At 29.9% G+C, this 124,010-nt stretch overlaps 1 protein-coding gene across 1 annotated transcript; it reads right to left on the reverse strand.

Annotated features, from left to right (window-relative positions):
- Positions 1 to 3,276: 3,276 nt before the first annotated feature.
- LOC142334455 (uncharacterized) lies at positions 3,277 to 105,183 on the reverse strand. Its single transcript, XM_075382480.1, has 13 exons — positions 104,992 to 105,183; positions 73,073 to 73,140; positions 61,454 to 61,591; positions 51,970 to 52,136; positions 45,981 to 48,846; positions 44,176 to 44,402; positions 36,933 to 37,890; positions 32,103 to 32,277; positions 21,084 to 21,329; positions 14,127 to 14,392; positions 11,920 to 12,130; positions 9,669 to 10,132; positions 3,277 to 5,680 (listed from the first exon to the last, which is right to left on the reverse strand). Exons 3-13 carry the CDS (start codon positions 61,587 to 61,589, stop codon positions 5,625 to 5,627), a joined length of 5,772 nt encoding a protein of 1,923 aa, XP_075238595.1. The 5' UTR covers positions 61,590 to 61,591; positions 73,073 to 73,140; positions 104,992 to 105,183; the 3' UTR covers positions 3,277 to 5,624.
- Positions 105,184 to 124,010: the final 18,827 nt, after the last annotated feature.

The following is a 124,010-nucleotide window of genomic DNA, read 5'->3' on the forward strand; positions in this document are numbered from 1 at the left end:
TAATGTGTAGCATTTGTAACAATAAAATTGGAAAATAAACTATGATCATTATATCTCTAATATTATTTCGTCATAACACAAAAAAAATATATTTATATATTTACTCTTATTTATAATATATTTATATACAATTAATATTATTAACTATGTTCGGTTTCTTAAAATTTATGCTAAAACAAATATATACAAAATATTACCTAAAACTAAGTTTTCCGTATGTTACAATTAATTGTTTACATCATACAATAATTATAAACTTATTTTTATATTAAACTCTCTTCAGAACTTCATTAGCATTTTATTAATTAAAATAAATAAAAAATAATATAATAACAACAACAACAATAACAAAAACTTAAAATTGACCTCAGCCGGTTAATTTACTATCATCGGTAGACCGACTTTATACAGAAACTGCACAATCACAAGCAGCTAACAAAATAAAAAAAACTCATAGATCAATAACAAATGAATGCATTTATGTTTTAGTATGGTAAAAAAGTTACGTACTTTAGAAAAAAAAAACCAGTTAATAAAATATGGTAAAATATGTATTGCGAAACATTATGAGTCAATGAATACAAATTGTACAGATTTGGTTAAGAAATTCAACTTCTTATGTCCAGCAAACAAAATTAGTAATTTAATTTAAAGTTTTGCTAAGATAAAATTTATTAGCAAATACCCAAACTAACTAAATCTGCTGCATATGAATTAAAACTCTACACATCACTTGACTGCTTAAAAACAATTCTATGTATATATGAAATTATGTAATGCACAATTTTACCCGACACATGACAAAATGTCAAAACTTAAAAATATATAATAATAATAATAATATTTAAGTTTTTACAATCTTTAACTCTGAATTTTTCTATTATAGCTTATGAGAAATGTTAATTTTATTATCCATACTGTGCATGATCAGACACAAACAGAAAAACTGGTAAATCAAATCTTTTCCTGGTCATATAGATTTGGTAATTTAGGAGGGCATCACTTTTAAAGAACGCGGAAGAACAATTTATTAAAAAGTGCATTAAATGATGGAATAAAGCTAATTTTATCAGGTATTTTATTTATTTAACAAAAAAAAAAAAAAAAGAAAAAAGAACCTTATCTCACATTTATAAACTATAATTAATTCACCATATCTCAGTACAGTGATATACATTTTTTATGAACATACAGAACTGATGTAATAGTAAAACTGTGGGAGATCCAAATCACAAAACAGCATGAATTTTGACTTTATTAAGAATAGGGAAAAATTTTTAAGAACCAAGTTTCACCACCATTTAACTGTACAAAAATCTACAAAGAAAAAAATCCAGACAAAACAAAAACGTTTTATTAAATGACTGCACAAGTAAATAATTCTCCACAGCAGGAAGGGTCAACAGTTCATGTTAGGTCAGAAATCCTTGAACAAGAAAATTGCTTAACAATGATACAGGAATCTGATAATGGAAAAAAAATTACATTATTAATTATGTTAACACAAAAAAAAATCATATATCATTTTACAAGAAACTAAAGATGATGAATTGAAAAAAGAAAAGAAAATGAAATCATAACATATCATATGATGATTAACTATTAAACATGAAACAGATATTTTAATTTTTATTCTTATTTAAAAAAATAATAATTTTATAAGAAATAACAAAATATTACAGAAGAGGGCCAGCTAGTTTTATCAGCAAAGCTTGTTCGTAAAACCTATATTTTTATGACCAATATAGGCAAGCCATAATTATTCTATACACTCATTTTCTACATGAAAATTGAATTATTAAAAGAAACCTCTCAAAAACAAATGGAATGGAACCTAGTAATAATATTCTTAAATGAACAGCCCTTTGAGTGGATGGATTTTGATATTAAAAATACTAAAAATTGGTATTATAATAAACTTTTAGCTACTAATCATTAATGATAATTTTATAAATGAAACATGCAAAAATAAGTGTATGATTGTTCTGGCAGAAGCTGAAATAGTAATTTTACAATATATACTTGAATTTAATTCTATAAATTAGTACTTTACTGTCTTCAAATACAAGACACTACTATTAACTCCAGTGAGTCCATTGTTTTGAGGATGGTGGTGATGACTGATTCTATAAAATTTTCGCTAAGAAAATTATGGGGGGCACAAGGTATATAATATACTTAAAACAAATATTAAGTCACATGATTGCAGGTTAGCCCTTAAAAAACTCTCAGCCGTGTCTGGAAAAGTTACACTATTCAAAAATATCAGAATATAAAGAGAAAATGGCAAAAATAAATTATAGTACTGTATTTTTAAAAAAAGAAGCGTGTGCTCTAATGATTTAGTCTATGACTTCGATAAATCAGTGCTAAGTACATCAAACATTCTATTTAACAAAAATAAAAAATAAATCAACAATAACAAAAGTTTTAATAAATGAATATTTTATTTTTACATGTATCTACATCACTGGTAGAAGGAACAATAAAAGACACAGTAAGATCTTACAAAAAAAAAAATGACCTACACTAGATATTACCTTGTTAATCTTTTAAACTGAAAAATCCACACAGTTTTGCCACAATGAAAATAAACATGAAAGGAAAGATGCCAAGAATTAAACTATAACACGAACTTAAATTAATTTGTGACTGAGAATTTTTGATGAACAATAGTTTTGGATTACTATGTGTAAAAAGAAAATAATAAAAAACTGAAAATAGTTAGAAAAAACTTTAATAATAGACTAATTCTTTACATACTAATTCCTTTGGAACATAAATTATCATCTGAACACTTAAAAATTATCTACAATAGGAATAAAAAACCAACTACATGTAATCCTTCTCATTAAATTCTTCAATGCTAATTTTCCTTTAGCCATTACTGTTCAAACAAATAACTTTAAGACTGTCAACATCGATAGTCGTAATCATTATTCATATAAATAAACTTAAAAGCGCTTAGTTTACATTTCCACATTGTCAATGGAAATTCGAAAATCCAGCAATCAATTCTGCTTGTTCCTTCTTTATAATATGTAAAATGTTTATATAATATACAGGTAATAAAATGTAATTACAACTGATCAATCTTTTCCTAGTATAAAAAAAGGTTATGGAAAAAATGACTAAACAAATTTAAAAGAAGCATGAACTTGCTTGTTTCATAATAAATGTTACAATTGCATTACAAATTAATTACAACTAACTATATACAAACTTCATTTGAAACTAAAAAATCATTCAAAAATATTTTGTTTCACAATTGGGGAGCTGTTTTTCTGTAAAATTTTACAACTGATCATCTCTCTTAAATATTTACTCTAAAAAGTATAAAATTTATTGTAATCTTCATTAATTACATTTAAAAAAACCAAAAACATTTTAGGCGGTTAAAAACAATTAAGGATCTCATTTTTCAAAGAAAGATTAATATAACAAAACATCAATCTGTAAAATATATATTTTAATGAAATTCATTTAAGGGGGAAAATATATGCAGCAGTAATAAAATTAAGTTTACCAGACATATATATGTATATATTGTATTACCTTATATCTGCCTATTGCAACTGCAGCTAAGATGTTGATTCTAACATGCAGTAAATAATTATATATATGTTTTATATATATATATATATAGTAATGAATACACTGCAATATTATGAACCACTACACAACTGAATAAAAAACAGGGATACCAGCATCATTATTACTACTACTATTTTTCAAAACCTAACAGACTACAATACTTCACGTAAGCAGGTTAAAGAATAACTTATAAACAAACCATATTAAAAATATGTTATAGTCTTGCATAATAAAAAAATCCTGTCTTCAAAATGCTTACTTCTCTTAGCTAGTCATATTGTTCTGGAAATCCAGTTTTAAAATTAGAATAATAGGATCAAATGAAAAACAATTTTGCTTTTTATTGCAGAATATAAAACTGATTTTCTAGTCATATTATACTGTTAAACTAGATTTAACAGATTTTTTTTTGAACTGCATATTAAATAACAATTAATTAAATTACATCAAATAACTTCAAACAAAAGAAATGTACTGTTGCAAAGAAAATTTTATTTGAAACTTCTCCGAACTCTTAAATATTCAGACATTTTGAGCAATACATCCCCATCAGTCCTATCAGATATAACTATTCTTTTAGCTGTTAATAGCCCGTCTATGCACCTACAGAATCACACATACATACAACTCAATCCTCACATAAAAATTAAACATTGAATAAATTGCCAATGAAATTAAAATTCTAGTACTTTTCTGCTGATCTAGAGATTTGGACCTATCACTGAAAAAAGCAATCTCAAGTCGACCGATCTATCTGTACTTTGTTTATATGAATAACTGTGACAATAATTTAATAACCACAGACTCTGTATATATCAGAAAGAATTATCTATCATCAACTTGAATATTTTAACACAGGGTTGAGCAAAAGTTGGATCGTTCTGCAATTTAAATAACAACTTTTCATTCTATTAAATTTTAATCTGAGGTAGAAAAATACATAACTAATGAATATCATCGTTAAGATAAAATGTCACTATATTTTTTATATTTATAAAAAAACCAATCATTTATAAATATTATACAATTAAAAATTTATGCATTTAAACTAAATACATTACTAGATAAAACTAGACTGTCTGCCATTAACTTATTTTTGAATTCCTTAACTTTGTTACTCTGCTCTGTAAGATTTATCCGATAACTTAAACATCCTAAAATAAGAAAGTAAAACATAAATCCAATTCTGGAAGCTATAAATATCAATACCAAAAATTAAAAGTGTAATTTAGCCAAACAGTAAAAAAAAAAACTAAGACAAAAAGATTATGTAAACTGAATGAAACAATAATAGACATCTTAATAGATTATTTAGATTTTTGGATGCATGTGTCTTTATACATTAATTTTAACAAGACCCAGCAAGTCTATGCTGCAACGTAATAATATTCAGTCAAGAACTGAATAACACAAAACTATATTAGCAAATGGGATAGGAGAAAAAAAATAACAATTATAAAATAAAATATTTTAAACATACAAAGAAAAAGGAATAAGCAGAGCTAAAGGAGAGAGCATATGATCTCATTATTTTTGAACAGACAGATTTTTAACAAACTACTTACATAAAGACCAATCTTCAGCCAAAAGTAATGAACTGCTTAAATAAAAAAATCTATGATGAGAAAAAACCAATTCACTGACCACCATATTACATACAATAAAGATTCACGACATTCTCGATAAAAAAATACATTTTTGAGCGATGTAAACTATCTCTACAACTAAAGTAACTGTGCCGTAAGATTTAATACAAATCTGCCAGCAGTAACCGGTAATTATGTAGCAGTATGATGCAGTTTCCCTGTTTTTTTTTTTTTTTTTATCTGTCATTTGACCGAGCAACGTACAGCCAGGGGGGGCTTGTACACTATTAATGTTAAAATTAAGGCAGTGGTGCGGTACACTATGCAGATATCTCTTCACCAAGACGCCCAACCGTGAGGTTGTCCGATGCTACCGGTGCTTGTAGCGCACCAGATAAGAGCAGAACGGTGTAGGTGTGATGCGTTCGGCATCAGCGCCTCAGGTCATTTGCTATCTCTTGAACCTCTCCGTCGTTTGTTCACTATATCGACGGTTTCTGCTGCTGGCAACAAATCAACGAAAACAAATTTTAAGCGCACGGTCTCGTCAAAGTAACAAAATATCTTAGCCGATTTAATTTTTCTAAACTTTTTACTGTCTGTATCTGAATTATCAGAGAAACACCCAGTCAAATTAGATAGTCAAATAAGGTGATCTGAATGTAGTAATTACACACTACATAGATATTAACATTATAGAACGTAGTTGCATGTTACTTTCTCTAGAAATTAATTTATTACATAAAGCCCTCAAATGACAAAAAAGGGTAAGTTTTTGAGTATGAAAGGATTATTAATATTAATTTTGAAAATTATCAGATGCTAGTTTTGAAGAATATATATTGAATAATATCAGATTCGCATTACATAAAATAAATTCATCGAGATTAAATAGTTTTACAAGATCTAAAACCAATTTCTGAATGAATATAAAACCTTACAATTAAATGAGAATTATACAGAGTAAAAATTTATTATAAATTTATATATTTGAGTTACGTCTATTAGATAACGAATATGCATCTCAAACTCTTAGAGAAAACAGGGAGAACAGATCGTGTATTCTTTGGCAGAGACCGTGTATGTGTCTAAACCCGCATGATAAACATCAGTGTAATCGCTAGCAATCTATTAGTAAACAATGTTTACTATGAGGATCGTTTGTTTAATATACAATTTTTCTGAAACAAGTCTTTAATCAATTTACATATGTAAAACAAGAAAAAAATTATTTATTTTCACTTAAATATAGCTAGTTTTACCACTGATGAAAAAATAAAACCTTGACAACTGCTATGTAAATCATAGTTGCAAACAACTGTACAAAGAGAATAAAGTATTTGGGTAGATGAAACTGAAGTCAATAGTGGGAAAAATATCTGAGAATACAATACATATTATTTCCTGAGACAACATATAGTACAGCGCTTTTGAAACAAAGAAATATGTGGAGGGATATCCCCTCAAAACGGTTTAATAATGCAATAAGAGGACTAAAACTGAAAAGAAATAGTTGATTATATGATAAAAAAAATTTATCTGATGAAATTTTATCACTGTTTTTTATTTATCAGAGGTACATTACATTCGACACTATATTTGTATCCTGTCTGTTAACACCTTAGAATTCTGTTAGTGTATTTTCAACCGATACACTTACATTTATTTATTGTAACACTTACTTTGCTAATTTGTTTACTTTTATACAATAACAGGCTGATGTCCTGTACCAATTACTACGATAGACGGTAAGGAATTTTGTAGCATTTGAAAAATTTAATGCCTGATTGGGACTCGGATCTGAAGAAAGACAGTGATGCTACTGCTCCACCATGGAGTTCAGTAGAGAGCAAATTATGCTACTTAGTTCTAGAAATTAGTGTTCCCAAGGTTCATATTAATATATCCATTGTTACAATAAAGAACAGTTATCATAATGGTCACTGATTACTACTATTTTAATTTATCAACAATAAAGGATTTGTTGATGATAAATTAATAAATTAAAACCAAATATCATCAGCCAAAATGCTGTCAAAGTTTAACTGTGTACTTTTTACTATTATTTTAACATATATTAAAATAATTACTGTCTGTTAACCATCTGTTTACTTGTAAATCAAACTTTTAAAAATAATAAAGGGAAAGTTCATAATATAAAATATTTTGCAAGTAAATAATTTGAAAAAAAAAGTTCAGAAATTCAATTATTTTTTAGACAATTTATGCTAATTTTTTTTAGACAATATTATCTGAGCTTTCAATTTTTTCATGTATTTTTTAATAAAAAATTATAGAAAAAGCAAAACTGATTGTAATGCAATCTAATTTAATGATCTGATTTTAAAAACTTGATACACAGCATCTTAACAGTCATGTAATTTAATGAATGCCAGATCATACCATTGTTAAGTTTGTTTTGGGGTCCTCATGAAGCAAATATTGTACTGGGACTAAACTCAATCGGTGTCAAAATATATAATCACATGACCAGGTGATCCGCAGCAGTGCAATATTCTGTTTTTACAATCCAGCAAATGTTCTTTGTTAAATATTTAATTTCTCAGTCTTATTTTGAATATCAGAATGTTTTAATGACCAATTTTCCATGATAGTGTGGTAGCAGATTAATCCATGAAGAGTGGTCAGACCAATTTTTTCCCATAAAAACACTGACTTCAGAACATTAAGAAATTAAAACTAATTTTGTAACCTTGCTTGAAATTAAAAAGCATAATGACTGGTTAAGGCAAGATGGTGCTAAACGGCGCTCTGCCGGCTTGACTATGGATTTCAATGCCTGTAATTTCCGACAGACTACAGCTTCCCTATGGTCCCCACTTCTTCCACGACCAGGTTTTTATTTAAGGGTCTCATATGAAAGGTACTGTTTCAAGGATGACCCACTCACACACTTTGGATGAATCAAGCATCTCTAACATTAAAGAAGCAACAACTCTAAGAAAAGATACACTGATACGTAAAGTAAAGTGTTACATGTATTAAAAGCTTAGAACATTTATTGTGACATGAAAGTAGAAAAAAATAAAAATATAACTCTCTTAGTATAGTATAACTCATTAAATAAATATTGTTTTACACATGGCTTTTTGAACATCCAGTATACCAGATGGCATGTCGTTATACCAGCCGATGCAAAAAGATTAGAATGGTCGTTTGAGAAACTGGGTTTATTCATAGCTGGACTGTAGGTTTTATGTACTTAGTGCACTGATATTAGGTGTGTGAGAAGTAAGATAATTTTCTCATTAAATTTATATTTACAGATGGCTAAGTACACAAAATGAATCATACGTATTCTGAAAGTCTCTGAAAATAAAACATTTTACAATAGATATTCATGAATTATACCCAACTGATGGAAGGAAGTAATTTTAAAACTAATAATTATATTTGTTAAGGTATTAATATTTTTTTTTAAATCCACAGATTGTGTTATTTCATAATAAATTACATGTTTCTAAAATTCATTTACAGTTACTCAATTACAAATATGTTATGTTCATGTAAAACTGAATAAAATTCAATAATTATTGAATCCATTATTGTACAGATCATGACAATGTATAGTTGCTGTGTTACTGTGCAGAGATTATATTTTACACAAATTATACCTGTTCTTTTTTTTGTTTGTAAATATAAGGGTATTCAAAGATTATATATCACATTACTAGTAAAAAAAAAGCAAAATAAAAGGACTGGATAATTATGTTTGTGAGATTAAGGCTCCTTTAATTTACAAGATAAGGTACGTGAAAGGATTCTACTGCTGTGCAATATTTGTCAAAATATAAGTTTACAATAAGAGTGGTAAAGTTAGATTAAATAGAAAGCGAATAGATAAAAATTAGTTACACACTCTTGAAAGGTTGTTAAGTTTTTGTATGTAAAGTATTTCTACAAAGCAAATATAATAAGTAACAGGAGCTGTCTGAACTAAACTCGCTTGCCTTCATTATTTATGTTCAACTGCTGTAAAAAAATTCAGCAGCTTTACATACAGAACAATAATAATTAAAAGTGTTTCAAATGTTTTTCTAAACCATTTCACTATCAGAAATTAACTTTTATTTTTATTAATTTAATTTTACACAATATATATTTCACAAATTTATGTTTCTTATTAAGTTTCTTTTATTAATATTTTCTTTATGTTTCTTATTAAGTTTTTCTTTTATTAATATTTTCTTTATGTTTTTTATTAAGTTTTTCTTTTGTTAATATTTTCTATAAAACTATTAATTTTGGTTTGCTATTAATTCAGTTTGTTTTATTTCTTTGTCTAATTCTGTTTTGTTATTATGTATATATATATATATTTGTATGCTTCATTGAACAATATGTATTTATTTTGGGCAAATCGCACAAATAAAAAGCAAGGGGGCATAGTTATAGATCCACACAATGTATAAGTAAAAATCCATAGTGGAAAATAAATTACTAAGATAACCTCCCATTTTTACTCACCATTAACATTACCACTTCTGGTCTTACGCCTCGTATTAACTTCCTCTACTGGTATAGTCTGATGGCTGCCGCTTGTGTTTGATGTTCTTACAATACTTATTCCAGATACTACAGTTGTGGCACCGGTTTTCACCACTGTAGCTGGCCCGCTAACATTAGTCGTTGAGATCAATTTACTGCTATCACAGCGCTGTTGCTGCTGCTGCTGTTGTTGCTGCTGCTGCTGCTGTTGCGCTGAATTACTATTGCTACTGCTGTTGTTACTGCTATTACTATTATTGGTCTGTTGACGTACAGACCGCCGCGCAGATACTGTATTTGTAGTTACACTGCTGGTAGAACTTTTTGGATTGTGCTGAGTCCCAGCTACACTATTATTGCTACTGCCACAAATGCTATTACCGCTACTGTTATTACTACTATTTAATCTATGGTTCATTCTATGCAAGTAGCTGTTATTTGCTCTGAAATGAAGAAAAACATAAAGCAATAAAACATTGATGCTTAAACTCTATGAGAAATTAAAAAAAATTACATATTATACATGGTGTTCATTAAAAGGTACCATCATTGGGATCCTGTAAATAAAAAACGCTATAAACAACTTCAAAAGGAGAACCCTACCCTGATTTTTGAGAGCATTAAAAATATCCCAGACATATTTGAAATTTCCACCACTTATCCAATTCGGTGGTTGAATTTATTTAAAAAATTGGGTGCAGTATCTTTTAATGTATGTAATTTGTATGTCTTACAAGTCCCCATTGTACAGTTTTTGCATTTCTAATGTATGTAATTTTTGTGCCTTACAGTCCCCACTGTCCAGTATTCACATTTCTACTGGTGTGTTACAGGATACCTGTAATCTTGCAAGCTTATGCCTCTTCTAACACTATTTATCCTCACTGGTAGAACTATTTATGAATTTTTTTCAAACTTAAGGTACCAATCAAACAGGTATGCACATTTGGATTTGGCTAAAGACTGTGTAACTTTTTATTATGATAATTCACATTTTTTTAGATTGATCTTATACCAAAATGAAAAGACTAAAATCATAACGCTCTACAATCATTCTTTATATCAACCTCAAATTACAGCATAATTTGGAATCTGTTTAAAAGCTATCATTATATACCTGAAAAAAGACTAGTTCATAGAGTAATGAAAAAGGGAAAGTGTGACAGAAAAAGAAAGACTATTAAAAGTGATAAATCTTGCCATCTAGGTAATCTAAAGTTGATCCTCAAAAATCAAGTTGTGACCTTCAAGGTGAAACGGGCGGCTTCAGTGTTGAAATTCATGATTCAATTATACGATGAAGGCTGCTTGATGTTGTGCTTTTCCAGTCTGGAAAGCAAACATCTGTTGTAAAAGAAGTTCTTAACAGAAACTACACTAAGAAATATGTAAAAAGGAACTTTGAAGGTTGATCAAGTGATTTTCTCTGATGAAATACATTTCAGTGTGGATAAGAAATTATGCAGATCAATCAAAGGGTGGGTGAAAATCTGTTGCCTCCAAACACTGTTCAGTCGGTCAAACATCTAATAAAATAATGTTTTGGGGATGTTTTTCATTTCAAGGATATCACTGTCTTGTTCTTATCAAAAGAATGATAAATACAGAAAATTATATAATGATTTTAAAAATGTTTTGACTTGTGGAAAGCAAAAATTGCAAATTCTAACAAGGTTTTTGCTCACGTCATTCTTCAAAAGTGGTAATAAAGTTCATAAGCAACAATAATATCTGTTTATTAGACCTCCAGGAAATTTGTTCAACCTCACACTTATTAAGAATTTATGGGCCAAATACACAAAAGAATAAGGAAGCGCAACCAAGGCTTAACATTACAATCCATAAATAGAATTGGAATGAAAAATTTTAAGAAAAAGGCAAAAAATTTATTCAATCAATGGCAAAACAGAGTAAAATAGGAAAAGTAGATATATTTCACACTAACTGTAAAGTGAAAAGTAAAGTAAAATATAAAAATATTTCCATTAATTTGCACAATATTGTATAAGTATAATATTGTTCAATATCTTTCATTACATTACTTAATATAAACAAAGTATAGTGAAACAATTTCAAATATATCTCTTTGTTACTTTAATTTGAGATGTCTTCTTTTTTCATTTTTTCTCCTTAATACAAAATTCGGTCAAGATAAACAAAATAAAACAAATGGTTTCTGTAATACTGCATTAAACATTTTACACAAACTTAAAAATACTGTTCTACCTACTTGGCATTATCTTCATCCTTGTTCCGTGAGCACCTCTGTTGTTGTTGAGGATGATGATGATTATGATGAACCGATGCAGTAGGAGAAAGCGATGAAATCTGAGTCGGTGAATCGGATGTCATCTCATCCTTACCCATTCTCTTGCCCATCATCTCTATTAATGGTTCATCATCAGAACTATCAACTTCAACAATCAATGAACCACTCACACCTACCAAACAGGGTATATAAGGTCATATCTAACATTTCCAAGACAAACTGTTATTCTAATTTACAGATAACTATAAATGCAAAATAAAATAAAAAATATCAAGCATGTATGTGTTTTTATGACAGAAAAAATGAATGGCTGAAAACAAAAATATCTATTAATGCACTTTACTTTTATCTGTATTTACACACTTTCCTTAATCTTTAAAAATGTTTCTGCCCAACATTTAGTTAATCTAACGTCTTTAATAAATTATGTCTCATTTTAATAAAAATCTGATTATTTTATCTCGGCAATTTATATTACACCAATAAGATTACTGTGAGGATGAAGCAGTTTTCATGCATATTTACTCTTTTTATTTTTTTATACTTTCTAAAACCTTTTAGTCATATTTCTTTACTTCATTGTATTCCAGTACAAGCTCTTAAAATTTAACTTTTATACAAACTCTATGAGCTACTATCAACTAAAGGAAATCTTCTAATTGTTTAAAGATGTTTCCCCATTCCATAACTTATATATATGCTTCACTGCCAGAATGAATAATAATGATAAGATGTTATGAAAAAACCCTTCAAAGTTGTTTTAAAATTTAATTTAAATAGATGTTTTGGGGGATGAACTCAATCTTCAATCCTCCAAAATGAAAAACCTAAATTTCTCATTTAATAAAAACACTTTTCGGCCCCCGATTTTACATAATTTTCAATCAGCACTATGAACCTTAGGACATAGGTTTTTGTTTTTAATTGTATGTAGTTAACATGGTATTAACTGATTATAAAACCCTTATACCTAAACTGGAGGCATGAGAAATATGAAATCATGGTAAGTGATTTTAAAATTCACTTCTCTTCTGCCAAGTTAAAGTTAGCTATGTATATGGTGCAGTTTCACAAAATAAATTACTATGTTAATTTTTCATTTATCTGTCCCTCTCTTTCATATGGCTGTGATACATATACATATACTTATACATGATACAGGGAGTCCTTGCTACAAAAAGGATTGAGTGTCAGTTATGGGGTTGAATATTATTTGCACTTTCATAGCTTGGCCTGCTAATATAAGGAACAGAAAACTATTTTGTTCTTCACTTTCCTTAGAATCCCTGGCATGGGCTTACTGGAAACAAATTTTTAGAAAAAAAAGTTGTTTCAATGAGTAACTGGTGACTTAGGTCATCAATTATGATTATACCAATTAACACACACACAAGAATATGTGTATATTACGATATATTAAAAATTAGTTTTCAAAAATGAGGAACTCTATAATTTCCTTAGTTTGCAAAACTCAATAAAATTAAAATTATGATTATATTTTTTTAAAATTTTATTTTACAATTACTTCATTATACAGTTAAAAACTTTTATTCTGTCATTTTATAATAATCTGAGCAACCGTTTAGAAACAGAAAAACTTTTCTAGAAAATGATGACTGAGCCTAATTTTATGGGTTTGAAGGTTAAAATGCAATAACTTGCTTTTATTATACTTTATTAATGAACATGTTAAAAAAAAAACTGTTATATCTAATGAAATTTGTTTCATCAAAGAAAAGATTGTTAGCTTAAAACTGATTTTATTAGTCATTACATCAGTACATTCAGTAAACTGGTTAGCGGTAAACTTCATTCATCAGTTGTAAAACTTAAAACAGAAAAAACCATGACTTACACATTTTGAACTAATAAAGAAATTAAGTATAAAAAAACAACCTTATTACTCTGAAACAATAATTGTCTTCCATTATATATTGATTAGAATTTCTAACTGGGAGAAGAATATTTCATTAAGAACACATTTTAAAATTTTCAAACCTAAAACTGACATTTGATCTTTAGTTTATTTAATTACAATCGATCATACACACCGATGTAGTTTTCAGCCTAATACGCGTACTACATAGCCTAGTACATTATTTACTATCCACAGTGTATGTACACATAACCTAGATGCTATATTTCTGTAAACAATGAAAAAAATGAACCTTTATTCCTGACTTTGGTGGGATGCGATGCATCGATCGGATGCCTTTTTTGAGCAGAACTAGGCATAGATGGTGCTGCAGGTGAACTCATCGTTAGTTGAGAATTCTCCTTTTTATTTCCCTGCTGACCTGCAGCGATTCCAGACACTGTTCCTGAATTATTACTTTGCACACCAGAAACCGCACCTGCAGCTTGACAATCTTCAAGGCCCATACATGCCTTGATCAGTTCTGCCGCATTCTCTGAACACTTCCGTTTGTTTGGCCTGAACAAAACAAGTTTGATAAACTAATATGCATGCAAGGTAACATTCATAAACAATATTAGTTATCAGTAACATGGTTGTAGATGCTCTGTATTTAATTTTTTCACAATATCAACTTACTCAACAATTCACTTAATTGTGTGAGAAATGGGTTACAGATACAATTTACAGATAAATCTGGTGAGAACAAGGCTGAACTAAAGCAGTCTTTAAATTCAAGAATTTTAACAAGCAATATATCAATATTACGAACAAAATCTCTTATTTTGCAGAAATTTTATATACAAAAAAAAAAAGAAAACTAAAAAATCTACAAGAAATGGATTTCACAAAAAAATTATGCATTTCTTGTAAAACTTTCTGGAGAATATTTCTATTGGCTGTTTTTTGCTTTAAACAGTTTGAAATTCTAAAGCATAGCCGTTCCAATGATATGCATTGTACAAGCTAGGCTAAAATCTTTACTTGACTGTATCCTTATCCAATTCATTGATGTTGCACAAAAACGTACCTGGTATTTGCTTAGATTAAAATTTAATTTCATTCCATGAGTGAAGTTGCAAGGATGTTTCCTACAATCACATTTATTTGTTTACTAATCTAAAAAGAAAAAATAAGATAAAATTGTCTGGTTTTATTTATAAACGGTAATAAAAATTAATACAAATCTGACCCAAAATATTTTGTCCCGAGGTATTAAGTAAAACATCTTAAAACATTTTGGGATAGTCAATGAAAAGCTATTTTTAAGTTGTAAGACTTTACAACTATTTGATATCAACAGTTACTTAATTATTTTGATGACAACCCTTCACTAAAAGTAAATGATTGTAACATAATTCACGTTAGAAAAATTTATCTAATACTCTCATTTTGCTTGACGTTTTAACCTCCATTTTCTGTAATATAAACTAATTAAAGAAATAAAAAATAAAATAAAAAACTTTAGTTTTTTATGTGAGCTCTTAGGAAAAAAATTTGATGTAATTGTCTGTTAATTGTTCCTCACCAAGAAAAATTCTCCTGTAAAACTTATAATGATTAAAAATAAATTGTTTTATTAATATTCTTTACATACTGTTAGTAGCATAAAAAACTTGTATTACTTAGACATGTAATATTAAAATGTGCAATTATTTAGGAGACCAGTTGTAATTTTGTTCAAACTGAAAACCAAAAATCCTGTGAAAGGGAACATGGTCTCGATGATAAAATAATTGTAGACCGAAATATTTATTTACATGAAGTTTTGAGTTTGAATTGTTAGCATGTGATATCATTATATGAGGCCTGGGCGAAGTCAAAGTAAATTCAGTCCCCATTCACTAAAAAAAAAAAAAAATATGATGTGAAGTTGGCACTTCAGCAAATGGTATTTGATGGAATAAGGAGGTGAATAAAAGAATACTTAATTATGGTACCAGTTCCTAGTAGTGATACCTTAATACCAGTTATATAAGATCACACAGCAACAGGAACTACAAGCATGCAATAAATGTGGTCCGCTTACACGAGCATACGTAATTGAAACCAATATCAACATTTTAAAATTAGACACACTTAAAAATTTCATGATTGAATATACAAAATGTTAAAGGTTATGGAGGTCAGCCGAATCTCAATACAAACATAATGACGGAATACCAAATACGATATTGGGTAGCTACTTATGTAAATTTCTATGGTGCCATAATCTCATGCATGATGCTAACCATTAGAACTAATTTTATTAGCAATTATTGGCCTAATTGTAAGCAAATACAGGTGATTCCAAATTGGACGGCAATCTCTAGGGAGAGGATTCTATAGTCAAAAATAAGAAAAAAGTTCATATAAACATAGGTCACAGAACTGTTCGTTAGCAATTTTTTTGGCTTGTGAAACATTTAGCCCTGCTTTCTGCTCTCTGTGAAATTAAACTGTACTAAATTCTTAGGGTAAATTTGGTGCTTCCTCATGGTTTTTGATCTAAGAAATGAAATAAAAGTGGTTCCAGATCTATTTCTCAGTTAGGTTTTAAGAAAAACAGGATAAAACATGAAAACGTTTGGTCAGAAAATACACTTTTTTAGGTTTGGAATAAAATAACTGTTAAATTTACCAATAAACTAATAAAAATTTCTTCAACCTTGTAGAAGATTTCATTTGAGAAATTTTATGTAAATATCATCTATTAAAATTAAACACAAATTTGTGAAATTCAACTTCAATTGGAAACAAAACACACAAATTGGATTGGAAAACTTTATAAGATTTTAAGCAGAATATTTTTATCAATGTTTCAACAACATAATGTAAATGAAAAAATAGAAAACTTATCAATAATAAAAAAATTAAGAGTTAAAAATAAAACCACATCATTCGTTTTTTCTAAAAATTATTAAATATAAAAATGGTTACTTGATAAAGCTGCAAACATTTCTTCAAAACAATCGGTCAATGTGGCCAACATTCTATCCACTGCATAGTTCAGCTCAGAAAATCCACGCTAGGCAAGCATGTTTAATAGCATCATTATCATTTCAAATAGTAGCTAAAGCTTCTACTATACGATGTCTCAATTCTTCTTTGCAAATATGAGCAGAACAGACTAATGACTTCATTCAACCTTAAGGAAGAAGTCTGCTGGCGTGAAATCAGGAGATCAAGATGGCGAATCCATTGCAAACTAAACATGCTATTTCAATGATTTATCACATCACATCAATAGTGAGCAAGTGTGCCAACATTAAAAAAAAATTTGCACTCTATGTACAAATCGAACATTTTGCAAGAATTCAATCAGATTTGTTTACAAAAAATCAAGTACCTTCTCCACTGAGCCTTGGTGTTAAGAAAAAAAAGGCCTATGAGACTATTAAAAAAAAGTGTGTTGGAAATAGCAATCTCATGGGAATTTTCTATCGTACAAGTATGTGTTTCTATAATTTACAACACCATTTCTTGTAAAACAGGATTCATCAATAATTAGAATATTACTCAGGAAATCAGGATGATGTTCTCAATTTCTAATTAACCATTGACGGAATTTCATCAGTTCATCAAAATCAGGCGGTAATAACTCTTGTACACATGTATGGAACGAGTATAATTGTTGCTCCTGGAACATTTGCCACACACTTGATTGTGAAACATGAAAGTGATGTGACAAATTTCTGGTGCTTGAGGTGGGAGATAATTGTACTGCATTCAATATATTGCCTCTTTGGTGTTGACATTTCTCACAAAATGTTCATAACCAGCACTGAATCAAGGTTTAAGCATTTAAACATACTTGTTTCTCAAACTTGCTTCTCCAAAGCCTAAAACATTTTACAATCCAGTACTCTTCGATCTGAATAATTTCCCTGGTATTCACGCACAGGAGCCAATCCATTTTTATCTACTTTCCCATAAATTAACTTCCCATGCCTGTCAACTTTTGAAATGAAAACAAATTTGTGGTATTACCCATTGTGAATGACTGACCAAACAATACCAGCACAAACCCTGCTCAAATGAGTATTTAAATGCTAAACACTAAACTTAATTGTTGCTCAGCTGTTATTGCTAACCTATGAAAAAATAAACTTTCTTAATATGTTTTAGAAGAATATCATATCTCTTTCAAATTTATTTTTATAATTCTCATCATTTGGATTAAATTGTTCTGTTTAAAATCCCATGACCAGTTTGTGTGCTTTGTTTTTAATTTAAGTTGAACTTCTCAAATTTGTGTTTAATTTTAATAGACATTATTTACATAAATTTTCTCAAAATTAAACTCTATAGAAGTTAACTAAAAATTTCTATTTATTTATTAGTAAATTAAACAAAGTTATTTTATTTCAAAACTAAAAAAGTGTATTTTCTGACAAATGTTTTTGTATTTTACCGTTTTTCTTAAAACCTAAGAGAGATAGAGGTACCATGCACTTTCATTCAATTTCTTAGATCAAATACTATAAGAAAATACCAAACTCAACCCTCAATTTATGCCGCAAGAATTTTAGTATGATTAATTTCAAACAAGCAGCAGAAAGCAGGGCTAAATGTTTCGTGAGCCGAAACATAACATTAATGATTTGCTAATGAATAATTTTCTAACCTATGTTATATATAAACTTTTTTTCTAATTTTGGGCTATCAAATCATCTGTCAAGAGATTGCTGTGAAATTTGGGATCGTTCTGTATATATATTCAAAATTAATAAGTGTTCAAATTGAAGAGGAAAAGATTTCATAGCGGGAAAAGAAAAGTATGAAGAGATTTTTTTTTTATTTGGTTTTTCTGGGTGATAAATGCTTCGGTGTTATCATCGCCTGAACATGATGTATGTGTTATAAAAAACTAAATCCCAAAAACTCACGATTAAAAATTAAATACGAATGCCCGGTTATGCTTTGATTGTTAGCGATTCTTTTCATTTATTATAAATTCAAATTATATGAATAAATGTTTTATAAAATAAAAAAAGGACTAAGGTTTTTATACATTTTTTTGCCCTAACACCCTTCTCTTCAAGTTTTCAGTGGTAAGATGAGGGGATTTGGCACAGTTTTTACACCCTTTCTAACAAAAACCTACTATAGGTGAAAAACTAAAAAAATGTGAGGAAGCCAGAATTCAGGGCAGAACTCAACCTCAAAATGAAAGATGAAAATGCTAACTGCTCTGCTGAGATAATTTTTTTAAATAAAAATATTAGTAGCAATGGAAATAGGTTAATTTACAGAATAATGCACAGAACAAAAATATAAAAAGTCAACTAAACAGCTCAGAAAATGTAGGTAGCATAGGTAGATACAGAGATCTAAAGTGAGTGTACTTTAAAAGTGTAAGTAAACAATTTATGAAGGCCTATCTGTAATAAATATCACTGTCAATATTTAGTTTTTTAGTTGCTTCCATTTCTGTAAAATAAATTAAGAAGCAAAAGAAATTTCTGCACAAGTTAATAATGAACTTGCTGAAAATGTGGATTAATCTGTTAAAAATTTGTAAATACCTCAACAAGAATGAGGACTTGATAATACATTGTGGAATATTAAAGATGATGGCTCAGTTTGATTTTTTGTATCTTTATATTTGAGGTGTGTCTATTAAATAACAAGATGGACACTACAAATCTACCTTTATTTATATGTATGTATTAAATTATAATGCTTGTCTTTTTCTATACAGTTCCCATTTGCATACAGCAGAACAGTTTCTGTGAGCTGTTTAAACATATCTACAGTTTTCTTCATACTGCATTAACAGACTCAAAACAAGTTCACTTAACCACAGATTTCTGTATAGCATTTTAGGAAAAAGAAAAGGTTACACGGTGCGAAATATTTTGAATATGAAGGCTGTTACAGTATAGTATTCTTCTGTCAGCCAAAAATTAAACAAATTTTTCTATGCTAAATACTGAAAAGTTATCTTAAGAATCTCCTTATTTTATTAAAACGTATATTTAAGTAAATATAAATTTTCTACACATTATATTAATCCATTCACTATCTAAATGAAAAAAATCCTATTCATAAATATGCTGGAAATTTCTGCTCACTAACTTAAATGTTAATTTTTACGCAAGAAGAGGATCTTGTGGTTTAAATAAAATTTACATAGAAATTCTATATTGAAAGCAGACTGAATATAAGCTTTTGTTTACAAGTACGAAAAAGATTAAAATGTGATAATATTTGTTTAAATAATAAATCATACTCATATTTTTGGATTTTTTATCTGTTAAAATGATCTTATAAAGGGTGACACATGGGAGACGGATGGTTTTTAAATAAGCAATACTAGTTAATTTAAAAATTAAATTATGTATATTGAAACGAAATAAAAGCTTAATACATGACATGTGAATGTAATTATGGTCACCTCATTTATGAAAAATAATGACCTCAAGTTAATGTCCATCAATTTGAATGAATTTTTCAAGTCTCTTCTTGAAATCCTTCATCCCACGGTCCAACATCCCTGGAGAAATGGCAGCTATTTCTTGAATTACGGTATTCTTTAACATATTCAAATCGCGAGATTTGTGGTTGTAGACATGACTTTCGGGGGATCCCTACAGAAAACTATAAGTCAGAAGATCTTGAAGGCCACAGAACATTGCCAAAACGTGAGATGATGTGTCCAGGAAATATGCATCGAAGAACTGCCACTGAATCATTTCTGTGTGCTGTAGCACCATTCTGCTGGAACCAAACATCTTTTAAAGCGATTCTTCCTCTTTGCAGTTCTGGCCTGAAGAAAGTTTGAAGCATGTGAGCATATTGAGCTGAATTATCAGTGACATTAACACATTTTTCCTCAAAAACAATACAATCCGATAATGCCAAAAATGGCGTTTTGTGAGGAGCAGAACTATGCCCTCCCATATGTTCTCTACTATGCAGTTCAAAACTGTCCCGTCTCCTGCGTGTCACTCTGTATAAAGCATATCTACTAAAATATTTATTAGTTTCCAGGCATTTGAGCCATCTGGTATTATAATAGTTTATAATAAAATACAAATAATTACATGAAAACCGTTCATAAAAAGATTAATTCCAAACTGTGATGAACAGTATTCAATATCTTAATTAAAGTTAACTAACAGAGTGGCAGTCCAATGATTTTTACTAAAGAGTTCTACTACTATTGGTGGAAAACTAATCTAATCAAATTCTATAAAAAAATTAATGCAGTATAAATATAACATACCTATTTACAGTTGGATCGTCACCAGGCAAACTTTCAGAACCACGACGTGGTCGTTTATTATTATTATTACTACTGTTGCTGTTGTTAATATTATTACTATTACTACTATTACTACTGTTGTTGTTACTATTAGATGAGGCAGACATGCTTGGTGACTGTAACCTGTTAGTAGGAGGTGTTAATGTGTTTGGACTGGCACGAGGAGTACTGCGAGAAGATAAAACATCAGGACTTGGATTACCCAACCTGCAAACATAAATAAAATTAAATCATATGGCCGACAATATAAGTTGAACCTTATAAAAAATTAAATAACATTACTTTTTCTCTACAATTAACACAAAAGCAAAATAATTTTTACAATTATGTTATAACCAACAAAAAACTAGTTTTTTTTTTTAACAATTGGCAGTTTAAATTTCAGTTTATCCTCACTTGATTTGTTTAAAATTTGAAAAGAGCTGTTAACAAACCTCATTTAGAGAAATGATCCAATATTGTGACTCTTTAACATTTGAAGATGACATGATGCTACATTACTCTGAAGAAAAATTTACACCGATCTCAATAATTTAAAATCAGTGCAGAGAGTAGCTTATCGATTAAATGTAAAGAAGAAATTCACAGCCTGCATTGTGTGTTGATAGCAAATAGTTTGATTACTATTTTACAACCTAAGTAATATGATATTACGCTGATTTTCAGGAATTTTGGTTAATCTCTTCCACAAAAACAATAAAAATAAAGTTAATTTTGAAGAGAAGAAACTAATGCCAGTGAAGCTTGTATAGCAGGGCAATGGTTTGACACATTTTCAATTATTAACATATGTGCAGTGTAAACGCAACATTAAGAAACTTATATGCATTAACAAGAATTTAGTTAAGATAAGCATGGAATGATTCTACTGGTACATAAAGGAAATAAAAACCAAGAAAAAACATAACAAACCTGGAAACAGATCTAAAAGTAAAGGGCAAAAAAACATTATGGTAACTATTAAAGTAATCTTACTAAATTTTCTTCTACTCCTTATTGTAATTATAAGATATAACTCTTTTCCAATCTTTAAATTCTAAAATATTTGAAAAGAATAAACAACATCTTTTCTCTAAAGGTGAAAGTTGAAGTCATATAATCCTAATCTACTTCCTAAAATGTAAACGTAATTTATCACTATTATTTTGTTGATATGAAATACAAAGCTATGTTTTTCTTCTTCATATCTTTTAACAAATTCATGTGCATGAAAAGTGTGAAATTTCCAAGGACTGAACCCAAAACTATTATAAAGTATCTTTACCTAAAGAAGAGAGCTAACAAAATACGATAATGAACCATGATACAAACATTTGGTGATCATGCTCGACTGAAAAGAAGTTGTGAGCTGACTTTTGGTCATTATGAGATGAAAACTAGATCGGCAAACAGCTTAATGAATTGCTGAGAAATCAGAGATACAGCAGCAAAGTGATAGTTGGGTATGTGAAAGCTAATGGGCTATACAATATATGTACACCATGATGAGGAAAGCTCCAAAATAGGATTTTTGTAAGCCGATGTATTTTTACATGAATCCAGCAAAGCAATAAATACATATTTACAAGTCATCAAGCAATGGAACTCAGGTGTTATTATTTGTACATGTTCCAGATTATTCTCTTTTTGTTTCAGTACTTTATTGTAATCCACTACATCAGGTGGAAATTAAGTCGTGTCATCTGAATGCAACAGTTATTATGCTAAGAGATTTTATTATTTGCATAGGGCCTGTGTTTTTAAATATTTATATTTTTTTTAAATAAGTTTGATAATTCTACTTAAAATATGTTGTAATGATGTAAGTGTCCACCCTGTATCTTAATGCATACTTGAACTTTATACAGGTTAAAACCTATTCAGTGTTCCTTCTTAACTGATGGAAATGCAATTTTGAATTTTTCAATTATGTTGGATTTATTTGATTAGAAATTTTCTTAACACTTTTATTGCCAATGTCCGATCAAATGAACATCTGTAAATTATGCAATAATTGTCAGGGTACAATTGAATAGATGTTTAAAAATGCTCTATTAAAATTATAAATACAAACTGTAAATTATGCAATAATTGTCAGGGTACAATTGAATAGATGTTTAAAAATGCTCTATTAAAATTATAAATACAAACTAACTGTTTAGAAATATCTTATGTTCTAGAAAAAATTTCTTGTAAATGATAAATTTAATTTCAAAAGCATATGTATGCAGTTTAGTTAAATAAAACATAATTAAATCCCATGTTGATCAACCTATTGTGATGACAGCTCAATAAGTTGTCTTGACCTTGCTTGTTTGTTTACAGCCATCTGCCATTTGTGTTCTGGTTATTTTAACCATGCATTTTGTTGTTTTTTTTATTACACTAAACAACTATCAGTGCTACTAATTTTAACATTTATAAGTTCATGTTTTTTTATTACAATGAGCAGGCAATTTAGATCATGTTCACCTGTAAGTGAAAATACATTGCATGAATTATTGGTTAACGATGAATATCTGAGAAGTGTGTGTCACCTTGGTTCTGAAAGTGAAGATAGTTCTTCTCATGGCAATACCAACAAAGATCCATCTTTTAATCTTAATCAACAATCTACTGCCAGCCAGAAACTTGAGTAACCAGTTTGTTTTTACCCCATTAGAAGATACGAGCTCAAATGAAGAGAATAGGTTACTGGAAAATATACGTAGGCCTAGAGGACATCCAAAAAAAAATACAACTACAGCACTGCAGTAACTTAAGATTGTTCTGGTGGTTCAGAGGATGACAGCGATCAGGTAGATAAAGAATATAATGATCAGGGCTTCAATCATTCATTTTCTTATGATGAAACACCAGGTCCTAAAAACTGCCCTCCCAGAAATTGGTGGCAGTTCAATATTTCAACTGATTTTTCACTCATTCTCTGCTAAATATGTTCATGGTGAATACAAATCATGTAGTCAGAATTTTGTTATGTTGAGTCCTCTTATCAAATTTTATATTTTTATCTTAATGAATGTCAGTCATTGCGCTACTGGGGAAAATTACATTTAACATTTTTGCCATCATAGTTCAAAATTGTCACGCATATTATATAAAGAAAACACAGATAGACCAGCAATTCATTATGTATTCACAGTTTCACTAGTTGATGATTTGTCAAGTTAGCAGCTAGTTTCTACGGGAAATGCCCAGGTACCGGCAGCTGGTGTTACAAGTCATTGAGGGGGGGGAGATGGAAATTACTACCAGGCAGAAATGAGAGAAACTGTAGTGTCTATAGTGCAGCTAGTACTAAAGCTAGTGGCAAAAGAAAAAAAACTACATAAATTTTCAAAAAAATTTAATAAAGCTGTTCATTCTCTGTCTGGAACGCCATTCCTGTTAATCCTAATGGTAATATTCTGTAAGGCAGTATGTTTAATTAGTATTTATATAAAAAAAATATATATAATTTATTCAGAGATAAAGACAGGACAATAGAATTCAATTAAATAGTGCATTCATATCAATTTTAAAATATGTCCAAAATCTCTATGTTTTGGACCATTGAGTATTTCATTTAGGATTTTTTAAAATTTGCTTATAATAAATATCAAACTGAAAAGTTATGTGTATGTAAAAAACATACTTTTCTTTCTAGTGGCCTAATCCATAGTGTAAATTTTTTTTTCTACCACTCTGAAGAGGCTGAAAATGTAAAAAAAAATAAATTTTCCATAACTAGAACATTTTTCATTTTTTATAAATTTTTCTTTGAAAGTAATTGCATGTCCAACAAAGTATTGCACATACTTTGTTGGACATGGATTGTTGGACCAAAGAATGCACTTCTTTGGTCTATTCTCAATAAATTAATATAAAGTTTAAAGCCATATCTTAATAAATCAGATATGATTATTCTTGTCTAAACATGTATTTCATATAAAAACACCCCAGTAATTTTTACAAGGTAATCACAAAAAAGGTTGGCATTAAAAAGTTAAAGAAAAATAAATAATACAAAATAAGGAAAAAAACAATCCAGAAATGATGTTTGGGAGTTGAAAGATCTACAGTTTAAGGAAACAGTCACAAACCATGAGAAGCTAGTCTTTGAAAAATGCATCATTGAATTAGTTACTCTTATTGCAGCCCAGTAACATTAAATCAAGCTCTCCTAATCCTACGTAGTGCATGATAATATTAAAGATGTTACTGTCTATTGAAAAAAAGTAACATCAATAAATAATTCTCTGAATGAGACATGACATATTAAACCATGATTTAAGGGCAGGTGCTCGCAGATAGCAAGGAGGTCTCAAAACTTCAAATATTGTTATTTTTGTCTATAAAAAACTAAGATAAAAAACATGATGTGTCTAAATAAACGTCAAAAATGTATAATTTCTAATAAAATGGATAAACCAAACTTAATACTGCACCTGTACTGAATCTGACTGTTGTAATGCCTCTATTACAAGAATCCAGTAAGAAGATAGCTTAAACAATTGTCTTACCTACTTTACATGAATTTCTAAAAAATGCAGCAATGAATTTTCTGATACATTTTTTCAATCAAAACACTTTGACGCCCAGAAAGAATAATGATGGCAATACTTTCTATCTACTAAAAGTGAGGTGGGAGAGCAGATATTGGTGGATTTGTTGGGTACTTCAGTCGGATAAAATGAGAAAGCTTCAACATTTTATAGATAATTACAATTTTAAATATGAACCTGACAAAAAAAGAAACCATGCTGGGGTGAATGAAAGACATGGATTTAGATTTTCAATCTAAATCCATGTGGTGTTAGGGAAACATGAAAATTAATGGCAGTTGCCTGACAGGAGCGTGATTATCACAACTATTACAATCACCAAACTTATAGATAAAATTTACCAATTCCCAATATTGTTCTGACACTACCAACAAATCTGTTAAATAAAAATAAAATTTTGAAAAATTTTGTGTTTTTGTGCCACACTGAAAACTTTCTGAATACCTCTTCTAAGTGATCCCTCAACATGATTGCTTTTAGAAGTTTGATTAGTTCTTGGTTGTGCTTTAAATATATAAAGTTAATTAACGAATTGCTTTCCCAAGTAAATTATTCATAATTATGCTTTTGGTATATTTTGGAGCAATCCATTTTTTTTAGTTTATTACTTGTTTTCAAAAATATTATTAGTTTTTTTTTCTGGGAATCAAGCAGTGGTTGTTAATGTCTGGGAAATTATTATTTGTCTCATTAAAGCTCCAGCAATATTAAATGACTATTGGAAAGGCAAATATCCATGTAAGAAAATTATTGCTAAATGTATTAATACAAAAGATGCAGACGAAAAGAAAATGAGAGTATGACAGAAATACACTCAAAGGGTATTTGTAGAGAAAAAATTATGATGTCTGAAGAAGGAAACAGAAAAGGTCGCTAAACGAAAATCACAAAGGAAATCAATTTTGTGACCAGAATTTAATAAAGCTGTAATATAAAATGACAAGAATAAAACAGATTACCATCATGTATTATTACAAATGAATCACATGGCTTATTGACAATTCTGAAGATATAAATACTATATATGTTATTTAAGAGAAGTAAGAAATTAAAAAGTTTAACAAATTTTAAAAAATTCAGTCTCAAATTTAGAAAGACTGAAAAAATTTAAGACAATTTAAAATTTAAAAATTTGTGACTAAAGTAATTACTTTGGTTGCAAGAAATACTGAAGAGCACTGGTTCACTGCTAAGAGAAATTCTGTTTCAAAGTAAATCAAAGTATGAAATAAATGAATGAGAAAAAATATATCAAAGAATGAGAAATTAATGTAAATATAATACGAGGATCGATTCAGAAGTAAGGTTCCCAAAGAGCTCCAGTCGCATGGGAAGGTGCGAGGTGAAATCCGGCAACACTGCTGTGCGTGGCTATTCCTCCACTCTCGATTCCACCTGGCCGTGCTTCACTGCACCACTCAGTCTTAGCTCAGCAGCCGTCTGAGATGGAGGTTCCACTTGTTGAACCCGCTAAGTGCGAGATTCGTTCTGTAATTTGCTTTTTGCATGCCAAAGGGACTCTATCCATGGATATTCATCGTCAGTTGACAGAGGTGTATGGCGACAAGTGTATGTCCGTTCAACACATCCGAAAGTGGTGCAGGGAGTTTAGTGCCAGTCGGAAGGAAGTCCACGATGAAGAATAGAGTGGAAGACCGTCAGTTTCGGAGGCGTTTATCGAGATGGTCCAATGCGAAGTGCTTCAAAACATGAGGATCACCATCTGTGAACTTGTTGCTTGGATTCTTGGGAGTTCCTACGGTACAGTGGAAAAAACTTTGACTGAAAAATTGGGGTATCACAAGTGTTGTGTTTGATGGGTACCGTGGCTATTGACATCAGAACTCAAGGAGAACTGCCTTGACTGTGCTCGCCAGTTTCTTCAAAAGTGTCAAAAAGATAAGGAAGGATTGTTGGACTCCATTGTTAAGAGAGATGAAACGTGGGTGTTTCATTTCACTCCTGAAACGAAACAAAAATCCAAACAGTGGCGTCACTCAGGGTCAACATTAGCAAAGAAGTTTAAAAACTCCTTCTGCTGGCAAAGTCATGGCCAGTGTTTTTTGGGATCATAAGGGGATACTGCTGATCGATTTCATGGAACCTGGGACAACAATTAACTCAGACAGTTATTGTGCAACACTAAGAAAACTCAGGCGAGCTATCCAGAACTGCCAGCAAGGACGACTCACAGCCAGTGTAATGCTGCCTTACGTCTCCCGTCAAACCCAGGAACTTTTGACACACTTTGGGTGAACTGTCATGCCCCACCCACCTTACAGTCTGGACCTCATGCCTAGTGATTATCACTTGTTCAGCAAGTTAAAGGAACACTTGAATGGCTAACGCTTCAGGAGTGATGATGAAGTCAAAGAAGAGGTGAAATGCTTCCTCAATGGGTTGGCGGCAGAGTTCCACAACATTGGGATACAGTAATTGGAGCACCATCTACAAAAATGTGTAGAAAAAGATGGCGATTATGTAGAAAAATAGAGCAAAGTTTCTTCTTTTCAACGATGTAAATTTCTATGATAATGAACAATGCTGTCTATTTGTAAAATTGATGGGAACCTTATTTCTGGATCTACCCTTGTAGTAATAATAGGTTTCAGGTTAAAGACTGTAAGAAAAGAGATTCTCTAAAAGCACTACCAATGTTTTATAGAGTAAGACCTATAAAACATTGCTTTTAGGAGCTCCTGGACTTGCTCTTCATTCAGAGACTCACCTAGGGTCTTCCACCATCTACGTTGTTGGAAATATTTTCCATACTCGGCTTCTAGACTGTTGACCAGTTCACCAGTTTTTTTGTCTATCCTGGATATGGGGGAGACTGCTGAAGAGGTGGTTATGATTTCTGCTTAAAGTTGGTACAGCTTTAATGCCTATCCATGATAGCAAGAAAAAGGTAATAGTATAAATATTGAAATTTAAGAAAGTGTAAACATAGAAGTCAATGTGCGGGGTGGGGATTCCTCCCACCGGTATGCACCGGTGGGAGGAATGGAGTACTGGACACACTCGCACACATGCAAGTATGTATTGTGTGTATGTGTATATGCTCAACAGCACACTGAATGCTCATGGATACATAGCATCTGAAAATTTCTCTTTTGTCATATCTATTGTTCGTTTAATCTGCTAATTTTTTTTAGTTTTACAATTACAATATTTATTACTTTTTAAAATTTCATTTACTCTTTACAAGTTTTTTTTAATTTAACTAACAGAAAGAGATAGTAAATTAGGACAGATAAGGGTTTTTTAATAAAGCGGCTCAATCCCATCCATATCATCAGATCTTGCATTATCTATATCATCCTTGCTTGATGATTTATTGGCGCTCTCATTACTACTTTCACTACCACTATTATTAATGCAAATTGTAAACCTTTCAGTTTACAACTCGATCTGTTTCATAATAATTTCTTTTATTGTTAGTGGATGTTTGCAACATATTCTGCTGGAAGTTTGGAAAATTTTTCTCAGCAATTTCTTTTATATCATTTATATAATTTTCAGACTGGAGACATTTTTGTCCGCTACCTGACTTTTTATATTTTTGCCCAAAACAACTCAATCATGTTAATTTCAGGATGGTAGGGTGGCAATCTTATTATGTTGTGACAGTGATCCTGCAATATTTTATCGAAGTAGTACTCTTCACATCGGGGCTTATTAATTCGCACTAATTTGTACAGTTCTGTTTTTAACATATCTGTTGAGCACGGAATATTTCTGTCTTGAAGCCACTCTACCAATTCATGTGTTTTGATGTTTGAATTTGGCACCTTGTGTAACTTTACGATGTGGTACATAGCATTATCGATTACCAAAACCGATCGACGTGGAAGATTTGGGATTAGCTTCGTTCTCAGCCATTTTTCGTAATTATCAGCATTCATGTTGTTCTGGTAATGTCCTTTTTTTTTTGACCTGATGTAAAAATTAAAAGAGCATTTTGAATTTCTCCTGCTTCACTGCCAGCGTGAACCAATATTAGTTTCGATCTTTTGCATACAAGGTGTTTTAGAACCTTTACTTGAGCCATCGATCCAACCATAACTTTTCCTGTGTGTCGAGTGAATAAGATTCATCTGAAGAATTTACTGGTCTCTGTTCTGGTCTATAAATGCTCATTTTCTTTAACTTTTTCCCATCACAATGATCCGCGGTTGATTAGTACTCCGTAAAAATATGTTGGTATCTGATTGGCTCCCTTTATAGTCTTATGCTACCTGTTGTGAAAAAAATTTCAAAAAATTACAGTATATTAAAGAAATTTAATAGATTCTGACAAAAAAAACCATTACGATTGGATATTTTTTATGCCTGTAACAAAAAAAAATTGAAACAGTACAAAAATTACGATAATTTAAATGCAGAATTTTTTTGCGCATTTCTACCGCGTTTTTTATTAGTGAAATTTTTTTTTCTTTGTGTTTATGAAACATAGTTTGCTGATTTTAAAAACGATACTTTCAGGCAAATTGGTTGAAAATTGGGCAAAATATGGTGAAAAACCCATGTCATAAATCACAGTTAGTAACATATGTTAGTATAAGTAGTGAAAGTAGATTCAGAAAACTACATTTTATAAAAATCCCCACCACTCAAAAGGCTATTCAGATTGACAAGAAACCATTTTTACTGTATACTGTTATTCATTACGAATGGATGTGTGTTACATGTTTACCGATATCATTTGTCAGAAAAGATATTTATAGACCTCAAGTAAAAGTGTCGTATTTATGACCACAAATTCCTTTTTTTTTGTGTTCTGTATATCATAATTTATTATGTGTTTCAATACATCGATATGTTGCTAGTAAGATAAGCTATTTTTGTAAATAATAAATAAATCCGTAATCCTCATAGCAATTATAATACACAAGTCTCACACACACACACACACACACATACACAAGCACATTTCTGAGAAAAAAATGGTAATATTCTTTCTAGTCTAAATAAAACATTTTATATCGTATAAACGTTCAAATTTTTGAATAAAACTGATTCCTTTGTGAATATAAAAAAAAATAACCGACTTAGATCCCATATAAAATGATTTTGTAACAGCGTTTTAAAACTGATGCCGCACATAACCAGTTCCAAGGCTTACATGATTTGAAAAGGTTAAATAAATTTACTCGTCTAACACGTATATCTTATTTTTCTTCTAAAAGTTTCCTGTTACCTTCAGTTTTCTTCCATCTAAAACTCATATTTCCCAAACTTTTCCTCAGAGTTTCAAAACTGCAATTCATCTGCAAATCTTGTGTTCAGTTTTTAAAGCAAACTTTTTTAATGTCGGCAGGGCTTTATGTTATATATGATATTCGTAACGTGCATCTTATAAGTTGTCGATGTTAATTTTCATTCTCATTCTATTACGAGTTTTACCTGGTGTACTAAATTTCTCATTTTCTCCCAGTTTATTTGATTCTGTTATTACTTTACTCATAATATGAACAGATACTCCACAAAGGTCTGCTACGCAAACTTGAATTTGTGCACATACCATTGCTGGATTTTCTTTGACTATTTTGCTGTCGACATTCGTTATTATGCATTGGCTTTGGCTTTTTATAGGTATTCCTTCCTAATCTACGCTTGCATCTTGGATGAGGCATTGGAAGATTAAGTATTAAAAATTCTGTTATTGAAACAAAATTAGTTTGAAAAAACTGTTTATAAAACATTAGTATTGAAAAATACTGATTATAAATGCTGGTAACAATCTACGGGTCAACTAAATGAATGCAACTGAATTCCCGCTTCCAGTCAGTCCTTTCGCTTCTTTTCAGTCCTTGAATGCACTTTTCTATCCTACCTACCTTACTAGCATTGCCCAAACCTCTTCACATGCCACTCCCAATCAAGTTTCTGCGCATCCATGTGTTTATGCTTTTTTAACTTAGCCAGTTATAATAATAGGTAAACATTATATACCAGAACTTTACAAGTCAGTAGTAGAGTTACTGAAGATTAACAGATATCAAAAAGCAAGTCAGCACAAGCAGATCTTCAAACAAAATTTTATAAAAAAATAACTAATAACAATTAGAAGAAACTTTTAAAACATTTATAAAGATTATTGTTAGTAGTGAAAGATTAACCCAGAAAATAAAAGAATAGTTATAAGAGTCTTTTCAAATCTGATGTTACCCAAGGATTTGAGACTGGATGATTTGATTGCGATAATAAAATTTAAATGTATAGATGGCATTGAATAACTCGCATTAAAAAAAATGAAAATCCTGAAACAATATAGAACTGTTACGCATTGAGATGATTTTCAACGCAGACTTTTATTTTTACTGTCAGTCTTCATATGACCAAAGAACTCAAGACTAACACACATTTAACTTCAATTAAAATGTAGTTTGTTAACATTAAATTTCTAAAGTATTAAAAATTGACATTAAATATTTAATGTTTCCCATCTACATACCTGTGCTGTGATCTTGTTGCATTTCTAGTGCTAACTCTATCGGTTCTTCTAATATCAACTGTATTTTCAGAAGGTATTTCTATCAGGAGCTGTTCAAGAAGTGATTTACCTCCAGAGTTGTTGGATACCCCGCTACTGCCACGAGATCCTCTTCCAATACAACAAAGTACATTATCTATAAACAAAATTACTAAATGAGAAAAGCAATAACTTAACAAAAAACAATAAAGAAAATAATACACTGCAAGCACATAAATTAAAAGTTGGCAAACTGCAACTTTAAATAAATTGAAAAATAATATTCATTTAAAGATAATATAACCTTAATTCTAACAAAATTAAAAAATTTTCCCCTATAATGCCTAAAGTCTTTATAATTCTGCTTGAGGCACAATGTGGATGTTTTAGGAATGGTTAGAGTTATGTTAAGTACTCATACATTTTTTCTATGTTCAGTAGACAATAATTTCCAATATTACATGGTGCTGAAAGTGCCAACATATGATCATATTAATGGCTGATGTTAAATATCAGCAGGCTAACATCGAATATAAGATTACACAGATTGTAGATTTTGTATATCATTACAACAAAATAAATTACAAAACTAGCAAGTATTGCTAATAATATTAAATGTAGGGATTACTGATAGAATGCTTTTGTATCAAGCTTTTTGTTATGGTTCACCTTATGTGAGATGTTTGATAAGTTTGACCAATCAGGAGATGGCACTCATAATACAATATTGAAGTTATTCATAGTTTCCTGCATCTTAACTACACCATGTTTCAGTCAGATACATTCGTAATTTTGTGGTTGGCAGTTATATCAAATATGCGATTGTGAAAAATGGATGAAAGAGAATTTTATGAGATCATTAAATATTACTCTTTGAAAAGAACAAATCTCATAAGAAACTAAAATTAAAGCTGAATAAATATTATAGTATTCAGCTCCACTTAAGAAAAGTTCAAGCGGGTATATGAGCATAATGCAACTATGCTCAATGTTCTGGACATCCTGTTGAGGTTACAACTGCAAAGAATATTGAAAAATATCCATGATGTGGTGGAGGATAGAAGATTGAAGGTGTGTGAGATTGGATTGATCAAATGAATAGGTGCATCATATTCTACACAAATGCACATGTACATAATAAATGTGTACAAACACATATACTATGTAAAAACTGTGCACAAGCTGGGTGCCTTACCTGCTGATTGATTAAAAGTATGAACAAGTAAACATTTCTAAGCACGGTTTGGGGCTATTTCAACAACAGTCAAAGAAACTAGGATACACAAATACCAACTTAAAACAGTGTCTTCGGTTGGGAAACTTAGACTAAAGAAGGTGAAAAACCATTCTTTCAGGAGGAAAGGTGATTAACATGTCTTTTGAGATGCTTGTATCCATAATCTTCATTGACTTTCTGAAGAATGGTAAAATGGTATCCAGGTAATATTATGCACTTTTGCTGGATCATGTAAATGAGTAAATAAAAAAAAAGCAAACACATTTGATGAAAACAAAGGTTCTTTTTCACTAAGACAAGATACTGGTTTACACTTCTACAACTGCAATAATAAAACTGAATTACACTACAAAATCTTTCCACATCCCCTAGTAGCCTGACAGCACCTTTGGAATATTATTTTCTCCAAATATGAAGAGGCTTGCTGGAAAGTGATTTATGCAAAATGAAAGTTGTTGAAACACCTGCCTCTATTTTGAAGATTTAGCTAAATCATAATGATGGAATCAAAAAACTTGTCATTTCAACAAATGTCTATACACTTAGTCAGCAGGTACACTTGAAAGGGGATTATGTTGAGAAATAAATAAGATTTTTCCCAATAACTTGTGTGTTCTTTATTTTTGCATGGAGCTACCAAACATCCCTTACACAAACATCTGATGTAGAAACTAAATAAATAGTTTTATGCACAATTAATAAAGAACTAGAAGAACCTATATCAACATAAGGTGAGTAGTGGAGGATATCATGCCTGACAAAGTCTTGTACAGAGTTAGAACCAATCACTGATAATATATGTAAGAGGAGAGTCGGATTATTTGGACACATCATGAGAATGCAAGATTTGAGACTTCTGAAACAGCTGGACTTGAAAAACACCAAGAGAGGATGAAGATGGATCAGAGAAATAAGACAGCATCTGACCTTAAACAAGAAGATACTACAGACAAGATAAAATTACACAAAAAAAATCAAGAGTAGAAACATTTGCTTCACACTCATAAGAAACTTACAACATGAACATTTCAACATCAGAAAGGGCATGGAGATTGGAATGTATGAAAAAGTACTGGAAGAACTGCCAAGACCAAACAGTCCCTTCAAAGGCTTGGATAATGGGCTGACTAAAGTGATCCTACTTGGCATAAAAGATGAAAAAAAAAGAAGCAATTATGTTTAAACACAAGAGCTGAGTTCTGTTTCATAAAAATCTTTTCAGAAAACTATCTTAAGTTGGTTCAGATGTCATAAAAAATTATTTTATATCCTAACAGAAAACTGGATCTTAGAGTCCTAACTAGAAAAATCATGAGCAAATCACAGCAAGTTGTCAAAGCCATTCAAAATTGCTCATTGAAATTTGTAAAATTAATCAAGCAATGCCACGTGAAAGACGTGAAACTGCAAGAGCAATATAAATTTTGAGACTTGTTCTGCAACGTGATAGAGCACAGAGATTTTTTAAACAATTTCTTACATCAGGAAGTTTCTCAAAATTTGATGAACTAAGACCAAACACTGCTTTTTAGATAGCAAGGATTCTAAATACTATATCAGTTTTAGAACTGGTTGTTCTTGCAGTTTCAAACAGTAATCTAAATCTCATTTAAATTCAAAAGATGAATATATACCAGGTAATACAAAAAAATTACTTAAACAGGGAGACATAAACTTAGCAGAATAAATTCCCAAAACCTAATACAAAATGCAAGAAATGAAATTTTTTTTCAAGCTCTTAGAGCAAAATTGTTTAAAATATATGTATTATTTTGTTAAATAATACAATACATGGAATAATAGTTCATGAAATTAGGAAGTTTACTGTCTACAAGGTACATATTACTCACGGAAGTTTCTGGTGTAAAAATTATGAATAAATTGCTTTTGAGCACTTGAGGGTCAGATGTGTCTCCCTTTTTAACATTACACATTAAAATTTTTAGACCATTTAATAATATATACAAGGGACGATCATAAAGTAAGTTACACCCCATCTATGAAACAAACACAAATTTATATGGCAATCCTTTTTTTTTTATTAAACAAAAAACTACATATTTTTATTTATTTTTCGACATAATTACAAAGTTTTTCTCAACACTTTTTATACCTTGAGACATGTTTTTCAATAACACTCAAAAGTTTTGCTCAATTTCTTCAACCATCCTTCAGTTTATCATCATTAGCGAAACGCTCCTCTTCCAGGTCTTGCTTGAGAAGACCAAACAGGTGGTAGTTGCAGGGTGCTAGATCAGGGCTGTAAGGCCGATGAGACCACATTTCCCACTTGAATTTTTGCCGTAACTCACATTTGTTCTGTTTCTGAACATTTTGCACATATTGTGATCATGGGGCATGCATGACATTGCATTCTCACCACATACCTCAACAATTTGGCGATGAATTCCACAACAACTAATTTTTTGCCCACAAAACTCAGGCTGCTGCATGTTCTTCTATGCTGGATGAAACCTCTATAGGAAATGCCATATTGATGACACTACACATGTACTGAATGTCATACAGAATTGCTGCTGGGGGAGTATGAAGACAACAACACAATACATTTATATATCACTTTCAGTTCAACAACACGGCAAGAGTGTAACTTATTTTTTGATCCACCTCTCATACATAAAATAAGCAAGAAATATTGCATAATTACAGATAATGGTCATAAAATACAGATAATTACAGATTAATGATTTGAAATTCTTAGGCTACAGCAACTTAGATTACAGTAGCACATAAGGAACATACAAGTCTCTCAAAAAATTATCGAGCATGTAGTGAGGGAGGTTATAGATGAGTGAATCTGTTAAATTAAAGCAGATTTAAAAAAAATTTATAATGCAATTAAATTTTATACATTATTGTTAAGCAATAGAAATGATAGGCTCATCTAAAAGAAAATAGAGGGGGTAATTTTTAAATGATTTGAGAACATGCAGGTGAAGTGAAAATTTTATTTTGACTGTTGCTGCTGTAAAGAAAAAAAGCACAGCGATCAGCCACATTTTTAGGTATTAAAGTTTCTTCAAATATAAACATTTTAAAACCCTCCCTTAGTCCAAAAACACAAAACAAATATACAAAAATTTCCAGATTACACACACACACACATATGTTGGCCTGTATTTTGATTAATATCTTCAGACTGATTCGACAAGTTCTAAAAGATGTCTACTTGTGAGGTATTGATGGCTTTAAGTTTTGGACAAAATTAAAGAGGGGAGGAGCAATTTTAATTTTAATTATTTAGTTTTTGTTCAGTTTTCTATGGAACTGAGAGTTTTGTATGATGAAAGTACTTACTTATTAAGTTATTTAAAATTCTGAAGTTCAATATTCTCTAAACGGTTTTTATTTAACATCTTGAAAATCTATTAACCAGAAAAGTTGAAATTTAGTAAAGATATTTGGTCACATGTTCCAACTTTGGCCTGATTTTATATCCCATCGAAAAAGGATGCATTACGATATCTATTTTTCTAATGAACAAATTTATCTATTTTTCTAATGATATTTTTTAAATAGATATAATAAATCTTTGTTACAAAATAAACACTTACCAAGAGCTGGTTTTGCTTTGTGTGCATCTTCGCTGACAGGGCCATCTGATATTGTCTTATCATTATCTAGTCGCTCTTCGAATTCCTGTTTCCGTTTTCTCTTACTGCGAGGTGCAATGGTAGGTGGAGGGCTTTCTAGAGTGGGTTGATCATCATCATCTGGTGGTGAAGGTGACGGTGATGAAAGAGTCTCCTCTCTATGTTTTTCTGGATTAGAGTATGTATATAGAGCAGGAGTTATTCTAATAGGTTGCGGGTCTTCAAGAGTAGGAGAACCTAACTCTTGTTTATCTAATGCACTAGACACACTATCATGTTCTGATTTATCAAACACATTCACACTATTACTTGTATCATCATTACACTTACTAGTCCGATGATTGTTTTCACACATATTACTCCCGACTATGCCATCCACTTCTGTATCGGGTGGTTTATCGGATGAATTATTGGAAGGCACAATATTGCTACCACCTCCATTTCCACTATCTTTATCGTCTTTTCGACACGGACTCTCTCCCTGATTAGGAGATTTTTCTGATAATGCATCCATCGATTCTATCCCTGAATCCTCACCTTGGGTATTTCCCCCTCCAGCAGGACTGTCTTCCCCATTCCCTGTCACTCTGACCACTTCACTAACACTAGCTGCAACACTCATAACCATCACATCGTTTTTTATAACTTGTTCTTGTTTTGAAACCGGAGGTACATCGTCTTCTAAAAGACGCTGCTTTAATTTCTTTTCGCTCACATCTAGCTCGGTAACAGGTAAACTTGTCCCTACCTGCACTCGACTGACCGTAACTACACCTGAACCAACAGACTGCTGTTTTATTGCCTCTGATACTGAAATCAATGTTTTATCTCGTTCACTGCCACGTGGCCTTTTTCCTAACTTACAGCTATCCTTGATTCCAACTTTACGGTTCAGCGCAGCAGATATGTCATGCACCACCTAAAAAATCAACAATATATTAGCGACTGAACAAACTAGTATTTACAATAATTAAGTAAAATTAAAGCTCAAATTCTATATTTTTAAAAATATATTTAATAGCATCTACTTTCAAATTAAGATAGGAAAATAAATACATCAAAATAAAAAAAAATAAAATATTTCCTATATAATTTAATATGGCTGTAATTTAAATGAAAGTGTAGAATTTTTACAATAAACCTAAAAAGTTCAACTCTATTCAATAAAATTGATCAACCTGTGTACCTGAGTAATTTAAAATAAAATATAAAAAAATGTTTTTAAACATAATAAGTAAGTAAATTGTTTAATAGTTTAACTTCAAAAGAAGAAGTTCACTAAGAAAAAAAATTTTGAACAAATTAAACTAAATGTAATAAAATGATAGTTATCCATTGTCAATTTACAGTAATGTAGAAAAATTTAGCTGTAAGAATTTGATAAGCAGACATATTTTAGTAAATGTTGTATTGTACTAAATGCAGGATCATCATAAATAGTGGTGGGTTTGAGTAGCTTAGATCAAACCATTAAGTACATTTTGAGAAATTATGTTGGTAATACTCTTTCGAAAATGTTGTGCAACAGCCATTTTAACCACTGCAGCAGTCTGTCTACATTATTGTGAAGATGTATTTACTACATTTCATTTTCAAGAAAAAGAAGTATGTTTGTGGGATGCTGAACTGAAGCCAATACATTTAGTTCAATGTGCATTTCTGAAAACCACATTATAATTTTTGAGAAAGCAATGCGACATATCTAAGTTAATGTTTGTTGTAGTTTATTGAAAAATCATGTATTTTTTCTTTGATGAAAAGATTACTAATAGGAATGTTAAATGACTATCGGTTTCTTTATCCAATGAACTCAGATGCATATCTAATCCATTTCTAACAAAATTGTGCACACCCACACCTTAGTGCATTTGTTAGCTGGGCTTTGAATGAAAAACTTGGAAATAAATAAATAGGCATAAAAGGCACTCCTACTCTGGCCTCCAAGAAGTCCAGATCGAACCTCTCTATTTTTCTACAGAGGGCTCATTAAAAGCACTGTTATAGCAAAAATTATATGACCTGACTCACTTCAAAGGAAAGAATTAAGGTAGCAATTACAATCATAACAGAAGACATGTTACCTTGTCAACAGGCATCAACTGGATGATGAAGAAATGCCTATTAACATTTATTGAAAATGTAACAAAACTATTTTACATAGAAAATTTGAAAAGTCTAAGTGTAAGCTTTTTGTGTTTACTTAATTTAAGCCTTAAACCTTACCATTCTTTTATGATGATCCTATATAATATTTAACAGAAATGATTAATTAAAAGAGCATAAAAAAATTTGCAATACTGAAATTAAAAAAATGGGTAGTTGATATGCAAGAAAAGCAGTTCTAAACTTTCATCACTGATTGCAGCATGAGGAGTTAGTCACTTCACGTTAATACAACAAAATTAACATTTGACTGAAGATTTTAAAATAAATTTCTAATTAACTTCAGTTTTTCTTTTAAATCAACCAAATTTATAAATGGGACAGCTTAAAAAAATCTCTATTACTGAACCATTTATTACAGTTAAAAAATCATAATAACATTTGTATTTTACAAATTTGACACAATGAACAAATGCAGATATCAGATTTCTTAAAGAATAACTGTTACCAAATCCATTTGAAATTTCATGAGGATAAGGTTGATGTTTTATGATTTATTTTGTTCATGCTCAAATATTGTGCATTAACAAAAAATTAAGCTCATGATCTCAAAAATGATGCTCATTTATTCAACTAAGATATAACAGAAAAACCTGTATATAAAAATTGTGTTTTCCTTTAAATATAAACAATGCCATATCTTTCTGTTTTAATGATTTCTTAATAAAGTAATCTAAAAACTAACAAGTTTTGATTAGGTGTACATATACGAGGTGTGATAAAAAATACGGTGAATGAATTTTTATAGCGGCAACTGCCGACGCTACATCCATATGCTGTAATTTGTCCAATAGCGTGATCAACTGAGACAGGCAGGGACAAGTTGTAACACGTTCGAGCTTGCCAGTCAGCTGCCAGAGCCGCTAGAGTGAGGTTGTATTTATCGTGTCTGTCGCACAACATGGATTTTGAAAATCGTGTGTCAATTTGCACGGAGTTGAAGGATCGTCTTCATGGCCAAAATTGTAACTGGAGATGAAAGTTGGGTCTATGGCTATGACCCTGAGACCAAAATGCAGAGTTCCCAATGGAAAACCAGTTCATCTCCTCACCCTAAAAAGGCACGTCAGTCAAAATCCAACATCAAGGTCATGCTCGTTGTTTTTTTCGATAGTGAGGGCATAGTGCGATCAGAGTTCGTTCCAAGGTGAACAACTGTAAACTCTGAATTTTATAAGGGTGTACTGCAACGTTTGCGAAACGACGTACGAAGAAAGCGACCAGAAAAATGGAACAATGGCTTCCTTCTTCACCACGACAACGCGCCGTGTCACACCTTGCTTCTCATTCGCGAGTTTTTGGCTGAAAAAAGTGTTCCTGTCTGTCCACATCCGCCATACTCACCGGATTTAGCACCATGCGGCTTTTGCCTCTTCCCAAAAATTAAAACTGCGCTTAAAGGAAAATGTTTTGACACCATTGCTGACATTGAGAGGGCCATGACCGAGCAGCTGAAAGCCCTTCCGAAAGACGCCTTCCAGAAATGCCTCCAGTCATGGAGTCAACGTTGGGATAAGTCCATTGTTAGCCAAGGACAGTACTTTGAAGAAGATTAAATCGAATTCTATGTAACCTTATTACTTTTTTTAATAAAAAATTATTCACCGTATTTTATGATCACACCTCGTACGTGTTTTTTTTATAAACCTATCTATAAAATTAAAACAGCTCAAATTAAGGTACCTACCTTTATAAGCCAGATTTTATATATTTTATTGCTCATTGTTTGTATAAGCTGTATTTTTAGTAATTCATAAAATATAAAAGTTAAATATATTCCTTTGAATTTTGTTAATTTAATTTTAATACCTTACCTCACCTCTTTCCTTTCCTACCACAGATAAAATGCAAGCTCAAAACCTATTTCTCATCTGGTAGACTTTCTACTGGAGATCGAGCTAAATTTTTTTTATTCTGTTTGGAAAGGCTTGCAAATGTGATCAAGCAGCAACCAGACTTTCAAACTTATTTTCTGCAAGACAACCTTAGAAAGTTCCACAATTAAGGGATAAATGAGGATTTCTAAGAGGAGACTAAAGTTTGGGGTCTGATGATGCTTGACAACTTATATGTTAAATCATCCAAGTAGAAAAAAAAACAAACCAGCCCAATTCTGCCCATTCCAGTAGAATGCCCACACTGGAAACACGTTTTTAACCTAATTTTTTTTAATATATGATGTTTGTAGATTACACAAACTGGTGTGTAATATTTATGAAAAAGGGGAAGTTCTGTCAGACTTCAAAAAGAGTGTTATAGTCATGATACCAAAGAAAGCAGGAGCAGATAAATGTGAAGAATACAGAACAATTAGCTTAACTAGCCATGCATCAAAAATCTTAACTAGAATTCTGTACAGAAGAATTGAGAGGAGAGTAGAAGATGTGTTAGGAGAAACCAATTTGGTTTCAGGAAAAGTATAGGGAAAAGGGAAGCAATTTTAGGCCTCAGATTAATAGTAGAAGGAAGATTAAAGAAAAACAAACCAACATACTTGGCGTTTATAGACCTAGAAAAGGTATTCGATAATGCAGACTGGAATAAAATGTTCAGCATTTTCACAAAATTAGGGTTCAAATACAGAGATAGAAAAACAATTGCTAGCATTTACAGGAACCATACAGCAACAGTAATAATTGAAGAACATAAGAAAGAAGCTGTAATAAGAAGGGAGTCCGACAAGGATGTTCCCTATCCCCGTTACTTTTTAATCTTTACATAGAACTAGTAGTTAATGATGTTAAAGAACAATTTAGATTCAGAGTAACAGTAAAAGGTGAAAAAATAAAGATGCTACGATTTGCTGATGATATAGTAATTCTAGCTGAGTAAAAAGGTTTTAGAAGAAACAATGAATGACATGGACGAAGTCCTACGCAAGAACTATCGCATGAAAATAAACAAGTACAAAACAAAAGCAATGAAATATATTAGAAATAACAAAGATGGACCACTGAATGTGAAAATAGGAGGAGTAAAGATTATAAAGGTAGAAGAATTTTGTTATTTAGGAAGTAGAATTACTAAAGATGGATGAAGCAGGAGCAATATAAAATGCCAAATAGCACAGGCGAAACGAGCCTTCAGTCAGAAATATAATTTGTTTACATCCAAAATTAATTTAAATGTCAGGAAAAGATTTTTGAAAGTATATGTTTGGAGTGTCGTTTTATATGGAAGTGAAACTTGGACGATCGAAGTATCTGAGAAGAAAAGATTAGAAGCTTTTGAAATGTGGTGCTATAGGAGAATGTTAAAAAATAGATGGGTGGATAAAGTGACAAATGAAGAGGTGTTGCGGCAAATAGATGAAGAAAGAAGCATTTGGAAAAATATATTTAAAAGAAGACACAGACTTATAGGCCACATATTAAGGCATCCTGGAATAGTCGTTTTAATATTGGAGGGACAGGTAGAAGGAAAAATTTATGCAGGCAGGCAAAGTTTGGAGTATGTAAAACAAATTGTTAGGGATGTAGGATGTAGGGGGTATACCGAAATTAAACAACTAGCACTAGATAGGGAATCTTGGAGAGCTGCATCAAGCCAGTCAAATGACTGAAGACAAAAAAATACCCAGAAATTTAAGTTTTCTCAAAAAAAAAATCTTTATTTTTTCTTCAATACTGATTTTGTCATCTTCAAAGTACTCCCCTTCAGATACAATATATTTGTGCCAGCGCATTTCCCAATCTTCAAAATGTAGTTTTTGTTATAGCATTTAGCTCCTTCAGTGATTCTGACGTTTTTCTTCAATGTTAGCAGAACATTGTCCTTGCACAGTGATTTTCAGCTTGGGGAATAGGAAGAAGTCACAGGGAGTCACGTCCAGTGAATACAGAAGTTGAGGCATCATAACGATGTTGTTTTTGGCCAAAGGTTCATGTACAAGCAGTGAAGTGTGAGCAGGTACATTATCGTGAAGCAATTGGCATAAATTATTTTGCCACAAATCCACGTGTTTTCTTTGGATTGCTTCATGCAAATGGTGTTGAACTTTCAGGTAATACTCCTTATTGGCCATACGACCTGGTGGCAAGAATTCATGATACACTAAGCCACTAAAATTGAAGAACACAGTGATCAGAACTTCTCACATTCGATTTAACTCAACTAATTTTTTTCTGGTCTTGGCTCTTCAGGAATGTTTCATTATGATGATCAGGCCTTAGTTTCGACGTTAAACCGATACATCCATGTTTCATCACCCGTTAAGACCCATTTCAGCAGTTCTGGATCTTTGTTCACTTCATTTAACTCTTGAGTAAGTTCATTTGGCACTGCTTTTGGTCAAAATTTAGCAATTTTGGAATGAATCTTCATGTCCAGAACATCTGAAAAAATTGCTTGGGAAAAGCTAAATGATATGCCAACATCATCAGCAACCTCTGATGATAGTGATTTGGCGATTGTCTATAATCACCTTCTTCACTTTTTTGGCATTGTCATCATTGTTAATGAGCTGGGACATCCAGGGCGCTTGTCATCTTCAACAACTTCTCAGCCCTTTTGTACCACTTGTAAATGCTTATTTTATTCATAGAAGAATCTCCAAAAGCAACATTCAACATTTCCAATGTAATGTTACACTTTATTCCATTCTTAAGGCAAAATTAACAGTAATTCTTTGTTACAATTTTTCCACAAGTTAAAAATCACTGACCACACGAAAACACACGTAGCCTTTTTGAAAGACAACAATAAACTAACCATCCAATACGGCTGGCTACCAATGTAAATATACATCAGGGACAAGTAAGTGTACCTACAAATAAATAAAAAATTAGACAACTGTACTTATGTAGTAGGGAAATTTTAAGATTCTGCGTATTTTTTCAATCAAACCTTGTAAAAGATTACTTGTGTTTTACATTCTCTATAGAATATTCAGAAATAAGTACAGAACACTAACTTTAGAGATTTAATACACTTTGACTTACTATTTTTTCATTGAAAATGCTACAGGTTGTAAACTACAATATTTTGGATTACAATAAACAGGGCTAAATTATCACAAACATGAATACAACATGTAATGCACCTTTTTCGTAATAAGGTCTGAAACACAATTAGATGGTTTTTGTCTGAATGGCACATGTGGTGTTTGTTGAGTTTGTGCTGGTCTAAGTAGCTCCTGAGATGACTGTTGCTGTTGCAGCTGTTGTTGTTGAGATCCGACCTGCGATGATGCAGATAGTTGGCGTGATTGTGAATGCAATTGCTGTGATGACTGCTTTGCAGCTGCTGTAACACCCTGAGTCTGAGATCCTACAGGCATAACAGATGAGCAGATAATATATATTATAGTAACACAACTTAATGATCACTTTGCATCTACAATACATTCATTAAACTTGCTTAAATTACAGACATCTTACTAATGAAATTAAAAAAATTAAAAATAAAATAAAAATGATCTAAATATTATATAATGGCATTTCATTATGCACAAATGCTTAGTTACTAACAAACTTAAGTTCTCTTTTTTTTTTTTTGCCCAAACTCTACACAAGTATAAAAAATCCACTATCCACTCAACATTATAACTGCTGGTTTGTATCCTCCCAAAATGAAAATTTTTTAATGTTTTTCGATATTTCATAAAATTCTATTTTTAAAAATACACAAAAATTATACGCAACAATTTGAATTGAAAAATAAATAAAAATTTAATAACCAGTGCTGTAGTGTTTGTAATTCACTATATAAATACAATAAATTTAATTTCCTAATAATAAAACAGATTGTACATATGCAGGATATATATCTTGTGAAATAATGTAAAGAAAGTCATCAACACATGTTCTAAAGAGAAAATAAAGAAAGAAATTCATATGAATATTACTCAGGAAATGCTTTGTTTTCAAATTATTGCTTGTAAAGAATTTTGCCCCAATTTCTGCTCAAAGGGAAAAATGAAGCATACTGAAATTCTTCCAGCTTAATTATGGGATAAATTTGATGATTAAATTTGGTTTTTGGCCTGAAGAATAAAATGGATCACAGTACCAAATCGCTAGTAATTTTTGAGAAAACAAACAACTAGTATTACAAAGCACAATTTTTTTAAATTTGATTTATAATAACTTTATTAAATTGAAATTACAGTTAACACTACGTAGCATCGCAAATAAAGAAGCAGTAACATTGCAGCACTGAAAATAAATAAAGTGAAATGAGCAATAAGGAGGAAACATCTGGTTTTCTCTCAAAAGGCATAATTCTGCATAACACTCATCCCTATACTGCTAGGCAACATTTTCTTTAACATCATGTGAATTGTTTAAAACAAAAAATTATACAAACAAGGGCTTTTCTGAAATAACTTCCAATCTGTTATTATAAACAAAAAACAATTTTCTATATACATCTTATAGCTACTTTCTTTCTACGTAATTGCTGTCCAAATCAAGGCACTTGTATTTGTAAACAAGTTTTTGAATACTCTTGTCATAAAACTCTTAAAACGGTGGTAACACCGTTTTTCAACTCCTCATTACTTTCAAAATGATGCATCGCTAACCATTTCTTCATTTTTGGGAAAGGACGATTATCACTGGGAGCCAAATCAGGGCTGTGTAGAGGATGGTTAAACAACTTCCATTTGAAACTGTTGTTTGGTGTTTAGTGCCAAATCAACATATATATATATATATATATATATATATATATATTTAATGGGTAATTAACTTAATAGGACAAAGAAACAATATAACATGATGGGCTTCTATTCTCATAGTTATATGTTATATTTACAAGTTATAAGAGTTATAATATAACAATTTTCAAATCTAAAAATTAAGAAAAGAAATAAATAAGTATTACAAAAAAAAAGAATAGACTTGCCTGTAAAGTTAATGTCCTTGTTGTCAGAACTGGAGTGGGATGGTCGCCGCTGATTCTGTCCCAGTATGCCATTACCGACATTAGACAGACTTGAAGACATACTGCTACCAGTTCTTTGCCGATCCATACCTGTCATACGTGCAGCAGTAAGGATTCTAGCTTCTTTTGCAGCCGTCTTCACGACATTTTTCATTAGCGACATAGAACCCTTATTAGATCCAGATATCGGTTTATCTGTCACACGGCCACCAGCTAAAAGACTTCGTTCTCTCGGAAAGAATTTTTTCTTTGAGTCCTTTTTCTTTAATTTATTACTATTACTATTTCCACTGCTAAGGCTCATTTTGTGTGCTCCACTGGCAGGTGGCATAGATCGCAAGATAGATGCAACTTCTGCCTCTGTTGGAAACGTCCTTACAGGCGGCATCACTATTTCACCCGGTTCAACAATACGCGAGCTAGGCGATGTATCATCATTATTGTCATGATTAAACACTGAGCTTGCACTTTCATTACCACTACGCGCTTTGCACTTAACTGTTCGCAATTTGATCTCCCCTGGCTCAAATTTCTTAACCCCACTGCCCAATCCGATCTCACTACTACAGTCGCTTTCTGTAACCATTTCATCACGTATTGTTTTCAATTTCACTTTACCGATACTAGAACGTTTACTTTCTTTTGAAGTCCATTTCTTATCCTTTTTTGGAACTACTACCACAGCAGCATTTCGACCGCGTAAAGATATATGTAATGGAGGAACCCGCGGTTCCTCATTTACCACAACAGTTCCTGATGTACTTGCTACACCACCTGATGTAGCTGCAGTTGTAACATTTGTTTCTGATCCTGTTGTAATTGTTGTACTCGTTGTTGATACTACTGTACAAGTAGCGGTCGAAAGAACTCTAGTTACTCCTTTGTCTGCTTTTCGCAAAGGTGGTGTATTTACAAATGAGACATCTACTTTGTATGCAGGTGTTACAGGTTCACTTTTCTCCAGCTTTAAACGTAACTTAATTTTCTCACCAGGAGCTGGACTTGAAGTCGCTTTAATGCGATGCCTTGCAACAGATGATTCACTGTTAGTTGATCTGACTGTTGCTTCAGAATCAGACTGATCGGTAGTAGTTGTTGTATCAGCTCTACGAGAAATAGTCGAGCTGACATCATCGTCATCATCTGAAAATACAGAATTTGACCGATCATTATTTAGAGGCGATGGGAAACAGAAAAATGGATCATCACCTGGCATAGAGGTGGAATTAGGTATGGCATTACTACCCTCTTCGGTCTCACTATCAGAGCTACTATCACTAGGCATGGGTTCAAGATGACCAGTTAATGGATTAATCAGGTACTGTCGCTGCTTGCCACTTGAAGTAAGGCCAGGTGGAGAGTCATGCGGTTGAGGTGGGGATGGTGATGGTTGAAGGGGTTCTGATTCTTGCTTTACAGATGCAGAAGGTGGCACTCTTGCAGGTGCCTGTTGTGAGGTTGGTAACAGTGGATATGGAGGTGGATTCGTTATAAATCCATCACTAACACTAGCCGTTGTTTTCTGAACTGGCTGACGTAAAGGTGCATGTGTTGGTACAGTTGTAGAAATAGGAGGAGGAGCAGGAGTAGGTGATGGAACAGTGTGGTGTAAAACTTGCTGCTGCTGTGGTGGTTGTTGTGGCTGCTGCTGCTGTTGTTCTAAATGTCTTGCTGGGAATACCCTTGCTTGCGGAGGCCTCTGTATAAATGGAGTTTGTAAATTTAAACCTGGAGGTTGCTGCAACTGTTGATGCTGTTGTTGGGGCTGCTGCTGCTGCTGTTGCTGGGGCTGTTGCTGCTGTAACTGTTGTTGTGGAGGAGGTGAAAACAACTGATGATGCTGTTGAACAGTCGGTAATGTTCTTTGCTGTACAACATTTCCAGGACCCACAACGGTTTTTACTAACTGTTGCTGTTGCTGCAACTGCTGTTGAGCTTTTATTAGGTGAACCTGATTTTGTTGCTGCTGTTGATGCAACTGATTCTGTTGATACACTTGTGGAAATCTAACAGCTGTCCCTGATATCTGCTGAGTAGGCACCAAATTAGCAGAATACTGAGTCTGTCTCTGAGCCGACAAAGTAGCATTTAATCTAGGTGTTAAACCAATTCTACCTTGCAAAGGTCCAGCAGGACTTGAATTAAACTGAGGTTGCTGGTTCAATGGTGCTGGGACAGGTGTACCACTCGGTGCAGGTCTATGGAATAAGCTGATACCGGTACCATTTTTTGTTACGTATCCGGGAATTTGTTGCTGCGGTGTTAGAACAGCAGAAGGTTTGACAACATTTGGTGAAGGCGGTGTTGGCATTAATTCACTTGATGCCTGAAGGCGAGAATTAACAGAAACAAATGCGGATGAGCTTGTTTGATGTAAGGTCGATTTGTTGCTAGAGGCAGGTGGTGGCATCTTGTTAGGTCCCTGTGATACTGGCACACCATCATTCTGAAGAAGATTTACTAATAATGGACTATTAATAGCCACATTGGGTACAGTTGAACTAGGGTCAGGGTATGGCGGTGGAGGAAAATGTGATTCTCGGCTCTGGAAAGCGGTGGCTGCATGAGTCATGCTGGCAAAGGGAAATGTTGAAGGCGGTGATGATTTTGAAGCTGGAAAAGGTGGAATTGGATCGCCATCTGAAGGAGCAACAACATTGGGGCTGCAGAAGCTGTTTTGGCTTCCTCCTTGTGTGGTAGTAGTTCCAGGTGTTTGTATGTTGCTTCCCGCTGCTCCATCTGTACCAACTGCAGTACTGTCTCCAGTTCTTAGCACTATCTCTTGTGCTTCTCCACCATATTTTCCAGCAATTCTTAGAGATATAACCTGTTCAAACACAAAGAATAGAATTAGAATTTGTAAACAATCCACAATTAATTATCGATGAACATTTCTCCAGACATGATGTTGAATGATTAAATATTAATTGTTAACATGTAAGAAAAGTACCAAAATTATCGAATATAATTTGCAGAATTGTACGACCTTCACTATGGACTCAAACTGACTAGGTCTATCACTAGGCCTGTTGTTAAATGTTCCCAGATAACTAAAGTAACAACATGGGCAATCAAATCCAATTATAATTAACTATGACTTAACTAGAAACTTATCATATATTTGCAACAATACAGAATAGTTTTCAAAATAAAAAAAACACACAAAAACAATTACACAAACCAAAAAATAAACAAACCAGCTTGGTCAAGATATTTCATTCAGCATTGCAACTAAGATGGTTTACCAGCTGCAGCAGTGACCTTAACCTAGTAACTTCTAACAAACAACCAACTTAACTTATTAACAATGGTTAACACTTATTGCCACTTATAATATGAATTGACCAGAAAATTCTGTCCCTTATCTCAATGCATTTCTTCCTACACTTGCACTAAGGGTTTAGTAGTTAAGACTGATTACACCATGTTAGTTAGCTTTATGTACTTCAATATTTTGTATTTACTTTTTTATTTCATCTTTACATAAAATAATGTAATGCTTTGCAATCTTTCATGGATCTCTCTAGTCCTAACAAAACTTAAGAATGTTGACATAAAATTATGCAAGTTTTCAATTTTGGTGTAAATACTGCTTCAACATAATTTTTCAGTTATTTGGTGTTGTAATATTTACAATAATTCCTTTTTTACAATGAACTAGTGCAGAATTACTTACATTACAATTACAATACTTTACAAGATGCAGCAAAAAGCTTTTCTTGTTTAAAATTATGTGCAAGTACACACTTTTAAGCAAGAAAAAATTTAAAAGGAGAAACACACTATTCAAAGAAAGATTTTCTGACCTTATTTCATGACTCGCAAAATCCTATCAGTGTAAAGTCTTATTTATCATTTACCTCAAATGGGGAAATTGGAGTTAGTTGCTTCAGAGGACTAAAGAATTTGTAATTTTTACTTTCTGGAATGTCGGTGCATTTGTGATTTTTATGAAAACTGGACTTCATACATTGTCAGATACCAGTTAGAAATATGATTTATTAAAATTCTGTGAACATATGACACATAATTTCCCTTTTTATGTATAACCGATAATTGATGAATTTACATTAATTTCCTTTAATTCCTTTAAGTTTATGCACATACAGTAGCTTACACACATAGAAGAAGGAGAAGTTTTTTTTAATGCAAACTACACAAAGTGGAGAAAATATTAGTAATATATGTTGGTAATAAATAATTACATATCTTGGTACACATAAAAAAGGGTTACTTCTATGAATCAAAATTTAATTGATGTACCACTGTATAAATGTGAAGAAAAATATTTAAACGTTCACACTTGATACATTACAATAGTAGCAGATTAATTTTTTTAATGTGACATCTTGTCACAACCAAGCGATAATAAAATAATGGAATTAGTGATAATAATCTGAAGTTCTAATAGAAAGAATTTTACTACACCTTTATACAGCAGAATTATATATTTGAAAAAGCATGCTCTAGTGAAGGTACAATATTATGTACTACTGATAGTACAATACAATACTGCATACAAAACACTACATACAAGTATATATGAAAAAATAAATTAAAAACATTCCTGTGTAATTCCAACAATTTTCTCGTATATTCTGTTGTGCTTTGTTATATTCTGTTCTTTTAGTATTTTTTGTTGTAAAAATACTAAAACATTACATAGATAGTACAACATTAAGGTTAAAAAATGTATATATACTTAAGATTATTTTAATATTTATCAATAAAACTTATGTTTTTATGATAAATTAAATTCATATTTATGTTAATATGTTGTTATATGTGAAGCGTATTCTATGAAAGTGCTTGCACAAGAAATATAAGAATATAGTAACCACTATAAATATATCATTTTAATTCTATATTTTAATACCTCAGTATATACCTATCTATACACACAGATATTATATGCCCGTGTGTGTGTGTGTGTGTGTGTGTGTGTGTATATACCTCTGTAAAAATATAATAAAAAAGAATTTTTCGTAAATTAAGTTATTTTATACAGGTTTTTTTTTAATGTGTAATTATTTTTATGTAAAGTTTGACACATTTCACAGTTCTTTTATTTGTACACGTAAAGGAAAATTATGAGCAATAAATAGTAGAAACTGCTCCATTTGTTACTGAATATTAAGAACTTTATAAAGTAATGGCTGTTTTTGAAAATAAATCCAGTTGTAATAAAAAATAATATCCTAAAAAGTAGTAAATTTAAATCTCAGTTTTTAAACAAAGCCAATGCTTTAAAGAAAATTAAGCTTTTTCAGGTTTTCTACTAAATCTGACATGAATCATCACTATTTACACCTACCAACAGGTACAAGTAGGTACAGATTTATTTTAGTACAGATGCAGATAAAAATGTATTCTATCATTTATCTAATCAGGGACAAAGTATTCACGAAAAATTACTTCATAAAATGAACCATTTTAGACCAAAAATTCATCTGCTTTGTTATTTAGTTAAAAGGATTTTAAAATAAACAATGATTAAATATAATTAAAAACTCTTTTCAAACATTATCTGAAGATGGAAGCTGAAAAATAATTTGCCAAGAACAGGAATATTTAAATTTTAATTAACTGTAAAAATTTTTTCTAGCATAACTTCCATATCAGTAGAAAAAGGCTGAACCTTATACATTCTCCACTGAATAAATTTTAATATGACATCATAACTAATTTCAGTCTTTCACAAGAAAGATATCTTGATATTGATCGATCAAACTGGAAACTGAAAAACTTTTAATGGAATTCTACTTACATTAAAATTAGATTACACAAAATAGTACAACTATAAATTATTTTAAAGAAAAAAAAAATCACCTGCATTCAATAGAAAGTGTATGCCAATTTTTAATGAATACCATTTTCAATATTCACACTTATATTTCAATATCACACATTATTAATTTTATTTTCTAAATAACAGAATTAAAATAATTACCTGATCGCCCTCTACTTGTACAGACAATATGCCGAGCTGAGCCAAAGCTGCATCGCCTTGCTGTGCCAGTTGACGCAGGCGAGTAGCAGCATCTCTTGGTATTGTGAATGTCACCCGTACAGAATTCCATGGCTCCACTTTGGCAACACGAAGCAACTCTCCGTTGCCTATATAAAATAACGAACATATTTTTATTTTTAATAATAATAAGCTTTCAAAGTGATGAATATAGAACCCTTTAAATAAATATAAAAACCAATTAACTAAAAATTAATATTAATTCCACATTTACTTAATCTCAATGATAGGAAAACCATTGCCAGAATTGAAATTTAAAAAAAATTAAGAAAATAATCTTACAATAAGGGACTCTGGTAAAATTGTAAACTGCAACCTTACGACCCAATTGTTTTCTAACCTTCATATCATCTCAGGAAATAGCATCCTGGAAATTGAAGGGAAAACTAAAAATAATGCAGAGTTATAATCATAAATCACTTCAAAAAATAACACCTTTACACAAAAATCCCAACCTCGATATGTATTAATAATACTATATTTATAAACGAAGGAGTATTCCATTTTAATTCAACAAATGATCAGTGTATCACTATTTTTCATTTTGATGATATTTGGTAATGATAACTACCCACCTTGTAGTGGCCAAAAAATTTTCCTGAGTAATAACTATTTTTTAACTTGCCAACAGGTTAAAACATCCATTTTTGTCACTTTTCCACGAGCTGCAGAGCATTCTTATTTTACATTGTACAGAGGGTGATAAGAGCTTTTTGGAAAGAGTAGAGATGGAACTTCATTTTAGTGTACTCAAAATTTATTTTATTACATAACCAAATCTTGTGTTGTTTACAGATTGTTGTTTTTTCATATTTTGGGCCCAAAATAAATAACGAAGGGCTTAGTGTAACAGACCTGTTTTTTACCTTGTAACTCTTAGTAGTAATTATAAAAAAAATTGGACTGTTATCAAGGGTCCTTCATTAAAAAAAAAAAAAATGGCCACCAAATTGTAATATTTTGAAAATGTCTCATTTTTGAGGCCCAAAAACCAAATGGACATTAAAACCATATGAAATTTATTTTGTTACTCAAAAATACTGATGTTATGTATTTTTTTCAGATTATAATAAAAATTACAACTAAACTCATTGGAGTGAATAAATTGATAATTAATAAATAGTCAATTACAAAATGATAAACAATTCAAATACATTAACAAGTTGTTCAATTCACTTTTATCTTATTTTACTCCTGCTAATGAAAGTTATGAATAAATCTTGCACTTTCTGAAAACAAACTTAACTAACATAACTTAGTGCTACAACCATTTTTTTATCGAGTAGAACTGATAAGTTCTCATTCATCTTTAATGCAATGTTGTGACCTCTTCCAGTAGTTGATAGAAAAAGCTCTGAAAGTGTGAGAATCTTTAAAATATTTTCCAGTTGAACCCATGTTTGATTATCCCTCAATGATTTCTTGAATGAAGTACCAGGACCCTGCGAATGGAAAAAGTGTATTCGTTGTTCCTTTTCATTTTCATGTATTTTGACTTCAATGACTTCGCCTAACCACCATTGCCATCGTATATGCAGCAGACATAATTTTTACATTTTGGCTTTGGTAAACCTATCAAGCAATCAGAAACACTAATGTCCTTATGTACTGATACTAATGTAAATGTTTCTGATTCAGAGGTTGCCCGGACTTTCAGAATACATTTCTTTCATTTTTTCATGTTTAGCCTTTGGGAATTACTGTTCACATATTACTTCAGAGGATGAATGATGATGATATGCATGAATGTAAATGAAGTATAATAGTCTTGTACAGTCTCAGTTCAACCATTTCTGAGATGTGTGGTCAACTGAAACCCAATCACCAAAGAACACCATCCATGATCTAGTATTCAAATCCATATAAAATAACTGCCTTTACTAGGACTTAAACGCTGGAACTTTCAACTTCCTAATCAGCTGATTTGGGAAGACATGTTCACCACTAAACCAACCAGTGGGTCCAGAATACATTTCTATTTGTTGGAACATAACTGTGGAAGGTTCTTGTTTCTGGGACTGTTGTGATTGCCTGATAATTAGAACTGAGGTATTCTTTAGTCTCTTGACATCTTTATTGAAGAAGAAAATAAATGTTATATTTTTAATATTGTCTTTGCAATAATTGTACATTTCAGAAGGTGTAACACGATTTGATTGTTGACTGTACTTTGAAGGCTTGTCACAGTCCTTTTTATATTTCCACCACTACCATCAGACAGTCCTTTTCCATGGAAAAAAGCCATTCAGCAGCGATTTCAAAATCTTCTTGATGGTAGCACACATCAGTTTTAATGTGTTCTTGATTGTACTATGCACATAAGTTTTTGCTCAGTGATATGACTGGACTTCATCCTGTATCACAAAAGGAAAATTTTGAGAGAAGACAGGGAGTCTTCTCTCAAAATTTTCCTTTTAAATACATTAACCCTCCCACAAGTTTTCCTTTTTAATGTTGAGGAATTAGCTTGTTTCTTTGCACCAAAATGATCTTTTTAGATTATTAAAATTTTCAGTAAGATTATTTAAATACTCTTGAAATGTAAGAATTTGAGTATTTAATTTACAACATTCAACAGAAACTAACTGTTTGAAGATAATTTCAGAATCAAAGTCATCCCAACTCTCTTGCAGTAATCTGAACACTTCATTAGTGCCTGGACATTTTTCACACTGTGACAGCATGCATGTTTCATTTTCTATAACACATATGATGGTTGAAAGGAGAATTTTATAATCAAATTTCATTTTTAGAGCAGATAAGAGTTTTACCATCTGGTGGGTGACGCATACACAAACAGATTAAGTACCTAACCCATCAGCCAGAACACAAAATTTAGGTCTTAGATTAGCAAATTTTGAAAACCCAATTTTTAAATTATGTTTTTCTTTGAAGGCTGTACACAATTCTTTTAAGTTACATAAGATAAGCCTTTTTTGAATATTTATTTTCTTCCAGTCAGCTTGTCTTACAGACACAATCCTTCTTGCCTGGCATCATTCGACTGTGCTCATCATTCTGGTAAAAAATTTGGACATATTTTAATAACATTTTCATCAATTACGTGACTGGGTTTTTTTTGTGGATTTGTGGCAAAATTCCACTTGTTTTAACTAATTGTTTGGATTGACAGGCTAAGTACTGACTAACACTAAACTCATTTTTAATTTTTTGAATGCTCCAGCCGCTTGGTAATTAACTTAAAATATTGATTTTTTCCTGGGTTGATGAAACTGTTTTCATTTTATCCTTTATTTTAACGATTCATTCTTCATAATCCCTACCTGAACTGGCATAATTTTGTGGTGCTAAACTGGTTTCTTCTGTAGAAATATTTAAATCAAAGGTATCGTTTAAATTACTGGTAACTTGACTCGGCTATTTTTGTAACTTTATTTTTTTTAAATAAAGTCCTTTGTGGTACTCAATAATTTTTTAACCTTCCTTAACGAGAGAAATGCTAAGTGTTGAACAAGCTTTATTCACAGACTCGACTATAACACATCGAGGCTCAAATAAATCTTGACATTCCGGTTTGCTTTCTGTATCATCATGTGGTTTTGCATTTTGTTTAAGCATTTTGTACACATTGCTCTGCCTGGAATTAATTTTAATTTTGGATTGCTTGTTGAGTGTCAAAGATATTTTTCTCAAAGAAATTTCTTAACCAGTTAAGTATGGCAGCTAAATGGGTCAGAGCAACTTTTCCCATTAATATGAAAATATTTATCTAAATATTCAGTTTTATGAAAATTACAGATAATTTTTTATTTCAGTACATCCACTTCTTAAAGATATCAATGTTATTTGCAGTTCAGTAAACTAAAATATCATGTAATACTGAAGATCTATTGCAAGTCAATTAGTAACATACTGTTTCAGTGTGAATGCCAATTAAACTCTCCATAATCTGTTTTTATAAAATGCAAGGTTTCTTACAATAATACAGTTTGTATAAGTTATAAAACTGCCAACTGTACCTTACTTTGTTTCATCAGTATCTCTACAGCTAAAATAAAAATTTATCTAATTAATAATATTAAAAATAACAGAAATCGCATAAAAGAGAAATTCACTGCTAATAAAATTACTCTATAAACAAGTGTACATTACCTAACCACAATATTAACACTAGCAACAATTCAATATATCACACTGAAATCAAAACAGTAGCTGAGCCTTCTGCAATGTTTACATTGAGGATTATGCAAACATTCATGTTCATGTATGCCTATTCACTTTGTGTTTAAACATGAGTTTGTGTGTACGAGTAATACTTTAAGTAACAAATTATCTAGAATATAAGCTACTTCATTATAAACATATCAAAATATTTTATATAATAGACCTACATTATTTGAAAAAATACATGCTGTGGATTTATGGGATACATTGTTCACAGTTAGAAGAAATAGTGTTTTTAGGGGTTTTGATGACTTCATTACTCATCAACCCTTTTGAGTAACAAAATAAATTTTATATGGTTTTAAAGTATATAAAAAGTACTTACTGCTGTAAACATTTCAGATTTTTGCCACCTGTCCTACATGTGGTTTTTGGGCCCTACAAATGAGATATTTTCATAATCTTACGATTTGGTGGCCATTTTTTTTTAATGAAGGACACTCAGTAACAGTCTAATTTTTTTTATAAGTACTACTAGTACCTAAGAATTAAAAGGCAAAAAATCAGGCCTGTTACCCTAAGCCCTAAAGCCTGAATTCTAGATAGTGGATACCGGATCCACTATCAAGTATTCAAAACTCTCAACTTCGAAATCCACTGATTTGTGATGACAAGTTCACTACTAGACTAGCCCGGTGAGAAGACCAATATACTGCACTGAAGGCCGGTTTTATTAAATTAGCTATGAAAAAAAGCATGTGCCATTTTCATTAAGGATTGTGTCATAGCCTTGATATTTTTTGTCAAAATTCAAGCACCCTAAGCACCCAAAGGGACTCCAGAGCATTTGCTAAATTCTATTTTTCTATGTTTACTGCTGTGTTCCAATACTTATTTATATTATATAAATCAAAATGTGAATGTCCATGCATTTTCTTTGTAGAAAGGACACTAGGAAAGTTTGGCAGTAAGACTTTATTTTTTTTACAATTTTTCAAAATAATTTCCCATACATACTATATACTTCTCCAGTCTTCAAAGAAACTCTGCCATATTTTATGAGAAATCTTAACACACTCCATTATCCCAAACCTTTAGTAGGTCATACTCTCTTGTAAAGTACCTCCCTTTCAGTCTTCAGCTGCGGGAATAGTGTGAAGTCAAATGGAGCAAAGTTAGGGCTGCAGAGAGGGTGCTCTAACAGTTCCAGTGCTGGCCAAATACTTGGAGCAAACTTTAGAGAGGTGCACTGGAGCGTTAACATGGTAAAGAAACCAGATGTCCATTCCTGAATTTGGAGACAGCTTCTTGAGAGCTTTGATAACTTTAGTCAGGAATTCCTCGACATACCGCCTCCCTGTAACTGTTTTCTGAATTTTTAACACACCTAGCTCTAAAACTCCTCTCACACTAAAAGATGTGGTCATCATTCTCTTCTTTACTAATTTGTTTTTTTGAACAGCCATGGGGCTTTCCTCATCATCACAATAGTACTTTCATAACATTACAGTCAAGTTTTGTCATATGTTCACAATATTATTTGCATAGAAGATTTCCCATTTTCAAACTTCTTCGGGATTCTCTGCGCCATGAAACATGATCAGCCATCTGATTATCAGTCGAGTTGTGCAGCACCTAAAGGTTACAAAGCTTTTTAACTTGAAGGTGATCTCGCAGAACATCAAAAACTGCTGATGCATATGACCAAGGACACCTCTATTTGGTGGTAAATCATCGCCTGTCTGTCTCAGCCATTTTTCCCTCAGTCACAAAGACAGTTGACCTGATCTTGGAGAGTCGTCAAGGGCAAAATTTCCTCTTTCAAACTCTCAGTACTGCCTAAATAGTGTTATACAATGAGAACAATCCTCTCCGAGGACAAGTCATTTCCACTAAACACTGATCAACACTTAACCCACAAGCAAAATTGCACAGTATTCAGTTTTTGCCTGTAACACTGATCAACACTTAACCCACAAGTAAAATTGACCGGTATTCAGTTTCTGACTGCGATATTACCATCTCTTTTCACTTAACACAGCTAAAAAGCAAATGACACAGAGACAGTAACTAGAGTGGCTATAATGCAGGGTGGAAGCTGTCTAAACATGCAATAATAACTTGTAACCACCTCTGATGAACTGTTCCAATTGCAAAACCTTCCTTAGTCCTATTTGTACAAATGTACACCTTAAAATAAGGAAACATAGGGCCAATTTAATGGTTATTTTAAAAATGCATTTAATAAACTTTCAGAAAGAATGTAACACTTAAACTGATCCAATTTATCGATTATGTGTAAACTTAAACTGAGTTTTTATAGTATCATTCTTTGTTTAATAACAACTTTGAGCTGCTGAATACATCTTCTACAAAAATTTAGTAGTTCCTGGAAATTAAATTTAGAAATTAGACATCTTTATTGTATGAAAATTCATCTATCAAAATCCAGTACATAGATCTAGAGATGTTTTTGTATAGCTAGGCAAGCAATGTAAATTTATACAGCTAGCACCACTATATATTAGACAGGATAAAAAATAAATTCTTCTACATTGATATTGTCCTCTTCAAAGTAGTCCCACGTAGATGTGACACACTTATGCCAGTTCCTTCCAATTCTCAAAACATTTGTGAAAAGAATTTCTTTGTATAACTAAGTTCTTTTACAATTTTTTCTTTATTTCATATTTCTTTTCAAATAGCTCTCCTTTCAATGCTTTCTTAATCAGTGGAAACAAGAAAAAGTTGCAGGGTGCCATGTCTGGAGAATATGGAGGATGCAGCATCTGTATGGTGTTATTTTTGGTTAAATAAAAAGTAACTAATACTCTCTGTTGACTGTACAAACTTGTGTTAAGAGTTTATAACGGATGATACCACTGAAAAAACTGAGGAGAACCTAAATTAATCCAGCAACTCAGCGTGTTTTTTTTTTCTTGGTATTAATTCATTAGGAAGCTTCCAGTGGGATGAATGGACCTTTGTTACTTACTACGACACAAATAATTCTGAATCATAAGTGTCAGCTGACAATTAATACATGACAGTTTTAAGATGTACCTTATTGTTAACAAAAGGATTAATCTTTTGTTAAGTTGTTCCCAACTTCAACAGTTGGGAATAACAAATTTTAAATACTGCTACTCATTTAGGTCCTGAACAGAAGGTCTGAAGAGTTGAGCCATAAGAGATTCCCAACTCTTCAGGACCTTCTCTAATAGTAATCAGATGATTGCTGATAACTATATTCTTTTATTTTGTTTATATTTTCTTTGGTTGTAAATGTGTTAGGATGTGCAACTTTTTTGTTGTCTTCACAGCCTTCTTGAAACTATTTGTACTACTCGTAAACCCTTGGAAATCTTTTGGCTGGCCAGGATAACATCCTAGCCAAAAGTTGTGTCTAACATCTTAACCATTTCACTGTAGTTAATTATTCTAATTTTAATGCAAATTCTTTGTTCCATAATTTTCAAATACAATAAACTGCTGCTAGTAATAAAATATGTCATTACTCTGTTGCCAAATTTTAAACACACGTTTAATATGGCTCAAAATACTGATGATATACATTATAGGCAGTGCTGCCATTGTACATGGAAAAGATGAACGCAGTCAAAAAGACAATTAGAAAATTTTTTTATCACATCTTGAAACATGCATAAGTTTTGTTGAATGTATATTGTTTAACTATTTAAAACCTGAAACTAAACTAAACCTAAAACCTGAAATTAAACCCTCTTACTTCTATTTGGACCCATTGCCATGATGTCTGTGCAGGACTACGCTTGAAAGGCAAACCATGTTAATAAAATTTGTGAAATGAACTTGTTTTAACCAGCATTATAATTTTACATGGTTGAAATCTTAAGTCTAGTCACCTCAAATGATTATCGATGGGCTGCTTCCTCTTGCTGAAAAATAAAATTTTGGGCATTTATTTACTCGGTATGAAAAAACATGGTGCTCTTCTCTTTTAATGTAACTTTGTTATAAATCTGAATAAGTCTAGTGATGTATCAGCAAAATATTACAACAGACAAAATTGAAATTGTAAATTCTTTCCTTGCAAGGTTTCTCTTCGTTTTCAACAGAATATGAGAAATTCCAAACATCCTTTTTATAAAACTGTTTATAACTTAATAGAATAAAGGATGTATCATAACAAAGAGTTTCAAGGAATAAAAAGTTACAGCAAACATGATTTATAGAAATATCTTTTACACTTATTATAGGGGTTTTTCTTTTTCCAATTTTGCAGCAACATTTTTAAAAATTGTATTCAATGAGAGCAAATATAAGTAAAAAAAAAAAAAAAAAATTAAATTCAAAATAAAGCAACAGGTTAAGTTTTTCAGACAAATAAGAACAGATGAATGAGGTAAGCCACTTGACCGCCAGACATCTTTTATCCTTCACAATGCTGTTAAACTTTAATCAGATTTTGTAATACTAACCATTTTATCAGATAAGGATTGTTTTTTTTTTTGGCAGGCAGATAGAAAGTCTAATTTATCATTTTTCTTGTTGACTATTTTGTTAAAGAAGTACAATTATCTATCTTTCTTAGGCTCATCGTAACTAGATCACATATGTTTCAGGTATATTTCTTTTTCAAAACTCGCTGAATTGATAAGTTTTGAAAATGGAATATATCTGAAACACATCAACATGTGATTTAATTATGACGATCTTAACAGAAAAAAAATTTTAATAATAATTTATTGTTAACTTCATCTGGGTCACTTAAATGCTTGTTGAAAAATGTCAAGTCTACAATCACAAGAAACTTCTTTAACAATCTGTATAACCACCTCACTAATCTAAAATCTAAAAATCTGACAACCTGAAAACGTGAGATACTGAATAGCTTCTATGCAGTCAATTACTGCCCTACGTTCTTCATTCAATTACTCGGTTACTACATTCTTTACCTTTCACCTTCTATCATCATGAATGCAGTTTTTATAATCTGTTTCAAATTATACATCAAAAGATCTGTTTTCCTAAACTAATTTAACATATCCATTTTAAATCTATTCTACAAAATTTTAAATAAGAAAAAATAAACTAAAAATTATTACGAGTTGATAAAATTAAAAGCAGTGGACACAAAATAATAGATAAATTTATACAATAACCTCAAGTGTCAAATCCAAATTATGAACGTATAGGATTTTTAAACAAACATATATACTGATTTATTAAATAAAGGCATCTAAATGCACATGAATTAAATTATATAAAACATTATCTTAAAATATGAACTAAAAATTACCTTTACAGAGTAAATTGCGTAATTTCTGGATGATCTTTTTAAACTTGAGAGGGAAAAGTGGATCCTTCAAATCTCCCTCACAAGTGACAACAGTCTCCACTAAATGATATTTTCCACCATCACTGTCTGCAGCCATTTCTGAAATTCATTAAGTTTCAATTAAAATCCAAGAATTAAATTAATACCAGCAAAATACATTCTGATTAGTAAATTATTTTAACTGTTTCATTTAATGTGAAGCTACATGAAAAAAAAAAAAAAAAGGCAAACAATTCAGTTTCAAATGAATAGAATTTATTCTTTCAAGGACACTTTAAAAAACCTTATCAGCAGAATACAACTTTCTAAGCCGAATAATGAAACATTTTTCTTATCGCTTGAATTTAAACTCAACTGTTAAATTTTATACACATGTATAAAGACAAATTATGTTTAAATCATTAGCTACGAAACTGGTAAATTAATCAAGATGAGTTTTGAATATATCTGTTCCATTGTTGCTTATATTTTGTGTGCATATTATTTTATTGATCTTCATGCTCAGGGCCACATATCAAAGTTAATAATCATCAGATGAGACATGAAGGCTTTTAACTATGTGAACATTTTTTGTACCTGAAATAAACATAACATACTTCTGTTAAAAGTAATTTTTCTAATGTGTTCTCAATGAATAATGTTAAATATTAAATAAACAAATCTGCAATAGAGATAATAATTTGCATTTTAAGTAACTTAAAAAAAAGAGAAGAAATTTTCAGAAGCATGAAACATATTTTGAAACAGAAACACCAAAAGTTTCTCTAAAAAGATGATAATCTAATAAATAGTCAAATCTAAGTGAATGAATTCTCTGGAGGCAATGATTTTCATTTCACTTACAGAGATGTCCTAGTTAACCAGTTTTCCATTTATGGGTTCAGTAACTAATTTTTAAACTTGCAGAAGTCTTTTGCACAAATAAATATTTAAAGTCGCTATGAATACATTAAATTAATAGCAAACTCCATGTAAACTTTCTCAACACAAACTCAGACCTTCTAATCGGTACAAGATTGGTGTTATACCTTCCAAGTAACACTAAGAGTATAAAAACGTAACTAAGTTTAATAAAACTCACCAAATTATTGGCAAGCTCATTATAAATGTAACTTTTGAATACTTTTTGAGTACATTGATTCATCATGAAGTATTTAAATACCAGTCATATAATGTTCTTTGTAATAAGTTAAAAGTGGCAGATGCGCAGATTTTAACAACTCATTTCTAAATTTACCTTTTCATTTTTATAAGTGTGTAATTACGTTTATATTTATAAATTAATATTTTAAGATATGATAAAAAACCTGTGAAATATATTATGTTCAACTATACTAATAAAAATATAAATAAAATAGTTAACACCTAAATTAGTGAAATAAACATAACATAGTGATTTAACATAATAAATTAGTGAAACTATAATACTATAGTTATAGTATATTTTTTAGAATGGTAAATGGTTTAGCAAAATGTTTCAATCATATTAAAATTACATCACAAAATAAATTTAATAACAGTTGCATATATAAAATTAGTTATAATGAATGTAAAGAAAAATACATTGGTAAAACTAAATATCTTAAAACCAGATTTTAAAACATTTGAGAGCTTGCATATGAATAAATGAAAGAACTGTTAAATTTTACTGATCATCTTCTTACAAATAAAAGTACATAACAAACACAGATAAATAATTAAGGAATATTAAAAATAAATGAACTAATATAATTTACACAAACATTACACATTACATTTACACTTTTTTTAACATAACATAATTTACTTATAAATGAAGAGGTAATTTTAAAACTTGTGAATTGTTTAAATCGGCACACCTGTCTTGTTAGCTGGCTTAGTCGTAACAATTTTTAATTCAGTTGACCACAACAACTATCAGTTTTTAACTTATGATGAACATAGTGCATTATCTGAGATAGTATTTAAAAAACTGATCATGAATTAATGTATGTAAAAAGTGCTTATTATGTAAACTGAAAGCTTACATTGCTATTAATTTGGTGTGTTTATGATGGTTGTAACTGTTATTTGCAACACACTGGACCCAGCACAATCAACAAAAATAATAAAATGCTTTATGAAGCAGAATATACAATGTACTTATTAAAAAAAAAAAAAAAAAAACTGTATTCTAATAATTTAAGAAAATATAAAAATAAAAAGAAATCATTAACTATTATCATCAAACAAAAAAAAGCACAAATTATGAGCAATGTATTCATATAGCAAACACAAAGTGATACAATTATTTTAAATGCCTTTCTTTCTTACTCCTCTTTTGATTTACTATTTTCAACACCTTTTTTAAGTTCATAAATTTCATCAAATAAATTTTTCTCACAATTCAAAAATATTAATAATATTTTAATTATTTTCTGACTTCATCCTCAGTAACAAGCACTTTATTCTTGTTGCTCTTCTTAGTATGAATTTTGGTCGCCCACATTTATACAAGAGAAGATTTACATTTGTTATTTCATTACTGATTTATTGATATCATTAGAAATCAATAATTCATAATCTACTCTCCCACTCGGGAATGAAAGTTTGTTGTAATCATTGTTTCTAATTTCTTGTTAATTTTCTTTTTCTAAACTGAATCACAAATTTTTTTGTATATTTTTATTCCAAAACAAGATTTTTAAGTCGGTTTTCTAAGACAATTTTGCTTTTTATGTTGAACTTATAGCTTGGATTATAATGATTTGATACATTATTTTTAACAGACCTAATTATAAAATAAATAATTCTTTCCTGTAATGAATTTTAAAATTGTTCACAGCATCTCAGACTAACTTATTCTTTTTAGAAGGCAAATAACTAACGCAAAAAAGTTCTGGTTTGGCAAATTAGAGCTCGCACAGCAAACATTTGCTTAACATCAATATTTAACAATTATTTATTTATTTATCTACCTTTGAATAATTCCCTGTTATCCATGCTTTATTATTGTTGCTCTTGCAACCTATTAATAGAAGATTCATACATGAGAAAAATCTAGGGGTAAATTATATTTTCTAAAAGTTTTTTTGTGTGTCATTCATGTCCGTAAGAAAATATTTATCATACTCTTTGCTAAGTGTACACTTCTTTCTAAATAACAAAACCAGTAGATGACATAGTAATGGAACAGAGTGATTGAGGCGCACACAACATAAATCTCCTTAGCAATATGATATAAGTTATAAAGTTTTGATGTTATCTTACATGGGCGATTACAAGGAAAAAAATCCTATTAATAAAGGTCAAGCAGTTTCACTAATACAGCTTTTTATGCAGTAAAAATGACCATGCATCACAATTTGTCCTGATATTGTTTTTCAAATTTTAAGCAAAATAACATGTTGAATTTAATGGAGGTATATTCATTAAAAACAGTTATCTGGAAAGTCTAAAAAAATATCATCATTCTGTTGTGCATTTGCCGTTAAATATCTTTAATGTCCAAAAACTTAAAAGAATAAAATATTCCTGTTGTACTTGATATGCTGGGTAGAGCAGGAATTTTTATTTCCCGAGGAATAAAATCTATCGTATATATTCTAGAAAATGATACGGCTAATTTTTTTTAATCAAATGAAGGCAAAAAATTCCTCATAATTCAATCAAACTTGTAGTGAACCATGAATTCAAAGATGGTTTGAGCATGTTGAAGAAAAAAGAATGTAGGCCGCCAGACCTACCTCCTCAACACTCTTGAAAATAAAAGTGAAGATTTTTGAATTATTTTCACTAATAACTGCTTTGTGGAACTCACACATAAAATTAAAATAAGTACAACTCCATAGAGCATTACCTGCAATCAAGAATATTTAGTGATGAATTTGGAACTCATTAGAAAGTATGAAAATTCTTTCAAATATTGCAAACTTATCTAGAGATTATATATTAGTAAATTTGGAAATGAATTCATAAACAGATAAGTAAATATTTATGCAATGTTCAGCTGCTAATGCTTCTGATAATGATGCAGTCGTACGATCACAGAGTACAGCTAGTTACAATCACAATGCATGAGCCAATGATATCATTCAATAACCTAGAATGGGCCCGATGGCTGAAGGTTCCATCCAAACTGTTGTAAATTCATAATATTATCATCAACTTTAACATTTGGAGCATTTAATTTATCATTACCGAGGCGAAATGTAGTATTTTCGCATCAGTATTTAATTTCAATTCCATGAAACAGTAGCTTTAGATCAAATCAACTGAGTACACTGCGGCCTTTATTATGTATCTAATAATGATACAAAATTATGTGAATTTGTAACTATATTACAAATTTGCAATGTTTAAATAATGGATATAATTTTAAAAAATATGCACTGAATAAAAAGAAAAACAAAAAAAAAATATATATAGAAATAATCTAGCAAATTGTAACCTAGAAAGCAGTACATAATTATTTATATAAATATATTTTCAATTTATTAGTGCTTAATATTATTTTTTACATTCTGACAATGCAGAGATCTCTGCCACAGCGCTTAACAAATGAAATGAGAAAAGATAATATTAAGCAGTAGGGACAAACTGAGAATTCATTTTTGTAAATAAGAATACAAAATTAATGTGACAATGATGTCATCAAGATATAACAAACAGTAATAAAAACTGTCAATAAAATAAAAAAATAAAAAATAAGAAATGCAATTAATAAATACAATTTCAATACAAAACAGCATAAAATCCGATAAAAAATTTTTACAAAATAATTAACATATTTGTAGTTGAGCAAGCATACATAAAATTTCATGAATGACAATTAAAAATAAGATTTAAACATATTAAAAATAAACCTGAGCTATCAAATGTAGCTGAACATTTATTAAATTTCAAACTTAGAAAAATTAATATGTAGAACAACATGGCAATTTTAGAATATTACAATACAACAGACATTTAATTAGAAAATAATACATTAATAATCATAAAGTTGACTGTAACATTATGAAGCATTAAACAATATTTGACAACTAACAACAGTTGGAAAGTGAAAAAAATGGAATAGAAGTGCCATCTACAATTGAAAGAATCAAACATCTTCCTAACAAACTCATTTTAAAACTATGACTGGTATAAAATAAGCTTCTATTATTTTATTATGTAATTTATAAAATTTCATTCTATTTGACTGAAAATGCACCGTAACAGTTTAAAAACACTATCAATACTATAAGGTGAGTAGTTGTTTTATTGATTTGGTAGTTCTACAGATGAAAAATCCACTGCAAAATGATGAATGTTTTTCCTGAAAATAAGTTTACATTGGTACTTACTTAAAAATTAGTGTAATTGTGTGTTGAATCAAAAACTGCAATATTATTGGTAGTCACAGGGACATAAACAAAATACAAATCACTGTTCAGGATAAACATGATAGCCGTCACTTTTGAAAAGATCAAATAAAATGAGAGCACTAATTTATCCTACATTTCAGTTTTTCATTAATATGAACATAATCTCCTTCGGCTAAAGTGTACAAAATAAAATTTACAACATGGAAATAAACATTTCAGCCACTTCATTTTTTAATTTCATTGGTTTTTCATATTCTACTGCAAGTATCAATGAATCAATTATTTTATAATTTATGTAAAAGTTGTTTAAAACTATTAATGGATTTTTTTTATTACCTGCTATATAATTAATATAAAATAAAATATTAATAAAGTGCTAGTGCTATATAAGAAACATGATAGTTCTACAGGAGTAATGTGTATCTCCAAAAAAATTCTGGAAATACACAATGACAATGCATAACTCTAAAATTTTATATTAAATCACAAATTTTTTCCCAGGGAATTAAAAACATTCCCTTTAATATTACTTGTAAAAGAAAATTAATGTTGAAAAATTAGTTTTTGAAGTTGTATAATTTTCAGGTTTCACCAACAAATTATTTATTTTAAAATTGAACTAACTAGGGCAGCCGATCAGCTTACAGCAAATTTTATTGATGCTCTTTTTCAGGGTGGTAGGAGGGAGGGGCCTCTATTTTAAATCCAAATTCTCTAACGAATGTTACAGTCTCATAATTGAGAGATATCGGGTCCACATCTCCATACTGCCTTTTCTTTCTTAACTTACCTGTTTCTTACATTTTCATTATAAGAGATGATTTATTATTATTATAATAATATTAATATTCTTAAAGCTCTAAGAAAACTGAATGAATTTCATGCTTGCTGATTATTATTTTACTTGTATTTAACAATCATAACCCAAAAAGTTTTATGAAAATGTGGGGGTAGGGATTACACAGGAATGGAGAATTAACACATTTTGTTTGACTAATCTTTAAAAAATTTAAATAAATAATTTATTAAAAAAAAAACCACATAAAATATAAACATTTAGCTTTGTTTATTAAAATACATTTACTTTAATTTTTTCAAGTTTTATAAACAAAAGTTTTTAAATAATTACTCAAATAAAATAGTAATCAGCTAACATGAAATTCACAGCTTTTTCTTCAGATTCATTTAAATTTAAATTTTATTATTATTATTATTATTAACAAAAACTGTACAATAAAAGCAATACTATAAAATAAAATGTACAGAAGAAAAACAGGTGAACTCCAAAAAAATGAAGGAAATATGGAAAGAAGCAAAAATGTCTAATAGGATGCTTGGAAAAAAATCATCCATGTTATTACATAAGAGTATGAACAGAAGGGGAATCATAGTGAAAGTATGAAATAGGTTTGGGAAGCAAAGAAGAACAAGCTGAACATCAAGTGAATTTTCTCCACGATTCAAAGAAAACCAGAACAAATATGAATGAAAAAAAAAATATATATATATTTTTTCTTCAATCTTGACTGGTTTGATGCAGCTCTCCAAGATTCCCTATCTAGTGCCATGCGTTTCATTTTGGTATACCCCTACATCTTACATCCCTAACAATTTATTTTACATATTCCAAACGTTGTCTGCATGCACAATCTTTCCCTTCTACTTGTCCCTCCAATATTAAAGCAACTATTCCAGGATGCCTTAATATGTGACCTATAAGTTTCTTCTTTTAATTATATTTTTCCAAATGCTTCTTTCATCAATTTGCCACAACACCTCTTCATTTGTCACTTCATCCACCCATCTGATTTTTAACATCTCCTATAGCAGCACCACATTTCAATAGGTTCTAATCTTTTCTTCTCAGGTACTCTGATTGTCCAAGTTTCACTTCCATGTAAAGCAATGCTCCAAACATATACTTTCAAAAATGTTTTCCTGATGTTTAAAATTAATTTTTGATATAAACAAATTATATTTCTGACTGAAGGCTCGTTTCACCTGTGCTATTTGGCCTTTTATATCGCTCCTGCTTTGTCCATCTTTAGTAATTCTACTTCCCAAATAACAAAATTCTTCTTCCTCTGTAATCTTTTCTCTTCCTATTTCTATATTCAGTGGACCATCTACATTATTTCTAATACATTACATTATTTTTGTTTTGTACTTATTTATTTTTATGTGGTAGATCTTGCGTAGGACATCATCCACACCGTTCATTGCTTCTTATAAATCTATTTTACTTTCAGCTATAATTACTATATCCTCAGCATATCGTAGCATCTTTATCTTTTCACCTTGCACTGTTGTTCCAGTTCTAAATAATTCTTTACATCATTATCTGCTAGTTCTATGTAAAGATTAAAAGGTAACAAGGATAAGGAACATCCTTGTCGGATTCCCGTTTTTATTATGGCTTCTTTCTTATGTTCTTCAATTATTACTGTTGCTGTTTGGTTTGTACTTAAAACTAATTTTTTTTTTAAATGCAGAAAATTTTATTCCAGTCTACATTATCGAATGCCTTTTCTAGGTCTATAAATGCCAAGTAGGTTGGTTTATTTTTCTTTAATCTTCCTTCTACTATTAATCTGAGCGCTAAAAGTGCTTCCCTTGTCCCCACACTTTTCCTGAAACCAAATTGGTCTTCTTCTAACAATTCTTCCACTCTCCTCTCAATTCTTTTGTACAGAATTTTAGTAAAGATTTTTGATGCATGACTAGTTAAACAATTGTTCTGCATTCTTCACATTTATCTGCTCTTGCTTTCTTGGGTATCATGACTATACCACTCTTTTGGAAGACTGATGGAACTTCTCCTTTTTCATAAATATTATACAGCAGTTTGTATAATCGATCTAATGCTTTCTCACCTGCACTGTGCAGTAATTCTGCAAGTTTCCCATCTATCCCAGGAGCCTTTCTGCCATTCAAATCTTTTAATTGCTATCTTAAATTCAGATCTCAGTATTGTATCTCCCTTTTCATCCTCTTCTTCCTCTATAACATCATTTTCTAATTCATTTTCCTCCACGTAACTCTTCAATATTTCCACCAACCTATCAACTTTCCTTTCGTATTATACATCGGTGTACCATCTTTGTTTAACACATTATTAGATTTTAATTTATGTACCACAAAAGTTTCCTTAACTTTCCTGTATGCTCCGCCTACCTTATCAATGATCATTTCTCCTTCCACTTCCAAATACTTTTCTTTAATCCACTCTTCTTTCGCTAGTTTGCACTTCCTATTTATAGTATTTTTTAATTGCTGATAGTTACTTTTACTTTCTTCATTATTAGCATTCTTATATATTTGACGTTCATTCATCAGCTGTAATATATCCTCCGATACCCAAGGTTTTCTACCAGTTCTCTTTGTTCTGCCTAAGTTCGCTTCTGCTGATTTAAGAATTTCCTGATTAAAATTTTCCCATTCTTCTTCTACATTTTCTACCTTATATATTTTACTCAGACCTCTTGCGATGTCCTCTTTAAAAATCTTCTTTATCTTTTCTTCCTCAAGCTTCTCTAAATTCCACAGATTCATCCGACATCTTTTCTTCAGGTTTTTAAACTCCAATCTACATTTCATTATCACTAAATTATGGTCTGTATCAATATCTGCTCCAGGGTAAGCTTTGCAGTCAATGAGTTGATTTCTAAATCTTTGCTTAACCATGATATAATCTATCTGGCTGTTTCCATGTGTCCATGTATATATATATATATATATATATATATATATATACATATACATATATTTATTTAAAAAATTTTAAAAACTGACAAGGAGTCTTGAACCTGATGCCTCACGATTACAAGATGCTCACTGCCTAGCTGCTGCTGTTACTGTGATTGTACAAATGTAAATAAGCTATTTGAATCCCTTGAAAATCCTTAAATGGAGTTTACTTTAAAAGTAAGTTTACTTTACTTTAATGGCAGCTTCCAAGTTGGAAGCTGCCATTCTGAATTTAGAGTATGGAGCCCCTTTCCTACCATTCTTCAAAAAGGCATCAATAAATTCTATTGTCTGTAAAACTGACTGATAGCCCTTTAAAGTATAGGAACTAATTAGTTAAAATTTTGAAGACTTTCAATTAAGAAAATAAAAACTTTATTTATGTTCTTAGTATGGCAATAAAATAAGACATTCAGTATTCTTGTTAAAGATATGAGGTAATTAATAAAAAAAGTTATATATATTTTTTATTATAATAATCAGTTTCAATCTTATATTTATATAAAAGAACATGCGAGTGTGTGATTTGTAATCAACGCCCAACAAAATTACAAAATTTAAATTGATGAAAATTTGTATACATGTTCTTCTTACAATGTAAATGCACACTATGAAAGGATTTTTTGAAATTCTAAGTTTAAAGAGTAAAATGGAACAATGAAATTTACTATTTTTAAATTTCCTGGTAACAAACAAAGATATCAACTTGATAATTGGTGTGTGTAATCTTCATGTGAATATCTAAAAATCAATTTCTAGATTTTTTTGAATTCGACCTTGAAAGGAGTGAAGAAATGTAAAAATCTTTTGAATAATGATTGCAAATGCTCCCCATTTTCGACTAAACCTAATGAGATATTCACTCGACTCTGGCGTGCAAATACTCTTCAGATAAATATCTAAAAACCATTTTCTGGTTTTTTGAATTTTAATATAACGCAGATTGTTTTTTACTTTTTTACAATTTTATGGTACCTCTATCGAATCAATCTAATGAGATTCAGTAAAATTGTGATAGTAATTTATGTTTATAATTCTGATTACAAATTTCATGAGTGATACCACAATGGGAAATCTAAAAAACAATTAGTGGGTCCTGTACTAACCAAACTGTTGATCTGAAGAAATTACAGTACGCTGATAGTTTCTATAAACTTATTTTTTATGTATCATTATTATTCTCACAAGCATGCATTTAAAGAACACAGGGAGTCTAGGAGGCAAAGTTCTCTGACTGGCTTCCCTGTTCGCAACAGGAAATGTGTAACCACATAGCATGGGGGAGTTAATATAATTAACTCATTAAATAAATAAGTAATTGGATAAGTTATTTTTATAAACAAAAAATGGTCTTCCGATATTTGAAATGTTTTTTCTATAAAATTAAATTTTTCTGATGTTTCATTTTTGTAGAGGACTCTTTAAATAAATTATTTATTGATTTATTAAATCAATGGTTAATAATAAGTTTATGTCTTTAAGCCAAATTAATAATTTTTCATTTTCAATGACAATTTTGTAGCATGTGAAAATGCCACGTCTGACCAGGATTTGAACCCAAGACCTCTGGATGAAAGGCCAAGATGCACCACTCACACCGTGGAGTATAATGAATCTGATGTAATTGCCTTAGGCAAACTATATGGAAATGAACAGTTTGTATATAAACAGTGATGAAAACATTTTGGGTTTCATATCCTTCTGTTAGACTTTTTTTTTGTATTTAAAATTTGCAAGATTAGGTATTTCCATAACAAATCTATAAGCAAAAATCACATCTGAACACTCTTTATTAAAAAAAAAAAACATTAACTTCACCTATTCTGTATACTTTATAAACTATTAGTACATTTTACTGTATTCGAATAATTTTATAAGTTTTCACAACTACAGATGATTGTAGGTGGATACAGATTTGTAGGTGATTTTTTAGACTATTTTCATGACACTAATAAAATTTACTTTCCATTAATTTATTTTTTAAGATTTATTTTCCACAATCAATTTAAAATTCATAACTTTAGCATCATATAGCCTTAATTACACCAATTTCAAATAAAATTTAATTTTCACAGTTTAATGCTCATTTCAGTTATTTAACAGCCATAAATTAGTTGGAATTTGGTTTTCTTTACAACTACCTGAGAGCAACTGTTTATTTCTTTCGGATTTTATTAATTCATACAGTTTTTTCTACGTTAAATGTTAAAATGATCCTTTTTAAAAAGGACTTTCTATTTTTCAATGCAAATGTGTCATTACCATTTAGAAATGACTAAATTTTTAAGCTTTGGACAATCATATGTGAATTACCATTGTTGATTAAAATTTTAATTTTGAAAAATTTGTAACAGGTAGGTGGTTTCACGTTCAGGTTAATCTTTCATGCTAAACCAACAAAAAAAAGGAAGATTTTACATCACAAAATCTAACTACTGCGTGCATAGACTAATTTTGAGATTACGTTTTAGGCAACATTTTTCTACTGAAAAAATAAAAAATTGCTTACCAACAGGAGAACTTCATCCCCTCAACTTGAAGTACTGCCACTGTTACAGCACTGCCACGCCATACAACCTGTTAATACAAAATATTAACATTAAATGAAACAAAAAGAAGTTACAATATTAGTATCTATAAAAACAATTAAAAAATGCAACGATGTAGTTGAATTCACCTACCAGATGGGTTAAACTCACACATTCGCATAGTTTCTTATTCACAGGTCACTACTATGATGAAAAATAGAATAATTCATTTTGATTTCTAATGAAAAATCAAATTGTTCAAAACTGGTTTGTTACAATCATAAAAAACTTTTAAAAACACAATTCTAAATTTTTAGATTTTTGAGTTTCTTTAAAAAAAAAATTATCTACCTTTTGAAATTCTACTTGCAACTGATATGAACTTAGAAAAGAATAGCTGCTATGATTATAAAATCTTACTAAAAGAAAATAATAATAAAAAAATTTCTGTTCAACAAGTTGAAACACATTAAAGGTTAGAAAAAATTCATTAATTCAATTTTTTTGATTGGGAGATGATAATGATCAGACATTAAAGCTGTTCTTACCTAACAACACCAACCTTTAGAAAAAATATATCAGGTCAATATGTTGAAAGAGTGAAAGTTAGGGGGAGAAACAAAATGTCCGTGCGCGCGCGCACACACAATTTGGGGTTTTTTGCTAATTTTTTTTAAAGCGTTTTGTTTGTGTTACTTTAATGATTTTTTTCTACAACTCAATAATGCCCAAACATAAAAAGAGATTATGTTTATAAGAAAGGATTCATTTATTTGCAACAAATAAATCTACAAATATCTGATGTAAAAAAACAAATTGATATGAGCAGCTCTGTTATGTACCTTTGATACAAAATTCATATAAAATTGAGTATAAAAGAATACAAATATAAAAAAAAAAATTTAAAAGGCTTCAATTGGTAAACCAGAATTTCAACTCTATCATGGATGATTTCACCTACTGAAGCTTGGAACAAGATGAGTCTTACAGTAGAGGATGATTGAACAAGTTATGAGGCTTCATGCACGTGACTCTGCAGGGAGAACCTATTCTTGAAGGCTGATGGATGCTTTATGGCAATACAGTATTAGTAGGTAACACAAAAACAGAACAACAAGAAGAGTATAATTAATGATACTAGTGTCCTAGGATTCATAGCGAGCATGTGAAAAGTGTCAAGCATTTCATTAATGTACGTAAAGTTCTATTACCATGAGAATTCACATTTTGTCATAATTATGTGGGAATATTCATCAAAGAGTAACACATAATGCGGTATGATCAGTAAAATAAATACAATCTGACATCAATCTGTAACAGCAAAAAGCACTTGTACTGGGGTTATTCAACACTTGACTAATCACAAAGTCAACAACCAATCTTAATACAGTTAGTAAGAAAGCAAGAAAAAGATCATGCATGGTAGTTCTCACATCCCACTGTCTATAAAAGCAAACAGAAACATCAAGATAAAGTCCACAAGTACACATGACCAGGAGTAGACAAGAGAAATTGTTATAATTGTTAAGACCAAATGGACTTATAGGTCACTAAACCTTATTAATGGTATTTCATTGGGGTTTCAGAAAGTTTACAAGACAGATATAAGAAACTATTGTTCAAAAAAATGTTAAACTATTTGATTTACTACTTTTTCAATGCTAAACTTTAATAGTTCTGCGTCAATCCATTTGAAGTGACCAAAGAGTGTTCTTAACAAATTAAAAAAAAATTGAAACTCATCCACTTGTTTTCTACATGTCTCAGGATCTTAAAACTATTCTTTTTAAATTTTTTATTTAAGCAGTTTACCTGTGATGACCATTTTTGTTACGGTGCGCACACCTATTTTTGTGATTGTAAGGGTTTACAAAAAAAAAATCATAACTAAATTGTCCTGGAAAGATGAAACAAAAAGCATTTTTTTCATATTTCATTTATTCATATTTTCTCAAGGTAAAAGATTGATCCAGTGGTTTATTTACCAATCACTCTAACACTTTCTGTGAGAAAGTTACCAATAAAGTTGAACATGAAGAAACTGTGAAATTTCATTCTTGGTAATGTTTTCAAGAGGCAGGATGGCATACACAGTTTGAATTACTTTTTTAAATGTAGGTGTATGTTAGTAGTTTTTCCATAAATAATATTTATTTTGATAGACTTCAGCCTAAATTTTTATGAATTTTTGAAACTATTTTTTTTTAAATTCAAATTTTGGCTTCAAATAACTGATGGAGCTGGTGATAAAAATCTCAAATTTGCACAACTTAGTGTTTTTGTAGATGTTTATGACAAATAAAAACATTTCTTGTGTACTGTATTAATAAAAAAGTTATAACCCCTCAAAAATCATGAGAAATCTGTAGAAAGCGATACCACTTTGACTCGCTAAGTAAGTGCTCTTGTCTTCTTAATATTTTTATACTTATTAGAATAGTTGAAATAGACATGTTTGAACCATTCAACTGCAATGTTCATGTTATAACAGGTGCTTGAAGTCATATCCAGAAGTCAGGAAAATACATGTTGCATCATTTAGCTTTGGAGTTACAGACTGGTCAGTCTGACATTGCATTAGTCAATGACCTGTTCAAATCTTTACTGAGTACCTCAAATTACATGCTGTGTTTGGAAGTGTTTTAAGTTTTACTTAATAATATAATATTTGTAATTTTTAAATCAATTAAATTTTTATATTATTTTCAAGTAATTTCACATAAAACAATGGAAGAATAATATTCCATAGTAATTTATGTGAATGAAGAGTGCCATAAAAAGTATGTGGTAGAGTGCTCATTAAAAATTGAAAATTTAGTGATGAAAACCAACAACTTGTTTTTTTACATGTTAATTCTTATGTCACTGGCATTTGTAAATATCATGAAAAAACGTTTTTGTTAAAATTCAGTCACCTCTATGGACAGTTCTGTTGTGACCCTTTGAGAACTCATATAAAACAATTAAGAAAAACGTATAACAAATAATAATATTTCTAATTTAAATTATTGTTCCTGGAAAGTCTCTTTGTGCTAACTGTTTCAAAAGTATTTTTTCTCAGCAGAACAAAAAACTACATTAATGTGAAGACCAGGAGCAATACACTGCCCGCCCCACATCACAATATTGAACAACTGGATGCTGTTTGTAGAATTTTGGCTATATCACCTCCACCAAAATGAAAAAATTAAGCACAGATCAAAGGCATTAAAATTTAAAATAAATAACGTTTCTGAAAAATTACAAGAGTCTTGAATTGCATTTTGACTCAAACGTTTTGATAATGAAAATGCAGCAGAGGTGGCAAAGGCAAGCCTGCAAAGGCCATTAAAAAAGTCAAATACTAAACATTGATGAAATGTATTAATTTTGTAATCACAAGCTGAAAAACATCAAGTATTTTTTGATTAAATCAGATGAGATAGCTAAGATTTCAGGAACTCTAAAAAACTGTTTTGACTGCTGTGAAAGAGTTGTTGGTACTAAGCAAATATGTGCCTGTGTCAGAAGGCATTGTAAGATGTTACTTTACTTCAGACTCCAAGGACTATGAAGACCATCAATATTGTACCACTTTCAGTTAAGGAAAAAGACTATTGCTTATGTATATAACGATCTGTGGTGGATAGGAGAAGTGGTAAATATTAGCCTTGAAAATGACTATGTGCAGGTTCATTTTTTCCACCCAGCTGTACTACATACATCATTTGAAAAGTCTCAACAAAAAAAAGTGTGGGTACCAATCTGCAAAGTCCTGAGAAAGTTGACATCATCTGAACTAACTACAGTGATGGGTCACTCTCACACAATTTCAACAGAATTTTCAGAAGAGATATCACAGCTAAATAACCACAGTGTTTAGTGATAACCACACTAAATAATACACTTTCATTGCTACAAAAAAAGGCTATTTCATTGAAGAATCATTAAAATTTTGCTACAATTTATATTTTCTTCTATAGCATTTACAAAAATAAACCAATAAAAAAACAAAAATGAATTCTTGAAAAAAGTTGTAGGCTAATCATTGAAATTTTACAAGCATTTTTGATTCAAAAATTCTTGTAAAATTTACCGAAACTGAGATTTCAAAAAGAGATAAAAGTAGTAGGCTAATCATTGAAAAATTTATAAAAATTTAGGGGTAAGAATATCAAAATAATTTATGGTAAAACTACTAACATATACCTACAATTAAAAAAAAATTCAAACTGTATATGCCATCCCTGTAGAAAAAAATTACCGAAGAGAAATTTCACTTTTTTCATGGTAATTTTCTCATAGAAAGAGTGATAGGTGGTAATAAATAAACTACTCGACCAATCTTTTACCTTGAGAAAATATGAATAAATTACTTTTTGTTTAATCCTTCCAGGACCAATAGTGTTTTAGTTATGATTTTTTCTGTAAACCCTTACAATCACAAAAAATAGATGTGTGCACTGTAACATAAATGGCCGCCACAGGTAAACTGCTTAAATAAAAAATAAAAAAAAATAAACAGTTTTAAGATCCTGAAACATGTAGGAAACAAATGTATAATTTAAACTGATTTGAATTGTTCAAGCAACCAGCTTATGTTTTTTTGGGACACTTCAAATGGATTGACCCTTCTGTAAAAATGGAGAGGATAATTATTTATCTATTCCTTTTTTTAAGCAACAACAGCAAACTACACAATTACAGCTGCTGATATAACTGGAATTTACTGCTGAATTTCCAAGCTAGATACGAATTTGGAACCAAGACCTACCTAATAAATTCAATTTTTATCTTTTTTGTTTTCATGAAATTGCTGAAAAAATTTCAAGCTTAAGCAGAACTTGTCACACAATTAATACTAATTAATATTTTTGAAAAATTTTCATTTTCAAGGGCGAAAAACATCTACGTGTTATCATCGCCCGGATTTTTCATCTTCAACTGCTTTTATTTTCATGTTTTGAAATAATGTCCTATTTTATAAAAAGAAAATTTCATTCAACAAATTATTTTGAGATCTTAAAAATTATCAAGAAAAAAGATTTTCTTCAAAGATTTTTTACTTTTTTTCAATAAATAAGTTTTTTATTCTGATTTGTATACAATAATTCATTACAAAGATTTTAACAGAAACGGGTAGATATGCTACTCCAAAAATAAAATAAAGCTGTTTTGTAGCATTTATTTACCTGGATGGAAAATGGGAAACTACAGTAAAACCTTGACCGCAGCATCACAAAATATTTACATTTTTAAATGGTTTGGTAATTTAAAAAAAATAGTAACAGACACATAATAAGGATCTTTCATATAATCCAAATTATTGTGTTCAGTTATAGGAGAGCTGTTCTTTTATCAGATTTGGTAAAAGAGGATACTGGTATTATGTAAAGAATAAGTAATGACTAGTTTTTTTTTTAGCAAAAATTGTTCATTCATAAATATAAACACAAGGAAAAGTTAACATTTTCATTTAATTAAATATCGGCCAACTCACATTTATGGGTACTAAACAATAATCGTGACAGCCCACTTTTTTTTTATCCTGAAACTCATTCTGACTTTATGAGAGCCCCTAAAATATTATATTATACTTCAAATGGGAATACACAATGCTCTGTATAATCTTTGTTTTCACAATCTGTCAAAGAGAGAATATTAACTTTAAAACTAAGAATCAATTTGACTCACTCTGTTATTATTTTTAGCCAACATATTTTTATGAATTGGCTACTGGTTGCCCTATCAAGAAAAATTTATAAAATCTTTTTTACTGCCCACAAGTTCAAATCATGTAATTTTCAACACCATTTCATGAGCCACCTCCACTACTCAATTTATAAAATACATTTAGTTATCCTTAGTAATTAGTTCTTAATTTTTTTTTGTCCTACTTATACTAGCTTTTTATTTTTGAGAAAGGAGAAATATTCCTTTGGTTACTGGTAACAGTTACTCCTGCAACATTATCAATCCACCTCCAGTAATTTCTTCTATTCTTCAAACAAAAGTAAATTCAAATGTACCACATTCCTGTTTCCTTTACTTCTTTTGTAACTTTTATTGAGTAGTTGCAAATCATATTATCTATTGTAGTTATCAAAAATCCTTTCTCTCCCAATAAAATAAATAGAATGGGAAAAGATTATTATGATTATGCCTAACTGCTGGCATATCTACAACTAATTGTGCTACTAGACAGTATCCTGCTTGGTTGGATGAGAATCTCTGTATAAAATAAAGCGATGAAATACCAATCAGAACTAACCTATCAAGTTGGTCTGGTCGTGAACTTGTCATTGCAGATTTTGAAGTCGAGAGTTCTAAGATTCAAATCCTAGTAAAGGCAGTTACTTTTATATGGATCTAAATACTAGAATGTGGATGCCAGTGTTAATTGGTGGTTGGGTTTCAATTAACCACACACCTCAGGAATGGCTAACCTGAGAACGTACAAGATTACACTACATTCACATTCATACATGTCATCCTCATTCATCCTCTGAAGTAATATTTTGTGACAGTGATTTCGGAGGCTGAACAGAAAAAGCAAGCTATCAGCATTACTGTTTTGCTGAATGCCTTCAAGTGGTATCATTACTTTATCAATATGTAGACACATACACACACACTCACACAATCTACAAATCCTTTTATCAATTTCAAAAACAAAAATCGACTTTTTTAACATTATCTTCTTTCATGCCAAGTAACTTGTAAGAGAGTTGGGAGTTCTATTTTATTTTTCTAAATATATTTCTGGTCACCGATTTTTGCACAATTTTTGTCATCTTTCATTTTCATAAGTGCATGCCAATTTGTAATAAATAAATTGGCCACAAAAATTCAAATACAGAATTTGTTTATAAGAAAAAATTACACTAATTTTAAAAAGTAAATCATATTTTTGCCTTTAAAACAAACAACTCAAAATAAACCATGCAATCAATCTTTCTTATACATAAAGCAACAATAAATCTAACATACACTGACAATACAAGAGATAATTGTATAAATATGACTAGTAATTTTACATTCAAGGGACCTCAAAATAAAATAATATAGAAAAAACCCCAGGTGGTTATCTTTTTATATTAAGAATATTTTCTTCCGTTAAATAGAGTGCTAATAAATTATACAACCATAAATAACTTAATAATTAAAAACAAAAAAATGCAATTTAGCAAATGCTACTACCATGAAATGATCTATTTTTTGGTATGATATTACTACAACACCAAGCACCCATAAGGAACGAATTAAAAAGTTAAAATGGAAAGGGTTGGGTAGTGACATCATTTTAAGTCATTGCAACATAAAAATTTTGACCTAAAACGTTAGGCTATAAAACAACCCCAATCAAAGAGGTGGGAATTTAATGTGTTTCACAGCTAGTGAAACAAAAAAAAAAAAAAAATAGCCAATAGCACATGCTTCTACCTCAAAATGAATGTCGGGGTTTTAAACCTATGTAATATTTCTCAAGTTTCACATACGTTGATTAATTATACAAGAAATGAACAAGCAACTCAAACAGTTTTTAGCTGTGTGCAAGCACATAAAACTGTTTCCTGTATCTTCCATCTGAAAGGAATAGTAGCAAAGATGGCAATTCCCCAACAGAAAGAATTCTGAGTTTTGCAAAGTGTGAATCTGTAATTACCATTCAACATGCATTCTGTTGATCCCCTGAATGAGAATAATATTCATAGATGGTACAAACAATTTGAAACCACTGGCTATATTTGTAAGAGGAAGAGTACAGGACAACCAAGTGACATGTTAAACATGTAAGAGAGTCTTTTGTGTATAGTCTTAGGAAATCCGATAATAAGGCTAGTGCCAATTACCAATACAAGTGATGTCCATGTGGAGGGTTTTATGGGAGTACTTATAACTGTGGCATATCATTTATAGCAGTTACAAGCTCTAAAGCCTACGGATTACAGTTTGAGTGCTAGCTTTGTAAATGAAACCACACACTGTGATGAAGAAGTATGTCTTTATTGTGTTGTATTCAGTGATGGGTCAACATTTCATGTTAATGGAAAAGTAAACACTCATAAGCATATCTGGGATCAAAAAATCCTCACTACATATTGCAATGTGAACAAGACTCCTCAAGACTGAATGTTTTTTGTGCCATATTCATTCAGACAGCAAATTTATTGGCAGTTCTTTTTCATGGAAGATAGTGTGCCTGAAATGAACTATCTTGATATGCTACAACTATGGCTTTTTCCTCAACTGAGTCACTCCATGTCAAGTGTTCCAATTTTGAAAGTCGTCCCCAGTTGACTATCTCCAAATTTTTGGTGGAGGTTTCCCAAGGTCTGAAATGCTATTTTACCAGACTGCGGCTCTTTATCTGCTGTGGCTAATTTTTGTGGCCTCTTGAAAATGGGGGTACTTATTTATAGTTATTGGACACATGTAAAAATTGTTGTCTTTGATTCACAATTTTGACGGCAATAATGATACAGATTCAAATTTTGTTACTGTTTGTTACCTTTTAATGCTATATCTGAATATGTTAGTCACAAGTTTCTTTCAGAACCTGGTTTTGAGATATAGCGGCTTGAATTCAGCCCAAAAATTTATCGCAACATTTTGGAAGTCAAAGTTTGAGCTAGTTAGTTTTTTACCTAATTCTTCAATCGGAATGATACTTTGTAATTTGAAAAAGGGAATAATTATGTGTAGGATCCTGTAGTTTCAAAGCAAGTGGAATCTTATGTCAGGGGAAATCCATCACCAAAATTGGTCAAAATTTTTTATCGTGATTTTTGGCCCATCTTCAAAGGCTTATATCTAAAGACTCGTCTCAACATCACGGACTGGAGTCCGGAACAGAGCCCAGCAGAGATGCGACCTGAAGGGCAGCCACAGCAGAAGCGGACGAAGAGCTTCTACACCACCTCTCCTATTTGATAAAGTTTAGAGATGGTCGACTGGGGACCACTGGTCTACTTGACATGGAATGACCCAACAGCAACGTGAACCACAGAACTTTATTTGGCAATAAGATGGTGTGCCTTCTCACTAGCATAACGCTGTACATGACTGCTGGTTGAATGAGATTCTGCCTGGCTGCTGGATCAGTCTTTGGGGACCAGATGACAGGACTTGTTTGCCATGGCCCCCATGTTCGCCTGATCTGAGCTCATGCAATTTTTTTTCTTTGAGGGTTTATAATGGATGAAGTATATATGCCACCATTACCAGCTGACTTACCAGTCTTGAGATAAAAGACTGAAGCAGCTTTCGCATCAATTACTCCAGACTTGCTAATAAAAGTATCAGATAAATTTTTTTGGCTGGATGTGTGCCTGTGACAAATAGTGCTTACACTGAACACTGAAAACTGTTTTCATTTGCTCTTTCGTTTCATGTTTAATAATCAATGTAACCTGTGGGGTTAAACTTGTCAACACAAAATCGGCTTGAGAGTTCTAAGGTTTGAGTCCTTGTAAAGGTAGTTAGTTGGCTTTTATATGGATCTGAATGCTGGACTGTGGCTACCAGTGTGTTCTTTGGTGGTTGGGTTTCAATTAACCACACATCTCAGAGTGGTCAGCCTAAATCTGTTCAAAATTACATATTTACACACCAGACTGAGCACAGATGCCTTAGTATCTCTGTAGAGTACTGTTAACATCATGTCACTGTGCTGTTACTCTGTAACTTGGTATACATAAAGTAAAACTTAATAAATATAACACAACTGTAAAACACTAATATTCATTGTGAAACACACTATTTTTCAGTAATGTGAAAGTGCTGAAAAATAGTGCACTGTACTACTTTTGGAATGTACTATGGATCACTTTTTTTAAGTAACTGTGAAAAAAAGGAGTTAGTGGAACTCCTGCCTACCCTTTGATTAATTAATTCTAACAAAACTGACGTACCTCAAAGCCTGAACTGTTATCATTTCTTCAGGGGTAAATAAAGACTTAATATGTTGAATACACTCTGGTCACTTTATTCACATCAAAATGCATGGTAACTATTCTTTTGTAAAATTACTTATGAAAAAAAAAATTTTTAGAATATTTGTAAATAACTATTACAACCACAACTTTACAGGACCAGTGATTCAATGAAGACATAAAACTTCAGTACCCTTACTCTAGATCCAGTGAACCTCTACAAAATAATAAAAAGTGGAAGAGTGTTGAAATTTTGATCTGGTCTCCACAGGCACTCCAATCTACTAAAATAACAAAACAGATATATAGAATATTCAAATAGCCTTTGTAAAAAAATGTTTTTCACTTAGAGAATGAATGAAAACTCAATAGTTTCATATAATTCTTAACCCCTTTCCCTCTGACCAGGAATTGTAACCCTCTAGTCCATTATGAAAATTAAATTGCAAATATTCAAACCTTCTGAAGAATATTCTTTTTCTGAAGATATATTTCATCCAGTGGATGAAAAACTCAAGTATGTTAAAAAGAATCATACCTCTTGCCACCCAGCACTCCTAAGCTCTCCTTTAATAACAAAACTTGAAAATGTTATTATATTCCAACAAAAACTTTTTAACCCTCTGCTTTTGAAAATGAAAAAAAGGTCAACAGCATCAAAACAATCTAGAAACTTCTTGGGACATGACTACTTAATAAAGATTTAAAGGGTATTATGATGAACATCAATCGACTGCAGAAAACTAATAACATCTAACAAAATTAATATTTATTCAAATACGCACATTTTAATACTGTTCACAATATCATCATTTTTATATTAATTTAAAAAAAAAAACTGATGTAAGCAAGACTTATCAGTATTTGTACCAAAACCTTTTTGCTCATGAAACAGCAGCAATTGAACTGGTTTTTTAAAGCTTGCTCAGGGAATTATCTTATAGCATAAGGTTGTGTTATTTAAAACATAAAATATTCTCAATCTTTATGATATGAAGCATTTACAAAACGTTTTCCTCTAACATCATTAAACATTATAATTTTTTCTCTCTCAGAATGAAATAAACAATGAGAACTGAAAAACATGGCTAGGATTGATTTTATCAAAGCAAGAAATTAAGGAACATTAAAAAGCATAGCATTTGAAACAATTTTTATAGCAAACATTTCTTTTTAATTTTAATCTAGATATTAGCTTATCCTTCAAAACTGTATCTTGTTTTACAAAATATTTTGATTACTGAGGAAATAATAATTCCAGCTGTAATTAACAGCTTCTGATAATACAATAATACCAAATAAATGGCATTTAAGTAAATTAGGGGTGCCTGGGTGGGCAACACAGCACTAACTTTCAATATCAAGTTTTACTGGACTTCAAGAAATATGAATGAAGCAACACTGCCACTAATTGATAATAAAATCTGATGGCAAGACATGACCATTATAGGTCCACTTAACTTTAGGATCTGATTCTCAAAATAATAAATAACAAAATAACATTACTCTAAATAGATGTTCTTAACGACCGAGTAGCTTGCTTGTTTTTTCTAAACCAATTGTATTAAATTTTGAAACAGCCCTGTGGTGAGTGAACCTTTTTATAATTTTAAATATATCAATTTCTTTCCGATTCAGCACAAATGATTGTTGTTTGAGGGATACCTTCACACTGTAAGTTTTTCAAGGGTTTGTATTATTCACACGATTTTTGATTTCATAATGCTTTTGTCAAAAAGGGATACACAAACACTTTTACAATGAAACTGTTATTTTGGTTATAATATCTTTCATCAATTTCATTATGATGTATATGATGACATAAAATAAATAAAAAACAAATGGACCATCATTTTACCTTTAGATTGTAGCTGTTGATTTTTTTCATAAAAAAACACTTATTTCATATAGGCATATTTTCTATTTATATTTATAAATTATTATTTACTAACAATAAATAGCATATGTGTGTTATTTCATTTAACTTATAATTATCTTATTCAGATCAACTGTTCATTTCAGCTGTAATTTTACAGTGTTTATGCTTTATCATAATAATACACAAAAAATACAATGACCTTTATTATTATTATTTTTGGGAATAATTAATAATTATTCATATCGTTTAATACATATATTTTTAATTTATAATTAATTTTTTTTTAAATAATTTTTTAATTCATGTTCTATTATATTTACAAGTATAATTTATTAAAAAGTTTTTTAACAGTAACTTTTTGATAAATCCTAGGATTTTCTGAACCCTGACAGCTTGTGCCATCTGATGGAATAGTAGAGGTTTTATTTTTTCTTGATGAGAAATGAGTAAAACTCTATTAAATTGTATCCTGCACCATCTTACTACATATAGATGAAACACAATTTATTTTTTATAAGCCAACATAAATTAGCTTGCTGTTGGAAAAAAAAAAATATTAAATTTGTTTTGTGTGATGAGAAATATTAAAAACTTGTAAAATGTTTCAATCAATGAATATTTAATAATGAAAATAGCTTTCATATAAATAAACATGTATAAAAAAGCAAAATTACCACTTATCACAATGATCTATGTTTTCTTAGTGAATGAAAAGTTGCGACCTTTCATAAGAAGCTATACAGTTACTGTTAATAACACAAGTTTGTTGATTTCTTTTTTTTCACTCTTGTTTTTTGGCAGAGAATCACTCGACTCCCACGGAAGTCTTGATACAATATTTAACATTTTGGTTTTTAAAAATCAAACCGGTTATAGTTACAGTAAGTCTAGATACGAGGGGTGTTATACAACAAAACCTTTATTTATTTATTTTTTTAATTTTTAACAGAATAAAGTAAAACATTACACTTTCTTAGTCTGAAGTTTATTAACCACAAAAAATTTAAACACTGTAGAGCAAAGTAAAAAAAAGTAACATCTAACCATAAAATTATTCTTAAATGGTTCTCTTCAAACAAATACTGTTAAACCATAAATAAAAATGCTATCCAACAATTTGAATTAAAAACTAAATATAAAAACAATATTACCTAAAAATGGGACTAACTAGTTTTGTAAAACTATACTCAATAATCTTTCACTTGCATACAAACAAGTTAATTGCTCAGTAGCTTACTCTCATCAAATTTATCTTAACACAATAAACTACCCCTATACTTGTATATAACTAGTTTTACACGAATTTGAAACTACACACAATAGTTTTCTACATTTTATATTATAAGGAATATTTAATTTTTTTTTGTAGATTTATTTATATATAAACCAAGTGCAGCTGGTAATGTACAGTAGTAAATAACCCTCAGTTGTAAATACAATATCACTAGCAGGAAATATGTAAATTTAACAAAATTTAAATCAAAACTACACACAGTAGTTTTCTACGTTTTATATTATAAGGAATATTTTTTTTTTTTGTAGATTTATTTATATATAAACCAAGTGCAGCTGGTGATGTACAGTAGTAAATAACCCTCAGTTGTAAATACAATATCACTAGCAGGAAATTTGTAAATTTAACAAAATTTAAATCAAAATCTATTATAATTACGTTATGTTTTTATTCGTAATACGACTTAGATCATATCACAGGATTTTCATTTAATAAGTGTAAAGTTAAAAATCAATTTATTATTGTATTTTTCAAGTGCAACAATATTTTCATATCCTATTCCACAAACAAGCTTCAAGCTTATCAGATAATTAATATATATATATATCTTCTACAAATCTTATATACAAGAGGTGTTCCATGAAAAAACTTTCAGGCCATACTCATTCTACTGCTGAAAATAGAGGTCTGGAAATCCTTTTTTTTCTACGGCTTGTGAAAGATTTATCCCTGATTTCAGCTTTTCTAATAAAAAGAAGCCCTACTGCATTGAGATCCACATTAAGAACTAAAGTTGGTGGTTTCTTACATAATTTGAACTGGTAAATAGGATAAAATGGATCCCAGAACTGTAATTCGTGGTTTTTAAGACATACAATGTAAAACAAAACTCAGTGTGAAAAAAACAATTTTTTTTAGGTCTGGTGATACAATAGCTTTGTTAAATGACTAATAAATGAGGAAAATTTAGTAGCAATACTTGTAGAAAATTTAATTCTTTTTAAGTAAATGTACTCAATAAAACCTTTTAAAAATTGGGTTTTTCATTGAAGCAAAACAAATGAAAAATAGCCAAAAAACCTATTATTTTTTTCTGTACCTAATAAGTATTCTTAGGATACTTAGGTATTCTTAGAATACCTAAGTATTCTAGCATTTCCAACAAGTTCATTTTCTGTTGAACACCAAGTAAATTCATTTTCTGTGTTGAATACCAAGTAAATCATCGTGTGATTCAGCATAGCCCAGACACTAGTACAAGGTGTTTTTCTTGTCGCACTAGTATGTCAAAAAACAAAGAGTGGCGCATCCTATGGAAAGAAAATCTTTCCATACTTTTTGCCTGCAAAAGGTTCAAAATTTGTGGCCAACAGATTACCCCCCAGGGATTAAACTTGTGTTGCTGGCTTCTAAACAATACTGCTAAGGTAAATTCAATTTTATTTACTGATGAAACCACTTTTATGAGAAACAGTCTTCAATTCTAAAAATAAGTCATTTATGGAGTGAAGAACACAGATGGTAGGCGAAAACTAGTATTCAACATAAATTTCACATTAATGTTTGGTGTGGCATTATTTATGACAAAGTTCTGGCACCATTTGTTTTCAATTAAAACCTATGAGAGATGCAGGCTCTTTTGGAGAATGTACCTTTACAAACTAGATTGCAAATGTTTTGTCATCACGATGGAACATTATTTTTTTAATAGCTACATTCTTCTTTGGAAGCAAAAAATCACTTGAATGCTAATTTCTTAAACTGGATTGGATGTGGTAGATTGTTACTGATTGCAGATCTAGTGATCATGGTTCCAATTGATTGGCACCACGATCACCTGACTTAACAACACTAGATTACTTCATTTGGGGCCGTATAAAAATTACAGTATACCAACAAAAACTTAATATTAAACAAGAGTTACTTATTAAAATACGCTATTGAATTTTTATGAAATGATCCAGAAATGACATGGAAAGCCACCAGAAATATTTTATATTGACCAAAGTGCTGGGTACATTAAGAAGGATGTAATTTTCAACAATTACTGTAACTGAAGTTTTTTATTCTGTTACAATTTATCATTTCATGTTTTTTTTTTTTTTTTTTTTTGTTAGCTATATTAAGAATAATGTTTATAGATACAGAAAGAAAGAATAATAGGATTTTGTCTATTTTTCATCTGTTTTTGCTTTAATAAAAATCAATTTTTTTTTTTCCCCTGCATTTACACTAATTTTCATGGAATATAATTCTTGACAAGTTTTGTTACTAAATCTTTCACATTTATTAGTCATTTAACAAAACTATTGTATTACAAACCTAAAAAAAAACTTTTTTTGACATTGAATTTTGTTTTATGTTCGATATCTTAAAAACTACTTGAGTTAGGGGTCTGGGACCTGTTTTAACCATTTTTCAGCTCACATTAAATAAAAAAAACACCAACTTTACTCCTTAATTTGGGTTTCAAAAATTACAATACGGCTTCTTTTTATCAGAGGAGCTGAAATCCAACTGAGATCTCTTACTAGCCGTAACTTGAAACAAAGTATTTCCAGACTGATGTTTGTATTAACATTTTTCATTATTTTCATCAGTAGAACATGTCCTAAAGTTCTCCAGTTTCTTAATAGGACACCCTATAGGGTGCCTAAGCACACACAGGTGAGCAACATAAAGCCGAACCCATAATGAAACCACTACCCAACACTATTTATGAAAGACTTTCAACTATCACGACTAGTATGTTACTACTGACTGATGCTGCCATTTGTTAGGTGGTTTTGTGTCAGTCCAGTATTGTGAGTGCAATTGTGTTTGTGTAAAATGCCTTATTCATCCCACGACAGGATAGCTATAGATGAGGCTTATATTAGTTATGGATCATTTGAAGAATCATGTCAAGTATTTGTAGAAAAATTTCCGAATGCCTGTATCCCAACGAAGAGTAGTATACACGATTTAGTTAAAGAATGGTGTACAACAGATACGGTTTCAAATGCAAAACAAAATAGGCAACCTTCCATTAGGAATCAACAGGTCATTGCCGATATTGAAAGGAGAATTACTTCCAGTCCAAAAATAATCACTATGCAAGTTATCCCAACAATCTGGTGTAAAATACATACACATCTGTCGTAAAATTCTTTATGGATTAAAATTGAAACTGTATCACATTACAACTGGGCAACAACTAAAGGAGACAAGACAAACCGAAACAACCTGATTATTGCAACTGGCTTCTCGAAAATATTGTTGGTGGACAGACAGACCCGATGTCATATTTCATTTCAGATGAGGCATGGTTTCATTTATCCAGCCATGTTAATTCGCAGAACACCAAGTATTGGATGGCGGGGAATCCTCACGAGATATTCGAGCGTCCGCTTCATGATGAGAAAATTAGTGCTTTGGTGTGCTGTTTCCAGAAATCATATAGTGGGACCAACATTTTTTGACTAGACTGTCCATACACAAGTTTATCTCACAATTTTCTAAGAATTCTATGCGCAATCAACTGATAATGAAAAAGAATACAGTTTCATGCAACAAGATGAAGCAACATGTCGCAGATCAAATGTTTCACTGAATCATATTCATGCAGTTTTTACAAATGACGACCTGTCAGAAGAAGACAATGACCTCATGTTCCCCAGAGTGGTCTACTTGCTAATGTTTCCTTTGGAGGCTACTTAAAGAAGAGAGTTTATGTATATAATCCCTACAGTACTGATGAATTGAAGGTGAACATTCAACAATAAATCAATGCGACTGACAAAATTTTGTGACAGACGACTCTCAATATGATGTCAAGCACAAAAGTGCACTGATACTCAGGGTAGACATTTTGAACACCTTTTGTAACAATAAGGTAAATCAATGCATCATTTAAATTACGTTTTATGTTTTTTCTTATTTAATTTATCCATATCATTCACAAAATTTCATATTCTGCAGCGGTTATGTTATGGATTCAGTTTTATGTTGCTCACCCCGCGCGCGCGCGCGCGCGCGTGTGTATAAACACACCAGGTGATAAAAAGTATGGAAACAGCATTATACTGCATATTTGAAGGCAGAAAGAAATGGGGCTCTACACACTTAAAAAAATATCTGCATTACGGTGGGTTTTTTAATTTTTGTTCCCCATCTTGAATCAAAGTTAATTGTTTTAAACAGGAAGGTGCACACATGACTTCGATTTAAAATTTTACAAGAAACACGATGGTGAAACCCATTTTTCTGTTGATTCCTTCGCCATGAAGTTATAAGCATTCAAATCTGCAATGATGGAAAAATCGTGTTAGCAATAACTCAAAGTAAACCTCGCTGCACGAACAATTTTATTGCCTTTTACATTCATAATGCACACTTTAAAGTGTTATAATACTGATAATAATAAACAATACCTGATAATTAACACAACAAATTAAATGTTGTGTTTAACTTCCCGCATTAATATCAGCTGATATTTGTTACTTAAATTTGTTATTTTGTATATTTAGTTTACAATGCAGTTTATATTAACGTTGAAACAATGCAACTTATTAACTCCTCCTTTCACCTTTTTATTCCAAAACACTTGTAATGGTAAAATTTAATAGGGCTAGTAAAAATTAAGTTAAAGGCCTAGTGGTTCAAATTCTTTTTTGTAACAGTTATATTGTTAGTTTTCTCATTCATTTATTTAGTGTTATTAAATATTACCTTCTTTAAGGGAACCCAAAAGAATAACTCTGCTGATGTACAGGTATGGTTTTCCAAACAGAGAATAGATAAGTAAATCGACTGTTACCAAAACAGTACAGCAATTTGATGAAACATATACTGTAAAGAAGTGTCCTTACACCGGTAAACCAAGAACAGTCACAATTGAATCAAAGTTATTACAAGTGACACAGACCATAGTTGAAGAACCTCATTCATTGATTCTGAATGCTGTTGTCCAACAAGAATCAGTTATTTTTCAGTTCAAAAAATTCTTAAAACAAATAAATTTCACCCTTATAAACTACACTTGGTGCAAGGACTTTTGAAAGATAATTTTGACTGCTGAATTAAGTATTGTGGTATTATAATGTGAAAATTAGACATAAGATGCAAATTTTTCTAATTCAATAACGTTTACTGATGAAGCACCTGTGTTAAATAGCCATGTGAATAAGAAAAACTGTTGATATTGGAGCAATAATAATCCCAGATGGATGATGCAAGCTCAGAAACCTCAGAAAGTAAACGTTTGGGCAGAAATCATTGGTCACTGTATTGTAGTTTCTTTTATTTTAGATGGCAATCATACAAGAGATGCTTATTGCAACTTGTTAGCCAGTAGGATTTTACCAAATATCTGGGAAAATGTTGGAAGAATTAAATAATATTCAATGATTTCAGCAAGATGGAGCACCACCTCATTATTATCCAAGAGTATGGCAAATTTTAAGTCACTGGATAGGTCGTAGAGGAGCCATAGAATGGCCTACCAGGTCCCCAGATCTGTCTCCTCTGGATTGCTTTTATTGGGGGTACCTGAAACATAATCTTAACAAAACCTGCAAACATTGACGAATTGAAAAGAAGAATAATTGACAAATCTCTCTTGTACCACCAGACTTGATACAAAAAATTATAAATGGATATTATTTGAGGTTAGCACACTGCCAAGCTGTAGATGGGAAGCATTTTGAACATTTATTGTAGAATGGAATGCTTTCAAAACATTATATCAAAAGTAATTTTTGATCGAAAAAATTAATTTAAAAATTTTAAATAAATATTATAATATTTAAAGTAAATAATATCAGTTGATATAGCCATTTAATTTGCTTATTATATTTAATTTATTATTATCAATATTATAGCAATGTTTAAAGTTCATTATTGTAGGCATAATGAATGTAAAATGCAATAAAATTGTTCATGCAGCATCATATTTTACCTCATTTTATTGTTAACACAATTTTTCCATCATTGCAACTTCGAATGCTTACAACTCTATAATGAAGGTAATAACAGAAAAACGGGTTTCACCACTGTTTTTCTTTCAAAATCTGAAATCAAAATCATGTATCATTATGCCCACCTTACTACTTAAACCAATTCAAAAAAAAAAAACTGAAACTAACCCACTTGTTTCCTACATGTCTCAGGACCTTAAAACTATTTTTTTAAATTTTTTATAAGCAGTTACCTGTGGCGGCCATTTTTGTTACAGTGCGCATACCTATTTTTATGATTCTAAGGGTTTACGAAAAAGTGTTTATTAAATAAGTAAGTTTTTCTTAATATTATGACATTTGCAATTTTTTAATTAGTTAAATTTTTATATTATTTTCAAGTAATTTCACATAAAACAATGGAAGAACAATGTTCCATAGAAATTTATGTGAATGAAGAGTGTCATAAATCAGTGTATGGTAACAGTGATAAAAGAAATCATTAAAATTTGTGAATTTAGTAATGAAAACCAACAACTTATTCTTTTTACGTGCCAATTCAGATGTCACTAGTAGTGTTTGTAAATATCATGAGAAAATATTTTTGCCAAAATTCAGTCACCTGTATGTACAGTTCTGTTGTGACCCTTTGAGAACTCATAAAAAAAAACAGTTAAGAAAAAATTATGACAAATAACACTAGAGCAAGCACTTAAAAGAACACACTTTTCCAAATTTAAATTTAGTTCCTGGAAAGTCTCTTTGTGTTAACCATTTCAAAAGTATTTTTTCTCAGCAGAACAAAGAACTATATGAAAGCGAAGACCAAGAGAAATACCAGATATCACATCTATTAGTTAACCACACTAAATAATAAACTTTCATTGCTACAAAAACAGGCTATTTCATTGAAGAATAATTATAATTTTGCTACAATTTATTTTTTCGATAGTTTTTACAAAAATAAACCAATAAAAAATGAAAATGAATTTTTGAAAAAATATGAAGGTTACTCATTAAAATCTCAATTTGGGTAAGTTTTACAAGCATTTTTGAATTAAAATTGTATTAGGTTACTGGTATTAATTAAGTTATCATTAAATTATGACCTATCATTGAAAATATTGAAAACATCAACTTCAACAACATATGGGTCATATATAAAAAATGTAAAGTGCAATGAAAACAAGAAACCCCCTTGGACTACTTATTTACAGTCAAAATGGTATCGATTTTAACAGGTTTTTCATGATTTTTGAGAGGTTATAACTTTTTTATTAGTACAATACATAAGAAACGTATTAATTTGCCATAAACATCTACAAACAGTTAAGGTGTGCAAATTTGAGATTTTTATCACCAACCAGCCCCATCATAGTTATTTGAAGCAAAAATTTGAATTTAAAAAAAAAATTATTTTCAAAAATTCATAAAAATTTAGGAGTAAGTACATCACCATTAATATGGTGATAACATATACCTACATATAAAAAAATAATTCAAACTATGTATGCCATCATCCCTGCCTCTTGAAAAAAATTATCAAAAGTGAAATTTCACCGTTTTTCATGTTCAATTTTATTGGTAATTTTCTCATAGAAAGAGAGATAAGTAAAAAAATCCACTGAACCAATCTTTTACCTTGAGAAAATATAAGTAAATTGCTTTTTGCTTCATCCTTCCAGGACCAATAGTTTTTTAGTTTTAGTTTTTAGAAAGAGACTTTTCCAGGAACAAAATTTAAATTAGAAATATTATTATTTGTTATAAGTTTTTCTTAATTGTTTTATATGAGTTCTCAAAGGGTCACAACAGAACTGTCCATAGAGGTGACTGAATTTTAACAAAAACGTTTTTTCATGATATTTACAAATGCCAGTGACATAAGAATTAACATGTAAAAAAACAAGTTGTTGGTTTTCATCACTAAATTTTCAATTTTTAATGAGCACTCTACCACATACTTTTTATGGCACTCTTCATTCACATAAATTACTATGGAATATTATTCTTCCATTGTTTTATGTGAAATTACTTGAAAATAATATAAAAATTTAATTGATTTAAAAATTACAAATATTATATTATTAAGTAAAACTTAAAACACTTCCAAACACAGCATATAATTTGAGGTACTCAGTAAAGATTTGAACAGGTCATTGACTAATGCAATGTCAGACTGACCAGTCTGTAACTCCAAAGCTAAATGATGCAACATGTATTTTCCTGACTTCTGGATATGACTTCAAGCACCTGTTATAACATGAACATTGTAGTTGAATGGTTCAAACATGTCTATTTCAACTATTGTAATAAGTATAAAAATATTAAGAAGACAAGAGCACTTACTTAGCGAGTTAAAGTGGTATCGCTTTCTACAGATCTCATGATTTTTGAGAGGTTATAACTTTTTTATTAATACAGTACACAAGAAACGTTTTTATTTATCATAAACATCTACAAAAACACTAAGTTGTGCAAATTTGAGATTTTTATCACCAGCTCCATCAGAGTTATTTGAAGCCAAAATTTGAGTTTAAAAAAAAAGTTTCAAAAATTCATAAAAATTTAGGCTGAAGTCTATCAAAATAAATATTATTTATGGAAAAACTACTAACATACACCTACATTTAAAAAAGTAATTTAAACTGTGTATGCCATCCCTGCCTCTTGAAAACATTACCAAGAATGAAATTTCACAGATTTTCATGTTCAACTTTATTGGTAATTTTCTTACAGAAAGTGGTAGAGAGATTGGTAAATAAACCACTGGATCAATCTTTTACCTTGAGAAAATATGAATAAATTGCTTTTTGTTTCATCTTTCCAGGACGATTAGTGTTTTAGTTACGATTTTTTCTGTAAACCCTTACAATCAAAAAGTAGGTGTGTGCACAGCAACAAAACTGGCTGCCACTACTGCCACAACTGCTTAAATAAAAAATAAAATTTTTTAGGTCCTGAAACATGTGGGTAAGTTCCAATTTTTTTTTGAATTGGTCAAGCAACCGGCTTATGTTTTTTTTTTTTTTAATGAAAAACCCTTGTTTTTTATTTTCCTAGTGTACGTAGTAATCTGTATAACTTGTGAACAATAAGCAACTGCATGGCCTAATGAGATGAAGATGATATGTATGACATGTAAATGAGGTGGTCTTGTACAGTATCAGGCTAATTCCTGAGATGTGTAGTTAATTGAAACCCACCCACCAAAGTTTACCAGTAACCACTGTCTAGTATTCATATCCATATAAAGGCAACAAACTTTTACAAGGATTTCAATCTCAAAACCTTCAACATAAAAAACTGATTTGCAACAATGAGCTAACCACTAGACCAGCTCAATCAGCTAAATCATGCTAATATATGATCAATTTATAGCTTAAATAGTTTTTTCTATTTATTTTTTGAAACTTTGCTGTCTAAATCTGCAGATTCAAATCGGCATTATATCACCTAAGTTAATGTCTTAACATCTAGCTCCCCATTTTGACACTTCCACTCTCTTGCCTTGAACTCATCAATGTTGGTGTTCGCAGAGTGAAACGTTATATCGTGCAACAGCAGTAGTGCAGTGATAGTGTGTCTTCAGGGTTATTCATTGATGAACTTTTGTCATAAAACTGATAATCATTCTTTTTTCACAGTCTTTCAAGTGAGAGTTAAGTAAATGGAAACAATATTTTTAGATCAGGGTATATAAAAAATCTCAAAAATATCTGTAAACATCATAAGAAAATATGTTTTTAAAATACAATCATATTTTCAGAAGAAACTCATTAAAATTTTTTATTAGAAATGGTTTAAAAGAAATCCTTTTTGATTTACCTAAAAATGTTTCTGTTCATCTTAATTACTGATAAATCCTTTTGCTCTACATATAATAAAAAAATATTTGGTACTGAAGGACTGGTGAAACTGATGACTGCCAAAAAAAACATTGCTGACAAACATCACTCTACAATATAGGATAATTAAAAAGTGTGCAGGTGACAATTTTGTATAAGTATAATTTTCTTTTCTTTTCAATCTTTTAAAATTTATTTAATCATTATATACATAGACTATAACACTCCCAGTAACATGAGAATTCCAACTCAGGGTCATAAATCTAAATCTGTTCAGCCAATGAGCTACTACAGTGGAACAAACATACACCCTAAATACATTATACTTCTTTTTGGGCAGTCGTTTAATAAATGGTTCGAGAAGAGAATTTAGTTGCTGTAGATATTGTTTGTAAATTTCTGCGTTTATCTCCAATTTCCATAATAAAATTAAATAAGATACTGCCTTATTTAATTTTAATCAGAAATCAGAAATATGAAAAAAATTAAATTAAATTAGAATAATTCTTTAATGTAAATGTACATAGATGAAATGAAACACATTTCAAAAATCTGAAACAAAAGTTGCAAAAGGTAACAAAAAAGTCAAGGTCATCACTCTTTTGCCTAGCTCTTTGTATAAATACAAAAATCTATGAAGAGTTTTATGCAACACATTACAAGATTAACTAGGGACTTAATGAACAAGGTGTAATTAAAGACCTTGCAAAAAGTCTGATGTGAATACCACATGACTTCCTTGTACGCCTATTAAATTACAAATACACATTTTTTTTTTTTAATGAAAAGTACATAAAATTTTATTTCATTAATAATTTCTGATATTTTTCCATATTTTTTTTTATTGTTATTATAATTATTAATAAATCAATAATTTAAATTAAAAGAAAAAGTTAAAAAAAAAGGAGATTAAGTCTGATTTGAACTGATGTTTGCCTTCCCCTTATTAAGATCCAAATATTTCATTAATTAACATTTCATTTGACTATAACTTTGGAATCAATGAAAATAAGTACCACATATGACAATTAGTTGAAAATCTCTCAATGAGGGCTTATTACTGCAGTTAAGAAATAGTCCAAATTCTAAATTTTTTAGATTTTGTAGTTTTTTGGACACTTTTGGTTCAGTCAATTGCAATCAAAAGGAGAGGTGGACAACTGGATGTTATAACAGCCCTAAATCCAAAATTTCAACATCCTACAGCTAATTGTTTTTGAGTTATGCGAGATACATATGTACATACATATATACAGACGACACGTCGAACTAGTCAAAATGGATATTTCTGTTGAAATCTGAAATTTTTTGCAATCACAATATTTCCTTTACTTCGTACAAGGAAGTAAAACGGGTTGTAATAAATTAAGTGAAACAGTTGTAAATTACGTAATTGTATGTCATACAATGACGTACAATTGGATTGACCATTTATAGGATGATGAAAATAGTAAAAAAAATCTATTAGAAAACTGTGCATCAGTGGATATAAAAGTATACATGCAAATGAGACCAATTACGCTAACTTTAAATTAATTATTTGTTTATGATTAAACAGAAATATCATTATCATAAAATTGATATGTCTGCTTTCTGTATTTTCAGGCCTAAGGTGTGTAATTCCTCATGCAAATATCATCAGAAAGAGAAAGTAATGATTGAATAATCAAAATTTAGCTGCAATTATAAACACCCTTAATTTGATTTACTTGTTTGTAGCTCTGAAAATGGTGCACATTATGTTTGATACATCTCAATCCTGCCAGGAAAAGATTTCCTACTTGAAATTTTGTATACCAAAACTGAAGACATGCCAGAAGAAATAATTTTCAAAGAATTGTTTAGTACTAAAGAGCTCAGCTTGTAATAATACATAAGCTTATCAACTAATAATAATAATAATAATGCATGCCAAATAAAATTTTTTTTCAGGTTGGGTTGAAAAAAAAATTCATTTCACTTCAAGACTTAATCAAAACATCTGAAAGAATTTAAGGAAAATTAAACAAAACATTTCTGGTATTACCTCTGACAACTTTTTGTAAAACTTTTCATTTGTAGTCGAAGACAATGTATATTACTCTCTATTATTACTGAAAAGGCAATCATGACCAGGTCTCTTGCACAAGTCTTTATAAGTGACCATTTAAATAATAGTATTGCTGTTGTACATACTTTTCAAAAACATATGGTTGTTGAAAATGTGGCCCCTAATGTAAAAAAGATAAATTATTTTTTACTAGTATAATATAAAAACAACTTTTTTCAATGTTTCCACTACTATAATGACTTTGGTGTTGATGCTCAGGACATTTCTGCTTCTTCCTATGGAAAAAGAGTCTGCAATGGAATCGGTGGTACAAGCAGAACTTTAACTAAAGCAAGTCTACAGCAGTCACATGATGGCCAGATTCTAGCACCAGAAAAAGGTCAAGTTTTGTTATGACAATATCTCAGAAATATCTTTTAGTCTAAACAAAGGAAAAAGTGTACAGCTTGTAAAGTACAGCTAGTACAGTATTGTTAAGTGCACAGTCTTCAGTAATTAAAGCACTTCATTTATTCATAAATATGAAATTTAATTTTAAAAAATATCACAGTCTGTATTTACAATGGTAAATGGTGGACTGGGAAAATATGTGGCACAGTAAAGAAAGCGATGACCTGATAGATTCATCTAGTTCAAGAACTTCATTCCAGATCTCCAAAGATAACAAAATTACAGGTATAAATTATTATCATATTCAGGAAATTAATGCCACTAGAATTCACTACTGCTACTAACCATAACTTCAACACTGATTAAAAATTGTGTGAAGAAATAACTTAGCTATTTACTTTAAGTGTATCTTAATTTTTTGTATCTACTTTAGATAATTCTTTGTTACAAGAAAGATAATCATAATGATTTTAATTTTGAAGACAATTCAGTTCACGTTTAAAAAATATACGATGACTACTAATTGTAAGACTCTAAGCTTATTTAATTTGGTTTAATTACAAAATTTTAATGGTATGATTTTATTACATAAACTAACGTTCCTTCTAAGCTCTTGAGGCTTATCTCAGTGATGATTTTAATGGATTATTTACTTCCACATAAAAAGCTGGTTTTATAAAAATTTGAGATTTTTGTAACTGGTCTCTTTTGAGTTACTTCTGTCCGATTCTTAACTGATTTTATGTGATATACAACATTCTGAGGCTTCTGATAAATTGAAAATATGACTGATGTTTCTAACTTTTTTTCAGGAAATGCTATAAAAAAAAACGACATTGAAGGTGTCCAAGCTGAGATTTTGTTTTTATAACAGTTCTTCAATTAGTCTTTACCAATAATGTTCAGCATAGGCAAAAATATTAAACATCAAATTAAGTAATTAAATATCAAGCAAAACAATAAAGCATTAAAAATTCCAAACATTAAATGCAGCTAAAATAAGAAATGTAATAAAACAACAAGATAAATATTCATAATTAGTTCAAAAAAAAAGTTTGCAACTCAAAAAAGGGGAGGAAGTTCTGGTTATGTTGTCATTTCCAATGCTATATTTTAGATATAAAATGAAAACTTAAAAAAACATTAAACCACATGTTATTAAACATTAAACAGAAATAAGTTCTTGACAAATTGAAAACACATTGGTTATTTAATAGATTTTTCAACATTTCTAAAATGTTTTCAATCCTGTAAGCAACTAACTGGTGGAAAAAAGGGGCTTGATTGCATAAAAAAGAGAAAAGCTCACATTTAGTTACAATTGTGATTAATAAAAAAATAAAATTAAAATTTCCCTTTAATAAAACAATCACAACTTAAAGTTAAATGGAGCTGAGTATTTATTTTTTTGTGAGATCCTTACAATCAAATTGGCCACAATCTGAGCAACAAAAACATATTAAAAGTGATTTAATTTCAGAATAATCAATATTTGAAATACATTTTCTAGACCAAAAATAATTTATATTATTTTCAAGTAGTAGAAATCTAAGTAATATAGATTTAATTGTTATTTCATTTTGAACATTTTATTTAATATTCCGAAATAAAGCTGCCTTTGAAACAAAATAACCTCAGACAGATTATCATTAAATAAAACCTACCAAAGAATAACTTTTTTCCACACAAAAAAGAGCACTTTTATCCCACATAAAATCATGGTGTACATGTAAATATTCAATGAGAACCATAAAAGAGTTTTAAAGGAGAAGGATATCTTTTATTTTAATACTTACTAATGAAATAATTGTAAAAGCTAATTTACCTACAATTAAACTGTGTAGAAGGAAATACAAATAAAAAGAATGGTTAATATAATTGCTTATCAGCTGATAAAGCAACTGTTTTGGTAATGCATAAGGACCAGATTTCAAAACTGTATAATTGTAATATATATCTCACAACTGGTTGCTAATAATCAGCTAGAGTAGAAAGAATACTCAGAAAGATATTAGGCCCCACCAAAGATGGAGAAAAATATAAGTAGAAGATATAGGATGTAATCAGGAAAAAAATAATTGCCTTTTACAATTACCTACAAAGAATGAGCAAACAGGCAATTTACAAACTTTAAAAATCTAAAACCCAATTAAAACTGGATCAGAGAAAGTGAAAGACATGGAAGTGAAAATAACACAAGAAAAGATCAAAGAATGTTTACCAGAGAAACAAATTGCAAAAAAACACAGCCAGAAAAACCAGAAATAATTGAAGCACTACACTCAAACAGAAGAAAGAAAAGAAAAATTCTGGGAAATAATCAAGATGTACAAGAAACAGAAACTGAAAAAGTGAATTAGTTAAAATAATGCAGTGGCTAAAACTAAAGATAAGATGTAAAGATAAAAAGGATAGGTTCATAGTTACTTCCAGCACTATAATAAAAATTGTTTGATAAAAAAGAATGTACAACTTACTACAACAAACTAAATAAATATAGTTATAACCATATAGTTTGTCACAAAGCAGAAATAAGTAAAACAAGTAAATTGTGGTTTGAATAAAATACAATTTTTTACAAATTGAAGAAAAAATATATTAGAGGTTGATTATAATGCAACAATCTAACATAAAATTAATCTTGAAAATAAATATAACTGTACCCCATCAGCATTTTCTAAGATTAATTTTTAAAGTATGATATAGCTTAATTTAAAACACATCTAAACAAATTAAGCAAAATAGGCATAATCCATTAATCCTATTAAAAGCACAATTTTTTTATAGTAAATTAATCTCTTTCACATCATACATTCCAGCTATTGTATGTATTCAGTTATGTATAAAAAAAATTATCCATTAATGTAATTATTCAGGAGTACTTTCTCAATTTAAAAAGAATACAAGCAAATATTGATATCAGATATGAATAATTTAAGTACAATTTTAATGTTAATTCTGTCACAGTAAGGAACCCATGATAGGTTTAATTAATCAACCTTCAATATAGTGCTACAGTAAACACAGTTAAATACTCCAAAATATCAAACTGAAAATATAAAACCCAACTAAAAAATAAAATAAAATATTATATATATAATATAAAAAGAACAATATTTCCAAAATATCTGAAAAATTACATAAGTATCGAGCATCCATCATAAACCAAAACATACACAGATAACATAAAATAACAATATGCCCTTCTTTTTTCTGTTTAGCCTCCAGAACCACCATAAGGTATTACTTCGGAGGATGAATGAAGCTGAAAAGTATGAATGTAAATGAAGTGTAGTCTTGTACAGTCTCAGGTCAACCATTCCTGAGATGTATGGTTAATTGGAACCCAACCATCAAAGAACACCGGTATCCATGATACACTATTCAAACTCATATAAAAGTAACTGCCTTTACTAGGATTTGAACCTTAGAACTCTCGACTTTGAAATCAGCTGATTTGCGATAAGTTCACCATTAGACCAAACCAGTGGGTTAACACAATATACACTTAATCAGAGGCATGTGTACATGCATACCTGTACACAAGAACAAATTAATACAAAAAATCTTAATTTAGGCATAAATAATGGTGATTAAATTCAACATTTTATTTAACTGGTGGGAAGATATTTTGTGCAATTTTTTTCACTTCTGAACAGCTATCCCGTACTTGATCCCTTTTTGTCATATCTAAGACTTTAACATTAGGCCCTTTTAAAAGCAATACATTGTCAATTTCTTTTCAATTTAAGTAATAGTGTTTGAAAAAAAAATTGTCTTACTTCCTTGTAAAATAATACATTTTCTACATTATAAAATCTGTATTCATAAAACAAATCAGTAACACTGAATCAAAAGAAAATATTTGTTAATTATAACAAAATCATATAAATATATTATATGACATCAATAATCTGTAAGTTATACAATTTAAATGCTTATTAAGATTTTATCATAATGCAGATAAAATTTAAATCATACTGCCCAACTTAAAATATTTATTAACAGTTTATCATTGTGAAAATTAAACTTAAAACCACATTAGCTAAACACATTTTGTTTGTGCAATCATCAGCAAATAATATCCCAATTATTTAAAAATGATATGCCTCAAATAAGTTAATAGATAGAAAGTAATACATTTTATTACAGCAATTACTTTTATATTCTAGCATACAAAATTAAAAAAATTTAATTTCTACTGGTAAGTCTAACAAATTAATGATAATATATGTTTACTCAAAAACTATAATAAAAATGGTCTAAAAAGAAAAATGGTTTTTATTTAATAATTCCACATAAAGTGAAACAAAATATTATTTATGCTATGATAACCTTTCAATAACAAACTCATAAATAAAGTTGAAAAATAGTATTATCAACAGTCAAACTATGTAGAGCGTTTATGTATATAATTGAATGCCTAATTAATAAGTGGACAATTACATCACATTACAAGATTTCGGCAGAAAACATAAAGCTGAGCAAACTACAAACATATACCAAGCACCCCGTTCATAACTTAAGTGATAAAATAGTATTCCACAAACTAAGAAAGGAATTAAACAGTACTTTTTTAAAAAGAAAAACCTTATTGTCAATGTAAAGTTAATTTTGGACAATATAATTTTACTAGTATATCTTTAAAAAATCATTTCCAGTATTTACTTAAAAAAATAAATATAAGGCTTTTTAAATAAAAATTTCATTAAGTTTAATCAATACTTAACTTGCTTTAAACTTGATTTTCCCTTTAAATCATAAATGTGTTCCCCATTTATCAATGAACAATGCAACAGAAACTGAAATATTATCAAAACAATAAAACATTAATCACTGCTTATAAAACCACAATTTATGGTTATAATTAACTCCCTAGTAAATAAATCTAACTTTGCAATATTTTTTATTTAAAAAAGTAAATAATTTCTAAACATAAAAACAATTTCACAGAATTTACTATATATTATTTTGAAAATATTACTGCAAATATTATATTTAAAGACTTCATGGGATAAATAAAATGTTTAACCACTTCTACAATCTGTCTTGTGAACAAAATTATAAAACAACCATTTTCGGTTGATAAGAACTTCATTAATTCTCACACTATTATATGAAAAATAAATTACTTCCAGCTACAAAGGCAACCAATGTAGTCTGCACATAAGCTTATCATAAACATGAGAGAAACAAATCTGCTGTAACAAGTACAAGAATAACTGTAGATGTGAACTATATACTTCATTACGACTACTCTTGACATAATTCAGTGTCAGCTGTAATACACCTCATCTCAGGTTATAAAATAATGGACCGTAAAAGCAAATAATTTCAAAAATATTGTTACCAGGACCATAAACTGATAAAATTTTTATCAAAAGGGATAAGATTTCTTCAAGTTTACAAACACAAGCTAAAATTAACTACACTGCCTCAAATGTAGCAAAATGCAAAACATTAATTTTGTCAAGCTTTTAACAAATTTTTAGTTAAGTATGGTTAGGTATCCAACAGATAATTTGATTAAACATGCACATATTAATTGCCTATAAAGTTATAGGCTACTGGTTTTCATCTTATATTTCATAGAAAAATGGATTCTTTTTTAGGATAAATGTGTTTTTTCTGTACTATTTAGTACTATTCGGCGTTATAATGTAAAAAATATGCATTTATGGCATATTTATTAAATAAATACACTTACACAGTGCATAATAACTTCAATTAGAAATGATTTGAATAAATTTAAAAAAAAAATATTAAAAATGCCAAGAAATCATAATTAAAAAAAAAAAAGAGTTGGGGGCATTTTAAGAAAAACCAAAACCGAAATTGTTAGGGTAGGCACCAGTGACCTACATAAAGTTTTTTACAATAGGTTGTATTGCCTGTAACCCTATCAATAAATACTAAACGATCGAAACCATAATTTTGTTATTACATCTACTGAAACGTCACTAATAAATAAACAGCGTAATAATTAACCATTAGGTCTAACGAAATCGCAATCCGATATCGCTGACCAACAAAAATCTTAATAAAAACGCATAACTTCGACTTCGTACAATATTAAAATTTAATTCCATAAAACAAACATTCCTATTAAGGTAAAGACTAATTTAACAGTACTTTCAATTGGTGAAATGAAAATAAGAAATAACAGTTGGGAAACTGTCATGGATGTTATAAAAGCTACCCCACGAAGTCGTAACATAACCAAGGCTACAATTCATTACACCTTAAAATATCATAAACATAGGAACTCATACAGAAAATATAGGTAAACAAGTATAAAAATTTTCTAAAAACACGTATTATGTAATTTGAATAAACTACTCTCAACCAGAATAACAAAATTACAAGATTAGGCAAGTCGAATAGGCTGTTGTGAAGGGGAACAGAACCACCATTTTGTTAACGGGGGAGTGGAGAGTTTCTTACAGCATGCTACAAAACGCCGTCAAAACAATCTATAATTACGATTAAACATCAAATAATTAAGCAGCAGCACTAAAAAATACTATTGAAACCCCACTTAAAGATACTGCCCGTTAAATCCTAACTGTTACAAGTAAGTAATTAATACAATAATCCCAACGTAAGGTCGGAAAGAGATGGAATAATATACGGAAAAATCTCACCTTACCCAATTTTCGTATATCCATTAATCTGCCTTTTAAAGCCAAAACACACAACACTCCACTTTAAATAAACTCAACACACACGTTGAACGATGAACTACTTAATAACTCACGTAATCTTACCTAAAAATGTAGAAAAATTGAACATAATAATGGACAAAGTCATAAACGCTAAGGAACAATAACAAGAGGCGCCATTTGCAATGCTCACAATTGACATGCGCAAATCAATGCGTTGCATTGTGGGTAATCTTCCCGCCGTCAAAGAGATTGAAAAGGCAGTAGAAGTGTCCACCAATGGAGAAAACCACGTCGGCGGTATTTCATTGGTGTTCCACTGAAGTGTACTTATTTGAATGTGTCGCTGAGACTAGTAAATAACAAATCATTATTAGTCAATCAGAATTTTCCGTTGAATAATCTTCTTTTTTTTTTTAATATATCTTTTTGCATAAATTTCATATATGTACTTATACACAAAAATGTCTAATGGGGAAAGGTAAGTACTTAAACTGAATCTAGAATTAAAAATAAGAAAAGATTTTATATATATGCATCGGTAAGGACGCACTTCATCCACGAATTACAAAATATTTTCTCCTACAAAGTAGAAATGATGTTACACTAAAATTCTTAAGACAAATTGTTCAAAATTAGTGATCATATATTTTATTTTAAAAATTAGAAAACAAATGAACGAATCTTAAACCTGTATCTACGGTAATTTACAAGAAAATTATTTTAAACCAAAGACTGGAGTCAAAAAATACACTTTTGCAGTTTTGTTAAATTAATTATCAATAAAATTATGTGTAAAGAATTTAATTGTGATTATGTTTTTTTAATTCCACAAATTTTGTCTTTTTTTATGCTAAAATTATTTAATTTTTATGTTAAAATTATTAATGTTACTTTCAGTAAGTATAGTCTTGCTTAAAGTAAAAATTACTTCAACTTTTAGCACAAGTAAACAAAATATTTTTTAAAGCCAAGTCAATGCATGCAATAGTTTGTCAGTAAAATTCATTATACACATTAACCATTAATATATATATATATATATGTTTTTTTATATATATATATATAAAACTTTTTAAAGGAGCTATTCCTTTATATTTATTAAAGTATATGTTTTTATATATATATATATATATATATCTATATAAAATTTTTTAAAGGAGCTATTCCTTTATATTTATTAAAGTATATGTTTTCAAATTATATATGATATTTAATAGTTATAATATTAATTAATTAATCTACAAATAAAAATTAGCACAATTAATTGTTCAAACTGGAAGTTTTAAGAATAATCTTAGTACTTAAAAGTAGCTCCTGTGTGTTATATTGGAGACTGGACTAGGTTTTAAATAAATAAGCAAAGAACTAATTTCAGAAAACAAGAATAAGGTAAAATAAATTAAAATGTTTAGTATGTACAGTCTCTGCCAAAAATAATAGTCTGCTACTCTTAGAAATGACATTATTCAGCTCCATCTATACAGACAACAGAACTGTTTTCACATAACTCAACACAATAATTTGACTTACAAGAAAGAGCCTTATTATGTTTCAATTATATTTTTTAAAATCCTCCCATCAATTTTAAAAAATAAAATTAAAAGATTCTCTTTTGCAGAAACTACTTATTCTGCCAATGAATTTATAAATAACTTAAAAAAATCCTTGAATTTTCTGCATCACATTCAAAGTGTATATTAATATTTTTTTTTGTCTTCAGTCATTTGACTGGTTTGATGCAGCTCTCCAAGATTCCCTACGTAGTGCTGGTCGTTTCATTTCGGTATACCCCCTATATCCTACATCCCTAATATGTACTGAATTAGTATTCATTAACACCTTTTGAATTAAGAATTATTTTTTATATTTAATATCTCAGTTCCTTAATATTATGCCATGTGTTATATTTTATAAAAATAAAATTAACTTTAATTACATATCCATTTATTTTATAGTTACTTATGTATTTAACAGTTCTGCCCTGATTTAAGGTTTTATTACAGTTTTTCATGATCCATCCAGGCAAACGGGGACAGTTCCTTTTGTATGTGTGGAGTAGCATACCTACCCATTCCTGTCAGGATCTATGTAATACATTATTATATATCAATCAGAATAAAAAAATTATTTATAACTATCAGATTACAGTTTACGGTTTACTAATGATTTCTTAATAACATACGTTGTGGATGACTCAGCTCCCCTGCTAAGTTGTGTAATTTTTATGGAAAAAGGAAACACAAATTTATATAGGAAAGGAATGTATAATTTTTCCACAAGTTGAAAATAAATTTTAATACTTTCTAACATAAGTTAATAGTATTTTTTTTTTTATAAACATTATCTATAAAAAAATATACAGCGGTATGCCAATCTCTAAACGCTGATTTTCCAGATGTCCAACTATTTAAACTGCTTACATCTGCCCTAGGCAATTAAAAATAAAACTAATAAACTACTTAAAAAAATAACATACTATCCAAATAAAGCTTTGTTTTAACAGAAAATATATTTTCATTGTTCTTTGTTTTAAGTGGGTTTAGAATTTTTTTGCAATTTATATACACAAAACCTACATAAATTTAGTGTTGTGTTAAACTAGTTATAAAATTAACTTCTAAAAAGATTAATGGAAATACATTAAATAGCCAAGCATGAATATCAACACTAAAGCAAATAAAGATTAGAGATTTTTTTAAAGAAAAAATAGTATTTTTAAAGGTATATTTTGATTATAGACTTTTACTAAGTTTTATCCTATTAAACATAGTCATTTTGTAATTTTTAAGAAATGATATTTTTTATAACGTACAGTAGATTAATTCAATTTCTCTTCAATACATTTTTTATGTTTTTTAAATGACTTTTATAAAACAGTAGGTAGTAAATTTTTAATTTTTTTCAGCTAATCTTTATTACTTTTATGGACTAATTCAAATTTCTAGACCTTTTTCAAATTTCTACTCATTGGATTTTTATTGTAACATATTACTGTATCTTTTTTTTACATAGTACTAAGTTCTGAGTAATTATTTAATTTTATTGAAATACATTTATTTTTTTATATTTTCATCTTTTTATTAAATTTGATATTCATTAATCACTGAAACATATAATTTGTCCAGTACTTATGATAAACCTTATTTAATTTTCCAATTACCCAGATTTCTGATTATCCAGATTCGGCCTTTCCAAGTTTAATCTGAATAATTGGCATTCCACTGTAATGTGTTTTAAAAGAAAAGAAATGAATAGATAAAAAAAGAAAATTAGTCCTTCATTTATTAATAACATTAGAAGGAAGTCAATTAATTGCTTAAAGAGATGTTGAATAATAAAACAAAATTTTGTTGATTTTAGGAGAGAATAGAAAATGGATCATTTTAGTAAAAATAAAATTAACGATCAAATTATTAAAACCTCGTTATGTATCAATAAGACTCCTTTGGCATGACATTAAAAAGTATAGTGGTTCTGCATAATTTAAAATTTTACTATTATTGAATGCTGATACTCTAAATGATTTTTAAAATAATAAAAATAAAATCTCTGTTCAGATTCGAATATAATAATACATTATACAGATCATATCAAAAATAAGTATATCTGGTACGCCATGGATAAAAAAACTGGCGTAGCATTTGTCTAGGTGGCTCATGGAAAACAACAGTAAAAATTTAAGCAGAGCAGCATAAAAAATGTAGATGTGATTAAAGTCCATATTAATTATTATTTAAAATATAAATAATAAAAGCTCCGTATAAGAATAAAAACTCATATCAAAACTCAGAAAACATACATGAAAACAGTTTTGTTGTCTGGTTTAATGGAAGTGGATATTGTTATTTTTTAAGATTAAGTAACAATGGTTTCTTTTTAGTAAAGATTGCACATATATATATATATATATATATATATATATATATATATATATATATATATATATATATATATAAACACAAAGGATAAGTTAAAATTTTTAGCGACACACAGAAATGAACTGTTTACTAAAAATGTGTCTTCATTGCCATTCTTAGTGCTGTGGTTTTTTTTCACTGGAGTCAGCTGATGATACTGCTTGTGTTTTTCTTTTTTTATTAGGTGAACACATATTTAAAATATGTTTGAAAAGTTTATTGGTTTTGAATCATGTCTGTTCAATTTTTGTCATGTGTTTATATATTTCATAACATTTAAGTGTGCTAAGATGCAGTCCTTTATTGTGTAATATGTGTAGAATATCAGGATTGTTGTCAGTGTTATTGATATTGTGTCTGTAAGGTAATTAGTAATTGTTGATTCTATATTGCTGTGAAGAGGTTTTATATGTTCATTACATCTCTGTATAAAGTTGTTTGTATTTGATTATGTAGAACATTATGCCATCAGAATATAACACAAGAATCAAGATTTAAAAGAAATCAAAGTAAAATTACTAATGAAAATTTAGTTTATGTATGAATTTAATAGATCAGTTTGTCCACTTTAAGTAATTTTTCAGTTTAAGCAAGAAACTGTCAGAAATATTAAGTTTATGAATACAAAACTTGATAAAAAATGATTAAACCAGATTCTTTTTCATCAGAAAAAATAATTTATTTGAATTTTCATCACACACACACACACACAAATCCAAACCCTGTTCCAGTTTACTGAGTCTGGGTGGTTGACTAAGCCTCTCCAGTGCTCTTCATCCACTTCATAAGCTTTCCCTCTCTATTTCCTCTCAATTACCATCTCTACTCTCCACCTCACTTCTAACCTTGTGTTTCTAACTTCCATGCAGTCTTACTCTTGGATATTTTTCTATACTTTGCATCTCTTTCATTTGCCTCAGGATTCTGTCTCTGAGATGTCCAAAACACCATACTTGATACCTCCAATTCTCTCTCTTACTGTATTTAATCTCAATTCCTTCCTTACTTCTACAATTTCCACATTTTTTTCTCTTTTTATTCCCATTATGCCTCTTAAAAATTTCATTTTCCTTGCCTGTAGACGACTCCAATCCTTTAACGTCATTGTCTATGTTTCAGCTCCATATATAATTTTAGGGACATAATAAAATTTATATATTATTAACTTTACCTTTTGTAGTACATTTCTATCCAAAACCAAACAAATGCTTAATAATCTATCTTAATGGTAAAAATTTCCTTTTTTCTGCGATTACTGATTACCTCACTTTCTATCCTCCCATCTGTTGTCCAAATTTTTAAATTTATCAGTGAAATTCAGCAGTGTTTCCTCCAACATAATAGTACTATACAGTTCTCTTTTCCTTCCCAGTAAATGAATTAGCTACATCAGACTCGGAACGTTGGTGTAATGTAGTAAAATTGCTTTCATACACATAGACAAGCCTCAGAACTGGACAGGAAAAATGAATAAATCACTCAGATAATGTGAAAAGTTTAAAATTTATTTGGTGAAACTCATTTAAAATCAGTGCAGTTCATTTGTTTGTGAAGGGTTTTCTTGAAGCTCGTGAATCCTGCAAATATGTGTATAATTCTTTTTATAATTACCTACAAAAACACCAAATTAATAACAAGCTCAGTGTAAACTTCCATTTTACATTATAACTGTTTTTTCAATCCATTGAGTCATAATAATTGATTCTGATGATGAATCACTTTTACTGATTCAAGAGAGAATTTGAGAGTAATTAGGATTAGTTAAGATTATTCATAGTTTAAACCCTGTCATTCATAGCTGCCAATTTAAACAGTTTGCCATTTTCAAGATTTACTTCTTCATTTATAAGTATGTATTTAAATTTCTATATTTGTTAATGTAATATTCTTTTCTAAATAGTCAAGTTTATTATTATTTATTTGTAATATTTCTGAAACTTTTTTCAATATTTGTTATTGTATGTTTATGGTTAACCAGGTAATAAGCAACATTTGAAAAATTCTTTCTTTTATTTATGTGTGTGCTCTCATATGTTCTAAAAATTTCTGCTTAAAAGATCTCATAATTTTACCAATGTATATTCCTTTATCTTTTGTTAGAATTAATTTTATATATGCTACCATTATTAGATTTATTGTATGATTTAATTTTAGTATGATTTAAACATTCTGTTAAACCATGTACTGGCTTAAAAAACATAGTATAATTTTCACTATTTTAGATGTTAATTATTTTATTTGTATCTTTATTAATACAGTTACATATATGTATTTGATGGGTTTTTATGTTTCTTATTTTTCAATCTGTGCTAATAAAAATATTCTTAAAAAAATAACAATACCCTACTCTATCAAACTAGACAACAGAACTGTTTTCATGTAGCTCAACAGAACACTTTGGCTATTGAGAAAGGGTTAAAACAAACAAACCATTTACAAAATTTTCCCACCTATTTAAAATACAATTAAAAAATTGTATTTATAGAAACTTATATGTCTCTTATAGAAACAATATTACTTTATGGATGTGTTTTTAAATAATGATAATTAAAGAAGTAAAAAAAATTCTGAATTTTTTACATCATATAATGTGTATGTAAATATGTAATACAAAATAATTTTCATTAATGTCTTTCAGATTAATTTTTTTTTTTAAATTTAGTAATAATTTTGTTTTATCTATTACATAAGAATTAAGCTTATGCCATGGAAATATGAAATGTGGTTCAAACCTGGGATCTCAGTATAAAAGTTCAAGATGCTACTACTCCGCCAAAGAGATCGATGGAGATTGCCACACTGCCAACTAATTTGATTTAAACATTAATTAGAGTTTAATCACATCAAGGTTTTACAATATAGGTTTTATGTTAGGAAATAAAACTTTTACCAAGGTTTTTGTAAAGAATAATTTTAAAAAAATTGTACTAAATCTGTTTTGTTACAGACACAACTCTACGTGCAGAAACATCACGACATTTAATCAAAAGGTACCCTCTACTTCCTTTCCTGACAGTACTTTTGAAGTGTTTCAGTGGCCTTTATCCTGAATTCTTCTACTACTCTAGTTTTGTTTGATGCTTCTTCTGCACAGAAAACCCTCGTTTCTAGATTTTCTATTTATTTAACATTTTATTTATTAATTCCCAGTTTTATAAATCCAGAATTTCTATTGCTCCTCTGTCCTTCTTAACTCTATTATATTATATCCTTTTAGTTTTTCTTTCTATAAAAAAGAAGGAGATTTTCTTGGGAATGCTTTTAATTTGCATCTTAAAATGAGTGCAGAAAACCAATCTTCTTTATTTCTTTAAATTATTGGTATAGAATTTTATGGAGTTTGATTTTATATATATATATATATATATATATATATGTGTGTGTGTGTGTCATTTTTAAGGGACCAGATGTTTTTCTTTCTTTTGGATTTCTTCAGCATACAATGATTCTGGATGAATCGCCATACTCAAATGGCTCATTACTGTAATTTAATTTATTACTTCTAATTTTTAGTGAATATAATATTTTTAGTACCTTTTTGTTTGGTGAATGAAAATCATATGTTTTACCAAAAAATCTTACATTAAAAAGAAAACAGAATTTTTTAAAAACATGACCAAATTCATAAATTTTTTTCTAACATGTAGTTATTGATGTATGATACCTACATTTCTGTGAATACTCTCTAATATTTTATTCATAAAAAAAAGCAAATGAAACAGTAGGAAATTTGTATATTTATTTGTTAATTCTTAAAAAAAAGAATAGACCATTAATTTTATTTAAAAATTAATAAGTTATATATTTTTCTGAAAAATTTTTATAAAATAAAAACTTAACAATAAATAATTTGCTGTTACTAGCAGATTAAATTTTTATTAGTGTTTTTTTTTGTAGATTTTTTTTGCATTTCCTCTGCAGATTATATTGAATATTTGCGATTTAAATATGTTAATATGTATAGTTTATTGCACAAGTATGTTAGTGTAGAGAAAGCCATGTAACCTTACCTCTGTCAAGGCAGAAAAAGGAAAAATAAAATAATGGTGATACTTAGTAGACAAATTCTATTGTGATTTAATGGTGAATTATCTATACAAAATATGTTTTAGGGATGCTTAAATCTCATTTTGACAAATTTTTCAAAAAGGAATTGGTAGGCTAATGATTTTGCTCTAAAGCGCTTTAATAAAATGCTAAGTTTGTCTTATGTCATGTCTTGGGGCTTCTCAAAAAAGTCATAACAAGTTTTCAAGGTGTAAAAATGGACTGTCATTTTATTTGGCATTAATACATATGAGTCACATAGACTGATAATTAGAATATTAAAAATGTTAATTTGTATAGATGTTTGTATTTATGAATGTGGAATCTTTTCTTAAGAGAATAATCACTTATTTTTAAAAAAGAAAATATCCATCTCGACCGAACATTGCAACAGAACTGTTTTTATGCAACTTGACAAAATAGTTTGTCAAGTAGTTTGTCAAATAGTTTATCATGTCTGTTTTCTGAAGAGGGTGGTTCACGAGTGGCGAAGTGAATGGAATGTTACCATCAACAATAAACTTCGTCCAGTTAAGTACGCTGTTTCACCGTGGAGCTTCTAATGCATTAATAACCGTCGCGAGGAGATTATTATTTGCCGCTTGCGAAGAGGGCACACGAGACACACACGTGGATATCTGATGACCCAGACCAATGCACCCCAGTTATTTTTACATGGATTTGAATACTAGATCGTGGATACCGGTGTTCTTTGGTGGTTGGGTTTCAATTAACCACACGTCTCAGGAATGGTCGAACTGAGAATGTACAAAGACTACACTTCATTTACACTCATACATATCATCCTCTGAAGAATTATCTAAACGGTAGTTACCGGAAGCTAAACAGGAAAAAGAAAAGAAAGACCAATGCACCCATTTGTGCTCGCTGCGACTGCTAACTAACTGTTCACTACATCCTTTATGCATCTTGATTCAAAAATTTGATTTTTCATACAATTTTTATCATCTTTTTATGCCATTTGGTGTATGCAGGATTTTAATTTTATTCTTTTATGTCACTTTCTTAATGTTATATTCACTGTAGTTTTATTTCGCTTTTAACCTACATCATGGGATGTTTTTATCTATACTGTGTTTTTATATTACTGTTGTTTAGTTTTTAATTGTTTTTTTTTAATATTCATATTTTTACTATGTAAATATCGAATTGGAGCGTTGATAAAGATTCTTATTTATATAGATTCTAAAGATTCTAAAAAAAAAACAAGGTGCGCCCAGGAAAAAAACAAAAAAAAAACTATATCTTGTGCCACTGAGGCCGTTGGCTAGTTTTCACCTGTTGGTCTATGAATGCAACTTCATTTCACCCCTACCACCCATATTTGGGAGGCATCCCCCTATCCACCACCTGGGGACGTGTTCTTCTGGGCACAATTCCCCAAGAGAACCTCAGGAGAGACTTATTGTTATATTATTATTTACTTGTTTGTTTAGTAACAAAAACTTTTTATTTTTTATGTTAATATTTATTTTTAGTTAACTAACAAAAAATATGAATTAACTACAACTACAGTAATTTTAATTCAAAGGCAAATTATTTACTTTTTCTTCTATTTTTACTTTCCTGGCCATATAACTGCTGCCCCTTTAAAGAGAAATAAAGCAATTGGCAAAAATTCTGGAAATCAGGTTTTTGCAAATGTTAATGTTTCAAAATCTCCTTGGTCTAAAAACACAAATTAAGATATCAAAATTTCTGGGAGATATGTACATATGTGTGTTGGTTGGCCTGTATTCTGATTAATGTCTCTGGTCTGGTTCAACATAAACTCATTGAAAATGGGTCAAAAAACCTCTGTGTATGGGTCATTGATGACATTAGATTTTGGATAAAATTAAAAGGGAAGCTGTAATTTTCACCATTTTTTATTTTTGACTTTTTTTAACGGGTCGTAGAAAATAAAGGTTTAGTCATAAAACATAAGTATGTTCTATTACTAAACAATAAAGGTTTAGTAATAGAACGTACTTATGTTTTATGTTTTAAGTTATTTAAAATTCCTAAGTTTTAAGTCAATCAGATTTAAGGATGGGAGAAATTCAATATAATTTGTAAACAATTTTTGCCTCATATCTTGAAAACTTGTTGGCCAAAAAAGTAGAAATTTGGCTTGCATATATATTTACAAAAAAACTGTGTTGAAAATTCAAATAATTCATTAACATCAACCACTGTGTTAATATAATTTAATATTAAATAAAATATAAAACACCAGAATACAGTAATTTTATAAGTTAAACTTACCATACTAATTCTGCATAATCTGCGTACTGATTTCATAATAAATCTCAAAATGTTAAAAAAAAAACAATTACAATAAATTTGACAAATTATAGAATAAATTTATTTTAATGTAATTATAGAATTTAATAACAACTGAAGATGTGGTATTCCCACTAAAATCGATTCTTGGAATTAATATGGTAAATTAAAATTATCTGTTTGTTGTATTTTGGTGGTTTAATTTCATTTAATATTTATATATATATATATATATATATATATATATATATATATATATATATATAAATATATATATATATATATATTTATAAATATATATATTTATATATTTATTGTGTATTAATAAATTGTCAAATACACATAAAAAACTATTGTTTTTTTTTTTTTGATCTTATGAAATATATATTAATTTTTTCAAATTTTAATAAAATATTTCCAATAAAAAATGATATTTTATGGATTTTTCTTAATGAAGAATTTTAATGTTGATAATCATATCTGAAATGTTTAATTATTGATTCCCATTTTATCATTTGTTGTTGCAGTATTCAAGTACTAGATTTTTTTTTAACAGTAAATTTTTTAATGTAGTGTTAAAAGATATGGCATTGAAAACGGTGTACTATCTAATTTAACAATGAACTCAGGTTCTAGATTTATATAAAGATAAAGATTTAAAGGAAGCAAATTAAATTTTAATTTTGTTAGAGCTGTATCTGTTTTCCAATATTGCTTGAAAGTCTGGGGTGAAAGTGGTGAAAAGGTGATATACTCTGTGTTGAATATTCAAAAATTGAAATTTTACAAACTTCAAAAATATAATTTGAAATATAATTAAACAAATAAAGTAATTAAGAAGGGTTCTGGAGATTTCTATGGGGTAATAATATAAAAGTGGGGAGAAGAAAATGAAAAGAGTTTCTTTAATGTATTAGTAGTCTTTAGATATTATGTTACAAAGTATTGAAAGACAAATTCAAACATTTAAAGAAGTTTGTTTGATTTGGCTAAAAGATGGATTTTTAGTAGACTGAAGAAAAAAACTCTATTTGAAAAAAGAAGATTATGATAAAAAATTGGATAAATAATCATTAGATTGAAAGTAATCATACAGTGTATAAATATCTCAATTAAAATCAATCTTACAATTTGTATTTTTGTTTATGGAATTTTCTGGGAAAAATAATTGATCTTTTATGACTAATGTAATAGAATAAAATTTTCCTTTTGTCGATTAGATTGTTAAAACAATAAAATTATAATTTTTTTAATAATTGTGGTAAAATAAAAGTAAATTATACATAGCGCATGTTTAAAAATATTTCTAGCTTCTAAAATTGGTTTACTTCTCATGTAAAAAACAAAACTTGTCATTGTTTTAATAAATAGATTACTTTAACTCTAATACGTACATAAAAGTGACATTTTCAAAAAATATTACAAAAAAGGGATTATTATTCCCATTTTGAAGTATCTCCCTCAAAAAGTAAGAATAGATTTTCAAAATATAAATACAGGTTAGCATCCATAAGTATGAATCATTTAGAATGATATTTAGAAAATTAAATATTTTAATCTATGCATATGTTTATGAATGTGTAATCTTTTAACAAGAGATAACTACCAAAAATTAAAAAAAAAACCACTACCGAAAAAAAAATTGCTGAAATAAATCTTGTTCTGGTTAGGTTCCATTGTGTTTTTGTATTATATTAGCAAATACCCGGTTCTATTATTGAAATTGGAAGATTGATTGCGAAAATATAACATTTTTGAAAATAACTGTAATCTGTTAGATCGAGAGTGTACCTGATGGATGCAAAAGCCTCCAACCTAACAAATACAATGTTTGAATTTTGAAAACCGGCACGATTGTTTGCAGAGATATTACTATAAGAGCAAGAGCGCCCCATTGCACCTTCGAGAACAGAACCCCAGAGGAACCCCGTTTGTTACCAGCTGATGGTGATGATTGGTTTAGACTCGCGCGAGCTGCTCGCATCACCTCACCACTCTAGCTTCATATGCAGTCAGTTCCCATGGGAAGCCCATTATAATTAAACAGAAATTATCTAAATTTATTTAATATTATTTTATTTAACGTAAATTTAATTCTATTATTTTTATAATAGTATTCATTCAATTGATTCGAACCATTCAGTTCAAACCCAGTCACACAGTGATAGAGGTTCACAGTTCATTGATTAAATTAATTCATTAAAGTTTGTGTTTCAACCGACAAATCTCTACTACTACATATATTTTTATAAATATACATACATATTTATATAGCCTACGACACTCCCGGAAACATAAGGATTCCAACGGGGGGTCATTGATCTAAGTCGGTTCTATCATTGAGCTGCTATAGTGGAACAAAAATATATTCATACATACACACTAAAACTATTGCACTGTTAAATAAAAGAAAGGGATTAATAGTTAATATTTAGGAATAAAAATGTGGCGCAAAGTGGACCAGTGGTGGTGCACTGGACGGCTACACACGGCTCCCTCCACGACACTCTCCCGCTAGAAGCAGTCTGTTGTCAATTAATTTACAGATTTATTTTTTTTTAATTTTAAGTGTAGATTATTTTTATTTGTATTTGTATTTTTATTTATTTATTATTACTTATTAATTTTATTAATAAAAGAAAGGTATTATTAGTTAATGATTAGCAGTAATAAGATGCTTCATCTTATTACTTCATCTTAACATCAACACATAAGATCAAGAATAAAGAACATGTTTACATGATCAAACATACTGCCTGTCAAAAAATCACAAGATTTTTTCTTAAATGTTTATAAACAATAAATAACAACAATAATAATAATTATAAAATAAATTAATAAATTTTACTACTGTAACTCTTTCATTCAATATCGTAGAAGATCTTAAAACACAACTATTTTCTACACAAATAAATCAATACTGAAAATACTATCAATTATCCATTTAGAATCTTGTAAATGATTTTTTGTGGCCTTTTAGTTACAATTACACATACATATTATTTATATAGCATAGACACTTCCCATGTAAGGATTCCAATGTGGGGTCATACATCTAAATCAGTTCAGCCGTTGAGCTGCTAGGGTGGAACATACTTGTACGTACATACACCCTAAAAACATTACACTCCTTTTTGGGCAGTTGTGTAAAAAGAATAGTCATTTATTCATAAAAAGTAACATCTATTTACCTACTTAAAAAAAAACAACTGTTTTTGTGTAACTCAGCGGAATAATTAGGCTTTCAAAAAAAGGGGTCTGTTATCCTTTTGTTGACATTTTTGATAAATCACTGACTTTTTCTACTCGGCATTGTTTGCATCAATTGATTGCATTCTGCTTAACATATACTTAAGTATATGCTCAAATAATTCTCATTAATGCATTCTAAATTCTGAATTATTTTATAATAATTTTTATTATAAAAAATTTTAAAAAACAGTTTACCAAATTCCACTTTAATTTTCTCTGTTAATCTGTAATTAATTTTCAGATCTGTTCTTCATGAATTTCTTACAAGATTAACATCGGTTTGAATTTGAAAATTCATTTATAGATACTGGTTATAGAGAAAATCATTATAAAAATCTGATGAAAATTAATGTTTATTTGAGGTATATATATGTAATTTACTTCAATATTAATTAAAATAATTGTGTTTTGAGATCTGGATATTTGAGTTCAATACCGGTCCCCATACCAATTTTATAAAAATCTACTAAATAATTTTTGCATAATGAATTTGTTAATTAAGGGTGTATTGTAATTATACTTTGTTTTCTAAGCATATATTGCAACCTCATGTGAAACAAAAAAAATGTGTAGCAAGGTGCTAAGCAATAGATTTATGTACTTATTTGGCTTAGAACCTACAGATAAAATGATCTAATTGAGAATGAGATTTTACAAAGTTTATTGCAATTTTTTTTAAAAAATAAATATTCCGGTAAGATTCTCAATTAAAGGTCCTACTTCCTAACTCAAACTTGGCCAGTCTCTGAGTGAAGTATTTATACATTTAGACTGTTTTTAAAAAAAATTGTTCACTTTCTATTTCAACTTTATAAAATGGTACAGTACAGATTTTAGTGAATAACATTTTTTTCTGACTCCCATTTGTCACTACATATGAGAGAAGCAATTGCATTCAATCTTTCTATGTAACTCTCTCCATAAAGGAAACATATTACCCCCTCCACCAAACTGGAGCCCCATCAGGTTCATCCCTGCTAAACCAAAAGGCATTGGCACCGAAAGGCCTTCAGAGAAGAGATTGAAAAGGAATTATGCCAGGAGGAGGATATAAAATTCTGCAGCTCTCCCAAGGATAAACCATAGCAAACATTTGGAAATATCCATCATCCCAACCCCATAGGGGGAAGACACCCACTTTGTGACATTAACAGTCGCCACACCACCCCCTCCGTTCCAAGCCCTGAGAGGCTTTACCAGAGGTCGGCTTTAGACCCTCTAACTGATTACATCTCACAGTCATCAGCCAGGCCTTGGTCGGGATGCCCCTGATGTAAATGCCTCAGCAGACATTTGCATCAGTAAAATACAAACCAAATTTCGCCTTCATGTAGGCCTCAGACAGACATCTTCACATTAAACATAACATGATTCCCTCAAAGTAACTGACCGAAACCATGGAAGCGCGAACCCTGCACCTAGTCCAGATTTGAAAGCACCATTTGTGACTGTACATGCCTCAGAAACAAACGAGTTTAAAGTTAAATCAGTGCTACACTCATACCAATTAAAATTATGTCTTACGCAACATAGAGATTCAGACCTACTCTCAATTAAGTCGACCAATTTAGGTCACTTAACAAGGGGAATGCACCTTCATTCCGGTCTGTGCAGGAGCTGGGGACAAACCCCACACCCTCACCTGGCCCCATCATGGTGTCTCGTGTGGCATTATCAAGTCACAATCGGAGGGAAGCCACACCTCTGGTTGCACAGGTTAACATACCCCGCCGGTGTGGCCACCCCCATCAGCGGAAGCCCCAAAGCGAATCACAAATAATACCAGTATAACTGTACCACAATGCCAATGCGCCTACCTCCAACCAATTCAATGCCTAAGACGGTACCCTTATATCCATCATCTAAAAGGTTTGGAATGCAATGTCAAATTCTATCCATTAAAAACAAATAAATTTAACATGTACTTGTCAGTAAAAATAAATACCAGCCATTTAATTAGAAAAATCAAACAGCAAGGGACAAATGTTCAGGCTCTGTGATAATTAGTGCAGTAGAACATCCCAGTCATACTAGCAATCTGATCCAGTGGATCGGATCACAAATATTACATTTATCGCAAGTGTAATAATAAGTATTTGATACAAGCTATCAAATACTGTGTCAATTCCTTGACCATAAGTAAAAGTTGGTTACCAGTACTTATGTATAGTTTTAAACATTTGATTTATGTTTCTCAGAATAAAATATACTTAATGTACTATATGAAAATAATGCAGATTTTTTTTTTGTACTGAATGAATTGTATAAGACCATTAAATTAAAAAAAACTGCTATAATCTGTTATCAAAATATTATTAATAAATAACATGCTCAATTAAGATCATAGAAAGAAGCTTGTGTTTATTGCCTACTGTACTATTGGCTCTCGGCGTGATATTGTACATAACCATTTATAATTAAATCTGACAATAGAAAATACAATTTAAAGTCTGAATCTTGATATTGATAATACCGAAGATAAAAAAATTAAAAGCTGTTAAGAATGACTATAATATTGTTTTGAGAAGATTGAGGGTCTGGGATTGGGTAGCGATTACAAGGAAAAAATAATAAAACACATCGTCATTCAAGTGGCAATCCAAAGTTGTATACATTTTATTAACACCACACAGTTTTACATTCAACAAACAATATTAATAAACAATTCAAAATTACAATCCAATTTAGATTCATGTAAATGTAGTTTAATCGTTAAAAATAATATTAAAGAAAGGCCATTACCAGTCAGTAACAAAAACAGATAGTACACAAAAAAAATATAAAAAAGATTAAGAGATAATAACACCAAAAACAATTTAACATGATTATAGCTGAGATCTGTTTGCGATAAACAGTATTAGAGCCATAACTGCAAGGTAAAAACATATTTATTGAAAAACAATCCTTGTAATCATGCCAATACAATAAATAAACATTAACAGTTCCAATTCAGTTTTTACATTTTTCTAAAACAAAAACATCAGTCACTAAAAACAAAGATTTAATAGGCTTGATTTTCCCACCAAAAACTGAACAAATATACTTAATTAAAAAATCCATCTGAGCTAATTTTCATTTCATGTTATACTGCTGCAGGGAGGGGTGAGTGTTCTGGTTTGAGCTTATGGAGAAGCTGAAGGTTGCTAGCTCAGACAGAAATTATTTTGTAACTTGTCATAAAATAAATTTTGTTGTAATCTCTTGCAAAATTCAATATCATACACAGTTCTTTATTCTAAGATTCTTTCTTTAAAACAAGTGTTAAAAAGTTTATTTATTTCAAAAATGTATTAATTTTTAATTAAATGCCTTAAAAAGTCGCTAGATGAATTTTGATAAATCAGAAAATCATTGAATGCAACACTCTAAACCAGTAAATAAAAATCTAAAACTAGATGTACATTTCAATTGTTAAAAAATAATCTTTAATTATAATAATTTATAAAAAACACTTACCAACAACTTTTTTTATATGAGTTCAAGTACTTTAGGATACCAAATCCTTCTTCAGGAACTCAAAAACTTTTATATTATTCTTAAAATAAAAAACTAATACCTGTTCATCATATGTAAGTTATGTAAAATGTAAAAATGTACAACAGTGGTCGTCATGTTTTAAAAAATTATGTCGACTTAGCGTCCAGTCACAATAAAAGTTTCCACCATTATAATAATGGTGGAAACCAACCAACATGATGGATGTAAGTCAACATAATTTTTTGAAATGTGATGACCACTGTTATGCATTTTTACATTTTGCTTAATGACTTACATGCAATGAATGAATTTTAGTTTTTTATTTTAAGAATAATATAAAAGTTTTTTGAGTTCCTGAAGATGGATTTGGTATCTGAAAGTACTTGAAAACATAAAAAAGTTGTTAGTAAGTGGTTTTTGTAAATTGTTATTATTGTATAATCATACCAGTGGGGAATGTTTGTTAATTTTATTATAAATTATCTTTAATGAGAATGAGATTATACAAAGTTTATTATAATTTTTTTTTTAAATCAATATTCTGGTAAGATTCTCAGTTAAAGGTCCTACTTCTTTTTCAAACTTGGTAAGTCTCCGAGTGAAGTATTTAAGTCATTTAGACTGTTTTTAAGAAAATTCTTCATTTCTATTTTAACTTTATAAAATGGTACTGTACAGATTTTAGTAAATAAAATTTGTTTTCTGATTGATACATAATAATACATATGCAACTCCATGGATAAAAAAAGGAACTTCTCTAATATTTCTCTTGACTATCAAAGGAAACTATGGTAAAACCTTGATCAGACCAGCATTAAAAAATATACTGTTAATTATAAAATGAAAAATAGACGTGATTAAAGTTATTATTAATTAATTAAAATATAAACAATGAAGTACTATGTACTGTTACTTTGTTGAACAGAAGTGGATAAATTTTTAATTTTTAAGAATGCGTGAACTATTCTTTTAGGAAAGATTGTACATTCATAAACATAAACATACGGATAAATTAAGGATGGAGCCAAGTCAGAACTATATGAGGGAGGGATGAGGTAATGAGATTTAATATTATCTCAAATTAAAAATTGCATCTTCCTGAGTTTGTTTAGTTACCTGAACTGTGTGAGGCTGAGCATTATCATGAAGCAGAATGCCTTTGCACTGAGATCTAGTGTGTTTTTTCTACCCTGCTGGCTTCTCTTTGTGAAGAAGCATGTCACAGCAGTGTGTGCTGTTTATTTTCCATTGGTCTTCTAAATAAAAAAAAACAAAAACTGAGCCTTTTGGACCCAAAAGACTGTCATCATGATTTTTCTTGCAGTGGTTGGTTTTGGAGTTTTTTCTTGACAGATGAACTCATGTGCTTCATTATTCCAGTTGGTTCTAGTTCTTTCACTTGTGTCCTTTTGATTCCGGCTCCAGGCAGTACTTGTCAGTCACTAAAGTTTGACCACCTTTAAACTTTTCTATCCACTTATAAAAATGTCTGTGATTTGAACAGCTTTGTCCATATTGTTTGGTTATATAAGAGTAAATGCAAATTGGTTTTTACCTTCAGCAAGCAAAAAACAGATCATTACATGCTGTTCAACTAATTTGCTAACTTCAAGAGGACTCACAATAGTAAAATGGGGTTTTGAGGTTATAAGCAAAACAGTGTTACCAAACAGCTGATCAAAGGTCATCACAGGGTTACCAATTTGCTGATCTGAAAATACTGTAGCTGTTTTACCAACTGCTTTTCCTCCATAGCTATTTTTGTTTTTAATTACTGAATGACCCTTGTACATTCAGTTCAGTGAAGAAAGCAACAGGAAACTACTTCTTCATTTTCACTTTTCTAGTCTGATATAACATCTAGTCTGGCTAAAGTCAGGTTATACACGTGATTGGTTATACTGATATTCTGGATAACGGGATGTAGCACTTAAAATACAAAATAGAACTATGTCTGCTCTTCTTTGTGTTTTGATGACTGTCAATTATCTTTTATCACCACCTACTTATCTGATTCCTGATTG

Source organism: Lycorma delicatula, chromosome 1, assembly GCF_047948215.1.
Source record: "Lycorma delicatula isolate Av1 chromosome 1, ASM4794821v1, whole genome shotgun sequence".
NCBI classification, from domain to species: domain Eukaryota; kingdom Metazoa; phylum Arthropoda; class Insecta; order Hemiptera; family Fulgoridae; genus Lycorma; species Lycorma delicatula.

Excerpts from the sequence above, each read along its gene's own strand:
- LOC142334455 (XM_075382480.1), bottom strand. The coding sequence starts at position 61,589 with ATGGCTGCAGACAGTGATGGTGGAAAATATCATTTAGTGGAGACTGTT. Across the intron at positions 37,891-44,175 it reads CAGACCTTATTACGAAAAAG|GTGGTGCATGACATATCTGC; the intron begins GTGCATTACATG and ends TTGATTTTTTAG. Across the intron at positions 21,330-32,102 it reads GCAACAAGATCACAGCACAG|GTTGGGTAATCCAAGTCCTG; the intron begins GTATGTAGATGG and ends TTATGTTTGCAG.